This window comes from Rattus rattus, chromosome 5, assembly GCF_011064425.1.
Source record: "Rattus rattus isolate New Zealand chromosome 5, Rrattus_CSIRO_v1, whole genome shotgun sequence".
Lineage (NCBI taxonomy): Eukaryota > Metazoa > Chordata > Mammalia > Rodentia > Muridae > Rattus > Rattus rattus.
Window position 1 is genome coordinate 152061464 of NC_046158.1, and position 125237 is coordinate 152186700.

A 125237-nucleotide genomic window follows, 5' to 3' on the forward strand; every position below is an offset into this window, starting at 1 on the left:
GCCTGGGATACATGAGCTCTTGTCCCACAAAATAAAACAAATAGACAAACCCAAAAGCCCTAGGAAGCTGAAGAGATGGCTCCAGGAAGGGACCTGAGTTCAATTCCCAGCATCCACACAGGTAGCTCACAACTGCTTATAATGCCAGCTCTGGGGAATCTGACGCCCTCTTCTGGCCTCCACAGGCAACTGCACTCACTTTTTTTTTTTTTTTTTTTTAAGATTTATCTATTATATATAAGTACACTGTAGCTGTGTTCAGACACACCAGAAGAGGGCATCAGATCCCATTACAGATGGTCGTGAGCCACCATGTGGTTGCTGGGATTTGAACTCGGGACCTCTGGAAGAGCAGTCAGTGCTCTTAACCGCTGAGCCATCTCTCCAGCCCACACTCACTTCTTTATATAGATACTCATACATAAAATCTGTTAGCTAGAACTGGTGATGCACATCCCTTGATAAGTCTTAAAAGAGAAGACAGACCCCAGTGCTAGGGACGTGGCTCACTTGGTAGAGTCCTTAGCTATCATAGCCTCAGCTCTGATTTTTATGCTAGCATGTTGGGGTAGGGGCAGAAGGATCGGTAACTGCAGGCACTGCTTTCTGGCACCCACCCGGGTGGCAAACACAGACATATAAATAGATCTAAAAAAATTAATTGTTGGGGCCGGGGATTTAGCTCAGTGGTAGAGCGCTTACCTAGGAAGCGCAAGACCCTGGGTTCGGTCCCCAGCTCCGAAAAAAAGAACCAAAAAAAAAAAAAAAATTAATTGTTAAAAAAATTTTTTAAATTAAGTGTAGGCAGGTGCAGGTGAACCTCTGTGAGTTCAAGGCCAGTCTGGTCTCCAGTGTGAGTTCTAGGACAGTAAGGGCTACACACAGAGAAACCCTGTCTCGATAAAACAAACAAACAAACAAAACAACAACAACAAAGAAATCAAGAAAAAAGAAAGAGCGGAGCTCTGACTTACAGCCTAGAAGAGCAGCCTGGTAGACCTACTGTGGGCTGATGAGCCTATAAGGGCAGCCTGGTAGACCTACTGTGGGCTGATGAGCCTATAAGAGCAGCCTGGTAGACCTACTGTGGGCTGATGAGCCTATAAGAGCAGCCTGGTAGATCTACTGTGGGCTGATGAGCCATTAATGATCAAGGTAGAGAGGCAGGATTCTGTCTACAAAGTATCTGCAACTTCCTTTGGAGACTGGGAGGCCCAGGACAGCCAAGAGCTGGGGATGTGGCCCAGTTGGTAGAGTGTTTGTCGAGTGTGGGCAAAGGTCTGGTTTCCAGGTCCAGTTTTGCATGCACTGGGTATGATGGGGAGTCTGCTTCATCCTAGCATTTGGGAGGTGGAAGTGGAAGGCCTGAAGTTCAAAGTCATCCTTGGCAATGGCTACTGTGATGATTTATTTGTATATGCTCAGCACAGGGAGTGGCACTATTAGAAGGTGTGGCCTTGTTGGAGTGGGTGTGGCCTCGTTAGAGTAGGTGTGGCCTCATTGGAGTGGGCATGGCCTCGTTGGAGTAGGTGAGTCACTGTGGGCTTGGGCTTTAAGGCCCTCACCCTAGATGCCTGGAAGCCAGTCTTCTCCTAGCAGCCTTCAGATGAAGATGCAGAACTCTCAGCTCCTCCTGCACTATGCCTGCCTGGATGCTGCCATGCTCCCACCTTGATGATAATGGACTGAACCTCTGAACCTGTAAACCAGCCCCAATTAAATGTTGTCCTTTATGAGACTTGCCTTGGTCATGGTGTCTGTTCACAGCAGTAAAACCTTAACTAAGACAGCTACTGTGAGTGAGTTCCATATGACCCTGAGTTACATAGCAAAACCCTTTAACACTTAAAGCCAGCACTTCACTTAGGAGCAGACGCCAACACGGTGAGTTTGAATTTAGCCTGCTCTATCTCCATGGCAAGTTCCAGGCCAGCTAGGGCTATACAACATCTTACTTTGGGTTCTATTGCTGTGAAGAGATACCATGACAAAGACAACTCTTATAAAGGAAAACATTTCATTGGGACTGGCTTATAGTTCCGGAGATTTAGTCCATCATCATCATGGTGGGAAGCATGGTAGTGTGCAGGCTGACATGGTGCTGCTGAGAGTTCTATGTCCATCCTGATCTGCAGGCAGCAGAAGGGGACGGCGTGCCACACTGGGTGTAGCTTGAGCACAGGACACCTCAAAGCCTGCCCCGACAGTGACACACTTCCTCCAACAAGGCCACACCCACTCCAAGAAGGCCACACCCACTACAACAAGGCCACACCCACTACAACAAGGCCACACCTCCTAACAGTGCCTCTTCCTATGGGCTAAGCACTCAAGCACATTTGTCTGGGGGGAGAGGGGACAAACCTATTCACACCATCACACCCCGTCCCAACCAAACAAAATAAGAACAACAAAGATAAAACCCAAACTCCGCACAGCCGAGGTGACTCTGAAGTAGGCTAGACTGGAGTCTGGCACTGGGTTCCCTTGGGAGAGGTTTAGACCAACTGAGGCAGATGGAAAGGACACCCTCCGACCGGTTGAGCTGGCTGCAGGCTGTGCAGTGCGCCCCAGGTTCTCAGCTTGACCAGCTGTCACCTGTGCTGGGGTGGACACTTGGTGACGTAGACCTGCCTCTGCCTCCTGAGTGAGTGCTGGGATAGAAGGCAAACCATTGCCCTGTCCTGTCCTGAGGCTGCTATTTTGTTTTGTTGTTGTTTTGTGAGTTATTTCTGCACTTGTATGTAACTCTAGTAAAACCCATGGGTTGACCGAGTTGGACTTACATATTTTGGTCTGTCATGGGCTCCCTGTCTGGAGTGAGTAGATGTGTGTGTTGTATCACCCCAGGAAAAGTTTTGTCACACAAGTTTGTAGAGAAATACTTATTCTACAGTTACATCTGGCGTTGACTGAAAGAGTGTCATTAGGAGAGACCCCACTATGCAGATAGTTTATTTCTTGTCTTCCAATGGAATGGCACGTCCTCAGTTTTCCTCTTCTGTAAAATGGGCTCAGCAGGATTTAGGAGAAGACTGTGGTGGTGCTCACCTTTAATCCTAGCACTGTGGAGGCAAAGGCAGATCTCTGAATTTGAGGCCAGCCTGGTCTACAGAGACCTCACAAAGGAAACCCTGTCTTGTGTGTCATCAGAGAAAAAGGAACCTCGGTTGAGGAAATGCCTCCATGAAATCCAGCTGTAGGGTATTTTCTCAATTAGTGATCAATGAGGGAGGTCCCAGCCCATTGTGGGTGGGGCTGGTGGTCCTATGTGAGTGACGTAAGAAAGCAGGTTGAGCAGGCCATGAGCAGGCAAACCAGCGAGCAGCAACCATCCTCCACTCCCCTCTAAACTCTGCCTCCGCTTCTACGGTGCTGGAGTTCCTGCCCTGACTTCCTTTGGTGATGAATAGCAATGTGGAAGTGTAAGCTGAATAAACCCTTTCCTCCCCGACTTACCTTTTGGTCATGCTGTTTGTTGCAGGAATAGAAACCTGAAGTGAGACAGGTATCCAGGGAGTGCAGACAGCAGGACCAGGAGCAAAGCATGGTTTACTGAGCTCCTTCTGGAGTCTGTGTGTAAGAATAGAATTGGGTGGGTCATTTTGTCATTTTCTTGGTTGCCTCATCCTCTCCTAAGCAGAGGGGACAAGAAACTGTGGTAAGCAGAGTGCTTCATTGCAGGGTAGGGTTTGATGGGCCCAGAGGGGTATTGGAGCTGCGTAAATGTGGTGTATACTGTCCCAACTATCCTTTTTATCTGAGATTTCAACTCCCTGGTGTCTGATGTCAGGATGGAGGAGGCCTGAGCTGGGACCAGAGGCTCCTGAGGCTGCTGAGCTATGGGAAGAACCAATGACAGAAAGGCCTAAAGTCTACAGATGGGTCCCTCCATCCCTGAGGGTGCTTCCCCATTCTGACAGCTTCTGTCAGCTCCGTGCACGTTATCCTGGGGTTTCTCTCCTTGGAGCTGCAGTCACTGAAGGGAACAGCCAGATCTCGGGTAGCCCACATCCCAGTGCCTCAGGTCCCAGCTCTCTCCCAGAGCCTTCCGGGTCTTGTTTTGCTTACAGCGAGCAGCAGCTGCCTTTGTAATGCAGGCGCCCCACCCCCACCCTCCTGTTCTCACTTCTCCCTTCCGGCCCACTTCTGCTTCTTTTGAATAGAAAGAAGTCAAGGAATTGGGAATCCTGAAAGTTTGTTCATTCATTGCCATTCACAAGATTTTCTATTTTTTTTGTTTGTTTTGTGTTTTGAGATAGGATCTCACCCTGTAGCCTGGAATTTCCTAGACAGCCCCCGGCTAGCTTCTGCTCTTCCCGGGCTAGAGATGTGTGCCGCCCAATTGGTTTACCAAACTTTTTCCTGCATTTCTTTGCATGTCGGGGAGTGGTGGCCACAGCTTGCTTGGAGAGAGTTTAGAGGTAAACTCCCCCCCCTTCCACCAGGTGGTCCCCAACACCAGGCTTGCAGGGCAAGATTTACCATGCTCTACCGTGTTTTTAAAGAACCTACTATGTGCCAGAGAGATACAAAATTGAGCCAGGCATTAAATGAGAAATCAGCGTTAAGAATTTATAAGTTTTTTTCCCCTTTGTTTTTCTTTAACTTTTTTCTTTTCTTTTTTTTCTGCAGCCCCGGCTGTCCTGGGACTTGCTCTGTAGATCTGGCTGGCCTTGACCTCATAGAGATCCTCCTGCCTCTGCCTCCCGACTTTTGGGATTAAAGGTGTACACCACCATCGCCTGGCTCTTTTTTCTTTCCTTTTATACGTTTTATTTTGTACGAAGGGGTGTTCTGCCTGCACGCACGTCTGTGGACCACTTTGCGTGCCTGGTGCCTGTAGAGACCAGTAGGGGGCGTTGGATCCCCTGGAGCTGGCGTTACAGACAGCTGCGAGCAGTCCTGAGTGCTGGGACTCAAATCCCTTGTGTTGTATTGGGGACACACTGAGCTGTATCCTAGCCCAGAACGTCATCTTAGTTGTTAGGTATCGCTAAGTGTTCGTTTATGTGTATCATTAACGCCAAGCGGACAGTTAGCAGGCCAGATTGACTGAGGGGGACAGCCCTGAAGATAGGAATTTGTGTTGGTAGACAGAAGCTCCTGGGGCTGCGCTACGGAAGCACCTTGCTACGGAGAAACGTAATGCAGTCAGCGGTCTGGAAGGTGGGTGCTCTTGCCCCCTAATTCACAAGGCCAGAGAAGTTAGTTCCAGGAGAGAGCTCTGAATCCAGACAGCCCAGCTCCAGAGCCTTCCAGGTTGCTCTGAGAGCTAGGCGCTTAAGTGGAAGAGGCAATCTTGCAGGCCTCCAAAGGCTGGAAGAAGAATTTGAGACGGTCGCCTGAGAACAAAGGGAGACCTTTTAGGGGTTTTGGAGATAGGGGGTGGGGACGGGGAAGTGACCTGGTCAGAATTGAAATTTCAAAAGCTCCCAGTAGCTGGAGGGTGTGGGGGATGGGAAGAGTCAGGGCCTGGAGGCTGATGGGAGGCTGCTCCCTCCTACCCAGAGAACAGATAGCTAAGGCCTTAGGGCGGGTGTTGCTCTGCCCATGGAGCTACGCAGTCGCAGGAGCCAGGGGTTGAAGATGTCGGGAAGGTACGTGTCACAGGGAGGGCTGGAAACTGGCGGTCTTGGAGCCGAGATCAAGGGTCATGATTGGGGGCTTGCATAACTGGGTGTAGGGGACATGGATGTGCTTGAAAGGGGGAGTTGGGTGGGAACGGCTCTGATTTGTGATCGACTTGCTCGGATTTGTGATCAAGTTGCTCGCCGTGGTCTCCATTTTGTCGTTGGTGTGTGTTTGGTGTTGCTTGGTTCCTGATGGCCTTCTGCACGTGACTTTGGGTCCTCTTCCCATAGGATCTGTTTCTTGGAGTTTTAGAGGTGGAGAGGGCTTTCCTCTGCATTTTTCTTATAAATGTCTTTTTCACACCCTGGTGCTAGTAGTGATTGAATGCAGGGCCTGGAGCATGCTAAGCGAGCGGCTCCGCTATTGGGCGAAGTGCCCTCCTTTTGCCGGTAGATAAAGTCCTTAATCTTGGTCCCTGCTGTCATCCACTTGCGTTCTGAGATAGTAAAACCGGCCTCACAGGTGGGTTAGGATCATTCATATGCAAAATGTGCATGTTAATCCGAGCACTTAGGAGGCTTAAGGTGGCAGATCGGAGGCGGGGAGACAGTGAACCGCCTAGGCTACACTGTTAAAAAAATAAATAAGGGTTGGTGAGATGGCTTAGTGGGTAAAGGTGCTCGCTGCCAAGCCTGATAACCTGAGTTCAATCCCAGGGCACCGGTGGTAGGAGAGCGCACTGACTATGGCAAATTGTCCTTTGGTCTCCACATAAGGGAGAACACACACGCACAGGCACACGTGCACACACACATGCACACATGTGCACACACAGAGAGACACACTCACAAACACAAAACATGTACACAACAAAAAATATAAATAAATAAAGAACCATTTGTGGTGAAATTCCAACCCTTGAGAGGTTGAGGGAGAAAGGTTTGTGGATCTAGACTAGTTTGGAATACATAGTTTAAAAAAAAGAAATACCTCACTACAGGTGTGGTGACGCACACCTTTATTAAGCCCAGCACCCAGGAGGCAGAGGCAGGTGAATCTCTGATTCTAGGCTAGCCTAATCTACAGAGTGAGTTCCAGGACGACTAGGGCTACACAGAGAAACCCAGTCTCAAAACAAAACAAAAAACAACCAAACTAAAAGGACGATTGGTACTTGGTAAGCCTTCAGTAGCGACTTTAAGGGGAAAGAGGATGGTAGTGTTGTTATGACAACACGCTTGGCTTGGGAAGAAGTAAAGCCCAGAGAGTTGCCTCAGTACGGAGCAAACTACAGTAAGTCACCGTACTCACCGACAAGAGAACTCTTAAGAGATTTTTGTGTATTTACTTGGATCAACAGACTTTGAAACTCCTGGTGTGGGGGACACTCCAGGCATATAGTAGTGTTTGTGAAGGACCAAGTTCCTACCCCAGAGAGCAAACCCAGAGGAAAAATTTTAAAGTTGCTAAGCACTGGGAAGAAAATAAAACTGTCTGTGATGTGATCCCAGAGGGCTGCCCGGAGGAGGTGGCCTTTGGCCCTAGAGCTGAAGCAGAAGCTTCAGATGAAAACTTTGGATGGGATGCGAACTAATTGCATTAGACTGTAGGTCCGTGTTGGGGACCTCAAAAAAGCCCGGTGTATAGCTGGAGTGACTGCATTGACAAGCAGGTCAGGGAGAGGTAGTCGATGTATGAGAGAGATTATATGGTTCACAGCCACCTCTGAGCCAGGGAGTACCATGTTTGACCTACTGGACAGACATCGCTCATGGAAACTTTGTTCAAAAGAGTCTGTTTGTTCAGGGACAAGTATTTATTGATTGATTACTATGCCCCAGGCCTGTGCCAGCACTGGGGACAAGGCCAGAGGAGATATGAAGTCCTTGCTTTTGGACAGATTCAAAATAAGTGCGGAGAGAATGCTGGGTTCTAGAAGTAAATGTCTGCAGCTGTCTCGGGAAGCTGGAACCCAAGTCGTGAGAGTGGCCCTGAGAGGGCACAGAGGATACTCAGGCCTAAAGTGGGGTTCCTCCTGGGAGGCCTGAGAGCCTAGTAAGGAGACAGGAAGGTGCAGAAGGTGCTGGCCAGCTGAACGTAGAGCTGGGGGCGGGTTGGCGTAAAATCTCCTAAAACGAGAGCATCACATGGGTGCTGCGAACCTCTGAGGGCAGCAAGTACTTTCAATTGCCGTCCGTCTCTCCTCTCTCTCGGGACTATCTTAGATGCTATGGGGTCATCTGACTCTGTCTCCCACGGACACACAACGACAGCCCAAAATTACTACAAGTGGATTGGGTTTCTCCAGCCCTGAGACCGTCTCACGCAGCCCAGACGGTCCTTGAACTCCTGCAGCCTCGGATCAACTGCTCCTCCTTCCTCTAGTCTGGGAGCGAAGGGATCACAGGTGTGCAAGGGCTGCGCTGCGGCACCTCGCTCTGAGCCCTGGTTGGTTCTGTTTTGAGACAGGATCTTACTCTGAAGGCCAGGCCTTCCAGATGTCATCCTTTTGCTTACACTTCCCAAGGAACGGAACCGGAAGCACCATCTAGCCTGGTTGCCTAGGAGTTTTGAGCAGGCAGGTGACCTGTCACCTTGTGGGTAGGATCCCTGTGGCCGTTTGCCATGCCTCATTCCTGGGATCTGCTGTGGCCCCAGGTGCCTTAGAGGAGATTGAGGGGGTACAGATTAGCTGGTTGAAGGGACAGGTGGCTCTCTGGGGGAGCAGGGCACTGGGACCTACGGAAGCCATGCAGGGGGTAGAACACAGGAGTCCGAGGCTTGCCTTGGAGGCTGAGGGTTAAAGAAGCAGGGTAGAGTTTGGAGCAGTGAGTCCGGGGGATATTGGACCACAGCTCCTGCTTGGCAGGCAGGAGGGAACTGGTGTGATGTGCTCATTCCCAGGCCCCAGTAACCAGGCAATTTGAGAAATGGCACCGGCCAAGGCCATGTGTTTGACACCATAGGTTTCTGGAACCAGGGAGTCCTCCAGGTAGGAAACGGGTAGGAAAGGCTCCCAGGTTTGGAGCTCTGGGTTTTTGTTCACCGGAAGGACCCAGAGAGGACAGGGGAACCCAGCCTGGTGGCATCTCTGGGCATAGAAGGCTCATTTGGCTCCTTGGAAGTTGAGAAGCAGGAAAGAGGGGCTGGCATCAGAGGAAGCAGGGGTGGGGTGGGGGTGGGGCTTACTGAGGGTGTCATCTGTTCATGGGAGCACAGGGAACTAACTGTAGGGGTTCCCCAGAACAGCAAGGGAAGTGACTCTGTTGGATCTTGGATCCCATCTCCATGCTTGGCTTGGAGCAGAGAGATGATTGCTTTCTGGTATCTGTCTCATGGTCCAGACAACTCTATGATACTTGTGCATATGACTCAAGGACTTTATTTGGGATTCTGCAGCTGGGCAGAAAGAACCAGGGCCAGGCCTGTGGAAAAATTTAGTTCCCATGTCACATCATGTTCGGTTCTCTCTCCTCCCCTTTCCTCCCTCCCCCCCTCTCCTTTTCCCTCCCCTCCCTTTCCCCTTCCCCTTTCCCTCCCTCCCCTCCTCTCCTTTCCCCCCCTCCCTCCCTCTCCTTTCCCTCCCCTCCCCCCCTCCCTTCCTTTCCCCATTCCCCTCCCCTCCTCTCCTTTCCCCTCCCCTCCCCTCCTTTCCCTTCCCTCCCCTCCTCTCTCCTCCCCTCCCTTTGTTTTCCCTTACTTGCCTTCCCTTGCCCTCCCCTCTGCTCCCCTTCCTTTTGCTTCCCCTCCCTTCCCTTCACTTCCCCTTCCCTCCCCTCCTCTCCCCTCCCTCCCCCTCCCCTCCCCCCCCTTTTCTTTCCCTCTCCCCCCTTCCCTTCCTTTCCCCTTCCCCTCCCCCCCCCCTCCCTCTCCTTTCCCTTCCCCTTCCCCTCCCTCCCTCTCCTTTCCCCTCCTCCCTCTCCTTTCCCTCCCCTCCCCCCCTTTCCCTTCCCTCCCCCCTTCCTTCCTTTCCCTTCCTCTTCCCCTCCCCCTCCTCCTCCCTCTCCTTTCCCCTTGTCTTTTTCTTCCTTCTTTGGTAGGCTCTTTTGCAGCCCAGGATGGCCTTGAACTCACTGTGTAGGCAGGATGACTTTGAATACCTGATCCCCCCCCCCATCTCCTAACTGCTGGGATTACAAGCCCTTAACACTGCATCTGCTTATGTAGTGCTGTGGGTAGGACCTCTGCAGGAGCTGGGTGAGTGCTCCCATTCTGAGCCCCAGACCCCAGCCTTTTATTTATCCTTCGTGGGATTTTCATTGGCAGTAGAACGGGGGATGACTATAGACTGGATGTGCAGGAGAGTGTGGGAAGGGAAGGAAGGAATGTTCTGGGATACTTTGAGTCATGGATGGATGGATGGATGGATGGCCAACATAGTGATCACGACGCCCTTAGAACCTCGCTCACTGACTGACAGAAGCTGCCAAGCTCAGGGCGGCCTTAGGCTTTTGTATGTGTTTCCATGACTATTTTCAGCTCCTGAGCTTAGAAACAGTCCTAGCTTTCTGAGGCAGACACCCACCCCCACTCCCTTCCCCTGTCTGCGCCGCCGCTCCCCATCCCCCACCCTCACTCGGTCGCCCATGTCCTGTCTCTGCCCCAGTCCCTTACATTGGTCTGCCTCCATTTGATGTTTTAGCTTGTATGTTGATTTCTACTTCCAAGTGAAAGGGACCGAGAGCAGCAGGCCTGGCGCTAAACAGGCTGGGGCTTGCTGTGCCTATCTGAGGCTGTGCATACACTGGAGGGGAGCGGCTAGACGTGGGCAGTTAGAATCTTCTCTGGCTCCCAGTGAAATTGTTACATGAAATGGTTTGCTTGTCTGTTTTTGTTTTGTTTTGTTATTGAGACCGAGTTTCTCTGTGTAGCCCTGGGGCTGTCCTGGAACTCACTCTATAGACCAGGTTGGCCTCAAACTCACCCATCTTCTTCTGCCTCCCAAGTGCTGGGATTAAAGGAATGTACCACCACCTGCCAGGCTACACAGCGAGGTTTTAAGGAGAGAGGAAAACAAGCCTCACATCTGATGAGCACCTACTCACCTGCCAGTAACTGTGGGCAGGGTCTATAATCTCTGCCTCACTGTGGAGCCCAGGCTGGCCTCCCCCCTGGCAGTAAAGAGGGGAACTGGGCCTACTCCTTCCCTAGCAGGCCAACTCCATAGCCTGCTTACATGAGTCCAGAGAGATAGCAGGAACGGGGAGGGACAGCACATGGGTAGAGAGGGGCTGGGGTGGTGAGAACAGTGAGGCTGTAGAGCTTCAGGGCTGCCCTTCTGGCGGGAAAGTCGCCAGTGTCCAATGTCTGAGACCTGCAGAGGGAGGTTGGATCTGGTTAGGTTGATTCCTGGGCTCAGTCATTTGGATGTTGAAGTTGAATGTGAATGAGAGATAGGCATCTCCCTCTTAATCCCAGCACTCAGGAGGCAGAGGCAGGCAGAGATAGAGCTCTGTGAGTTCGAGGCCAGCTTGGTTTGCATAGTAAGTTCCAGGACGACCAGGGCCTTGTAGAGAGACAGGGTCTCAAATCCAAGGATAACAGTGGGGAAATTTGGGAGGTTCTACTTCTGGTCCAAAGCTTGGGACGCTGAAATGGGGTGATAGTAGACGCAGAACTCTCTCATCTTCTCCATCCTGTGGGGCCGAGTTTGTGTTTCCATTATCCTGTTTCCTACAACTTACTCGAAAACAGCTGAGGACCGCTGACGCCCCAGTGGCTGATGCAGCCTGGAATTGTGAGGCGGAAGCAAGAGTGTGGAGGATTCAGAACCATCTTGGGTTACAAAGTAAGCCCCCTCTCAGGAAGCAAAAAACATCAAATAAGTTGGGCATGTAGAGCTACACTGGGCTCTCTAACTCTCTCTCTCTCTCTCTCTCTCTCTCTCTCTCTCTCTCTCACACACACACACACACACACACACACACACACACACACACTGGACTACATCATACATACACTGGGTTATATCTCACACACACTGGGCAGACACAGTCAGAATCTCTCTCTCTCTCTCTCTCTCTCTCTCTCTCTCTCAATGTTAGAGTTCTGGCCCAGCAAGTGCAAGGTTTATCCCTAGCACAAGGGACTGGGAGACTGGACACAAGTAATCTGGTGGGTGTAAACTAGACAGGACACACATCGAACAGTTGTCCACCCTTTTGCCAATGTCATAAACTGCCCCAATGTTGCATACATTAAATCATTTATTCATTAAGTTCTGGCTGGCCTTGAACTTGTGATCCTACTGTCTCAACCTCCAAAACTGGCTATTTCAGTTCTTTCCCTTTCTCTCCTCCCACAGCAGATTTCAAACTGCATGTTTCTTTACATGGTGAGTGTGAGAGCCTTTATGTGTGCATCGTAGAGAACCAGACAGCTTACAGGAGTCCGCTCTTGCTTTCCACCGTGTAGGTCCTGAGGATTGAACTTAGCTCGGCAGGCTTGATGGCAGGTGACCCACTGACCCGCATCTCTGCAGCAAGTGACCGACTGACTCGCATTATCAGCTTCCAGTAAATTAAAACGTTTAAAAAACTATATTTTATTACTTATTTTTGTGTAAATGTGTGTGGGGCCATATATGCCAATGCTTACACCTAGAGGTCAGAGGACGGCCTAAAGGAGCCAGTGTGCTTCTCTCCATACACCACGCGGGTCCTGGGGGTTCACATTCAGGCCACCAGCCTTGGTAGATGAGCATCCTTAGGTGCTAGTGTCTCTTGAGACATTCATATAATAAAAGTGAATTTTTTTGGTATGATTTTATTATTTTAAAAATTTTTATTTTTGTTTTATGTGCATTGGTGTTTTGTCTGAATGTCTTTTCTCATGTGAAGGTGTTGGATACCCTGGTATTGGAGTTACAGAAGGTTTTGAGCTGCCATGTGGGTGCTGGGAATTGAACCTGGGTCCTCTAGAAGAACAACCAGTGCTCTTAACTGCTGAGCCTTCTCTCTAGCCCCGATTTTTATATTTTTTAAGTGTGTGTGTTTATGTTTATGCATGTGCGCACATGTGTGCAGAGGACAGCTTTTTTTTTTTTTTTTTTTTCGGAGGTGGGGGCCGAACCCAGGGCCTTGCTGTTGCTAGGCAAGCCCTCTCCCCCTGAGTTAAATCCCCCCAACCCCGAGGACAGCTTTTTTTTTTAAAGAGAATTATTTATTTTATGTATATGAGTACACTGTTTTCAGACACACCAGGAGAGGGCATCGGGTCCCATCACAGATGACTGTGAGCCACCATGTGGTTTTGGGATTTGAACTCAGGACCTCTGGAAGAGCAGTCAGCGCTCTTAACTGCCGAGCCATCTCTCCAGCTGTAGGCCAGCTTTTATGAATCTGTTTTCTCTTTCCATCATGTGATCCTGGGAACAGAAAGAAGGTTGTCAGGTTTCCTGCAAAGACCTTTACCTGCTGAGCCCCCCTTGCTGGTGGGGATGGAAGCTTTGAGATTGAGTGGGGGCGGGGCACACCTTTCATTTCAGCAAGTAGACCTCTGAGTTCAAGGCCAGCCTGGTCTACAGTGTGAGTTCCAGGATAACTAAGGCTACACAGAGAGAAACCCTATCACAAAAGAAAGACAAGAAAAAAGAGGTTGAGCCAAACAGGCTCGGAAACTGGACGTGGGCTGGCATGGTGTCTACAGTGAGTTTGGGTGAGGGTTATGGCTGTTCCCTTGTGTAGACGAGAAAGTCTAGGCCCGGAGGATTGTGGACCTCCAGCAAGGCCTTGCAGCTGGGGAGTGGAGCGGCCGGGATTCACACTCGTCAGTCAGCCGCACGTTCAACCACTGCGCCGTTCTGCCTCTTGATGTGGGGAAGAAAGGAAAAGATGAACCACGCAGGAGAAATGGGGCCCTGGCTGAGCTGGGGCGGAGAGGCAGACCTTGATCTGTCTGCGGGGAATCCGTCCTTTTTATTTTTGCTGATTGATGGTGGAGCCCGCGGGCTGTACCAACCACTGAGGGCTTGCTATGTAGCCCAGGCTGGCCTTGGATTCAGCCTCCTTGAATGAAGGAATTACAGCCATGCACACCAGGATTTGAGAGGAGTCCTTTCAGAAGCCAGAAGGAGCAGCCAGACATGTTGAGGAGCAGAGGAGGCTTAGCGTTCAAGCGGGTCGGGTCGGGTCGCGGAAGCAGAGAGATGGATTTGGGGGCGGGGTTTACAGAGCAGAGCTGGAGACCAAGTGCAAGGGCCAGAGGAGGGGCCGGATGTGCTAGCAGGTGGACCGGACAGATGGGTGTGCAGAGCCGAGTGAGGCACCCAAGGAGCTGAGGGTGGGCACCGGGGCCGGAACAGAGCTGGTGGAGATGGGCAGTCAGCTCTAAGACTTGAGCTTTTGCTCTTTGGTGGCAATCCTGGTTGAATTTTGAGGAGGGACAGAAGTGGGCAAGGATTGTTGATATTCTGGGTTGAGTGTGGTGTGTTCTTAGCATCTGCAAGGACAGGGACAAAGGTTTTGGTAGGAGATCGTGGCTATCAGTCTGTCTGTCTATCTATCTATCTATCTATCTATCTATCTATCTATCTATCTATCTATCTATCTATCTGTCTATCTAAGGGACAGGGTCTCTCTATGTAGTCCTAGCTGTCCTGGAACTTGCTATATAGACCAGTGTAGCCTAGAACTCACAAAAGTATGCCTCTTCCAAGTTCCAGGGTTAGAGGTATGTGTTTACCATTCCTGGCCCTTGTCTAGTTGTAACCCTGTAGTTAGATGATGGTTTATTGAGCTTTAATAATCCAGGCCCAGCACTGGGTGAAGGACTCCGAGAGAAGCATCTAGATAAGCACTGGACTCCCAGCTTTTGTCCTGCTGACACCGACGCTGGCTGCTGCGCTGTCCTGTGCAGTACAGGCTGTGACACAGTATCTATCCCTAGACTCTTTATTAGATTCCTGGAACATCCAGCTCCTAGCCATGGCAATCCAGAACCTTTTCAGAGATTACCACACGTCCTTTGGGAGGCAAACACTTTCCTCCGTGGTCTAGTGGGAGGGAGAGGCAAACAGTAAAGCAACAGGGACTGCAGAAAAGCAGGTTTGGGTAACACTGAATCGCCTTCCTTCTGACTTTGCTTTGACCCTGTGTCACACACACACACACACACACACACACACACACACACACGCCCTGTGCTGTAGGCCATCTGTCTGATGAGGCACAGGCTGTTCATCTTACCACCTGCCCTTTGCCCCAACCCTTCCTGTTTTCCCTCTTGCCACAGATCTAATTCTGCCAGCCCTTTCTAGAAAGAAGTAAAATCATGCGCTTGCTCTGTCTCTGTCTGTCTGTCTGTCTGTCTGTCTGTCTCTCTCTCGTGTACATACACATGCACACGTACACATTCCTCTCCCAGGGCAGACATCTTGTCCTAAGGAGGCACAAGTTTTGTCTGCCTCTTTGTGGCTGTAACAGGATGCTGTCAGTTCTGTCCTTAAAGGTGGTCCCTGCTGTCACTGTCCCCCAGGTTGGCTCTGGGTCTAATTAGCCAAGTAGAAACGACACAAAACCAAGATATTTAAAACCCCCGTCCCTGCCTCCATCCCCCTCATTTCAAGTCAGACCAGAAGCCTGCTGCCGGCTCACTTGCCCGAGGCAGATAAGTCCAGGGCGCCTGTTTCCCAGTCGCTGCCTAAGCTATCTTGGGATGCAGCTTGCAGAGGCCTCTCCTGCTGCCACCTGGCTGCTGGCCAAAGGCTTTGAGAACCATCTCAGGGAGGCCTGGCTTCTGCTAAGTTGAGGCGCAGCGGGAGGGAAGCTGGACCAGCCCTTCCTCTCCTCCGAGGCTCGGCGTCTTGACCCTGCATGGCTTCCGGGAGAGCCAGATTCTGACCTTGTGAGAGCCACAGAACCGAGCTACATGCATACTAAGCTTCTTATGTTTTATTCTGAGACAAGGTCTCACTAGGTTGTCCAGGCTGGCCTTGATCTCACCCTGCAAGAAGCTCAAGGCTAGCCTTGGACCTTCCCTCCTCCTAACACAACCCCTTACTCCAATGCACAGTGGCAGGGATTACAGGCCTGTACCACCAGGCCTAGCAAAAGAGACATGTTTTAATGTAATTTTATTAGCTCATTACTTATTAATCTCATTGAGGAGCCTACTTGTTTAGGCCTGTGTCTGCTTTTCTGTGCAAAGCATCATGGGTAGGTTTTTTTTTTCCCCCTTCCTTCGATCCAGTTGCCTCGGACTCCCAACCTCAGTACAGTGTTCATTCTGGGTCTCAAAATTCTGGGCAGTGAGGGGGGACGCATCCTGCCGTGTTTTTACTGTATCTTTTGGTTTCTATTCTCTGGATGTCAGCAGCCAGCTCCTCTCTGTTTGTGACAGCCCAGAAGTCTCCATTTGTCATTTCCATTGGGGGGGGGGGCAAAAATTGCATCTGTCGGGGTGCACAGATTTTAAGAATTATAAAAAGCAACGTTTGAGGTGGCAATCTAGCAGGGGGTTTGGACAGGAAAGGGGGCTTCCCTGGCCTCATCTGTAATGGAAGGCTGCATGGGGGCAGGGGGATGCTATGTCTCCCAGCTCTGCCTCACTGCAAAGCCCACCTAAGGGTGGGTTGCTTAGGAGAATGATAAAGGGCTCTACATTGCTGCTGGGAGAAATGGGCCTCAATCTGGCCTCCCCTCGGGTGGCTTTCTCCAGAGGCCAGAGCAATTCAGGGTTACTGCCGGGGGTGGACGTCAGATCTCAAGGCTAGCTGTGTGACCTTGAGCAGTGCCCATCGCTTTTCTGGGCCCAGTTCAAGGTGTAACCAATCCCTGCCCTGACGAACGTAGTCTCTGAGCAGCACAGACGCGGCCCCTGAGCACACACGGTCTTTGAGAGGCAGCCTTGTTTCTCACCAGTCGGCCACATTCCATTAAGCACCAGATCAGCCTTGGTTGGTAGGCGGACCTCCGCCTTCCTTCTCAATCTGCGTTCTTCCCAGAATCCAGCCCTGCAGCCTACCTTTGTCTCTGTCTCCAGCCCAGTTACATTTCCCAGATAACCTCAGACGAGCCCGAGTGACAGCAGCATTCCTCAAACAAAGCTGCCCCAATAGGTCACCAGCACATGCCGGCAGCTTCCTGCTCTTTGCCCTAGAAAACAGTTCAAGTGATCAGAGGAGAGAGAGAGGGAGGGAGGGAGGGAGAAGGGAGGGGGAGCGTGAGCGAGTGTGTGTGTGCTTACACAACAGGCTGTCTTCTGGGAGTATCCATGCACTCCCCTGCTGTGTATGTGTTCTCTCGTCCAGTCGTGAAGTTAGGTGTCCTTGAGACCCACCAGCAACTCCCTGTGTTGTCGCCCTCCCCATCCCCCCACACCGAAAGCGGTATTTCAGATGGCAGAGTCCAAAGCCACATGAATGGGAGGGAGAGGAGAGGGTGCCAGGATCAGGCCTCTGGTTCCCCCATTTAGTCCCAGGAAGGTTTCCCTCCCCAGTAAAAGGTGAAGCCAGGCCTGCTGTCCTGAGTGCCTTTGTCAGGCCTAGTGGCTCTGGAGATGTCTTCGCTGCTTCGCCTCTCTGCTGGTTAAAACAACAAAATCCTTTCCAGAGGCTGGGTTTGCCCTGCAGTAGCGTGTGCTAAGATTCTTGGCGGGCCTAGAGCCTGAGAGCAGGTCTCCCCCAGCCAGGGTGAGAGAGTGCTTGCTGGCCTGCTGGGCATCTGTTGTCCTTGGGGGGCAGGGAGAGCAAGCGATCAGCTCAGCTCAGCTCCTCAATTCCTTTGAGGAAACGCAGGGGGAGGCGGGAATGAGTCTTAATTTCAGTAGCTGAGGGGGACTTTATTGCTTTCGGGTCCACCTCCTGGTGTCTGGCTGCATCAACTCCAGGCCCCTGAAGAAAGGTGTTTATTTAGCGTCTGTTTTTTAAAAAATTCTTGTTCATTAAGGGTGTTGTTTAAAAAAAAAAAAACAACTAAAGAATAGGAGAGAGTCTTGGACAGTCTTTAATTCTTCTCCGTGCCTTTTCTAGAAATGGTAGCTTTTAGGAAAGAAACAAGGCACTGATCTCCCACCCAGCACCACCACCGGGTGGAATTCTAAGCAGGTCTGAGAAACTAGTTAATATTTTACTGGGGAGCAGAGCCAGAGATGGAGGGAGTAAGGGGATTGCCAGTGTGAGGCTGCGTGTGTGAAATCGCCGTTCCATCTGCCCTAGGGGACGCAAAGAAGCCGCTCTCTGTGGAAATAAATTGAAGCAGGAACCCTTACGAAGCCCAGGGGATTTGTCTGCCCACCAAACAGGGCCCAGCTTCCCCCCAGAACACACATACAGGGGCGATTGTGGCAGAAAGGGCCAACCTGTGGGTGTGTAGGCCTGACTATAATGGAGGTTCTTGTTTCCTGGCCCGGTTTGACATCTTTCTCTGTCCCTCTGGATTTAAATGGCTTCACAGACTGAGAGGCACTGCTTGTATGCCCTGGATTCAGAAGGTCCACGCCTCCTCGGGAAGCAGAGGCGAGACAGCAGTTAGCTAGCTCCCTCTCTCTTTCTGCATCTGCCCGGAGAGAGCTGCAGCTGGTATTTTTCCACAGGCCTTTTCTGCAATCTCAGGGCCTAGTTTTTCCCAGCAAGGCCCAGAGTCCGAGAGAGGGTTAACAGGCAGGAAGCTGAAGGCATCACAGACTAATACGGAAGTCAGATTTTTGTTTAACTGACAGGTTTAGCAGGCCTCATCGGTGGGGGAGGGAGCTGGGAAGGGAAGTCTTAGATGGAGGCATGTGGCCTGCTAGCAACGCATTTGGCTTTTCTTAGGGTAAGCCTGGAGAGGGTCCCCCCCCCCCCTTGCCATCTTGTCAGAGAGCTTTTTGGTTTTTCTTTGAGGACTGGCTGAGGGGGGTGGTGTGAGGTTATAGGTCTCCCAGCTTTGCAAATGGCTCTGTGGGCCTGCCCTTTCCAACAGGCACTTTGACCATGACTAGGCAAACTTGACCACTCCTCCCCACAGCAGCGGCGCCTCTCAGCTCTCAGGAACCTGGGCGCCCCTTGATGATTTGTTGGGGGCCTCCCTTGGGCTGCCTGTTCCCCCCCTCACCCCCTCAGAGGCCTGCGTCTGGCCTTGTCCCTATTGCTCCTGTCTCCCTGGGGTTCTCCACCCCTTAGCTCGACTTTCTCCTTTGAGACCCACTCAAGCTGGCTTGTTCTATAAAACGGCCTGCTTGCCTCCTTAGAAAAGGACTTCTGTGTGGGGGCAGGTGTGGATGAGTCGTCCAGCCCACCCCAAAAGGGCTCTTTCCAGTGGCATGCTGGCCTCAGGCTTGGCTGGAGCAGGTCAGGCTGGCTGCACGGGTTTGCCTGGACTGGGGAATCTAGCCAGGGGGTGGGAGAAGTGCTTGTGGAGGCCCCTTTCCCAAGTTTTTCTTCCTGCAAAAGGCCTAGCTTAGCCTGTCTTTTTCTATGCACAGGATGGCTCTTGCTCACCCGAGCCTCACAAAGATAATCGCTCAGGAAGTGTTTCAGCCAATCGGCGGCGGCTTTACACTCCGATTTGCCGGGCCAGCCAATCGGGGATGAGCTTTTATTAGGCGGCCAGATCATCAGCCGAAGTGCCAAACCCTTTTTCTGTGAGAACTAGGAGCCTGTCCTCCATGTTTTATAAGTATTGACATTACACAGTTAACAATGCATCCACAGAGGTAAGCTCGGCTTTTTAACCATCTTTTACCCCTCCCTCTGAGTCATCCGAGTCGTGGAGTAGCAGTGTGATTTCTCTGTAGCCTGGCTCTGCCACACTCACCCCCCCAGAGCACTTAGGTTAACTTGGGACTGTTTAGAGAGATTTTTTTTTTCCTTTTTGGGTCACATGGCTAAGTAGCCATTAGCCATAGCTTGATTTTACAGACTGGTGAGGGCCTGGAACACCTTTATTCTGACCAGGACAAAGAATTTCTGGAATAGTTTGAAGCTAGATCCTGGTATGCCAAAAGAGAAGCTATCATTCCCCCTTCTTTTATTTTATTTTATTTTCCCTTCCTTCCTCTCCCCCTCTCTCCCTCTCTCTCTGAGCAGTCCTCTCCCCTGCACTGTTGTCTGCTGTATGTCACATGCCTGCTGGGGGAAGAAAATGGAAGGTAAGCCAGAAGGTCTTCTCCCCAGCCCAGTTCAGGACTGCCTGTGGCAGATAATCAGGGCAAGCAAGCCTGCATCTCTAGAGAGGTTCTGGGAAAGGCTGGGCTAAGTTCTGACAAGAGAGGATGCGTGTTTGCAACAGAACCCAGGCCTGAGCAAAAACCCAGGGAGCCAAGCTGGCTCCTGGGCCTAGGTGGGTGGTGTTTTGTGGACTGTGTTCTCTTCCTCTCCAGAGCTTCGCACTTGCAACAACATTGTTCAGCCTTTCTCTCTCCCCCCTGACTTAGCTTGGTACAGAGTGTTCTTCAAGTCAGCCTACAGCCAGCAAATGGTTCTGAAAGTGTTTCCTAACCTCTGAGGGAGTTTTTAGAGTAGGCATAGTGCCTGGGGAGGTGGGGTGGGGTGGGAGTGGGGATGGGGGAGAGATTTTGAATAACATCCTGCAAAAGGGGGTGGGGGGGAAGATCTGTGAGGACTCTGACTCCTTTAGTTTTGTACTCTTGCATGATTTTCCATGGGCTAATGTTTCTTTTATCCTTGTCCCCCTGTCCCCCCTCCCTTTTAAAACATTATATCATCTTCTGTCCTCTGATCCAGTACAGAGGACGTGGATCATACCTGAGGCCCATGACAACTTCCCATATCTAGTTGCTGGGTTGTGTTGTTGTGGTGGCGGTGGTGGTGCGTGTTTTTAATAATACCATGTAACTGTTTTACAAAAAAAAAAAAAAAAAAAGAAAAATTTCCTTTTTGATCAAGTCCCAAATCTGCCAGCCTGCCCTCTCCTCCTAACTGGAGAAAAGTGAGACGGTTGCTTGAACGTGTGTTGGGTAAGTAAAGCAGTCCACCTCCTCTGCGAGCGTGTACCAAGAGTTTGGTGAACCTCTGGGGTCTGTGGTAAGGTGGGAGGGGAGTGGTGGTTTCTAGAGAGTGTCCTGAGTTGAGGTGATGGCTTGAATCCACTGTTGTTCCTTCTGATCTGCAGTTAGGATTAAAGACCTCACTTCCTGTTTACCCTCAGCTGGGGGGGGGAGTTACTGGGTTCGTTGTGACTTGCAGCTAGACCTTGAATTGTGTTTGGCTCTCCTGAACTCTTGGGTAGGTGATCTGTTTGTGAACTGTGAGCAAAAGCTGTTTGTTCTTAAGGGTTCCAGAGCCCTACACATGGGGCCTGGGCCTGCGTGTGCGACTTGTGTTTTCATGTGTGTAAGTTTTACGGGTGTTTGCATCTAGTCCAGAGGCCTATTCACTTCCAAACGAGGCTTGGTTTAGGACTCACTGGCTGCCAGATACAGCCTCCCCCCCTCCCAAAGTCTGGTCCACACCTCTCTGTGCATGCTGGCTTTGCGTTAGCTCCACTTTTGAGGCTGTAGCTAGAATTTTAAAACCCTAACCTTCAGGGCCCACCTGGAAGCTCACCACATGTATTTCCTGCTTTGAGACCCAGCCAGGCAGCATTGGAAGTGCTGCCTCTGTGCACAGTGACCATCCTAGGCCAAGCTTCACAGACTCTCACAGACTTTTCTTTTAGTGTTCCAGCTACTGAACCTTTGACACCAGTTGAAAAAGCTTCACTTAGTAAAGAGAGACGGACTAAATTATCAACTGGGCAGTCCGTGAGGCGGGCTGGTGTCTCCCAGTCGGACGCAGATGGGGTATGGTGTTCTTGAAACAGTGCCTCAGCCTCACATAAGTTCTGGTACTCTTTTCTTCTTAACTTATCTCCCGGCTGTAAATGGACGTTACGAACTCAGTTTCTTGAGGCCCTCTGCAGACCCAGTGGCTAATCACCAGCCTCCTGGTTTGCCTCTCTCTGCCTTTGCGTAACTTCTTGGGCTGAAAGGAGACTTGAGGGCAAAGTGTTTGTCCTTTAGAAGCTCGAATTAAAATGGCTCCTACTACAGGTTTGGGAAGGCAGGATCTGTTTGTGAGTGCGAACCCCAGCCAATTTCCCAGCCCTGGCTCAAGCTGACTGCTTTTCCTCGTGGCTACCACCAGGCCTGGGGTTGGTAAAAAGTTAATTGCTTTTGAAGTAGCATACTTTCCCAGTTACTAAAGGGAGAATTTAAAAAAAAAAAAAAAAAAAAAGAAAGAGTCTGCATTGCAGTTGGACCGGGTGGGATCTCAGTGCTGGCCCGCAGACTAGCCCAACGGGGTTCCCTCTTCTTCCTGTACTCTTAAACCAGTAGATTTAGGGGAAAGGTTAAAGATTGGCATTTGCAGTGGCCTGAGTGTAGGACTTCTGGAAATTTCTACCATTTGTTGTTGTTGTTGTTGTTCCTTTTAGGAAAAGCAGGTGGCCAAGCTGAGGAGTCGCCTGCATTCCACCCCTAGGACTCTCCCATCCCCCACCTTGCTTTCCCTCATCAAGGTGGAAGGTTCAACACTTTGTGCAAATTGCAGAGGCGAAAACAAACTGATGGGCTGTTTTCCTTTTTTCCTCCTGCTTCCTTGGTCCCCAAAGAGGATTCACAGCTGCAAAGGAACAGATACAGACACTGGTGCTTTTGATCTCTCTCTCCCCACCTCTCTCTCTCCCTGCTCCTCCTCTCCCTCTCTCTCCCCCCCCTCTCCTTCCTCTTTCTCTCCCTCCTCTTCCCTTCATCCCATTCTCCCTCCCCTTTTCCTCCATCCTTTCTCCCTCCCTCCTCCTCTCTCCTCTCTCTCTCTCTCTCTCTCTCTCTCTCTCTCTCTCTCTTCAGTGACTCCCTCCCTCTCATCTCCCAGCCTTCTCCCCACCCTCTCTCCCGTTTAAGACCTTCCAAGATGGGTACACCATTCTCCTTCGGGAGATGAAGTGGCTTTCATGTGGGGGAGGGGAGCATCTGCTTTTATTAGCTACAGAAAATGGCCAGTGCTCAGTCTTAACTAGGAATTAATTACATATAATCACTCAGTAAACTTTCTTCAGGGTTCTTTTTTTTTTTTTCCTTCTTCTTCTTCTTCTAATTGTAGAGGGAGAACGTTGCAGAAATGTTACAGCCAAGTCTAGTTACTTTTATAATCAACGACGCTCAAAGATTTGAGTCAGAAAGCCCGAGGTCCCTTGGATTATAAGTTAGGGATAAAACAATAGCCTTCCCTCTTTCTTCCAGAGAGGCAGTGCAGGTCTTAAGGAAAAGGTGTGTGTGTGTGTGTGTGTGTGTGTGTGTGTGTGTGTGTGTGTGTGTGTGTGTGTGGTGTGGTGTCATTTCAGAAGGCTGGTAACCCTGGAGGCAGGCTGTGTTTGGGAAGTCCAACCTAGTCAAATGTGTGATCTCTTTTGTTTCTGTTTGCTTTCTTTCCCCTTCTGGCTCCTCTGACCGAGGCACCCGTTTGCCAGCCCGTGGATCTCTTTGCCTCTGGTTGACCCTGAGAAGAAAGACACATTCAAGGGGCCCCTCTCCATGGCTCAGATGTAGAAGGCAGTGGTGGGTTTAGAAGTCTTCAAGGATGTTCTTCAAATGCAAAAACAACTCTGGAGTTACCCTTGGCCTCAGGTTGCTGGGCTCTGGCTGCCCTTCCCCCCCTTGGGTTCTGTTTTCCTTCCAGACAAACAGGGAGGCCCTGCCAGCTCTGCAGCCAGCATGCTGCCAGCCGGGCCCTTCCTACCCGGATCACCTACCTGCAGGCCGGCTCCCAGCCAGCGGCCCAGCCTTGCCCGGCTCAGCCTTGGGCATGGTGCCCTTCTTTCTCCCTAGGAGCTGAAAAGCTGTCACCTTGAAACTCCCTGAGCCCAGTGCTAGAGGAACCTTAGCTCTCAGACCTTAGCAGTCAGTGACGTTGGCCACCATGAGGGTATTATTAATAGTTTGGCCTGTGAAGGGGGCTTTACAAAATGCATTGTCACCTCCCGGGCTCTTTGGGGGGAGGTGGACGGAAACCTCATTTGTGAGAGTCTTCCGTGGACTTGGGTTAGTCCTCTGTAGGCTGAGGATCTGTCCTTGCTATGATTCCCCGGCCTCAGGAGTGGCTGCTGCATGCGGTGGTAGCAGGTTTTTAGGCTCACAGTCTGTCTACGTTTTCACCCTGGCCTCAGACAGAGGTGCAGCCCTGTAGCTTTGCGTCTTAGAGGCCCGCCGTTCTGGGAGATTTCTTTTTTACCTGGAGAAGTGATGTCAAGCAGTGCTGCTCTGGACTCAGAAGGGCACACGAGCTTCCTCCCGCCGCAGCCTGCTCTCTAGGACAGCTCTCTGCGCTGCAGAGACACCTGTCTGTCTTCACATTATGCCAGGGGGCCGCGTAATTCCTAACCTTCCACCCACCTCAGTGCAGGGTAAGGGGCCCAGCACAGTCTCCTAAGGAAGGCTGGACGCCTGAGAGAAATGGCTTTCCTTAGGAACCTGTGACTTCACTAAGTCTCCCTGCCACTGACTGCAGTTTGTGTTTTTTTTTTTTTTTTTTTTTTTTTTTTTTTTTTTTATTCTTCAAACGTTTGGATTGTTGGTGTCCTTTGGTGGAGCGTTTCCTAGTTCTGATGTTTATGAAGGCGGCTTTGGAACTAGCAGGGCTCCTTAAAACATGAGCCTCGGCTATTGAACAAACTGCTACCATTTTAGCTTCAATAGAGGAATGAGGCACGGTTGCCAGCCGCCATTTTAAGAATCCTGCATAAATAGCTTAGCTCCGATGACTGCCCGTTTTAGGTGAGTGATTGCAGAAGGCGCTTTGCTAACCGTCCCCCCCCTCCCCCAATTAAAGGAATTTATTTGCAGATTTAGAGGAGCATGCTTGGTTTGGTTTTGTTTTTGTTCTCTTCCCCCACCCCCACCCCCCCTTTACATCTTGATGCTGACGGTTGTGACTTGGGGGAAAGGATGCTCTCTATGCCTTGGGTATTAAGTATTTCTTACAGCCTGCACCCTTTTGGTCTTTTGAATGAACGTAAAACCTAGGAGACTTGGGACTTGGTGCATGGTTTCCTGAATTTGCTGTGTGATGTTCTTCCGACCAGGGCAGCAAGGTCTTGTGCATGCTGGTTCTGTGTTCTAGCTGGCTTACAGATTATTGTAAAAGTCAAGCAGGAAGGGCACTTGGGAAAAGAAAGATCTGCCTATTGTATATCCATCCACGCTCTCCCCTGACACCCCGTCAAATGCTTAGGCTTTTCTTTTCTCTCTGTCCTTCGGAAGTGTTGAGGGGGTGAGACACGGACCCTCCCTGAGTCCTCAGCTTTGATAGTCAGAAGGGTTGAGGTTTCCTGGAAGGGCAGAAGTGCATATGCAACTTTTAATTGCTTGCTTTTTTCTCTCCCCAGTGCGTGTCGGTTTAGAAGCCCAGATTTTCTTGCTCAGGGAATGAGTTATGTGGGAGTCTTCTTTTTGGGCAAGGGGACGAGATGGACTTGATTGCGTTTGCAGGTGCTGGTTCTTCTTTCTGGTGCCTGAAATGTAGCAGTCTGTGGATCCCCCAGCAAGTGCCTTGGGTAAATATGAGCCTAAGTCCTGATGGTCGTGCGTGTACAATGTATGCAACTAGTTGATATATATATATATATATTTTTTAACTCTTGGCTTATTTCACTCTGTTCTTTATGTGTTCATTCACCCTAGCAGACCTTTACAAAATAGAAATGTCAGCTTGGAAATAGGACTTGTTCCGTTATGGGTGGGAATGATCAGGTTTGTTGGATTCTGGTAGTGAGGGGGGTGCAGAGGGAGGGCTGTGTGGCAAACGGGGGAGGGGGGAGTTTGCATATGCTAAGACTTTTAATGTGTTAATGGCAAAAGTTCAAAGTATTTTCTTTTCCCAGCTGCAGTTTTCTTTCTAAAGATTGTCATTAGGCTGCCTGCCCCCTACTTCCACCCCACAATCTCCAAACAGCTCTTAAACTAAATTGCCCGAGATCTGGGGGAGGGAGCGGGGGGGGGGCGGGGGGGGGGAAGGTATTTAGGAAGATACAACTCTCTCTCATCAGCACCTTTGATAAGATTATTTATAGTTCTTCCTTTCCAGTAGCATACCCTGGCTTTAACCCTGAACAACAACAACAACAACAACAACAAAAACAAAAATAAAAGAAAAGGAAAGCCGAGATGGGTATGTGGGTAAAAAGGAAGTCCCTCAGATGTGGCTATTCGAAATGACTAGTTTTGGATTTTGGTCTTTGCTCTTTGTAAACGAAGTATTTCTCTCTCTTTTTTTTCCCCCCTCTCTCTTAAATTCAGATGCTGCAATCGTCAGTTCAGTCAAATACAGGTTGTGCACTTGTGCATGCGTGCGTGCGTGCCTATGTGTTGTGTGTGTGTGTAATGTGTGTGTGTGTGTGTGCGTGCGCGCGTGTGCATGTACTTGCACAGATGGGGGGTTGCCTTTGAAGGGGTGGCTCGCTGTTGTGAGCAAAAGATGGTTTTCCTCGGTGGTGCTGGAAGATTCTAGGCTCAAAATTGGTGGTGCCGTCGCCAAAGTCAGGTGACTGTGGTTATCACTTGTGGTGCTTGGGAAGATGAAACAGCTCAAACCCCCCCCCACACACACTTCTGTTTCAGAATTGATTATCTTAAACTCAGCAGCCACCCCGAAACTACTTTGCATTTTCCTAGCTACTCAGCTGCATTCCTGCCTGAAGTATTCAGCCCCCCTAGGCTCTTCTGAGCCACGTAATTGTTCTTCTCTTCTGCGCGGTCCTTCTCCTTGATCAATAACACACCTTTGGCTGTTTCCATCACAGCAGAAACCCTTCAAGTGGCTTTTCAGTCGTGTGTGAGTGTGTGTGTGAGTGTGTGTGTGTGTGTGTGTGTGTGAGCTCTGAGAGTCATAATTGTTTCTTTCCCCACTGGTCCTTTTCAGTTGGAGCACAGATTAACGCTTCACCCCATCACTCATTCAAAATATGGGTGGGATACATCTCTCAGGCCTCATGCTAGAGCGGGGAGCAGAATTCCAGTTGCTAGGGCTGTGCTTTTGAAGTTAACCATCTACCCCTTCTCTGGCTACAAGAACCATCCCTGCCCCCCAGCCCCCAGCAGCACTCGGACAGATGACCAGCTCGAGGTTCAGGCAGTATTTGTGTTGGAAGTGCTTTCTCCTGAAGCCGGAGTAGAAGGTGCATCTTCCCTGTCCTCTGGATCGTTCCGTGTCGGTGCCATGTACCTGGCGCTTGGGTCTGGCTTTTGAGAAGGATCACCTGTGACAGGGTGTCAGTATTTCTTTGGTGATTTGTGACATTGCTCCGTCCACAGATGCAGACTAAATGACATTGTTACCTAGGCCCCGCATCAGAATGCTAAGTGTGTTAATATTCAGATTCGAACCCAAACCACCCCCCTCTCTCTTCTCTCCTGGGACTAGTTAAAGTCAGAGGACTCTCTGGCTCCTGTCGTGTGCAATAATAACCTTTTCTCCTTCTGCCTCGTTCCTGGCTTGAATTTTGTCCTCCCCTACCACCTGGAGCTCTCCCCGACAGGACTCCCATCTTCCCCTGAGCCTTCAGGCTGGAGGTTGCCCTTTTCACACAGCACAGTGTTCTCAGCTGTTTGCCTGTCTTGCCTTCCAGCCTTCCCAATGGAAAATTCCAGCCACATCACTTGGTGACACATCCATTTTCTTCTTGCTTCTAGGTGCTGGGATGGTACCTAGAGCGACTGCTTAGCTTCTCAGCAAAGCGGTATCCTGGAACATTCTAGTCCCTGCCTGTAACGGCAGATCTGCGTTTCTTCTGCTTGGCTTGTGAAGTGTTGGGGTGACAGGGCCTCCTCGGTTGAACCTGTGTTCCAGCAGGGAGGCAGAGAAGGTTCTGGATGACAGACCTTCCTTGCTAAGGGGGCCTGCCTTTCTCCTTCCTTCTTAGCCCAGCTTTCTGCTCAGCCCCTGTCCTTTAAATAACCCTTCCTCATTCCAGTGTCTGCACTGGAGTGTAATTAGTCACAGTTCAGAAGGAAGCCATGCCTGGTGGGGTTGAGGCTGCCCAGAGACCCCAGGCTCCTGATTCTTGTGATAAAGGCAGCTAGAATCTGGTCATGTTTTTCTACTTCGTAATCTAACCGCTATGGTTTTTGTCCTGTTCCTGACTCATTGGGGAGCTGTTAGGTTCAGGACGGGGAGGCCCGGGAACTACTGGGTAGAATTCTAGGCACCCCTGTGAAAGGCTTCTCTAATCTACCTTCATGGCACCCTGGTGTTAGCAGTGAGAGACTTGCTAATTTTGAAGGCTGGGTTCTTTAGGATAGAAGCTGGTAGGTTGTACTTAGTTTCTAAGCTAAAAACATATCCCTCACCGTCTCTTAATGAAGTAGGTATGACAACTGAAATGGGGATCGGAGTTTTTGAAAACGTATTTTTAGTACTCTGGTATTTTAAAGAAGTCCTTTGGCGTCTTGACACTTGGTTGAAATCAGGTGTGCCCCCCCCTTCCCATAAGGACGGCCTCGAGAGAAGGCGGGTTCGCTCTCTGGCTCTTCTGCGGCTGCCCCCACAGAGACCATTTGCAGCCTACCTAAACATACATAATGTGTTCTATTTCAGCTTGGCTGAAGAGGAGATAAAAACGGAGCAGGAGGTGGTGGAGGGGATGGACATCTCTACTCGCTCCAAAGGTGAGTAAAAAAAAAAAAATCTCAGAGTATCCACTCCGACCTCCAGGAGAGGGGGATTTCTTTTGTTGTGGGCGAGAGGTGAGACACTCTCTCTGAGCGGCTGGCTGCGACCCTGTAGGGTCTTTTGATGGATGAACCTAATTTCTGGAGACATGGTTCAGCCCTCCTCCTTCCCTGCTGTGCCTGTGTAGGTGTGCCGACTTGCCCGGCATTGCCCTGTGGTAAATTTTGGGTGTGTGTCTGGGGCTGAGGGTGCCTGCCTGCCTGCCTCTCCCCAGAACGATCCTTACAGGAGTCTCAATGTGCTTTCTGCAGAAGCCACTGAGGTCTGCAGCTGTGGCGGGCTTCCTGATTGTAACAGCAGGCCTCTGGGCAATCTGTGGGAGGGGTGGGACCAGCTTCATTGGGAAATGGTGGTCTTGGTTGGCAATTACAAGGGAGTGAGGAGGCCAGTGCCTGCCTTGGGAGCAAACTGTGGTCTCTTCTCTGTTTATTCTGTTTGTGGGGAGCCCGCAGTGGCCTGGGCCTGCCTTCCTGCTCAGTGAGAGTTCGTGGGGCACCCCAAGGGGGGTATTTGCTTGTGCCTTGGGCGCTCTTAACAGCAGCCCTTTGGAGGACTGTCACGTATTTGCCACAATAGACTAACGGCTGTGCTGTGCTGGTCTGTGCTTTTGCTGCAGCTCCGGGCTGTGTCTGGGAGGTGGGAGGGGCTGCAGGAAGGGTTGTTACAGATCCTTCCAGGAGGCTCTCATCTGGCCAGGATGTCATAAAATAGGACTTCCTAGAGGCACCTGAAAGAAAAGAGAGCATCCTGGGGCTTGAAGGAAAAGAAGAAAAGACAGTCTATTATTTGGGTCAAGCTAGGGGTCAGGTGGTCACACAGAGCTGGCTGGGAGTTGGAAGGAGGAAGAGGAAGAGGAAGAGGAGGAGGAAGAGGAAGAGAAGGAAGAAGAGGAGGAGGAGGCAAGGCTCACTGTCCTGCCCCCTGCCTTAGCTGTCCCAGCATGTACAGGTCATGTTAGTATCATTGTTCCAAGAGGCCAGGAACCCGGAGAGCTGGAGCAGGGCGTGGCCTTCCAGAGCCTTGGCTGACAGTTGATCAGGAATGAGGGAGCCCCTTGAAGCGGAAGAGACTTGTCCTGGTGACACCGGCCAGAGTAGAGAGGTTGAGGGAGAGTCTATAAAGAGGGGCTGGGCGGTGTTAGGTCTTCATCTTTGTCTTCTGTCTACTTCCCTTTCCTTTTCCCTTTGGAGACCGGGTCTCACGACACAACTCTGGCTGGCTTAGAACTTACTCTGTAGATAGGTCCTGTTGGTTTTGAACTCGCAGAAATCCACCTGCCTCTGGGTCCGGAGTGCTGGGGTTAAAGGTGTACACCACCACTCTGTGCCTGACTCACTTTATTATTTGTAAACTCGGGTGTGGAATTTCTTGCTATCTCAGGTTCCTCCTCCCACCTAAGGCTGTCTGGGACAGAGATGCTGGTGTGCCTGAAGGCCCGTGGGACAACAGGAGCCTTCTAGTGTTGGGCTAATCCCCGTCTGAAGTGGGAGGTAATCCCACCCTGCAAGCGAAGACACTAAGTCTCCCATAGGTGATGAATGGGGAGAGGAGGCCGCGTCAAGACTGGACTCTCCTCGGCAGGACAGGGTAAAATCTCCCAGAAAGACCACAGTCATGGGCCACCAATTTGAGAAAGTCCCCAGGGACCTGCTTGTCTCACCCACCGTGGAGAGACCTTTTCTGTCATTATATACCAAGAAGTGCCTAGAAGTTCATAAGCCAATGCTGTTTCCCATCTGCTCACCAGCTCTGGGTGACTTTCTCAGGGCACTGAGGACCGTTCTGTAGGGTTGAGGGGATGGCTCCAGGTGGTAAAGGACTTACGTAAAAATCCTGTCATGAGTCCCTGGTCTCAATGTGAGACCTTCTCTGGGAAAATACAGTGGGTGGACGGACAGACAGCACCTGAGGAATAAGGCCTGAGGTTGACATCGCGCCTCCACACGTGTGCGTGCACACGTACATAGGGCACCAGCCTCCACTCACGTTTATCTTCCTAAACTTCTAGTTCCCCCCACCCACCTCCTGACATCTTCTGCTTGTCTGCTGTCCCCTGGGACCTGCTTCTCCATTGCCCTGTGACACTCGTTCACCTGTACCAACTCTTCCCAGCTTCTCCCTGTGTCCTTCTGTTTGTCCTTGGGAGTTTGTGCCTCTGTCTTTCTGGAACACGCTGCCCTGGCTTCTGGCGGCTCTCTCCGGATCACGCAGACTCAACACAGATGTTGCTAGAAAGGCTTTTGGTGGCCGCTGGTTCTGAGGGAGCCGTTCTCCCCTATCGAGTTCTGTTTTCAAAGTAAGCTCATTTTTAAGAGTTTTAGATTTCAAGAATACTTACACAGCCCTGCCTCACCCCACCCCACTCCACCCTTCCCCACCGTTTTCCTGTCAAAGGCCCCCTTTCTCTTCCAGGACGCTGGTGTGACATTGCATGACACTGTCTCCTTAGTTTCTCAGACCTTTTGTTTTTATTGACATTTTTCAAATTGTACTCGAGCGTGTGTGTGTGTGTGTGTGTGTGTGTGTGTGTGTGTGTGTGTGTGTGTGTGTGAACAGAGGCTCATGGTAGCTCATGCTGTCCTCAGACTTGCTGTGTAGTCCAGGGTGATCTGCCTGAGCGCTGGGCTTACAGGCCTGTGCCACCATGCGAGGGTTATGTGATGCTCTGGGTGATACCTGCCACTTGTTAATGCTAGGCAGTGAGTGGTCCCCACAGTACATTCTCCTAAAGGAAGTCACTGAGCCACATGCCAGGAGCAGGGCATCGTGCCCCTCCTCCTCGAGGGTAGAGTGACTGCTTTAAATTCTGTACAGTGGAGATGATGTTGTTCCCCCTATGTCTTTCTGTCCTCTCCTAAAGGTTTATTTATTTATTTCTTTAATTTTCTGGGCATGGTGTTTTGCCTGCATGTGTGCCTGTGTACCTTGTGCATGTCTGGTACCCACAGAGACGAGAAGAGAGTGTTGGGGATACTCTGCAACTGGGGTTACTGGGGTTATGTGTCATGTGAGTGCTGGGAATTGAACCCAGGTCCTCTGGAAGAACCAGTGCTCTTAACTGCTGAGCCGCCTTCTCAGAAGTGTGCTTCACTGTTCCTCTGTAGCATTGTGGACCCAAGGATCATTTCCTGTGCCCTTGGGGTTTATCCCTTGCTACTTATTACCGATTGCTTCTCGGGGCTGCTAGGAGGGCTCTGTTGGCTCTGGGCATCCCTGGGCCAACTTGTCTTCGTGGTCTGTCTGTTTATGACTGTTTATGATCTGGCTTCGTCGTCATCATCGTCGTCCGTGTGTTCAGCTTCAGGCCCTTTTTGGGACAGTGGTATTAGAAACAGAGATGCAGGTTTGCTGGTTATGCGTGTCGATGCTGGGCTGTCTGCTTCTAGGTCTTCGAAGTTATTCACAGAGATGTGTGTACCCACAGTTACTGCTCTTATCTGTGTGGGTTCTTTTCTCTTCTTTTCTTTTTTGTTTGCACATGCCTTTCTGTGTCCGTGGTGGCTAGCCATGAGTTCGTGTGCTTGTCTCCAAAATATATATATTTATTTTGCAATTTTGTGTGCATACGTAGCACACGCACATGCACGGGCATGGCTATGCACAGGTAGAGGTCAGAAAGACAGCTTGCTGGAGTTGGTTCTCTATACCATGAGGTACCCTGGGATCAAACTCAGATCAGTCAGTTTTGGCAGCAAGCCCCTTTACCCACTGAGCCAGTTCGGCAGCCCTTAGCGCCTTCCCATCAGTATGCGGGCCACTTGCCTCCCTCAGCTAGTCCATCCCAGCGCTGGGGAAGCTGGCTCCTCAGGCTTGCCTTTTGTGAACGGCTTTGGAGTAGTTTTAGTCTGATCCACAGTGGACAGTGAAGACTGCTAACTCAAGTGTCCGCTCAGTAGACCACGACCCACTCAAGATAATGGACAGAGTGGAGGGACAGCTCAGTGGTCAGGATATGAGGTTGCTGCTCTTTCAGAGATGCTGAGTTTGGTTCCAGTACCCATGGCTCACAACTGCCTATGACTTCTGGAAATCGAAGCCCTTTCTGGAGGGGCATACACGTGTGTCGTACACATGCTCAGATACATACACACATACGCATAGATTAAAGGGAAAAGATAATTGTCTCCGGCTCGCTAGGGTTCTGTCATTCCAGAGACTGTGTGGAGACAGCATTGCTACCCTGTGCTCTTCCGCTTGGTGCTCTTCAAGGGCACATGGTTTTCTCTGGAAGGACCTTGACCTCCAAGTGTGCCACACCCCCATCTAAGAGCAAGGTAATGTGGCCTTGTGTGTGTGTGTGTGTGCATGTGTGTGTGTGCATGTGTGTTGCGTGTACTCATGCATTTGTGTTTGACTAAGTGTGGCTCGTTGAGGTAACTTTGGAGATCTTTCTCTTGCTCTGCACCTCAGTATTTGAGACATGAGATGACTGAACCTGGAGGTGGCCATTTTGGCTAGACTGTCTGACCATCAAGTCCCTGGTTAGTGTCTGTCTGTCTTCACTGTCCCCCATGATCTGGGGTTATACACCCATCTTCCTGGGTCTGGCTTCTTTATACATGGTGCTTTTTACGGGTTGTCTAGCTTTTGTTGTGAGCACTTTATCCTCTGACCTCTGAACTTTTTTTTTTTTTTGAGTGGGATCCCAGGTTGCCTTCCAACTTGTTACGCAGGTGAAGTTGTGTCCCTGAACCTCTGACCCTGCTGCCTCTACCTCCCAAGTACCTCCCAAGTGTTGGGATCTGGGATCGCAAGGTTCTTGCCCTGGCGCCATGCCTTAGAGATGTGGAGCAAGCCCTCTCCACAGCTGCCAACCGCAGAGAGTTTTTAAACCAGGCCAGAGAGCCAGACTCCTTGGTCCCTGCTTGTCCCTGGCCAGAGCTGAGTTATAGTTTATGGCTTCGTTTTCCCTAAATAGGACGGGAAAGTTCAGGTGAGTTTTGCTCACATAGTAGGGTGCTCGCTCAGAATGGTGTGTGAACATGAGAGCGCCCCCAGATGGCATCCAGGACCAGATAGAGAACAGGGAGTCCTTCCTGGCTGTGTTTGCTGTTTGCTCTTGCCCCAAGAAGAGGTTGTGGGGGTCGCTGTGTACACTGTCCAGCCTGCTTGGTATGCTGTGTAGGGTTGCCCAGGGTTACGTGGGAACCAGGAAATATCTGTCTGTGAGTGCATTCGTCGTCCATACTCGGGAGTGTTCCTCCATTACAGTGGCTCAGCCTGCTGACCCGCTGGCCTCTGCACCGTTCAGAGTGCTTGGAGGTCTCGGCGTTGCTCAGAATCTGAGGGGAGAGGCCCTCTTGTTTCTAAGGGACTTTCTGCCAGTCCTTTGGTGGCCCTCCTTGTGGAGAGGGGTCTGCTCCGGCTGCTGCTTTTTTTTTTAAGAGCCTCTTTCTCTTAAAATATTTATTTATTTTAAATGATATGCCTGCCGGTTATGAGCCAGTGAATGTGGGTGCTGGGGAGGCCAGGCGGGGGTTTCAGATCCCTGGAGTCGGGGGTGGGGCGGTTGTGAATTGTGGGTGTTGCAAATGGAGCTTGGGTTCTCAGCAAGGGCCGTATGTGCTCTTAACTGCTGAGCCATTTCATAATTAATTACTATTGTTATTATTTTGAGGCAGGGTCTCTGGAGAGCAGAACTTGGCCTTGAATTTACCCCCAAGTGCTGGTATTAAAGGCGTGTGCTCCCGTACCAGGCCTCAATTTGCCTTTATGTGACCGTTTCCCATAACTGAAGCTAACCTTGACATTAGTATGTAGTGAAGGGTGGCCTTGAACTCTGGATGTTCCTGCTTTCTGTTCCCAAGGGCTGGGATCCCAATGCCTCTGCCTTGGTATCAGAACACTCCCCTGACTCAGTCACCTGAGTGTCATTCAGGTTTTACACCCTGACCTTTGACCTGGGGCACCGAGGTTCATAGAGTTGAAGTCTGTCTGTGGCCAAGCTGTGACATTTGTGATATGTTGGGGACAAGGCCTATACTTCTTTCAGCCCCATTTACCTCAGAGGTCCCCAGTGTGGTGATCCAGGCTGTGAACACTAATTGTCCCTTTAGGCCACTTTTCTTGTGGTTCTCCATGTTCAATATTGCTGTCCCCAAAAGATAAGTAATTAATTAACTTGAGGAGAGAGGAAGAGAGAGGCACACGTGTGCCACCCCCTGCACCACCACCGCTGAGTGGGCGTCCTGTGTGGGTTCTCTCTTTCTGTTACGAGCAGCAGAAGTCTCTGCCAGGGCTGTTTGAGCAGGAACAGAAGGGGACTGGCCGGGTCTCGGCAGGAAGGCTGTTGGTTGGGTGTGGATAGCTCACCAGCCTTCTCTGAACAATAGGGTGCAGGCCGTGTGTCACGTGGCTGCCCTTTGGCTGCTGTCTAGACACTTGGACCTACCCTGGCCGTCTCCACAAGTAAGGGAAAATTCCCCCGGAGATGAGGTGGGCCATCTGGAAAAACTCAGGACTTTATTCAGGGCTTGGTGCTGCGTGGCGTCCAGCTGGCTCTGGGAACTCAGAGACTCTGATAGGAATCGGTAGGGAGGTGATTGATTTAACCTAGGGTGTCGTGCTTTCTAGGCAAGGGTTTGGCCTCTCAGCCACCTCTCTAGCCCCCAGCTGAAATTCTGTTTTATTGCATTGGTTTTGGTGTATGTGTGTGGATGTCTTTGTGCCCCAGTGTATGTACAGAGAAGCCAGAGGAGACCTTTGTGAGACCTGCTTCTTCAACTACATAGGCCCCAAAGACAGAACTCGGGTCCTCAGGCTCGGCACCAAGCCCCTTTATCTCCTGAGCTATTTCCACAGCCCAAGAACTCAGTGTGTAGCACAGGCTTCCCCCAGACCTGCCTCAGATCCCCAACTGTTAAAGTTTTGTTTTCTTTCTTTGAGCTGAGATGTTTTCATGTTGCCCAGGCTGGTCTTGAACTTACAGCTTAAAGGGAGTAGCTAGGGCAGCGGGCCAGGCATGTGTCAACATACTTAGTTTGCAATGTCATATTTTTGTTCGGAGATAGGCTCCTTCTGTGCAGCCCTTCTGGGTGTGGAGCTCAATATGTAGAGCAGGCTAATCAGTGTTCCTCCTGACTCAGCCTCTGGAGGGGTGGGATTGAAGGCCAACACCACCAACCCTGGTATGTTTATTTGTGTGTGTGTGTGTGTGTGTGTGTGCCTGTGTGTGTGTCTGTGTCTGTGTCAGTGCGTGTGTGTGTGTGTGTGTGTGCCTGTGTGTGTCTGTGTCTGTGTGTGTTTGTGTGTGTCTGTGTGGGCCTGTGTGTGCATATGTATGTGTGTGTCTGTGTGTGTCTGTGTGTCTGTCTCTGTGTGTGGTGTGTATGTGTCTGTATGTGTGTGTCTGTGTCTGTGTGTACCTGTGTGTGTATGTGTCTGTGTGTTTGTGTGTGTGCGTCTGTGTTGTGTGTGCCTGAGTGTGTGTGTGTGTGTTGTGTGTGTGTTGTGTGTGTGTGTGTGTGTAGGTCAGAGGACAGCTTTTGGTAGTTGCTTTTTCACCTTCCACTCTGTGGGTCTCAGTACTCGGGTACTCAGGTTGAGTGGCGGGCGAAGGCTCCCACAGAGCCCTCTTACCAGACCTTGCTCAGAATTCTCAAATCTGATCCCGGCACCTCGTCCGCAGGGTTTTCAGGTTCTCTGAATTTCAATCAGCGGCTCTCTTCCTATGTAATCACTTATTATGAATGGGGTAGTTCCCGAGTCTATTGCCTCTTACCTCCTTTATATCATCCTTGGCATTTTCCAGAGTGCTCACTTCTCAGGAGACAAAGCCTTCAGGCTTTCAAGATGCCAGGGTGACATTTGTTGCCGAGGGTGACAATTTGCTGTAAGCCATTCGGGCGTAAATCACAAGCACCATCTACTAGGAGTGCTGGCACGGGGAACGGCTCCTGAGGTCTCACCAGGTGCCATGCAGTATTTCCTTCTTACCTCAATGATTCTTAGCTCACTGCTATGACACGTGTTTTCCCATTTCACAGTCTAGGAAACTGAGGCTCGTGAAGATGAATGACGGGACCAAGTAGGGCTCAGGGGCCAGGTTTTGTCTTTTGCTTCAAACATTGGAGTCACATCCCTTCAGGGTCAGCAGGGATACCCACAGTGGCTGGCAGCATGGGGAAAATTGGGGGCTTTGATAATTGGGGGGGCGTCTACCTCACTGCTCAGCGCCAGGGATCGGACTCACTGTCTGCTTGCTGGGAAAATCTGCTATTTTCTTGTCACAGTAGCTCATTTAGATGCAGAGAGGTTTCTCAGTGTAGACCAGTTTCCCAAAGACGGTGCACGAACCCAGAAAAGTCACATCAAGGGGACAGAAATGGCCCAGGGCTGTCATTTTGCATTCTCTGTGCAAGACTGGTCACAGCACACTTCCTTGCAGGAGTTTGGCCATAACTGTGTGAGTCAGACAAGGCCCTGTCTCAGAGGCCAGAAACCTGGAGTCTGCAGCAGCCTGGTTCACTCCCTGGCTGGAGGCTCCCCGTTCAGGCTGCTTACACGTTGATCCTGCTGCGTGTACATTTTGTGGGCAGAGTGGTGGGGTGCAGCTGTGTGGAGTCTGCCTTGTGTCACCAGCGCGAGGGAACGGTCCCCTCGGAAACCAGGCGCAGATGTAGCGGAAGCCCAACATATTAAAATCCCAAACACTGTCATTCTTTGTGGGACTCGCCTGCGGATGGCTGTGTTTATAGAGTCAGGATGCTAGAGAATCACAGGTATAGCAATTTTGCTAAGGAGTCCCAGACCTTGATTAACACAGGACCCTTTATCTTTCTCTGTTGTATGTAAATGAAGACTTTCACAGAGAGATCATGTGAGCAGGGCTGGGAGGTAAGAAGAGTCAGTCCTTCTGTCCATTTCAGGGGACCTCTAAGAAAACAACCGCCAGTGCCTTTAAGCCACAGCTGCAGAGATGCCCGCCGTGAAGTTTTATTTCGAGAAATGTTAATAGTTTAAACTGTCCTCGCTCTGACGGCTCAGATCCCAGGAAATGGCAGCCCTGCGGTGTGTAGTGGCAAGACTGTGTGAGAGAGCTCCCCTCCCTAGATCAGGTCTAAATTATCCCAAAATGCTGAAGCCCTCTCTCTCTGATCGTGGCTTTCTGACTAGAAATTGGCTGCCTCCTCTTGGCAAGTGTGGCCCTGCTGTGTCCTTGTCTCAGGAACATAGAGATTACAACCTGCTTTTCACAGGGGCGTTGCTGATCCCAATTCACATCCTCGTCGTTGTTTAGCAAGGCTTTTACTGACTAAAGTCTCCAGGCTCCGTGCAGTTGATCTCTCTGGTTGACTGGGGGGTGGGGGGAACTTTACCTGCCCCATTTTTTAAGCCCCACTCGTAGTAATATAATATGCAGTTTCTTTATTAATTTAGAAGACTGTCGCCCCAATGTGTTTCCACCCTAAAAAGAGCTTTCTGTTTCTTCCTCCAAAGGTCTTTCGAACAAATGTACCAGGTGGAGGGCCCGCCTCAACATCTGGGCCTCTCTTACCGACCAGACATTCAAGTAATACTTATAAACGTTTGAATTTCTCTCATCGCAAAGCTTTGAAACCAGGACTCTTCTGGATTTCAGGTTTTCAATAATTGGGATGTGTGCATAGTGATGGATTGTGGGGATGACCTCAAGTGCCGTGTTCCCATATCCCTTGTGGGACACAAATGTCCTCAGATGGTGTTGTCAGTTCTGAGGCCTTCTGTACAGGCAGCCCCCCTGGGGTGGCACTCCGCCCAGGCCTCCTACTTCTGCTGCCTGGATGCTGCTGGGGTTACAGATGTAAGCCACCATGCCCGGCAGATGGCTCCTGTTTGGATGGCCCACGAGCCAGGACTTGATAACGGGTGTGGAATTTTCCACTTAGGATCAGCACTCAAAGATGTTCAGGTTTCGGATCAGGTGTTTGGATCAGGGTTCCCCGTCTGCCCTCGTTTTGCTGCGGGCGTAGTAGATTTCTTCTCTTTAATTTTTTTCCCCCTTAATTACAGTTTACGTGTTTGTAGCGTTTGGGATTTGGGGGGGTGAGTCTCGCTGTGTGGCTCAGGTTGGACTCTCAAGGTTTGTGGGGTCTGTAGCCTAAACATTAGAGTGCCAGGCAAGCTTTGGACTTGGGATCCTACCGTCTTAGTCTCCCGAGTACCTGTGATTACAGGCTTGTGCTATGAGGCTGGGCAAGAGAGAGCCTGAGGTATTTGGGGGTGGTGGGGTGTGGTACTGAGGCCTTCTGCGTGTTAGGCAAATACTGTCACCGAGCTCATTCCCGGCCCATCGTGGGCTCATCTGATCCTCTTGCCCCAGCCTCCTGAACAGCTGAAACTGTAGGCCAAACCCATTGTACCAGAGCTTCTACTGTCTGTGAATGTCTTACTTAGTTCATCTCTGTTGAAAGGCACAGTCATACCTGCTTATGACGCTTCCTGGAGAGCATTCCTGTGAGGGGGGGGCGGAGGGGAGGAGAGAGACAGACAGACAGACGGAGACAAAGACAGAGACAGACACCAAGAGAGCCAGAGACATACTTAGAGATAGACAGAGAGAGGTGGAGACAAAGACAGACAGATACCAAGAGGGAGACAGAGACAAAGACACACACACACACACACACACACACACACACACACACACACACACACACACACACACACACTGTCCATGTGTGTCTGTTTCTTCTTTCTGGGTGCAGACCTGAGGGTAAAACCGTGGGCTATGGGCTGGGAACTGTCTAACCCGTGGTCTCGTGTGTACTGGCAAACACTCTCCTCCCACTCCCTCCCTGGTTATTATCGATGGGCGCATTTCTGCAACCCTCATCGCTGGCCGCGGCCTGCTGGGCTCAGTGCTTTCTTACTCTCTTCTCTCTCTGCCTCATTCACAACTGACCTTTCAAATTACCACGAGAGCCATTTCTGGCTTGCAGGGCTTTTGCCGTGTATATCAATCACCCTCTCTCGCCTCCACGTTCTGTTTTTTTTTTTAAGAGTTACATTTGTTTGTTTGTTTTGTGTGTGCACACATGGGAAAGTCAGGCAGCTAGGCAGCCGGCCGGCTTGTGGGAGCTGGTAGCTCCTGCCTTCCACCATATGGGCCACGGATTAAACTCGGGTTGATGAGGCTTGGTGACGTGTGCCTTACCTGCTGAGCCGTCCTAGTGCCCCCATCCCCACCGCCCTCTCCCCACCCCTGCTCCCCCCTCCCCTCCAGGTCTAAGGCCTCAGTTGGGACTCAGCCATGCCTTTTGTTGCTCTCTCCTTGCACGGAAGGCAGAATGAGCCAGACTTTGTCTGATGGTCTGAACTTCCGCCCTAGATCTGAGGCAAAGGCCAAGCCGCCCCTTGGCTGGGGGGAAACAGCGTCTTCTCTAGCAAAATCTAGCGCCTGGGAGTAATTACTAGGCTCCCGTAATCTGTCCCTGAAACGGTCGGCCTCTCTGCTCCTCCATAGTTCTGGTGCTCTCTGACACGGCCCCTTTTCCTTCCCAGTGATCACCAATCTCTGTCAAGTAACTCTCTTCCCTTAAGATGGACTCTGGAGCAGGGATTAAAGGCCTTTTCCTGTGTACTAACCCCCCCACCCCCCACCCCCAGTTTAAATCGCAGTGTTCCTCCTCGCTGGCTGACTGCAGGTCCTGTTACCTGCTCCTGTCACCGCCTTTGTGACTCTCCCATGCTGTTCTCTGAGGACCCCTCCTTCCTTCGATTGTATCTCCAGGCATGTCCTGTCTGTCCCTGTGTTGTGTTGTGTGTGTGTGTGTGTTTGTGTGTGTGTGAGTGAGTGTGAGTATGTGTGTGTGTGTTTGTATGTGAGTGTTTGTGTGTGTATATGTGTGAGTGTGAGTGTTTGTGTGTGTGTTTGTGAGTGTGTGTGTGAGTGCGTGTGTGTTTGTGTGTGTGCGTGTGTGTTTGTGTGTGTGTGTTTGTGTTGTGTGTGTGTGTGTGTGTTGTGTGTGTGTGTGTGTGTGTGTGTGTGTGTTTGTGTGTGTGTGTGTGTGTGTGTGTGTGTGTATGTGTTTGTGTGTGTATGTGTTTGTGAGTGTGTGTGAGTGTGTGTGTGTTTGTATGTGAGTGTGTGTGTGTGTATATGTGTGAGTGTGTGTGTGTGTGTGTGTGTGTGTGTGTGTGTTTATGTGTTTGTGTGTGAGTGTTTGTGTGTGTGTGTTTGTGTGTGAGTGTTTGTGTGTGTGTGTGTGTGTGTGTGTGTGTGTGTGTGTTTGTGTGTGTGTCCCACCCATGCTTCTCCAGCCTTTCGTTTACACACCTATATCTGTCTTGTGAGCAGGAGGAGATGTGACTCAGTGGCGGAGTAGATGTTGAACTCTGTGTCCTGGGTTCAATCCCCAGCACGATAGAAACAACGCCAGCTTAAAAACACCCCAGAACATAAACAAATCCAAACGAACGAGCAGACTCCTGCAGGCTCCAAAGTCAACACCGCCCTCTCGAAGGATCCTGAAAGGAATTAGCTTCGATCCGAATTTGTGTGCGTACTACAGAATTGAGAATGGCCAAGCCAGATGAGAGGACTCAAGGCCTCTGCCCTCACTGAGACTTGGATAGTGTCATGGAGTTCCTTAGGCACATGGGATGGGTGGGTACTTTCTCAAGTGTCTGGTCTTCCTGCCAAGTACTAATTATGTGTGACTGTTCAGGGTCACATAAGGAAAGCCACCTTTCTTTTCTCAGTAGCTCAAGTCCCATGTCTAGTGTGTGTGGCTAAATACAGCAGACTTCAGTGATGGCCAGAGAGGTGCAGACCCTGTACAGGACATCCACCATTGCTGTAGAAGGCTGTACTGCTGTGCTGTGCCCTCCAGGGGTTGATTAATAGACCATGCTGGGTATAGGTGGAGACACATGGTCAGCGACTGCAGGGTATAGAGGAAGCTTCTGGTTTCTTGGTCTGCAGGGTATAGAGGAAGCTTCTGGTTTCTTGGTCAGACATCCTTGTGACTCCTGTTATTTGAAAAGTCTGGTGGAGTGTCTTTTCCTCATGTCTTTCCATGTGGGTAGGGCTTGCTGCTTTGCTAAAGATTTAAAAGTAGTATCCAGGTACGGATGAACTGTCTCGGACTCCTTTTCCCAGGCATGATCTGCCCCCCCCCCCCCCCCGGCTCTATAATCTCTCTCAACAGCTCTGGGCTCCATGATTATTCTAGGTGTAATTGACCCACAAGGAGCCCCAAATCCTCTCTGCAGTCTGGGGATAGTCTCTCAAACCAGATTGACACAGGACCCCAGCATTATGAAGGCTGAGGCAGGAGGATCATGAATTTAGAGCAAGCCTGGATTGTATAATTGTGGAAACCCTGCCTTTATTAAAAAAAAAAATTAATTTTCCCCAAAGCCAGGATTTTTATTCTAGCACTTGGGAGGTAGAGAGGCAAGGGCATGTCTATAAGTTTGAGGGTAGCTTGGCATAACAACATATGTTGGTATGGGTAACATAGGATAACATGTAACAAGTTTCAGGCCAGCCAGAACTGCACTGTGAGATCCTGTCTCAGAAAACAACAACGACAACAACAACAACAACAACAACAACAACAACAACAACAAACCCAAAAAGCACTTCTCAAGATTTATTTTTGTTGTTTTAAATTATGTGTGCATGTGTGGGGTGTCTGCATGTGGGTATGTGCACGAGTGGGGGTGCTATAGAGGCCAGAGGAGTCAAATCCCTGGAGCTGGAGTTACAGGTGGTTGGGAGCTGCAGTGTGGGTGCTGGGAACTGAACTTAGGTCCTCTGGGAGAGCAGCCTGGGAGAGCAGCCGGTGCTCTAACCACTGAGCCACCTCCCCAGCCCTGTCTTAGAGTTTCTTTACTCACCCCTCACTTGTCACTGCGCTCAGTCAGTCAGGCATGCACCTTGCAGGCCCCTGCCAGCCAGGCTGTGTACCCATCACTGGGCCACTGTGCATACTGAGTCACTAAGACTGACCTCACGTTCTGGAGGAGACACACTGAGGCTGAGCAAGTGAGCCACAGAGGGTATCTGGTCAGGAATGGGAGTCATGGGGCATAAATGGCTGGGATGTCAGGGAAGGCCTACTGGGAGGTGACATTTGAGCCAAAGGCCGACATTAACTACTGTGGGGGAGACTGGGTACAGAACATTGTAGATAGAGGGAGGGGCCAGCTAAGTGCAAAGGAAGCACCACTGATTAACCAGGAAGAAGGAGGCTTTGCTGTGAGGGGATTGGATGAGCAGTGCGAGCTTACCTCATCGCGGCATGGGGCTGTGAGGGGATTGGATGAGCAGTGCAAGCTTACCTCATCACGCCATGGGGCTGTGAGGGGATTGGATGAGCAGTGCGAGCTTACCTCATCGCGGCATGGGGCTGTGAGGGGATTGGATGAGCAGTGCAAGCTTACCTCATCACGCCATGGAGCTGTGAGGGGATTGGATAGCAAGAGCCAAGGATACGTCATCAAGGGGGCTGTGAGGGGATTGGACGAGCGTACTGAGTTTACCTTGTTGTGTGGGGGCTCTGAGGGGATTGGATAAGCAGCGCACGTGAACTTACCTCATCACATCATGGGGCTGTGAGGGGATTGGACGAGCAGAGCTGAGCATAGCTCATCATGGCATGGGGTAGGGCTGACGACTCTGGCTCTGTAGCCATTAGGTAGCCTAGAAACTTCCTGTAGCCCAGGATGGCCTTGCATTAACAAAGATTTCCCTGCTTCAGCTTCCTGAGTCCTGAAATCACAGGGGTGAGCCACCACTCTGGATTTAGGTTTAGCGTTCTGAGTGAATAATTAGAAGTCTGAAGCTCAGAGAGGAGCTGCCTGAGGTAGGACTTCTCTTTAGCCTGTTTTCTCTTTAGCCTGTTCTCTCTTCAGGAGCTTCCTGTGCCTTGAGAGGAACATGAATTCAGAGGAGCGCTGTCTGAGGAAGAGTGGGAAGGGTGGGACTGGGAAGATGGTACGCAGAAAAGCTTCAGGTCTGTCAGGAAGCAAGTCCTGAGCATGCAGGGGCTTTGGTGAACTCTACCAGCCAGAGAGGTTTTACCAGACAGGTATGCTGTTGCAAGACATGGTCGGGGCACAGCAAGTTTTGGGGAAACTGGTTTGAGGTTTCTGAGTCTTTCTCCTGACTGATTATAAGAAGGGGTCAGGCTCGGGGGTGTGTGACAGCAATGACTCACGGTCCTGTCAGTGTCATGTGTCTCCACACATGTAGAAAGACTGATAGCCGTAGTAGAACGCACTGGGTCAGAGAGACCAAGTAACTTGCCCAGAGGCACCCAGCCCTTGGATTCAGAGCTGAACTGAATATCAATATCCACACACCCTACAGAGCTATGGCAGTGTGTGTATGGCTTTCCTCACGGAGCAGTAACTGGTAGCATGCAAGCCTACACAGTCAGGCTCGGCCTGGGCAGGAAGGGTTTAGAGTGGTATTTGGCAGTGGTGTAGGCTGGGATGAGCTGCGATGACAGAAACTTGTCCTAACCTCATGAGATTCTTGTGTCCCCTCACTTCCTCCCCTGGATGGAACTATGTGAGCCCTGAATTATATCTGCATCCTGGCTCTGGGAGACTCCTGAAAGTAGCCATCAGTAAATAATGCCTTTGACACTGGGAGCAGCAGAGATGGCTCAGTGGATAAAGAAGACTGGCTGCTCTTCTAGAGGTCCTGAGTTCAAATCCCAGCACCCGCATGGTAGTTTACAACTGTCAGTAACCCCAGCCCCAAGGGATCTAATATCCTCTTCAGGCCATAGCGTGAACCATGCGTGCGTGTGGCGTACACCCCACCCCCCAAATAATATAAGCAAATTGTTTTTAAAATGAGCTTACTTTGAGGGAGAAATAGAGAAATTAGTCTTTGGTCTTGCCCTCTCTCTAGCCTATATATATCAACCACCCCTGGTCTTTCTCCTGTCTACTTTAAAAAAAAAAAAATCCTTTGTCTCCGAGGCATCTGCATTTACTAGTCATTTTGTCCTCTAGGCCTCAGTTACCGATCCATAAAATGGGCATGTTCAGAGCCTACTTTCTGGCAGAAGGACCTCCCAGGTTATAAGTGTTCAGTGGTGGTTGCTACCACCCTGTGTCTTTTGGCTACACTCCTGAGAGAATAGGGCCTTCCTTTTCCTGGTTGTCCAAATGCCCAGCAAGCGCCTTACCACCAAATCCACTAGCCCCTGAGGATGTTTCCTTGACTCATGGGTAGATACTGAGGCTTTTCAGTCTTGGCATTAATGGATATTTTGGGTTGAATCCCTCTGCCTTTTTGTTTTTTAAAGATTTATTTATTATATATAAGTACACTGTAGCCGTCTTCAGACACACCAGAAGAGGGCATCGGATCCCATTATAGATGGTTGTGAGCTGCCATGTGGTTGCTGGGATTTGAACTCAGGACCTCTGGAAGAGCAGTCAGTGCTCTTAACCACTGAGCCGTCTCTCCAGCCCCATCCCTCTGTCCTGAAGGATGTTGCATCTCTCACATTCCTGAATGTCCTTGACCCTTTGTGGCAACCCCAAATACCTCTAGACTCTGTCAAGTCTACCCCGGGCACTGCCGTATCCCATCCTGGACACCAGAACTCCTTGAAAATGGAGATTGGGGTGGGCCTTGCCCTTAGAGACTCCTTGTATCCATCTCGTGCTGAGAATACAAATGGAGTGGTGGTTCATGCAGTCACCATAGTCCCTGTAGCTCCTAAAATAATATTTCAAAGGCTGGGAAGGTGGGTAAAGTGTCACGGAAGCGGGAGACCTGAGTTTGGATCCCCTGGTCTCCTGAATGCTGGAGGTGTTTGTGGGAGAGGCAGGTTGTCATCCCCAGTGTTTCTGCTGGGAAAGGGGAGTAGGGGCTGGGAAGAGGAAGAACCCTGAGACTTTGGAGCTGAGGCAGCTTGGCATACACACAATGAAGGAGAGATCCAGACATGCGCGATCTCTCTCTCTCTCTCTCTCTCTCTCTCTCTCTCTCTCTCTCACACACACACACACACACACACACACACACACACACACACAATCAGTTAGCTAAATGTGTGAATGGGATTAGAAAGAGGAATCTGTTTCCTGGGTTAAATGTCCTTTCAGGCCGCAAACTCAGAGGGTTCCTGTGATCCCCTGTTCCACACTCTGCTCAGTTCCTGACCTTTCAGTAGGATTTTCTGCGTGCCCTAACCCACGGGATTCCATTGTCTGACTGCATCTCCCTGCTGCTTCCTGTGTTTGGCTGCTCTAAGCCATGCTGCTGGGCGGCTCTCACACCCGACGAGCTCTAGGGACCTTAAACATCCCCTCTCGCCGGAGTAATCTGGGCGACATTCTGCGCCTAAGATAGCTTGCCCAGAGGAGCTGACAAGCTGCCTGGAGGGCCTGTCCCTTCCCCCTTGTTTTCTGGCCTTTTCCTTGTCCTCATTAGGGTGAGTTTTGCAGCCTGAACCCTCTGGTATTCGTGGGGAGCGTGGCCTGTTTCCCAGCAGCCCCTCTTCCTTCATCTGACCCTTTGAATAGGCCCTCAGTTGCTGCAACCCCTCCCCCCATCGGCAGCCTGCAAGCCACTGGCGGGGGGGAGGGGGGCAGCTCTGGGACGGGATGAATGTGCTTGGTATCAGCCCCAGAACCTGTTTGGAGCCAGCTGTGTTGGGTGGACGCCAAAGGGAGGACCTAGGAGGCACCTATGTTGAAGGCAGCTCCAGGAGGCCTGGGTGGGGCGACTCTGCCTCTCCTGCTGTTGGAAAGAGCCTGACATTCTCCAGCCTGGGAAAGCCCCAGTGGCCCTCCCTGCCGCTGAAGATGAGGAAGGCCCCCGGTTACAGTCACTAGTCTGGTGGTTGAGGGCTAAACACAATTTGTCAGCCTCTTTTCCTGGATGACAGCAATTTCTGTCCCACTTGGTCTTTCTGGTGGTTTGCGTTTTACATATTGATTTGGTGCCCGGAGAGGGTGGCGGGCGGCGGGCACCGTAGGGGACGTTGCCCGAGGGCTTCCTTCGCGGTGGAAAGAGCGTCACAACTAAAGGGAGTTGGAAACACCTACTAAAAATATAGTAAGAACGCGTCCAGAATGCAAATCATCTCCCTTCTCCCACAGACAGCGAGTCCTCAGAACCACAGCGATTGTGTGTATTTATTCGAGTCTACCGTAATAAATGGCTCCCGGGCGCCGTGCGTGGATGACGTCCTGCACAGCCACACTGCAGTCTAGGGTGATGAATTAGAGCCAAGGCCCGTGGACACGAGGCCGGGCTCTTCCTGGCCTATTGCAAAGGTGTCCTTGGTGCTGCTGGGCTATCTAATGAGTCTAAGACCAGAGCTGGCCTGGTAAGTGGTGACTCTCTGCTTGTTCTCTCTGCTTCCTCCTCCCCCTGGGAGAGGCTGCTGAGGAGCCGGAAGCAGGGATGTCTGCCACCGGGAGCTTGCTACTGTCCTCTTTTGGAACAGAGGAGCCAGGCTCTCTCAGCGGCCAAGCTGCCTCTATGGCAGGTAAGTGCCTACCCCCTGTGCCGTCTGGTCCTCACTTGCTGGTGTGGAAGCCTCCAGGGGAAGGGACATTTTTCTCCCAAGCTCAGTGTGACCTCTCTCCTCCTTCCACGCACTTCCTGGTTCTGGGTGAGAAGCTGCTAGGCCTGCTTCCTGCAGAGGCTGACTGCCTCTGGCTCCGAGGCCTAGTCAGGCTGGGCTGGTAGAGCCCTGGTCCTGGGGTCTCTGAGGGGCTAAGCCGTGTTCCTTGTGAGAGCTGGGGTCACTCGGGGAGCTCTTGCAGTGCACTGGGTCCACCTTCCCTCGACAGACTCTGCTAGAGGGACGGTTTTACCCCAGCCCCCCCATCTTTTTGCTTTCTGCTTTTGGCCAGGAGGAAGTTCTGGGCTTTTGTGTCTTTATGATGTAATTACCCAGTGGGGAGTGCCAGAGATTCCTGGGGAGGGAGGCCCTTTTGGGTACCTGCTCTCAGTCTTTGGGAATAGCTTTGGAAATGATTAACCAGGGGGCTCAGAGGCTTTGCCGCTTCTGGGAGAGCTGGCCGCGGGTGGTCCCCTTTTGAAGTAGGCAGCGTTGAGGCTGGTAGTTCCTGGGAGTTCTGCCTGTGCCGGCCCTTGGTGTGCCCCAGCTGCTCCAGGCCCAGAGGCCTCTGCGGTATCCCGGATCCCTCCAGTGTGTGCGGAGTGATTGAAGTCACGTACAGGATCCATTTTGCTTCCCACTCGATTGGAGGCCGACATTTTTTCATTACTTTGAGCCCGTGGGATTGATTTTTGGATGCTCTTTGGGGGAAGGCTAGCTCCTTTTAGACTGGGTAGTGAAGGGAGAGGAGGAGGAAGGAGAGGAGGAGGGCAGGGGAGGCCTTGTTTCTTAAAACAAAAATAAGGACGTGGGGGCTGAAGAGCTGACTCATCGGGTAAGAGTGGGTGCTAGAGATTGAACCTGGGGCCTCTGTGAGAGCAATAGGTGCTTAACCACTGAACCATCCTTCCACTTCCTTTAAAAAAAAAAAACCCGAGCCCTTTTTTCAGAAAGTTGTTCATTGGCATGGGGCCAGGCATGTGTCGTTACCTCTGTCCCACTGGTCTTTGCACCTGGGCACCTGTGGGCTTGCTATCTGCATCACTAAGGAAATTCGACACTCACAAAAACACACAAAGCACCCAGTTTTTAAGCCTTACCCCCTTTCCCCAGGGAAAACCAGCTCCCTGTGAAGCATGTCGCTTCATAGACCCTGGAGGGTTGGGGGTGCTCTGACTCAGGCTCGGGGGTGTGGATGAGCGTGAGTGGGTGGCACCTGGTATAGCGTGGTTTGTTAGGCCTAGGTGGAGATAGGAAGTGTGGTTGTAGGAGTCTCTAGTCTCATAGTCTAAGTTAGGATCTGACAGTCCGGGAAGGTGGGGGGATCACCTTTGAGGGGATAGCATCATTTGCGATGCTCTGTTGGTGCGGTCCCTGCCCCATCCTTCCCCCTGCAGTTGAAAAGCAAAAGCAAATGGGCGAATGCTGGAGACAGGGATGTCAGTCAACAGCTCTCCCTCTGTCTCCAGATGAAGACTTGCACCCCTCTGGTGCAAAGGCTGTTCCCTTTAGGACTTAGGAATATCTGGTTTGGAGCCGCTCTACTTCCTGGGTTCAAATCCTGGCCCCAACACTTGGTTATAGCTGCGCCGTGTTGGGCAATACAGTGGGAAATACACTGGAAGCACTTTGAACAGGCCCTTGCTTGTGGCCTGTTATCTTGAAGTGAGCCGTCCCTTAAGTCAAAGGACACGCAGGAACTGCTGAGCCTGATTATTTCTGGTGGTTCCTAAGACACGGGCTCTGGAAGGATTACACCACATGCTTAGCTCTTAATACCCAGGAGGCCTCTTACTAACTTCAGGGAAATGTCACAAAGAGGGGAAGCTTCTGTTGCCTGCTCCACTCCAGGCCGTGTTCCTGAGTCACTGTACCGTCTCCTCCACAAAGCAGCCCTGCTCCCTCACCCAGGTTAACACACTCAGAGCCAGACTCATTTTGAGGGGGTGGATCGGAGGCAGGAAATTGGTGAAGGAAGGGCCAGCAAGTGGCATCCTGCTAGTCCAGAGAAGGTGGAAGAGGGGGAAAAAGCTTCTTAGAGGCAAGTGAGCCATTTCTCAGTGAGACAGCTGGGGGTGGCTGTTTGTCCTTACTTCAGATTTATACGTGAGGTGTGCTTAGCAGAATACCCTCCTCAGAGTCAGATCATTAGAGAAGTAAAAATCTGACTCAGCTTTCTGGAAGAGGTCCTTCTGGTGACTTCATTACCATGACGACAGCTGGGTTTCTTCCCATCATTGTACAGTCACCAGATGCTGGGTTCCTGATGGAGCAGGGAGGTGTTTAAACCACGGGGTTCCCAGAGGAACAGGGAGGTGTTTAAGCAGTAGGACTGACCTGCCCTTGAGTTTTCTGAGGAATGATAAATCCAGCCGCATCTCCTAAGCTTTCTTGCTAAGAGTCTTTGTGGGAAGCCTTTGGGCGCTACCTAGATGTTTAGCTTAGATGCAGTGGTTAGACTCCGTGAGCTCCAGGGAGAGCCCACGTGTTTGTAACAGCAGGTAGAATTGAGGTGATTTGAGGTAAGTTCTAACTATGTGGCTCTGGTGTCTTGTGCTATGAGGACCAGGCTAGTCTTGAACTTGCAGAGGTCTGCCTGCCTCTGCCTTTTGAGCGCTGGGATCAAAGTTGTGCACCACCTTGCCCAGCTTGAGGCTTTTGTTTTCCTGAGACGAGGTTTGCAATACTCAGACCTGGGTAGCTGTGAGACACTAAATGGGATTCCCTTTTGTTCCTAGTAGGTCAGGACAAAACTCCCTTGTAGATTGCATATGAGTATATTGCTTTCCTTCCCCCTATGAAAATATTTTAAAGTTCAAAGGAAGGTTTTTTACAGTTCTTCTGCCTTGTAGACAGCCCCCTTCTATTTAGTTCCACGTGTGTACCCTTTCGTGACACTGGAACACAGGTTACTCCGAATTCTGTGTTCTGATATGGAAGCAGTTTCGTGGCTTCCTTTTAAAAAAACCAGTTTTACAAAACAGAGAAAGCCGTAAATCAAGACAGTTTAGAGTAGGTTGGTGGGCACATCAAAGAGACGGGTACAGAGAGATGGGGACCCTTTTCTCTAGGTCTCAGATGCTACCGGATGTCGGGCCTTCCTTCGGGGTTGGTGGAAGCTAGTGGCTTGCCATGTTAGTAGATTGCAGAAGGTTTTTACCTGTTAGTCACAGGCTGCTGGTTCTGACCCTGAGGAGGAAATGTCTAGAACTAGCCCACAAGAAGACAGTCTGTGGACCTGCCACACTCTGGATCAGTCACCCTCTGTTGACATGGCTTCTTTACAGGAACTCCTGCTCATGTGTGCTCCCCAGGGAACGGCCCCAAGGGTCGATTGTCTCCTATCTAGAATGGAACCCAGGTTTTCATGCCTGGCAGCAAGTGTCTTTATCTGGCCCCAATACTTTAGGACATCTCCATGAAGGCAGACTTGGCTCTCCTCCCCCCATGCCCCCTCCCCCAATCCAGGAAACTGTCTGTGTACAGAGTGGGTGGCTCTCACTTCCTGGATCCTGGAGGTGTTTATGTGGAACCAGGCAAGGACTCATGGCTCCGTGTCCCTCTTTCTCAAATGGCAGACGAGGTCCTGAGAGGCAAAGAGCTTTGCTCGGGGGCCCTTCCGTTGAATCGTGGAGTTTCATAGCAGCCCAACCTAGGGCCTTCACATGTGCATGGGTCTCACCCCCCACCCCACTCCCCACAAGCATATATGTACCCTGTAGTACCTCTAATCCACAGATACCAGCTAATCTCGAGAGCTGCTGACTCTGGATTCTAGGTCAGGCCCAATCATTTACGTGCGTGCGCGCACCCCTCCCCTCGGACCCCTCCCCCACACGCAGAATTGAAGGTACTGCTGGTTATAAGATCCATAGTCCCCACGGGGAAGGATCCAGATGGCTAAGGTTTGAGGCTTCACTGCTCTGGTCCACAGTGCTCTATCCCCTAACTGATGGGCTGGTTGTTCTTGTCACAGTCCTTAGTGGGCTTAATGGAATTGAGTTTGAGAACTGAGGTATTTCCAAAGCCAGCTAAGAAATCATGAGATACCCTAGAAACTGCTTCTGGCCTTCCATTGGGGGGCGGGGGGGGCGGCTCTTCTCTAAGCCTAACCACTAAGAGGGATTTTATAAGTACAGCAGATATTTTGCCTGGTCCGTTCTGGGTTTGGACTGGCCAAAGTATTGTTTCTTTTGAGACACACTCTTGTGAGCCCCCAATTCACCTGCAGGAAGTACTTGGATTCTGACACTTGAGCAGAGTTAATGGGTGAGCAGAACTAACGGGGTGTATTAGTTGCACATAGAACAAACCCCAAAATCCTTCCCGGGGCCTTGCAGCCCACAGTCCAGCCTCCATTCTGTCTGCCCGTGACATCTATCTGGGGTCCCACCCTCCTTTACTCATTATTGCCTTTTCGCCTGCACCTGCTGCCTTTCGTGTGCGGTTGAGCCTTCTAAATCCCTTTCATTTCCCTTACTTTGATAAAGTCATCCAAGAACACCATGACTGCAGTACACCAGGGTATACGTTGATACCTAATCCCTTCCGCGCCCTCCTCCTGAGACGCCCACCTGCTCCCCCTGGAACCCGGCTGGACTTTGGTGTCCCCCCCCCTGGAGTATTTTAGGTGTTTACACGAGTCCTTTCGGGATGGGGCGTGTTGCCTCCTGGAGGTACGAGATGTGTTGTTTTGTAACTGGACCCCGGCTGGAGAGTGTCATACAGAGTCCACGGGGAGATGCTGTGGCGCTGGGGATGGGACCCAAGCCTTGTGCCTGCCGGGCACGTGCTCTGCCACTGAATGGCACCCTCTGTATTACCTCGTCACTCTTTCAGTCGGGGAGGGCTGGAGAGTGTGGCACTCTGCTACCCCGCCTGACCTGGAACTCACAGCAACCCTTCTGCTTCAGCCCCCGAAGTGCTGGGGTTACAAGTGTCTGTGAATACAGTTGCCTTTCTTTCTCTCTTGTGTGTGTGAGAGAGAGAGAGAGAGAGAGACAGACAGACAGACACACACACACACACACACACACATACACACACACACACATGATGCATGTGTTGAGGTAAGAGGACAGGACAGCCTTGGGTGTCAGGTCTCTCTCCCTTGTTGGCGTGTATATAACAGTCCTCACTGCCCCATAAGCTTGTGGAAATTCTTCTGTCTGCCTCACATCTTGCTGAAGGAGTGCAGGGATTACAGAGTCAGGCAACCGTGGCTAACTTTACACGATGTCTGGACTCGGCTCCCTTCCGCTCGCACGGCAAGCACGTTACAGATTAATCCTCTCACTAACTGCAGTGCTTTTCATTCGAGACAGGGTTTCTGTGGCACCAGAATTCACTGTCAACTAAGCTGTCCTCACAGTCATGGAGATCTGTCTGCCTCTGCCTCCTGGCTGTGTTGAGCTTTCCTCTCGATTTTAAAACGTGTACCAGGGTTTTGGCTGCATGTGTGTAGTTGTACCATTGTGTGCAGTGCCTGCAGAGGACAGAAGAAGGCACGGGATCACCGAACTGGTGTTACAGATGGTTGTAGCCACCATGTGGGTGGCGGGAATTGAACCCAGGTCCCCTGGAAGAGCAGTCAGGGCTCTTTTTTTTTTTTTTTTTTTTTTTTTTTGGTTCTTTTTTTCGAGCTGGGGACCGAACCCAGGGCCTTGCGCTTCCTAGGCAAGCGCTCTACCACTGAGCCAAATCCCCAACCCCGCAGTCAGAGCTCTTAACTCTCTTAACCGCTGAGCCATCCCTGGAGCCTTGCATCCAGCCTTCTTAATGTCACAGACTGTCCTGTTGTATGGCTACCATGCATTGACCATACAGCTGCCATGCAGTGACCACTTTTGGTCACTGAGGTTTGGGTCTCGTCATGTCGGTAAAGGGTACAGTTGAAGCAGAGTATCTGCTGATGCCCTCTAGGCCCTTGGTTCCCTTTCTTCTCCAGCTTCAGTTCCTCAGAGTGTAAGGTGCACCAGGATGTACCCTTGTCCCTAAACTAATCATCGGGCCAGAATGAACTGTGGGTCTTACAGGTGAACAGGTGGATGGCAGTGGGGTGGAGAGTATAAAAAAACCAAGGGCAAATTGACAGGGGTTGGTGCTTTTTAAGGTGGGAGTCAATGCTTGTTCCTTGTCCGATGCACGAGGGTCTCATTCTGGATGTGGGTGGGGCCTGGGAACTTTTCTGTGGGAGGGGCTTGTCAGTGGGAATGAGTGCTGGGGCCTCTGTTTCCTTGACCTCTCAGAGTGTCTTGGTTTTGCTGTTGGGCAGGGTGTGGAGAAGTGTTTCTTGGGTGTCAGAGAGAGCACCGCTGCTTGTGTGACCACTTCTAGTAACTCAATGTGTTATTTTCTTGTTGCTGTGACCAAATCCGTGACAAGACCCTAAGGAAGGTAAGGTTTATTTTGGCTTCCATCTTGAGGGGATGTAGTCGGCCATCTTAGGAGGCCTGGTGGTAGGTGGCACTGTCTGTGGTGGTGGTGGGTGTGTGCAGTTGGGCTCCTCATAGACACAGCTCCCTAACGAAAGGTAGAAACTGGACAGGAAACAGGGCCTGGCTCAAAAAAATGTCAGAGTCCTACCCCCCCAGTGACCCATTTCCTCCACAGAGGTTCCATCTCCTCAAAATACCACAGCTCCCATAAACAGCTTCACTGGCTGGTGGCTGCATATTGAAATATATGAGCCCATGGGGGGATTTCTCACTTTCAAATCCTGGTCATAGCCTCATAGCCTCTGTTGCCAAGGCTGTAGCAAGGGTTGTTTTGTTTTGAAACACAGGTGATAGCTTCCCATGTAGAGAGAGGCGGTTGTCACACAGGTGTGGCAGGTGCCAAGGGGGCCTGTGGGCCTTGGTCTGTTTTGTTGTTGTTGTTTTTACTTTTGTTTTTAAAGAGAAGCCAAACATCTAGGTGGTTTGAGGTTTCTCTTTCTGTGTCCTTGGCACCGAGACAAGAGGCCCCACAGATGTTTTGCAGGCTGAAGAAAAGCTCACTGTCCTGGAGGAGGAGACGGGTAGATTCTAGGAAGGGAAGTACAGACCTCTGTCACTCAGAGTTTGGGAACAGAGCCACAGTGACTTGTGTCACCTGCGAGCCCTCACCAAATGACCCAGGCCTCCTCGAGAGTGTTGCAAACATGGTCCTCTGTGTCTCTTTCAGATCCTGGCTCTACCGAGAGAACGGCCCAGAAACGGAAGGTCCCCAGCCCCCCACATTCCTCCAACGGCCATTCGCCCCAGGACTCATCCACAAGCCCCATTAAAAAGAAAAAGAAACCCGGCTTACTGAACAGTAGCAGTAAGGATCAGGTAAACAAGCCGCGCGGCGAGCGGCCTCTGTACCCGTGGGACGGATGGAGGCCAGGCAGCGGTGGTGTGGCTTGGGTTCTTGGCATTGCCTTAGCAGGCTGCCCGGCACCAGCTGCCGTGTACATAAAGGGCAGAGCAGTGGGGTCTCAGATCTGTTTTGAGGACAGAGGACAGAGCTAGGTGCCAGATACCGGGGTGGGGGGTGGGGGGGGGGAGTGGTCCTTGGGTTAGGTTTTGGTGGTCTCAGGTTTTCCTCTCTCCCTGGGCTAAGACAGCCCAGGGAGGGGGTGCGGGGAGGGATTATGTGGCTGAGACTATTTTCTCATCTGTAAAATGAAGGTGGTGGAGAGAGACGCTGTCCGAGTCCAGCTTTGGTCACGGGCCTCTGTTCCTTCTCTGCGCACAGATCCACCCACCTGGCAGCCGATGCAGTGAGAAATACATGGAGAAGGGCTTTTTTCCTCTAAAGACTATTCTAGCTTTTCCTTCTCTGATGCAGGCTAGGTAGTCCTTGGATGGGAGCTGACTAGAGGCCGGTGAACGGACTGTGTAGGTTGTCCGTGAGTTCTGGCTTTGTCTTGGCGGCGAGGGCTCCTTCATCCGTTCTGTGTTTTATTCAAGTGCCGGAGTGGACTCTAGGGAACGAGGGTTGACTGAAGCAAGGTTGCTGGTTTTTATGGGCAGAGGTCTCGCGATGGTTAAATGCCTAACGCCTCACGTATATGTGTCTGAACACAAATCTGTTTTCACTCTTGAAATTATATAGCGAGTGGCCAGCTCCGTCTTGGCTCTGTGGCTTTGGGTTAACCTCGTGTGTGCCGTTAGCTTTCTCAGTCACAAGGTGAGCATTGTACTGCCCCGGTCCACAGGGCTGTCGTGAGCATTAACTGAGCACCGTTTGTTGACGGATGATGCAAACACTGGTGACAGAGTTTGGAAAGGAAGCCTGGCTGTAGCAATCTTTTCCTTTTGAGTCAGACTCGTGTGTAACCCTGGGTGGCCTTGAACTCTGGCTCTAGCAATCTTAGTCTCTGTATACAATAAAACCCCCCCATTAGAGATTCATTCTGGGGGTTGGGGATTTAGCTCAGTGGTAGAGCACTTGCCTAGCAAGCGCAAGGCCCTGGGTTTGGTTCTCAGCTCCAAAATAAATAAATAAATAAATAAATAAATAAATAAATAGAAAAAAGAAATAATTCATTCTGTCTGGCATGGTAGTCACAGCCAAGTATGACTGTCCTGGATGAGAATGCGTTTTTCATTTCATCTGATTTAAAGTTAACTGGCTGCCCATGGCCGTGTTCCTTTGGGGGAAGGGGCTGTAACTGTCTCTGGTAAAGGGAAGCACAGAGGTGTTCCCTCCTCAGGGTCTCAGGGCAAGTGGGGTTAGCTTTGCTTGTCTTGCTGGTGACATCTGGCCCCTGCCACCTGGGAGCCATCATAGCTCGTAGGAATGAAGACTCAAAAGAAACATGGAGGACTGTGGGTGTGGCTCGGTCTGTAAAGTGCTTGCCTTGCAAGTCTGAGGGCCTGACCGGGGTTTGAGAAACCCTAGTACCTATGTAAAAACACCCAAAGTGTTTACTTGCAATCCCAGCCCCGGGAGGTGGCCACGGGAGGATCCCTGGGGCTCACTGGTCAGCCGGGGTAGCCTAGTGAGTGAGTTCCAGGCCAGTGAGCCACTGTCTCTAAGGAAGCGGAGGGCCCTCCTAAAGGTGACCTGAGATTGTTATTGTCTCTCAGGCCTCCACAGATGTGAGCTCACAAGCGCATGGCCACAAGTGTCTGAGAATTGGCTGTCTTTCTGTTAGTGGATCCGTGTGAACATAATCTTTCTTCCCTTCTGTAACCACATGTTAAGGCAGTTTCTGCACCAAGTTGTGACCCTATACCTGCTATCCTATCCTAGGACGGGAAGCTGAGGCCAAAGTATCAGAGTTCAAGGCTCTATAAATTAGAGGTCAGCCTAGGCTTCACAGTGAGTTAGTGGCTAACCAGGGCTATCTACCTAGCAAGGCCTAGTCTTTTCTTTTCTTTTTTTTTTTTTTTAGATTTATTTATTGTATAGGAGTACAGTGCATCAGACATACCACGAGAAGAGGGCATCAGATTGTGAGCCACCCTGTGGTTGCTGGGATTTGAACTCAGGACCCCTGGAAGAGCAGTCTGTGCTCTTAACCACTGAGCCATCTCTCCAGCCCCACAAGGCCTAGTCTTACACAAACAAAATAGCAAAAGCAATCAGGGATCGTGACTAGTCTCTAACTTACCCATTTCAGTGACACACCAGCCTCCTGCTCATGACAACTGCTTGTAGCCGTCACCCTGTGTCACCTGTGTTACCTCATGTCACCTCGTGTCTGTCACCTGTCTTACCAATGGCCTCAGATAAATGTCAGCGTCCTCCTGAGTTGCTGCTGTTGAGAGTTTGACCGGCTGGAATGCCATGGCTTCAGAAAACATTTAGGGACAGCAGGCTGAGGTGGAAGAGACGCAGGGCCTGAGCCAGCTGCCTCTGGGGAGCTGCTGGGAGCAGCCATGGCAGAAGACCTGGAAGTCGCCCAGCTCTACCAGGTCACATGACTTCACTCCCAGCATCTGGGACACTCACTGTGTGAGCCGGTTGCTGGCTTTCTCTTAGAGCTTCAGTTGGGTCTTCCAGAGGGCTTTGGATAAACACTAAGGTTGATTGACAGTCAGATTAGCCTCACCTGGCAAAGGCGAGAGAGTCTTGCCCCTTGGTTATTTCTAGCATATGACATTTGCAGAAAGGGACAATTTTCATTCACCCCCATCAAGGGGATCACAGATAGTTAATTCCTTTTGAGGTAGACTCTTACCATATAACCCTGGCTGGTCTGGAAGTTATTAATGTAGACCAGGCTGACTTCATGTTCACAGAGATCCTCCAGCCTCTGTCTCAAGTGCCAGGATTAGAGGCGTGTGCCACCATATCAGGATTTTTTAAGAGATTTATTCATTACTCTTAAATTACATTATGGGCGTTTGCTCGCGTGAGTTTACGTACGTCGTGTACATGTAGGAGCCCTGGGAGGCCAGATTTGGTGGAATTGGTGTTACAGAAGGTTGTTAGCAGCTGTGCGGGTGTTGGGAAGCGTCTCGACTGCTTGTTTAACCTTCCTCTCCTTAAAGAATCACTTATTTTCATTTTATTTGTGTGAGTTCTGCCTGCATGTATGTCTATGCCCCATTTATGTGGTAGTGTAGTGCCTGTAGCGGTCAGAAAGTATGGGATCCCCTGGCACCGGAATTAAAATTGTGAGCTGTGGGTACTGGGAACCGAACCTGGGTCCTCAGAAAAAGCGTAGTCGGTGCTCTTAACCACTGAGCCGTCTCTCCAGCCCTTCGTGTATTATCCTTACAGAAATCCGGAATTGCAAACATCTGCAGGCTCCAGTGCAGATGAGAACACCCCTGGAGTGAGTGAATAGGTCTTTTCCATTTTCTTGTTAAGCTGACCTGGGGCAGGAGCCAGGGAATAAAAACATTTACTCTGTAACCTGCAATTATCCCCTTGTCGCTCGGGCTGCAGCCTGTACGCTATGCTGTAGGGCCGCTTACGTACTTCACACACGTGGGAGAGAGAAATCAGAATTCATTTTACCTGAAATTGTTGGCTTTTCCTTTAAAAAACCTCCACGTTTGTTATCAGGTTATTTCTGTGGAGTAGAGAAGAGAAGCGGTAAGGGAGGTATGTGACTGACCGGCTTGCTGTCCTCTGCGGCTACTGGAGTGGGGGGTCCCTGAAGAGAGCAGAGTTACCTGGTTGTCCCTTTGGTCCTGAGGACACCCACTTGGGGTGAGGCAGAGGTGGAGCCTGGGGGGAATTTCTGAGCCATCAAAGAAATAAAAGCCGTATCAGAAAGTCCCAGTCGGGCCAGGCTGGGTTATTTGATCCCTGAGTTTTGTTAGTGACGTGGGTATTGTTAAATTATAAGGCTGCCTTAAACTTGTGCAGCACAGTACATTGAAAAACAAACCATTTAGAGACTATCCCAACAATGATTCCTCCCTGGAAACAGAGCAGGCCACCCAAGCCCCTAACCAGTGGGTGATTCAGGAAGATGGAGCTGTTTACTTAGGGAGATTTAAAAAGACTGATTCCAAAGATGAGCAAAAAGCTCCCAAGACCCCCTGAAGGAGTTTGGGGGAACCAGACACCTGCAGAGCTCTGAGTCCTTGTCCTAAAGTCCAGGGAGGAGCCCTGGCTGCCTGTAGCTCTGAGACATTGATTGCTCTTCCGCGGTTGAGCCATTCTAATACACACTCGGGGCGTGGCTCCCTGGTTAAGCCTTCTCTTAGAGTTTGTGAAGTCCTGGGCTCAATCTCTGGTCCTGAGGGCAGAAAGCAGCAGTGGACACGGACGCAGAAGGCTGGTCCTAATGAGAAGTCAGATTTTTCAGTCCACAAAATGTGACAGCCGCTTTCTTATTAGGTCATTTCTGTAAAATGTTGAAGTATGTCTGTGTAAGCAGAGTGGTGGTCAGTTAGAGAATGTGCTAGGAAACCCCTGTTCATTACACATGCGTGCGCACACTTTTTTAAAATTAGAGACAAAGTATGTAAGAGTTTGTGGTAGCTCGGAGAGAGAGAGAGAGAGAGAGAGAAAGGGGAAGAGTATGAATGTATGTATGCATGTATATATGCATATATATCTGTATGCATCTGTGTATGAATGTATGTGTGAATGTATGCATGCATGTATGTATGAATGAATATATGTATATATGAATGTGCGTATGATGAATATATATGCATATATGTCTATGCATGTGTGTATGTATGAATGTATGCATGTATGAATGAATGAATATATGTATGTATGAATGTGTATATGATGAATGTATGCATGTATGTATGAATGTGTGTATGATTGTATGTATGATGTATGTGTGTATGATATGTATATGAATGATGTATGTATGTATATGCATGCATGCATGCATGACGGACTTCTCTCCTTCCTTTCCATGGGTTCCAGGTATCAAACTGGTTGCTTTGACTGGCCTTTACCTGCTGAGACATCTTGTCATTCTCTTAGGTTGGCCTCTAAACTCACGGTCCCTCTGCCTCAGTTCCCAGGCGCTGGGATTACAAACACAGTCTTCTTTCCCTATCCGTACTATCAGAATTTGTGCTGTATGTAGCCAGGATGAGGTCTTGTTGGAGGAAACAGTATTTTACTGACAGGGAGCTTGTGTTGTGTAAATGTGATATCTATACCACTGTATCCATGGGTTTGGTGGAAGGCATCTTGTTTCCCTGTGGGTTCTGAAGGTCACAGAGCTGTTACCAGACCGTTTGACAGTCACCACTGGACAACTGGATTTTGCAGGCTTTTTTTCTGTGTTTGGCTCTGCTGTTGCTGTCGAATTTCTAGAGACAGGTTTCCTGATGCTGTCCCACAGGAAGATGTCTGGTTCCGATGAATTGGCTGACCCTTTCCTCTCTCTGTCGTTGGTTCTGATGAGGTGGCCAGGCTTCCTGGAGGATGTTGAGCACCCTGCTCAGGGATCAGGGCTCTGGGGAGCCTGTTGGAGATCCTTTTTACCTTGGAGACAGACTTAAATAAATGGAGGATAATTTTGTGCCAGCCAAATCTAATTGTTTCTACTCTCCAAATCCTTACTATTTAAAGCTCTCCAGGGCAGATTGCCAAACCTATATCGGCTTTGTAAATTTGGGCTCACACACATTGGGCCCTTCACAGTTTTTGCAAGTAGCTGCTGTGTTGCCATTTGATACCAGCATGTTGGGACTCTCAGCTCCATTTTACAGATGAGAAAATTGAGGCAGGGAGGTGGAGAGAGACACAGCCCAGGTCACATAGCTGCTTAAGGGGGATAGGGGGAGCGTTAAAGTGTGCACTCTGGCCACCTAGTCATTAACTCTCAGGTGCCAGCTTTTAGTGCCTGCCTGGCCTTTTAATGAAGAGACATGTGGCGTTATGGCTGTAGACCAGCCATTGCTATATTTAGTTGGGAGACAGAGATGGCCTGGTAGCGTAGTGGGGTTGTGAGGTGTGTGATGTTGTTGTTGGTGTTGTTCTTGATGTGCAAATTACTGCTAAGAAACCACCTGTGTTTTGAAACCCCACCTGTCTTTCTTGCCTACATTTCAGTCAGAGCTAAGACATGGTCCGTTTTACTATATGAAGCAGCCACTCACCACAGACCCTGTTGATGTTGTACCGCAGGACGGACGGAATGACTTCTATTGCTGGGTTTGTCACCGGGAAGGACAAGTCCTTTGCTGTGAGCTCTGTCCCCGGGTTTATCACGCTAAGTGTCTGAGACTGACATCGGAACCAGAGGGGGACTGGTTTTGTCCTGAATGTGAGGTTAGTTCCCGATGAATGAATTCATTACCTGCCTCAATTCCTCTCCTTTCTCTTTTCTTCCTTTTTATTTTTTAAAAATTTCAAAAATAATCCAAATAGAGGGAAAGAGAAATGTCTTGCCTCCTGCCTGCTCTACCCTGGCCGCCCCCTCTGGGGACCCGCCCGCCTCCGCGCTGGCTGCCGTGGGGCAGCCGTTGGGAAGACATATCGCCTTGCCTGTCCCCGAGCCTTGGGAGCGCTTTGAGACCCGCTGCTGTGCATCTGCTGCTTCTGCCGTGAGTGCCTTGGAAGGGACCTTGTAGATCTGTAATGGCTGACGCCCTTTGAAGCGATCCGCTGCGCTGTGTTTCCTCCCCTTCTTCGGCCTTCACTTCTCACCAGTAGCCTGCTGGGAAGACCGCTCTGGTGTGCGTGTGTTCCACGTGGTGACCGGCTCCTGTTCTCTCTCACGAGACCTGCATTTCTCCAGTGCCTGTTAGGTGTCAGGGATTCAACGACACGTTCGACAAGAGTTGGATAAAATCCTTTCCTATTATTTATTGTTATTTCGGGCAAAAGCGGACAAAACCTGAAAGTTCCTTATAGCAGAAGGTGGAAGAAAAGTAGAGGAAATGGGACGGAAGACGGGAAGAGGAAGTTGAGGTGCGATGTCTCCCCCACTTTAAGAGTCCAGGCCAGGGAAGGACACGTGAGGTATAAGGAGGATCCGAAGGGGAGGAAGCCGTAGGTTCAGGGCTGTGTGAGCCAGCCTGAAGGCAGCAGCCCGCCCCGGAGTCCCGTCAGCAGCTCCACCGCCATTAAGCCATCTGCTGGAGCTCCGAGTCTGCATGTGATGCTCTCTGCTGAAAACAAGAGTGTCACTCACTCACGTCACGTCACGTAGACCGTCTCTGGGATTCCAGTGGGCACTGGATTAGATCGTGTGGAAGCTTCCGGTGTGAGAGGGAAGCCCCGTCCAGCTGTGTGTGTGCCGGGCGAGCTCAATATGGGAAAAGTGCCCCATGATGCCGCTCTTGGTTGGGGAAAGGAGAAAAAAAGAAGTTCTCCAAAAGGAGTTAGACTTTAAAACAAAAGATGGTGATGATGTGGAAGGGGTCGTCTGCCTCTGTCCTGGCAAGAGCTCCCCTGGGGTTACTCCAGACAGACCTGCACCCTGCGCTGACGGCTCCCTCCCTGCTCTGTGTTCAGAGTTGTGTTTGCTTCCCCAGAGTTTTGTGGGTTCTCAAGCCTTCTCCAGTTTTCTTCCGCCTTCCCTGTCCTCCGAGTCACCAAACAGAGAAAGGTTCGCCTTCTCTGCAAGTGACGGTGGTAGAGGGAGGTGTCTGAGACCCCAGAGTTTATGACCATTCTGTGTGGGAAGCAGCCCGTGGGGTAGGGCCAACCAGTTGGTTTGGAGCCAAGCTTGCTGTCTCACCATTAAAATCATGGCTCCTCGCTGTCCCCACGGCTGCTGCTGGAAGCCTGGGTATCCTGTGTGGATAGACAATGTTTTCCCCAAGAGAATGGTACTTCTCCTACCTTCTCTTGTATCAAGAGAGTTTTTTTCTCCAGTATAAGCTAACTGGCCTTTGGGCTCCTTGGGCATTTTGCTCAACAATTTACTTTTTTTGTTGTTGTTCTGTTAACCCGTCCCGGCCAGAGAGGGAGGAGTAGAGGTAGGAGGGGGAATGACAGGCGGGCAGGTGACTCTGGATCTGTAGCACTCCGATTCCGACAATCAGGTATACTTGCTGTGTGCTCAGATTCGGGGGCCCCTCAGTCCTCCAGCCCACCGGGGTGAATTGTAAAGGCAGGGGAGGAGAGGAAACGGAGTCTGTCAGTGTGCTCTGCACTCCTCAGATTTCGAGTGACTCCGTGTGGCCATTTTTTTTTTTTTTTTTTTTTTTTGGTTTTTTTTTTTCGTGGTTGGGGACCCAACCCAGGGCCTATCGCTTCCTAGGCGAAGTCCCTTACGGCGAGCTAAATCCCCAACCCCGGCCCTTTTTTTTTGAAAACCAACCTTTTCCTTGAGTTTGTTAGAAGGTCCCCAAGATGTGACAGGTGGAAACGGATTCCAAAATAATGGAGAAAATCATCTCTCCCCAACAGCCTGACCAGAGGAGTCCTTAACACCTTAGGATTTTTTTAAAATTTTATTTATTTATTTATTTATTTTTTGTTGCTGTTGTCGTTGCTGCCACATGAACCTCAGAGTCCCCGAGATCTGGTACGAGGCTTCCGCAGCAGGCTGGCTACAGTTGGTTATCTGGGCCTCCCTTTGATAAGGATGCCCCTTATGAAATGACAATTGTGAGCCTGGTGTGGTGGCACGCACTTGTAAACTCACTGCGGGGAAGCTGAGGCAGGGGCATTATGAGTTTGAGGCCAGCCTGGGCTATATAGTGAAGGTCTGTCAAAGAGAAGAGAGGAAGGAAGGGAAAGGTAAAGGGAAAAGGGGAGGGGACAGAACAGGGAAAGCTGGAGGTGGTGGCGACCCTAACACTAGGGAGGCAGAGGTAAGTGGTCATCTGTGAGTTCCAGGCCAGCCTGGTCTACAGAGTGAGATGGTTTTGAAACAAGGAAAGGGGAAAAGGAGAGGCCTCCTCTTGCAGGATGTCCTTGTGCGTGGAACATGGAGGTGTGCTTCTCACTGGCTGATCCCCTCCCTAATTCTTCTCTGAGGAACTCCATCCCTGGGCACCAGTGGCGTTTTTGAGAAAGGCTGTGCGTGTCCTCAGCCATAGCTCAGGGCCCAGGAAGTTATGGATGACGGTCTCTTGGTTGAGCTCACACCTGGGCGGCAGACCCCTCTCCCCCTTTCTTTTTCAAGGTCAATTTTTGTCGTTTGTTTTTTTGAGACAGGGTTTCTCTTTGTGTAGCCCTGGTTGTCCTGCAACTCACCTTGTAGACCAGGCTGGCCTCAAACTCACAGAGATCCTCCTGCCTCTGCCTCCCAAATTAAAGATGTGCAAACCACCACCGCCTGGCTCATATTCAGTTCTTAAGACCCAAAGGTTGCGGTCCGCACCTTCCTGGGTCCCAGCTCAGTTGACGATGTCTTCACCAGCCTGAGTAACTTCCTGACACGGTGTTATATAGATTGACGACTTAAATCTTTGCCCACAGATCCAGTACGTTGGTCTTGTGGTTTGGAGTCCTTTCCAGACCAGTAGCTGTTCCCATGTAGGTGGGAACCGCTCTGACGTGTGAGTGCAGCCGTAGAAGGAGACTAGATGTCAGGAATGTGTTTCTTTTTTTTCCTAATGGACCTGTGTGTGTGTGATTTTTGACTTGTAGAAGATTACAGTAGCAGAATGCATCGAGACGCAGAGCAAAGCCATGACCATGCTGACCATCGAACAGCTGTCCTACCTGCTCAAGTTTGCTATTCAGAAAATGAAGCAGCCTGGGGTAAGCTGCCTGTCCGCTGCTGGGAGCGGAATGACAGTGGTGACTTGTTTCCTTTGATGACCTACAGGTTCTTTCTTGGCACACAAACACACTCTTGGGGACCTTCCCATATGTACGGACATGGGATCCAACAATCTGTCCCGAAAGAGTTTAGCTTTGAGACTGCAGGAGTGAGGTGTGGGTGGGGCATTAAGATTCAGAAGAGGGGGCTGGAGAGATGGCTCAGTGGTTAAGAGCACTGACTGCTCTTCCAAAGGCCCCGAGTTCAAATCCCAGCAACCACATGGTGGCTCACAACCATCTGTAATGGGATCGGATGCCCTCTTCTGGTGTGTCTGAAGACAGCTACGGTGTATTCCTATAGAATAAATAAATAAATCTTTTTTAAGAAAAGATTCAGAAGAGATGTGCGGTCAGACTCACCATGGTTGAAACTGCATTGCTGGAGGGGGCACTTCTCCAGGGCCTTTGTGAAATTCCGTGAGAACAGAGAGGCAGCCCAGTTTAGTGATTCTGGGCCAGTGAGCTCTCTGTGGGTGAGACTGTGGGGTGGGTTTTGAGGTCTTCTGCTGTTTAAACAGTGTCAGAAGGTGGTCTGCCACATTTGACTGTCAAGGTGTGCACCACACAGCAGTGCCCTCCTGAGAGGCTACCCCACACCAGCCCTGCTGTGTTTGACGTGTTTGCTAAGATGGTTTCGGGGAAAGTGTCAGAAAAATAAAATGCCTTTTAAACCTTCTTCTTGTGGTAATGGGTATGGAACCCAGGGCCCTCTGCATGACAGGTTGAGTGCTCTATCCTTGAGCTCCTCCTATCTCCAACCCCAAGATAAATCATGTTTGAAAACGTGATATTTAAACCCAGTCTCGGAGGTACATGCGTATAATCCTGGCACTTGGGAGGCAGAAGTTGAAGGCCACCCCGATCTCCTTGGCCGGTTCAGTTTAGCCGAGGTCACATGGCAACCCACTCCCCATTGGCTAAAGACATTGTAATTCTTCACTTAGTGCCCTTTATGGTCTAAGGAAATTCAAGTTTGTTTCCTAAGTGGAAAGAGTTCCCAGAGGCTCTTAGTGCTGCTGTTGGGGCCCACCCTTTAAACCCATTACAGAAGCACAGAAATATGGCTAACGAGATGTCCCAGGAGGTAAAGATACCTGCTACAAAGCCTGCTGACCAGAGTTCGAGCCTCAGGCTCCCGACTGCTACTCACCCCACCCCCCTACACACACACATACTAAAGAGACAAATGTGGCAGTGCAGAAGCAGGCTTTGGCTTTGAGACGTATCCTGAAATCCTTTGTTATACAGGGGAGGCATGGTGTGTGTGTGTGTCCCGCTCCCTCCACTTGGCCCTTGTTTAAACGGGAAACTATTTTTCTTTTGAATCCCAATCGTTGGGAGTAAAGTCTATTCAGAATGTGGTACAAAGGGGGGAAAACAAACAAACAAACAAAAAAAAAACCAGGTTTCTTTGTGTAGCCCTGGCTGTCCTGGAGCTCACACTATAGACCAGGCTGGCCTCGAACTCCTGGAGATCTGTCTGTCTCTGTCTCCCAAGTTCTGGGATTAAAGGTGTGCTCCACCCCAAAACCATTCATAAACGGATCATCTAGTGCAAGGAACGTGGTACAGGTGTTTCGTTTTCCTGTTTCCAGGGGAGGTGAAAGGTGCTGGGAGTTGAAACCAGAGCCTTAACCACCCATGCTAGACAGATGCTCTACCACAGGGCTACAGACAGTCGGCGCTCCGCAACAAACCCGGCTTTGTTTTGTTGTTGTTTTGTTTCATTGAGTCAGGGTTTCTCTGTGTATCCCTGGCTGTCCTGACTGGAACTTGCTCTGTAGACCAGGCTGTCCTTGAACTCACAGAGAGGCAGCTGCTTCTATCTCCTGAGTGCTGAGACTGAAGGCACGCACTACCATGCCCAGCCTCCCGGTCCAGCTTTGTAGGATTCTAAACCCAAAAGAAAAACTGAAGGCATTAATTTTTTTTAATGCATGATATATTTTAAAGAGCTTTATTTGTTTTATGTGTGTGTGGGTGTTTTGCTTGTATGTGTACCGTGTGCCTGTCTGGTGCTTGAAGAGCTCAGAAGAGAGCATTGAACACGAACACACACACACACACACACACACACACACACACACACACACACACACACACACACACACACGGGTACTGGATCTGGATCTCCTGGAGCTATAAGCACAGGTGGTTGTGAGTACTGGTCAAGGAGCAAGTACTCCTAACCACCAAGCCATCTGTCCAGCATCTCTTCTATTCATCCATCCATCCATCCATCCATCCATCCATCCATCCATCCATCCATCCATCCATCCATCTCAATGCAGGGTTTCTTCATGTAGCCTTGATTGTCCTGGAACTAGCTCTGTGTACCAGGCTGGCCTCAAACTCAGAGTTCTACCTGCCTTTGCCTCCCGAGTGCTGGGATTTAAGACTTGTGCCGCTATGCCAGGCCAGCACCGGGCATTTTTAAATTAAAGAGTAAATACCCACCACCCCCACCAACCAGTCGTTGCCCCTTGATCTGATGCCTTCAGTGGATCAAGATCAAAATTCAATCCGTCTGGCTTCTTTGTTTGTTTTTGTTTTTGTTTTTTTCCGGATCTGAGGACTGAACCCAGGGCCTTGTGCTTGCTAGGCAAGTGCTCTACCACTGAGCTAAATCCCCAACCCCCAGTCTGGCTTCTTGAGAGAGGAACAGAATCTCACTCCGTAGATTCCCCACCAGGTCACACCCAGTGCTCACACTTCCGGGGAACGCTTATCAGCATCATTTCCTCCTCCAGTCAGTTTGTGCTAGGGTGTGGACTACTGTCCTAGCGGTCAGCCCTGTGCTGACTGTCAGTGTTAATGAAAGAAGGCAGAGGATATAATGAAAACAAATAAAACCAGACACGCCCAGGCCTGGGACACTCTGGAAGAGCAGAATTAGAAGGCGTGTGTCACCTTGAGCTTCTCGAGGTTGTCCTGTGAGAGTGTCTGGTTCTCGGCATCCTCTGCTGCCCGTGCCTGGCCTTCCGGGTGGTGATGGCTTTTTGCCTATGCGTGTCTCTCTCTTACAGACGGATGCATTCCAGAAGCCCGTTCCGTTGGAACAGCACCCCGACTATGCAGAGTATATTTTCCATCCCATGGACCTTTGCACGTTGGAAAAGGTTGGCCTCTTCCCCAGAGCCAGGCTGTAGTAGCACAGGCTACTCCTTGCTCATTCCTTTCCCCTGCTCTAGCTCCAGATGGATTATTCTAGACATCATCGGATAGCGCTCTCAGTGTTCCGTGCCCTTCCTCTATGACCTTCTCCGGGTAGGGGTGGGGTCTCAGGATTGTTGAAATCCTGGGCGGTGTTCTTAACGGATATCCTAGCTTCTGATAATTAGTGATTTGATTGATTGGCGTCTCACTTCCTCCTCCTTCTGAGGTGATAATGATGGCTTCAGGGAGGAGGAAGAGACGATGACATGTTTGGAAACCTTGAAGGGGCTTCTTAGACCGGCCCAGCAGGCTGTTGCTTGAATGCCTGAAGGTGGTTTTAAGAGTCTGTGCTAGGGGTTGGGGATTTGGCTCAGTGGTAGAGCGCTTGCCTAGGAAGCGCAAGGTCCTGGGTTCAATCCCCAGCCCCGAAAAAAAAGAAAAAGAAAAAAGAAAAAAAAAAAAAGAGTCTGTGCTAACCTTCTGTGATGAGTGATTGCACTTATAACACTTGGATGGAGCACCTCTTTTTGTGCAGATTTCCCAACGCAGGAGCTGAATATGTATTTGGAATACATCTGTGAAGGGCTGGGGCTGGGGCTGGGGCTGGCCCGGCCTGTCTGTGATTCCTGATTCTGAAAGGAAACAAAAGCCTCCATAAAGAGGAACACGATGTCATAGCGTCTGCATCGCTAATCCCCACCCCAAAAGCAGTAGATCTCATCTGCTTTGGAAAATTGCCCAGACCTTTCGCTATGCAGGGAAGAGAAAGCATTAAATAAACAGCACGGTTGGATCCTAGCTTGAGACTGGGATGAGGTGTCTTCACGGTGTCCTACCTCAGTTTCTCCTTCCGTCAAACCTCATTGGCTTTTGTGCGATGCCTGTGATACCAGAGTGACTTTGTTATTAGCGAGTGATGTTCAGCCATATGAAGTGTGCCCTTCACTGGGTGAGGCTGCTGGATGAATGACAGCGTTTTCAAGCTGAGAATGCTCAGATCCCCGTGATGACTCTGAGTGAGCGTTTTATAGGGCTATAGATCTTGAACCTAATAGCATCCTGGGAAATGAGTCAGAGAGTGCCGATTAATTCGGCAGATGGCTCCCGTGAAAGGTGCCGGGACCCAGGTGTTAGCGCTTCTGCCTATATAGACTTCGATGGTCATAATGTTCTCTGGCTTCTCCTCCCAGAATGCAAAAAAGAAGATGTACGGCTGTACGGAAGCCTTCCTGGCTGATGCCAAGTGGATCCTGCACAACTGCATTATTTATAATGGGGGTGAGTAGCTCTGAGCCCCCCAAGGAAGGTGTGCGTCAAGCATGGCGGTCTCCTGCCCTTCGTTAAACCATAGGTTTGAAGGGCTAGAGAGATGGCTGTGCAGGAGAAGCATGTGCTGCTCTTCCGGACAGCATGGGTTTGGTTCCCAGGACCATGTTGGGTCTTCCAATACTGCCTGTAACTCCCGGATGCCCATAGCCTTCGTCGACTCTTCTGTCCTCTGTAGCTACACTTGGCCCCTCCCCCACATATAATGTAAAAGAGTTTTAATAATAAAATCAGATTTAGGTGACTGGGAAAATCTTGAGTTGCCATTTCCCGAGCCTGGGTAAAGGGCAGGTGTCACAGCACCTGCTGTCACCCCAGCGTTGGGAAGGTAGAGGCAGGGGAGTGTTGTCTGCTGCTCTCCGATGAGTGAGCTGCAGGCTCTGCCTCAAACACACGAAGAGAGCACCGGAGACACGCCTGATAGAGAGCTCTGTTTATTAGAATTTACAAAAGGGAGTGGGCTCAGGTGGAGAACAGTCATTCCAGCCAGGATGGCCGGGGCGTGGGCTGGATGGAGGATGGGAAATGCCCCTAAGTCTGCAGAGGCCACCATTGCAGGTTCCTCCCTGTGCTATTATGTTTAGTTAGTTGCCATAGCTGTGTGTAGGTACGGGTGAGTGCATAGTCTATGAGTGCATATTCCTGTGGGTGCATGCGTGTGGAGGCGTGGGCATGCAGCTGTGCGTGTGTGTGTGTGTGTGTGTGTGTGTGTGTACTCACGTATGCATGCGTGTGTACATGTGTGCACACGTGTGTACATGAGTGTGTGTACATGTTTACAGGTGTGCGTGTGCGCATGTGTACATGTGTGTGTGCACGTGTGTGCATGCGCGTGTGTGCATGTGTGTATACATGTTTATTTACACGTGTGTGTGTGTGCGCACACGCGTATGTGTGAGGCTTGAGGTCAACCTCAGAAACCTTCCACCTTGGTTTCTGGTTGTCTTGTGAGAACGTGTCGATCAGGTTTGGAGCTGGCCCGTTAGGCTAGAATGGCTGGCCATTGAGTCCGTATCACTTTACTGATGGAACTGTCTCCTCAGCCCAGCAAATTTACAGTTTCTGAAAATGGCTATCAGGACCAAAAAGACCGTAGCCCTTTGGCCCTCCTGACCTCAAGGGAGAAAGGCTTGGCATTGGATCTTTGCCAGAGTCCTGGTAGAGGCAGGGACTCCGGATTTTGACTCAGTCACTAAGTCAATGACAACCATCTCAACCCGTTTTCCTCTCCGGTTTCCGGTGGAATCTTAGGGACACAGCAGTCATTCTTCCTGGTGTGGTGCTCTGGAATTACAGGGTTAAGTAAGGCTCCTCTCTGCTAATTATAGCCTTTAGAATGTCAGAGCACTTGGGAAGTAACTTATCTAGGGAATCCCACACCAGCTACTCAGTTGCAAAATGCTGGCAAAGCTTGGTTCTTGATAGACAAGCTTTAACCTTTAAATGCTGAATCGTGGTGGTGGTGGGGGCGAGTTAAAAAATAGCTAATGTGTGTGTAATCCTGAGGCAGGCCGGGCACTGTTTGCCTGTGAAATAATCCCTCTTTCTTATTCCCTTAGGAAACCACAAGTTGACGCAAATAGCAAAGGTCGTCATCAAAATCTGTGAGCACGAGGTAGGCGATTCCGGGCTCTCCTGTGGGTGGCTCCCAGAGGCCGGGCACCCCAGGGGTGGTTGCAGTGACTTTTGTGTGCACTGTGTTCTGTGTGCACAGCATCATGTCTCTAAGCAACATGAAAGCAGGAAAGAGGGGACCTCAATGTTGTAGGAACCCCTCAGTTCCGCAGTGAAGATGGGAGTGATCTTTAGTCTGAAGTCGTGGCCAAGTGCAGGGAATCCTGTCCCTCGTCAGTCCCTCAGCTTTAACCTTGGCCCCCACAGCTGAGACTGAGTCAGACGCTGATGTCGTCATTCCCAAAGGAAGGCTCCATCTCTTCCTCCTTCTTCCTTTGTTTTCTTTCTTTCTTTCTTATTGAAAATAGGGTCTTATTCTATACACCCTTGACTAGCCTTGAACTTGCAGCGTTAAGTTGGGCTGGCCTCTGTTGTAGTGCAGGGAGGAGAGGTGTACATCACTATGCTGCCACTCCCACCACATTGCCTGGCCATGGTGGCTTTTTTTCCCCTCCTCTCTCCCTTCTTGATTGTGTGGTTCTGAGGCATGAAATTCCCCGATAACAACGTGACATGATGTCAAGAGATTGGACGTTTCCACTAGTTGGTGGCAATTTTCTGACTGCTTCCAGGGTAGCCATGGCAGTGTGGACATCAATCTGGGGTGCGACTATACGGCATACTGTGTCCTTCCAGCACAGGAAGTGCCAATCTTTGCAGAAGACTCATTTGTTCGTATGTTCGTTCATTCATTCATCCATCCGTCTGTCCGTCCATCCATGCATATGAGAGTGTACAACTGCCTGAATTCTCCTAGGGCAATTCTCCTAGAACTGGAGTTACATGTGCTTTTTTTTTTTTGGTTCTTTTTTTCGGAGCTGGGGACCGAACCCAGGGCCTTGCGCTTCCTAGGCAAGGGCTCTACCACTGAGCTAAATCCCCAACCCCTGTTACATGTGCTTTTAAGCTTCCTGAGGTGGGTGCTGGGAACTGAACCCAGGTTGCCTGTAGGAGCACAGCCGGTGTGTTTAACCCCTGAGCCACCTCTCCAGCGCGTCTAAATTTAAAAAGTGTGCGTCTGTGTGTTCCCTGCCTGTGATCAGGGGACAGTAACACTTCACTGTTGTTTCTGGCCGTATTGCGTCGGCAGCAAGTCGTGACACACCGGTCACTATTAGCCTTTGGAAGGGTCACACAGTGCTCCCTCCCACTTCACAGTCCCAGTTACGCTGGCTCAGGAGGATGGGTAGGGCACGCGTGTGGGCTACAGGATGAAGATGTAGCAGATCACCTGTTACATTCCCGGGCCCTGCACGGCACCAAGAGGCGGAGAGCAGTGTAAGACCACCAATACCGGGGAAATAATGGCTGTTAGGTGTGTTGAGGAGGCGCACAGGCTTTGGAGATCCACTGCCTGAGTTCAATTTCCTGCATGACCTCTCTGCCGCTGCGGTCTCTTGGTAGGGTATTTGAATTTTTAGGGCTCCATCCCTTTCGGTGGTACTCAAAAATGAGATGACCGTGGTCTGACCTTGCCCCACGTGTGGGGAGTAAATAATTTCTCAGGCACGGAAGGCGTAGGTTTGGTTGTGTTAAGGTCTGACCGCGGGTGCCACAGGACATCTCAGTATGCTAAGGTTATGGAGTCAGCTGCTGTGTGGTTCACCGTCCTCCACTCCCCATGAAGTGGTGCAGATCCAAAGTCATGAGCAGCTTTTTCTGAAGCCTCAGGCTTGTGAGTAGTAAACTCTGACCCGGTGAGGCCATTGGTTGGTTCTGAGCTGTGCTGTCCACCTCTCTGAATATCATCGTTAAAGGGAGCGGGACAGTCTGGTTGTCATTAGTCGCGGGGAACAAAAATACTAGGCATAATGAGTGTGTACAGCTTGTGAACTCGGGTCTCGGCACGTGGGAGGCCAGGGTGCTCTCTGCCTGCCCCATAATACACAAGAAGAACTGGAAGAGGAAAATCTGACTTTGAAATAAAAGTAAAAGCAAAAGTGTCAGGGATTTTAGTAGGGCTGCGGGATGGGGGCCCCCTGCGGCTCCCCACGCTAATGTTTTGATTTATTTTTATTCTTTTTTTTCCTTGCCTTTCAGATGAATGAAATTGAAGTATGCCCAGAATGTTATCTCGCAGCTTGCCAGAAACGAGACAACTGGTTCTGTGAGCCCTGTGTAAGTTGGATCCGGTTCTTTTGTTTCACTTTTGGCAACTCTGGTGCCACTGGTGGCTATACCAAGATGGCCCTCTCTGGGTGATTTACGAGATGAGATTGGGAAGCTTTAATAGAAGTTGTTCCGCAAAAGTCAGGGCGGAGAGGAACTAATTGGGCTTGGTTAAGCCTCTTGGGCCGAACTGTTTGGTTCCAGAGTTAAGTGTCCCGGTAACTGGGGTCGACTCAAAAAGAGGGATTGTGACAAGTGTGGTGCAGATCACAGGATGTGTCAGAACCACGTCTTGCAGTTCGCTGTGTCTTTTTAAAATCTGGTTGGTTCCTGTTTTAAAGACCTTTGGACACACATCCCTGGAGGACTGTCCCTCCAGAGAGGTCATTGGTTTACTGAAGTGCAAAGCCACCCTGGTAAACTCCAGCATTGTTGGCCATAGACCAGATCCAGTCCGTTTTAAGCAGTGGCTCTCGGCCTTCCCAATGCTGTGAGCCTTTAAGGCAGGTCCTCATGCAGCGGTGGGCGACCACCGGCCATAAAAATGTTTTGCTGCTACTTCATAGCTGTAATTTTGCTACTGTTATGAATCGTAATGCAAAGGTCTGTGTTCCCCATTGGTATTACATGGGCGGAGACCCACAGGTTGAGAACCACTATTTTATAGAGTTAAGTGTCGTGGTGTGGAGCGAGGGAGTCTCCGCGTTTTGTACAAACTTAGCATGGAGTGGGGGTTGGCTGTTTCTGTGGCGCCTAAAGACATGAATTTTCCCGGTCACCCAGGCCCCAAGCCTGATTCGCTTTTTCAACTTTAAGCCACACGTCGGCTGTGTCCAGGCTGCACACCTGCCCGGGAACACCTTGCTTGCAGCTGTCTTCTTTCCACGCATGGCTTATGTCCTGTTTTGCCTTCTAATTACTGTGATAAACAGCGAGGCCAGCAGCAGCCTGCGGAGGAAAGGGTTTATTTCACCTTCTAGCTTATATAGTCCCTCATCCAAGGACGTTAAGTCATGACAGGACCAGAAGCTGAGGCCCTGGAGGAGAGCCAGTCGCTCACCTTCTTGCTCCCCAAAGCCTGTGCCACTTGCTTTGTGATACACCCTCGGGACCACACGCCCACCAGTGGCTTAGACCCACCCACAGCAGTTGTCAATCAAGGAAATGCCCCACAGATCTGTCTATAGGCCTGTCTGACAGAGAGGCCTTTTCTTTCTTGAGGTTCCCTCTTCCCCATGAGCCTAGCTTGTGTCAAGTTGACAGAGGCCTAATGAATCAGCACAGGCTGTGTCCTTCCTGCTCCCTGCATTCAGATTACCTTTCAGACTTTAATGTGTGCCTTGCTGCCAAATGTAACGTCCACCCTGCATTTTGTTCTTCTTCTAGAGCAATCCGCACCCTTTGGTCTGGGCAAAACTTAAAGGATTCCCATTCTGGCCAGCGAAAGCTCTGAGGGACAAAGACGGACAGGTTGATGCCCGTTTCTTTGGACAACATGACAGGTGGGAGCTTTGAAACGGGCTGCAAGTGGGACCTTGGGTAATGACATCAAAGGGTAACGGAGGTGGAGGGGACTGTGTTGTTTTTAAAAGTGAATCCTACCTAGTGAGCGTGGCTGTCGTTTTTTTATATGTGTTGCCTTAACAACCTGTGACCTTGCTATTGCACTGCGTTTTCTCGTCCTCTGCCAAGCTGGGTGAGGGGAGGCTCCAACCAGGTGCTTCAGGTATGTTAGGAAGGAAGCTGGCTCTCGCCTCCATGGTTCTGTCGGTGGATCTGGCTTCACGATGCACTGTTTGATGTGTAGTTACTCATTTTGTTTCCCGGAGTAAATTAAACCTCAGGGCACATTGCTTTTAAAAGTAATGCTTTCGGGGACCTGAGTTTCCCAGATTGCCCCTCAACGATGCTCTTGGCATTCAAAGGAGCCCCTCCCCCACCCCCTCTCTGTGTCTCTAAAGTGGGAAATGACAGGGGTGGGGGATGATGTTTTGACAGACGTGAACCCTCCTCCCAGCCTCCCCGTTCCTTCCTGAACAGACCGAATGGAGCTATGGAGTCTTTTCCAGTTAAGAGCAACTCCCTTTGCCTTTGGCGCCCCGTCTGCCTGCGAACAACAGGTCGTCGGAGACGCCGCTTAACATGTTTGCTTCCTGCAAGTTCCCTTATGGCTAAAGGAAGCAAAGATTCCTTGGGCTTGTGTCCCACCCCAGCATCTTGAGAGGATGTGTGAAGGCATAGGAGATTAAGTCGTACCACACAGAAAATAGATTTTTTTTTTTTACTGCTAATCAGCATCCGAATCAGTGTGCTCGGTTACTCGCTGTAAAAGTGTGTGCTTGCCTTATGAATCAAAGCAAAAAAACAAAAACCCAAAACCCCTCAATATTAAAGAGATGGAGTTTCTTATAGAAATCCCAGCAGTTCCCCCGTCAGAACAGGTGGCAGGTCCTTGAGGCAGCATTGGCTTTGGTGGGGCCATCATAGTTTGATTTTTTTTTTCACACACACCCCCTTTTCGGGGGGTGGGATGGGGGTGGGAGGGGCTGGCTCATGTAGCCATAGCCGGTCCCAACTTGTTTTATATTAGAAGGTGACCTTGCACCGGAGTCTCGGACATACACCTGGACACCTGGTAGTCTGTTGTTGGGGATGGAACCCAGGCTTCCTGCATGCTAGGCAAGCCCTCGAGCGTGTGAGCTCTCCTGCGAGCTCTCCCAGCATTCCCCTCTCTGTCCTGGTGGAATTCATCCTGAATTTCAGCATTCCTTCAGTTAAAGGAATGTGCTCCCGCAGGCTTTTTCCCCATGATGCAGTGCGAGAGCAAGCAGGCAGACACTTGTCTGAGTGAGCAAGTTTCCCTGTCTCCCATCTGTAGGAAATGCTTGGTGTGAAGACAGTGGTGGACCTAGCTAGAGGGAGGGGCAGAGGCTCTGGAAAGGCTGTGCTGTAATTAGTGGTTTGAACTGGGTGCTCCAAGGAGAGGCAAGTTAAGAATTTGCTTTCTGCTTTTAGAGCAGGAGGGGCTGTCCGCTGGCTGTGCCTTAGACATATCTCGTCAGAGAGCACTTGAGGTGTCCACCATTTTAACGGGTTAAAATTCTCCTGTGGGGCGGCCCTGTTTGTGCATTTACCTACTGGGGCATACATTAGGGTGTGGCACAATAGATGTCCCTGTTTACCAAATGGACCCTGACCCAGGAGCTCAGAATTCTGCTCCTTCTTCTGTAACCATCCTGCCTACCCCTGAAGGTCGCCTTGGGGACATGCAGGCCCCATAAACATTGCTTTCTCCAAATCCTCAGTGGATTCTTTTTGCACTGAGGTGGGTTTCCTTTGAGCAAGGTGGCCCTATTTACACATTGAGATGTGTAAATAGTCCAAGGTATCATGAGATCAACACTTTGGAGGGCCAAGGTATTCCGATCCCTGGGAAAAGGTGTGCACATTCTCCCCAGGGAAATGCTATGGTTCTGGGTGAGCCCAGCTCTCCCTAGACAGGGTTTTTTGTTGGTGGTGCTTTTGTTTTTGTTTCCTTGTTTTTTGTTTTGTTTTGTTTTGGGTTTTGTTTGTTTGTTTGTTTGTTTTTCTGTATAGCCTTAGCTATGGTGGACTTTTGTTTGAGACAGGGTCTCTCTGTTGTAGCCCTTGCTGTTCTCCCTACATAGACCAGGCTAGCCTCAAACTCTCAGAGATCCACCTGCGGCTGCCCACCCTGGGCCAGGATCAAAGGCGCTACCACACCTGGCCCTAGACAGTCTTAAAGTCCACCCAGGTGGGCTCATCTGCAGCCTGCTTCGCTAAGATGTGGTGAAACTGCTGATGTAGGGGCCCATGAGAGACAGAGAACAGACTCTTCAGTGGGTGGCACCAAAGGGAAAGTGTGGGCATGTGGTAGTGAGCTAGCTCAGGCTAAGAAACATCCCAGAACTGCCAACTTAGATCATCAGGTTGATCAGCCTGAGAATAAATCCATGGAGGCTCTAGCAGAGGTCATGGGAGGCTTGGCAGGCTCCCTCTTTAAGGGATTATTTTCTCGGTTTTAGATATATGTGCCCTTATCTAAAAATATAGGCACTCTTATGCTTAAGGAAAGTACCTGTCAGCCATCTTGTGCCCACTGTGTGAGTGAGCAGGTCTCATGGAGTAGCCAGGCTGCCTAGACTTGAGCTGGTGTCCTTCTGCCTCAGCCTCCTTTACAGACATGCTGTCACCTTCTGAAGGAACTGCCTTCACTTCAGTCTAACTGCTGAGAAAACTGGGCCCCGGAATATAATGCCTTGCCCAGCATCCCTTCGGGGAGAGCCTGGGCACATGGCCGCTGCGGCCCCTCCCTCAGGCTTTCTGTGTCAACAAATATCTCATTCCCTTTTAAGGACACAGTGCTTATTCTTACTGAGGCCCCTTACATGACTTGGGAACCAAGGGGTGGCTGGACAGTTAGGACCTTGAAACTATACCAGCCTAGAGCGGGTCAAGGGCCTTGAGCCTGAGGCCCCTGGCTGAGGGGAGGCTCCTGGTGCTGACGCACAGCTGTGGTCCTTTGCTGGCTGGGGACCCGAGTGACTCTGGCCTCTTCCTTACCTAGCCCAGAGCCCTGTCTCTGGTAGGTGTTTGGTTTCTGCTCAGCTTTGGTGGGGTCCACCTGTCTGGATATAAGGGTCTTCAAGTCCCCGCAGAAGGCTGTCCCTAGCACACACAAGGAGGGGAGCTGCTCACTTATGGCACCCCGAGATCAGCTGTGTGCTTAGGGGTTCTCCTTGCAGCCAGGTTTCATGCTGAACCCGGCCTCTGCACAGACCTCCTTTCCTGTGGGCCATTTCTTCTTCAGATGTAGGAATTCAGTGTGCACTGGTGACGCGGTGCAAAAATGCCGTAGCTGAAACCCACTGTTCGTCTTCAGAGACCAGGAAGACTGGGCAGCGCTGGACCCAGAGCCCTAAGTGGGCACTTTGGACATAGCTGGGCGGATGGTTCTCTTATCGAAGCAAGAATATTCACTCCCCTGCCCCTACCGCATCCATGGACTCATGCCAGGCTTTGGTTTGAGGTCCAGGAACCTTTAAATGTCTCCACAGAAAGGTTAGGAACTAGGTTGAGGCCGTAGAGTCGGGAGTGCACAATGAGCAAGGTGTTCTGGTGTCCCTTCTCCACAGGAGAGTGGTGCTGGGGGTGTTCTCAGACGTTCCCGGGGTCGTGCGGGTCGCCGGTACTGGGAAAGGCACCACTGTTGCTTTTGGTTTCTAGGTCTCTGCAAACCGTCCTGGGGTGTGGGGGTCGATGGAGGAGGACAGGCCTTCCCCGAAGTAGCAAGGTCCGTGGAGAGCGTGCACCCCAAAGCCAAATTCTTAGTATCAAGAGTTTTCCGGGTGGTTACCCTCTCAGATGTTGCCAGGTGTGTCCAGACAGTGAGGAGGCTGACGCAGAAGCACCCTGAGTTGCAGGCCAACCTAGAAACATAGTGAGATTCTGTCTCAAATACGACTGAAGTGTTCGCCTGCATGTGCTGCCCAGCGAGATCCAGGAAACACACCCCTCCTCAGATGTGTGGTGGAGGACTGGGACTGTTTTCCTCACCCTGAAAGAGCAGGGACCCGAAGGAATTACCATTGTATTTACTTCTGCCATTTATATATTCATTTATTCATCTTTGTGTGTGTGTGTGTGTGTGTGTGTGTGTGTGTGTGTGTGTGCGTGTGTGTGTGTGTGTGTGCACACGTGCGCGCTCATGCATGCACACGCATGTGAGTGCCACTGCGCATGTGTGGAGGCCCAGGGACAACCTGAGGGAGGTGGCTCTCTCCACGTCGGCTTTGCCAGCGCAGGTCTCCAGGCTTGGCAGCTGCGGCTTCCCCTGCTGAGCCGTCCGTTTGTTTCTGGGCGATTAAGATGGCTGAGTGTGTGGAACCCGCTCACATCTCTGGCTGAATTTTGTTGTTCGTGTGTGTTCTATCCTGAATACCTCTGTGAAGTGGATCATTCATTAACCATTCAAAACAAGTCAATTATTTTTAAAAAAGGGAGGCCCCATATTTAAGAATCTTGGCAGGCACCCGCCAGGCTAATTTGATTTGCATTAAGAAAATTAAAAAAGGAAAAAAAAGAAAAGTAAACTACCTCGGAAATGACTGACGCTGACTCAGAGTGTCTCTCCTCTCTCTTTCTCTCTCTCTTGCCATCCTAGAGCCTGGGTTCCAGTCAATAATTGCTACCTCATGTCAAAAGAAATCCCCTTTTCTGTGAAAAAGACTAAGAGCATCTTCAACAGCGCCATGCAGGAGATGGAAGTTTACGTGGAGAACATACGGAAGAAGTTCGGGGTTTTTAATTACTCCCCGTTCAGGACGCCCTACACCCCCAATAGCCAGTACCAAATGCTGCTCGATCCCAGCAACCCCAGCGCCGGCACTGCCAAGACAGACAAACAGGAGAAGGTGAAGCTCAATTTTGACATGACGGCGTCCCCCAAGATCATTCTGAGCAAGCCCCTTCTGAGCGGGGGCGCGGGCCGCAGGATCTCCCTGTCCGACATGCCTCGCTCCCCCACCAGCACGAACTCCTCTGTGCACACGGGCTCCGATGTGGAGCAGGACCCCGAGAAGAAGGCCCCATCCAGCCACTTCAGCGCAAGCGAAGAGTCCATGGACTTCCTTGATAAGAGCACAGGTCAGCCCCAGTTGGGAGAGTTGGGTAGGAGGCCGCTTGGTGCATTCTGGCGTCCTTGGATGCCTCAACCGTAGGTGCAAGCAGGCAGGCACTGCCAGACCCCAGAGATGAGGGCTGTATATCCCGAAGGCCAGCGGCGGCCATTCTTAGACGTGGGTGGAAATGGCCACAAACCCTGAGGGGCTTTCGGCCAATGTCAGAGCCTCTTGGCTCCTCAGAACAGTGCCCTGTGACTACGCTGTAGTTGAAAGTTTAGTTTTTGATACCTGTGTTAGGCTTAACTTAGATGTTAAGCAAATCAAGGTCAAAATGGGTCCCCCGCCCAGTTATCAGACCTCCTTCAAGGTCACTGTCTATAATTGTAGGAGTCCCACTCAGCCGATGTGGCTTTGGGGAACATATTTAATGTGTTTATTATGCCTTAGTCTCCTCACCTTTACCATGGCAACCGTTACTGGCTACACATGGAGGCCCTGCTGTGCGTAGGCTCGGTTGGGAACAGAATGAGTCAGGACCCACGGTAGGACAAGAGCAGTGACCAGGGCAGTGTTGACTGGAGTTATGTTTCCTGGTGATCTCTCATGTGCCGTCTCCGAGGATCTGAGAAGAGATGTAATGAAGGGGTGACTTAAGTGATGGCCCAGACTGGTTTGGTCAGGAGGATCCTCCTGCTCCGTCTTCCGTGTGCTGGGATGACAGGTGCACCTCACCGAGCTGCCCCATTAAAACCTGCTTGAAGTGAGCACGTCATAAAATAAAAGTGTGTCCCTGTGCAAGCTCCCCCTCACTCTCTTGTTCCGCACTTCAAAAAAAAAAAAAAAATAGAGTTTTTATAGGAATATGAGAATGGTTGTGCTGTTTTAATTTAGTGTCTGTCTTCCCTTGGGTGGGAACCGTGGCGTCGAGCTTTGCGGCAAAAATTCCTTGTTCACTGGCAATTTTTTTTTTTTTTTAAAGACGAGAACTTAGACTTCAAAGTCCCTATTCTAAAAATACACAACCTACTCCCCCCTCCACCATGCTTGACACTTGCTAATCCCGTAAGGTGGCCATAGAAGGAGCTGCGGTGAGAGCAGGGGCCAGTGTGGTAACCCCAGCATTTGGGAGGTAGGGGCAGGGGGATTAGGAGTCCGAGGGCAGCCTTGACTTCATGAGCTCCTGTCTCAAAACCACTAAAGCAACAACAACAAAAAACCAAACCCCCAACAAAGAGAGAAGGGGGTGACATCAGATTGTCTTACTCTCACAAATTAGTATCCCTTACCGAGTGCCCACAGTAGACACGCAGGGGGCAGTTCTGTATTTTGGTCATGGCTGCAGTTCTGGACATTAATAGCCGAGTTTCAATAAAGCGTAACTGGTGTTGGCTAGTGGGTACTGACGCTTGAATTTCTTCTAAGTGCATGCTCTAAGAACTAGCGTCGGGCTGGAGAGACAGCTCAGTGGTTAGGAGCGCCGGCCGCTCTTGCAGGGAACTTAATTCCCCTCACCCACATGGCTCCTGACCATCTGTAACTCCAGTTCCAGGAGACTGGGATCTGACGCCCTCATCTGACCTTGGGCATGCACGTGGGGCACAGACAGATGCAAGCAAAACACTCTATACAGAAAAGAACCGTTGAAATTTTTTGTGTCCCACCCCTTCTTAAATAGCAGGCCACAGAGGGACATGGAACAGATTGGGCCCAGAGGCTCTGAGGTTCTAGTTTGCCAGCTCTCCCTGTAGACTACAAGGATCAGAAGGGACTCTGTCACGTGGTGGATCCTCACAGCCAGGCCCTGAAGCCTGCCGGCTTCCTCCTCCTGCTCCCTCCCGCCCTCTGCTGTCAGCGTGATGTCAGTGCAGGGAGAGGAGGATGGGTATATTCATTCAGACGCCCACCACCATAGTCAGGGATAGCACAGTCGGGATCAGGCCGGGGTCCCTCCAAAATGTCAGAAACGTTCCCATGCTCTAAAGTAGAAAAAACGTGTAGGCGGCTTTCAGACTTCAGAGTGCCCCTTATGTGTACGTATGAGAATTTAGAGCCTCTTTCTTTCTCTTTTTTGTAACTGGGTGTCACTGTCCTTAAACTCACAGAGATCTGCCTGTCTGTCTCCCTGGTGCTTGGATTAAAACTGTGAAGCCTCTGTGCGTGTGTGTACACACGCGTGCGTGCATGAAGGTCAGAGAACAGCTTGGGGAGGTCAGGACTCTGCCTCTACCCTGTGTTCTAGGGGATCGAACCCAGGCCATCAGGTTCAATGGCTGTGCCATCTCACTGGCCCCAAGACTGTAATTTTCCTTAGAAGACTCATCCTGTGTCCGTTGCCCCCACGAGCAGATTCAGCTTTCAAGCTGTCCTCTGTTCCACAGGGAGCCTGTAGCTGCCACAGCCCTGGATCCCCCTGCCTTTCACAGTGGTTTCGAAACCCCCACCCCACCCCACCCCACCCTGGGCCACTTGGGCAGGCGGGTCTCATCGGCCTTCAGCGTTTGCTAACTGTTTCCTAGAGACCCCGCCGAGAATGCTAAGTGTATTATGGCACCGTCCTGAGCCCACGGACCCCTCTGAGCTAATGGTGCTTCCCACCGTGGGGGTTGCAGTCGGGGAGACAGGAAAAGGCTTTCACAGACTCCGCTTTATTGTGAAATCAATAGCTGTCATAAAATGGCTGTCCATGACAAACACTAAGTCACTAACTAACCCTCCCTCCCATGGCCAGCTCTCCTGAGGAGTTACACGGCATGCCATTAAGTTGAACCTCGGGCACTTACCCAGTCATGAAGGGAACAGACTGATTGACAGGCGATGGGGTCGAGGGACAGCAAAGATCCTACGTCATCTTGACCTGCTCTGAGCGTGTGCTCCGGTGTGCCGGCGTGACACGCCTCCACGGGTGGCAGTTGCACTTGGGGTGTGTGTGCGTGTATGCACACTTCTGCATTAGTGTGGAGGTCAGAGGACATCTTGCTGGAGTCATTTCTCACCAGCATGTATTAAGCTCAAGTCATCAGGCTTGCCGGGAAGTGCCTTTACCCGCTGAGCCATCCTGGTGGTGACCCCAGGTGACCTTTGATTGGAGGCCTGGGCTAGCATGGCTGGCTTGTGTTTTGTTAAAAGTCCCCCCAGAGCCTGAACGGCAGTGACTTGGGACTTCTTGTCAGCTGGCTCTCACACTGTACGGCCCAGTTGCTGCTACAGCAGGAGAAGCTTCACACAAACACTTCGTTGCCAACTGTCCAGCCTTTTTATGTAGTGACCTTTTATTGTGTGCGTCCTGTCTTCTAGCATGCTTCTGTGGTTGTGATAAAATACCGTGACAGAGACACACGTGCACACACCATGACAAATACACACAAAAATTGGCAAGCAATAGCCTCACCCTTTTCTTTTTAATCAGAGGGGGAGTGGAGTCCTGGGTCGTGTGCAGCTGTGGCTCTGTTTGTGGTTTCACTCATTTACTTTTTTTGAGGCAGCAACAGGGAGGCCTCACTCTGGAGCCCTGACTGGCCTGGAACAATAAACCCCAGGCTGGCTTTAAAATAATTCAAGATTTACTTATTTTAATGAGTCTGGGTGTTTTGCGTGCGCCTATGCATGCTTTTTTGCCTGCAGAGGCCAGAGCAAGGCGTCAGGGTCCTCTGGAATTGGAGTTACGGATGGCTGTGAGCTACCATGTGGGTGGTAGGAAGCAGGCCTGGGCCCTCTGTAGCAAGCAGGTGCTGTCAACTGCTGAGTGGCCTCCACAACCCTAGGCTAGATTTGAACTCAGAGTCTGCCATCGGAGTGCCACCACAGCTGACCTGAATTCTTTTCACCATGCTTTGATCCATTGTGTGTGTGTGAATTGTGTGAATTTGTCATTGGTCCATATGACGTGGTCGGAAGACAAACCTATGAGAACCAGTCCTCTCCATCATGTGGCTCCCAGAAGGCACCTCAGCTCCTAACTGGTGGCAAGTGTCTTAACTGAGCCATAGTTAGCCTGCCTTTTTAGTTTTTAAACTTGACCCTAGAGGAACCATGGTGCACTGGGTTGCTCTGTGCACTGTTGAACCTTTGTTTTCTGTGTTTGGGTTCCTGTTGCCCTTCATGCTTGGACCTCCTCATCTCTCTAAAGACCCAAGCAGAGTCCTGCTATTACCTCCTTGTTTATTACTGAGCACACAGCTAGAGAAGCCTTGGTTTCTATCCCCAGGGGCGGTCCTTGCCCTGAATCTTTTTTAAGCTATCACAAACGGCAGTGAATGAATTATTTAAAATGTTCTTGTAGAGGCGATTCTGCTTAAAGATGCCTCATTTGGGGGCTTGATGTCTCAATAAAGGGCTTTTCTTGTGCGCATGGGGACCTGATTCACTGCTTGGAAGCCATGTAAGAATTTGAGGTGTGGTGGTGTGTGTTTGCTTGTAACCCCAGTGGTAGGCAGGAGGCCATCGGGTCCCTCGGGCTCCCCACCCGCCAGCCTTTTCTGCTCTGGGGATGTTCCAGACTGAGGAGAGGCCCTGCCTCAAAACTGAAGCAAACAAACTGTAGCGAGTACATAAAGTCACCACACGTGTGCGTGCAAATGTGCACACGTGCCTTTTCTGCACAAACACAGGTGTACACACGGCTTGCTTATTCTCACTTCTGCACACAGCAAGCACTTTGTCTGGTTTCTGTTTGTTGCCGTCCTGTGGCAGTAACAATGATCATCACCCTGGCAACAGCCCCAGGGGAAGGGAAGACTGCCTACCTGGCTAGTAGGCCAGGCAGACTGCTAGTCACTATGGTAAAATAGATTTAATATTTACCAAACCTCAAATTTGTTGTGCGCTGGCCTAGTGGACATGTGTCTGATTGCTGCCCCAGCTCCATTTCTAGAGGAGGGAAAGGCTTTCCCCGTTTGCTCCATGATTCAGATGCTTCTCAAGTCAGGAGCAACATTTGAGGCCAGACACTAACTCCTTTTTTTTTCCTTTTTTTCGGAGCTGGGAACTGAACCCAGTGCCTTACCATTGAGCTAAATCCCCAACCCCTAACTCCTTCTTTCTAATGTTTAAGGCTTACTTTAAAAGTGCTTATGGGGGTTGGGGATTTAGCTCAGTGGTAGAGCGCTTGCCTAGGAAGCGCAAGGCCCTGTCTGGTCCCCAGTCTCAAGGGGAAAAAAAAAAAAAGTGCTTATGCACACAGACATCTGAGTGCATGTATGTAAGTTGTTACGTACACCACATGCATGCATTGCCCGTGGGAGTCAGAAGAGGATGTCAGAGTCCCCAGAACCAGAGTTAGAGGCAGATGTTTTTAAATTTCGTGTGAACTGGGTTGTGATGGCGCACACCTTTAATCCCAGTACTCAGAAGGCAGAGGCAGGCAGATCTCTGAGTCTGAAGCCAGTTTGGTCTACAGAGTGAGTTCCAGTACAGCCAGGGCCACACAGTGAAACTCTGCTTCAACAAAAAAATCAAAACATTTTTGTGTGTATTAGTGCTTGCTTACATGTGTGTCTGTGCACCGTGTGCAAATAAGGCCTGCAGAGACCAGGAGAGCATTAGTTCCCCTGCAACTAGAATCAGAAATGGTCGTGATCTGCCATGTGGGTGCGGGGCACCCAAATCCCGGTCCTCTTAGGAACAGTAACCATTAGTAGTCACCGAGCCACCTCTGCTGTCCTGTCCCCAGATAATTCCTCATAGTGGGGATTTTCCTGTCCCTTGTGGCTTATTTCATAACATGTGGCTTCTGTGGCATTAGATACCTGCTGCTTTTGCCCATGTCCCTGGTCATGGCTACTTGAATGAATTGCGTGTTAACCAGTATGTACTGGTGAGGGTGGCACAAGGACTGAGGACCACTGGTCTCCATGGAGAGGAATGCCTAGTAACGAAACGGGAAGTCGGCAAAGTCAGAGGCAGCGAGAACACATACTGACTTCCTGGATGCCCAGTGCTGACTGCTCAGTCAGCCTCACTGTAGCCTGATGGGGGTAGAGGCTTTTGTTGGCCTCGTCAGGCTGTGTCCCTCTTCCCAAGGGAGCCACAGACAGAGGCACCTAACTCCCAGATGATCAGTAGGGGCTTGGATTTGAACCAAAAGCGTCCACCTTTGAGTCTAGGTCTCTGTAGTCTTGAGTCTTTTCCTGTAGCTAAAATCCCAGGAATGAAGGGATCGCTCAGGGATGGAGCGTGGATCCGGCTCTTAGGCACTTACTGAGGATGCAGGTTTGCTCCCCAGGCCTCACATCTCTCTGGCTCTGAGGGAGCCAAGCCTTATGGGCTGAGTGGGTGCCTGTGCTCACCACCACCCCACCCCACCCCACCCTACCCCCATAGATAATGCAGAACCAGAGTCATACCTACCCAGCCCACTGTAGCAGCTTTCTTCCTCAGACTGGGTCTGCCAGCAGGGCTGGCCGGCAACCTGCCATGTAGCTGAGGATCGCCTTGAACTGATCTTCCTGGACCAGCTTCTCACTACTGGGATTTCAGAACTGCACCACAGCAAGCCTCCATTTTTAGTCTCTGCTGGTGCCTTGCCTCCTGCCCTCTTGGGCCATTTGTGACTTCCTGTCAGGACCAGATCTCTACAACATCTCACTTCAGGCCAATTGGCCAGGTGCTGTCTTGTCAGGGCTCAGAAGCGATGCTGGGTGGTCCCGAAAAATATGTAACCGTGTGTGAGGGTCAATGTCAAGATCGGCTGGGTCCTTAAGAGGCCCTTGGCCCCTCTAAATGCTTTTGGTCTTTGTTCTCCTTGTTTGGCCAGTTGTTTTAAGTTAGATTTGAACACCTCAGGCGTGGGAACATGGTCTGTCCTTGGAGGAGTCTGACCCTCACTGAGAAAGAAGATAATTTGCCAATACCAATTCTCCCTCCACCTGATGTCCAGTTTGTTTCTCTGTACCCTGGGAAACTTGAGCCAGTGTCTGGACCTCCCCAGGGCTGGTCAGAGGCAGGTGGGGCAGGCTGTGTGAACAGCTCCCTCAGACTCTCACCAATGGCTGCCGCACATGCCAGCCTGCCTCCCACCTGTGCACACAGCATGAGGAGTTTGCTCGTGCGTTAAACCTGTGAATGGGCTAAGGCAATTTCAGTGGCAGCTTAGCCTTTCGACTTAGAGCCGTCTAATAGAGTCCCCAGCCCAGTAGCCCGTGCTAGGTGAAAGCCCTTTGTTGGCAGTTCATGGCCACCCATCTTACCAGTCCTGGGTCCTCTCCAGGATGCAGAACAGTGCTTGTGGAATGAAACACCGTGTCCCTTCTCTCCCGTTCTCAACCCCGAACCTGGTGTGGCTTTATTGGTTTGCTAATGTGTAAAACCAGCTTCTAACCGTGACACACTTTTCCAGCGTCTCCAGCCTCCACCAAGACGGGGCAAGCAGGGAGCTTGTCCGGCAGCCCGAAGCCCTTCTCTCCACAAGCGCCAACGCCCATCATGACGAAACCTGACAAGACCTCCACCGCCACCACCGGGAGCATCCTGAACTTGAACCTGGGTCAGTGGCATTTACAGAAGTGTGTGTTTGGCAGTGGTGCCCACCTCTGCCCTTTGTCCTTTCCTCAGTGGCTCTTAGACACTGAGCTCCTCTATTCTGTCTGCAGAAAATGTAAAAGCTTTAGTGGATAGAGGGGTGAGGGGAGATCAGGAGGAACAGGAGGGGCTTCTTGGGCAGCTGGTTGGCTCACAAAGGTGTTTTACCACAAACCATCCTGGGCCAGTCTTTACAAGTAATTCTCGTAAACCAGTTTTGCCCTGTGTAAATATATGTGACTGAAGCAAGTTTTATGAGTCTTACTGTTTTGGGGTTGGGGTTTTCTGATAGTTTCCATTCTCTTATGAGTATGGGTGTGCTGTCTGCATGAGTATCTGTGTGCCACATGCGTGTCCATTGCCTGTGGCAGCCAGAAGGGATCAAGTCCTTTAGATCTGGAGTTGCAGATGGCTGTGATCCGCCATGGCAGTGCTGGGACCTAGTTCCGGGCCTCTGTAAGTACAGCCAGTGTTCTTAGCCTCTGAGCCAGCTCTGTAGCCGTTCCTCATTTTTTAAAATGTGAAATTTTCATCTGGATTGAGCTTGCCTTGAGGCTCAGGCCGTGGATCTCAGGAACCCTGTCTTTACCTTTCAAGTGTTGTGGTTATTGGCATGTGCCACCAGGCCTGGCTCCACTTGGTGTGGTGTGTCCCTCTGTCTGAGAGAGACAGGGTCTATCCATGGAACGCTTGCAGTTAAATTCCACGCAGCCTAGGGTGGCCTGCATCCCAGGGAGCAAGGGGCAGGTTACAGTTCTGAGTAATTGAATGCTGCCACCTTGTGGTTAAAGCCTGGAGATGCAGCTTATGACCTCATCAGAGACCCACCCAGCCCCAGAGGATCCAGAGGTTGGCAGCTGGGCTTAGAGTGTCCAGAAGGAGCAAGGTCCCTGGGCCACTGGAATAGGCAGAGATCAGTAAAGGGAAGAGCAGGGGTAGGAGGCCAGAGAGAAGCCACGGCCAAAGGAAGCAACTGCAGGGGTTTCCAGATACCGTGGGATAGAACATTCTTGGGGGGCGGGGGGGAGGCGTATGGTGTCCCATGACAATGAATTCACAGCGCCATCCAAGCTGTGTCACTGGTTCCCAGGGTGACAGGACCAATGGCTCCGAGGTGTAGTCCAGTTTACTCCCTTGCCTTTTATCTGCAGCCTGGCTTGAGTTGGACATTCAAGGTCCTTGCTAGGACTCCATCCAGAGGCACCAGCTGGTTCCTCACTTGATTCAGAAGGGGGACCAGCTTGCTACCTCGGGGACATTCGTTATTCTAGAAATGTGGTTTCTTTTCTCGGGGCCTCCTCCCACCTTCACACTCTGAACAGAAGCACTGTGGAACAGAGGCGTTCTCATGGTGACATTTCCTCTCTGCCAATCACCTGGCAAGAATAGCTCCTTCTGAAAACCAGGAGCCCACTAGGCATCCTTGTGATACCCCCGGGTCTTCTAAGCATGGCTTGAGGTGTGGGCACAGCGGTGCTGGCTCTAAGGAATCCATGAATTTTGTCCTGTCTCCCCTCCAATAATTCTAGGGTTCATGTCTCACCTCAGTCAGTGGGGGTGACAACATTGGATACATGGGTGGGTTCCTGGGATGGGATTTTAGTCTCACATTCAGGGGCTCTGCTAGGGACCCTGAAGAATGCTGTATGTGGTGGAAAAGGTTGAAAGGTAGAGGGGAGGGCAGTGACTTTATATCCGCCCATGTGACATGATCCAGAGTGCTGGCCACTGATGGTGAGAATTCACTGTCCAGCTAAACAGGGAACTGTTTAAGACAGCACAGGAAGAAAGCCACATTGGAGACATGTGAGGCAAACCAGGGATTGTCTGGGTTGGAGTAGAGGGTTCAACTATGGATTTGGGGCCACCATGTAGCCTTGAACTCGAGATCTGCTTGCCCCTGTCTCTTGAATGCTGGGATTAAAGCCCCCCCCTCTCTCTTTCTTGCACACACGCACATATGCAAGCAAACATTTTTGCGTGAGTCTGTGGAGGTCAAAGGGCAGCTTGAGGTGTTGTTCTGTCCTTCCAGGGCCCAGGTCCAGACCAGGGTTGGTTGGTTTGGTGGTGAGATGCCTTTCATGGCTGATCCCCCTCGCTGGTCTTGTTTCTCTGAGACAGGTTGTTATTTAGTTCACACTGACCTGGAACTCACCGTATAGTCGTGGCAGGCCTTGAACTTTTGGCCCTCCTGCTTGTCTCTGTGTCTGTGGGACAGGGACAGCCCAGGATGGTGGCACTCTGGACAACGCCATTGTGCCCGTATCCTGTGGCAATGACAATCTTGGGAAGAGCATCACTGAAGGTCTGAGCCCCTGTGCCCATCCCTTTTCCCCAGGGACACTGCCCCATGCCTTCCCTCTGCTCTGTGTCTGTACTTCTGGATCAGAAGTCTGAGTCTCATCCCTGGTGGTATTTGTCCTCGAGGATGTGAGTGCCCCTGGCTGGAAGGAGCGGGCAGCGGGAATTTTCCACCACTGTACCAGCAGGAGAGCACACTCCCCACCACTGTGACTAGGACTACCTCAGGAGAACCTGCACTCACATTCCCATCTCTTTCTCCCCACCCCAAGGCTCCCTACCTCTACCCCTGGTTTCCTTTCCCTAGAATGGGTTGCCTTTTGATGCCAACCTAGGAATCTTCCCCTGCTGTGTTTCCAAGGTCCTGATTATCCCGGTGCCATTTCTGGGCAATCGGAAGCCCTCATCCTTACTTATGGGCACGACGTAGTTGTCCGTTCCAACAGTGTAGGCATTTCTGCCCTCGTGGGCAGGAAATCCGTAGAGGAGAAGGGGCCTCCTGGGCTTCACATTTAGAGATGCTGTCAGGTTGCCCCGTGAAGGCTGTTCAGCTCTGCGTTCCCTCGCAGAAATGGAGGAGTGCACCTCTATCTAGCGTGGCTATTCATTCTACAGGTTTCCACTTACAGCCCGAGCTGAAACATTCAAAACGCTGCTAGCCTGGGGGAGCTGGAACCCATCCGGTAGAGAAGGGCAGGGGAGTCGCCTGCCTGTGGTAGGAAGAGGAGGTGCTGCTGCTGCTGCTGCTGCTTTCTCCCATGGAGGAGAGGAGAGATGCTCCCCAGCCAGCACTCCAGGATGGCTCATTATGTCTGGGTTAAGTCTCCGAAAGCTGCCCTCAGTCTTGATTCCAGCTCCCCTGCATTGAGCGACCTGTTCTTATGAGATAAAATAGCTTATTGGCCAGGGGCGCCTTATTTTGTAAAATGGGTACTTTGGATTATCATATTAAGAGTTTAGCCTTCGAGACTTAGGCACACACCGTAAGCCAAGGCTGCCCCGTTTGTTGTGTAGGCCCAGCTGTCCTTGAACTCTTGGCAATCACCCGCCTCAAAGGTAAAGCTAAGGAAGTGTCTACTCACAGACATACATGTCTGCACTGACATACATGTCCACAGCCACACCGCCAGGCCAGGTCTGGCTCCTTTCCAAGACGTGGGCTCACAGTAGTTAAGGCAAACGGTTTCCTAGTCCCAACTTGAATGGCCCTGGTGCCCAGCCCTCCTAGAACTGCTGAGGTAATTCCTTAGGGTGCTTGGGGACAAAGGTGTTCTCCATCTCTTTCTTTGGAAGACTTAAATAAACATTGTCTCCTCGACTCTGAAAGCCCCCTGAAGCATGGTTGAGTGTGCTCACAGAACACATGGAGAGGCAGCCATGAATATGGGGTTTCGGTCCAGAAGGTACAAGAAGACCTGCTAGTGGGACTTGCTTCCCCTTTGACCACATACAAATGACTTAGCTGATCCCAGGTGCACACAAGAACTTCTGTGTTCACACACAGACTTGTGGGGACACGTCTTGACTTATGAGAGTAGTGTCCCCACCTGCTGTGAACATTTGGTGCATATGTGTGTGTCCGTGGTCTTGTGTGTTGGGGGGGGGTGTTCTCTCCCGGTGGGGGCATCACTGTGGTAATTAATGAGTTACAGCTGTTTGGGGTTTTCTGCCTGTGCACTGTGGGTTTGCAGGGGCTGAGGGAGCTCTATGATGTAGGGAGAATCTTGTGCCACAGGAAGGGGTCTGTCTTAGGTCAAAAACCAAAGAGGGAACAGCTCTTCCTGTCCAGCTCTCCAATGGCTTCTGAGTGACCTCTCTGACAGCGGTGGAGGGAGGCCCTGAGTCTGTAGAGTATCAGGGAGGCAGCTCAGATCCAGAGGGAACGGGCTCGGAAGTGTTTCTGTCACTGATTGAATCTGGGATCATCTGGGGGGATTTGGAAGGGAGACTGGGGAGAACAGGTCAACGGAAGGACCTTTCAAGCCCCTCCGAGAATCTCCGTTCTTTGCCTCCTCACCCCCCTTTCCCTTGGTTTTGGGCACTGAGAAACAATTCTAACAGTGAACTCACTGGTCTTTAGAAATCTGGTCTAGCTGGTCCAACAGCCAGCACTTTGCCAGAGGTAGCCAGGGAACCGGAGACCCGAGAGTCAGGTTGACCTGGCTCACCTGAGAGGACTTTTCAGCCCAGGTCAGTACCACAGGAGAATCGTCCCCTGCCTCTCCCCAGCTGCCCTGGGTGCTTACACCCAAGCTGGAAAGCGCGGGTCTCCGAATTCCTATCTTTTTTTGTTCAATCCTTAGCCAGACTGGGAATGAAAGTTAAATGTCTGGTTTGGAGGCTGCAGGGACATGCTCAGGGTGTCTGTCCTCTCCGTGCTTCTTGCTCGAGGGAAGCTCTCTCTAGATTCTGGCTAGGCAGGTGCTTCCCTTGAATTAATTGTGCTTGGATAGATTATTGGCAGCCTTTTCAGTGCAGCTGAGCTCCCCGAATGTTACTAGCAGTTGGGATAAGCATTTTCTATACTCGGTCCATTGTTTTGTGGGGGAAGTAAGCCTGCCACGTGTTTCTCGTTGCTGTCCACTGCCACCGTGGGCACGCTGTTTTCTCTGGGCAGCTGGGTGCTGTTGTGGTCGAATATGAAAACTTAATTAGCGCCCTGCTCACCTGAGTGGTGGTGGGTGGTGGTGGTTCTCTCGGAGGGTGAGAGCCCGGTCTGACTGAGGATGTGCTGGTGTCTTCCAGATCGAAGCAAAGCCGAGATGGACCTGAAGGAGCTGAGCGAGTCGGTCCAGCAGCAGTCAGCTCCCGTCCCCCTCATCTCTCCCAAGCGGCAAATTCGAAGCCGTTTCCAGCTCAACCTGGACAAGACCATAGAGAGTTGCAAAGCACAGCTAGGTGGGTCCCGGCTGCCCGCCCTGCGGGTACTCGTCTCAGGGATGCGCCGGGATAGAAGGAGGCGTGACTTGCTGTGACCTTACCAGCTGCCTTGACCTCCACCTGTCTGGATATCGAGAATGCACTGCACCCAGAATTACCTCAGATTTGCTATTTCAGGTTTTCCAAAAGGGGCTTTGAATTCAGTGGAGGGTCTTTCCTGGCCTGAGAATGTCAAGTGTGGGTGCGGAAGCACCAGGGTTCCAAGTTTGCCTCTAAACTCAGGATGCTCTAAATTCTGCATTGCTTCTGGATGGGGCTTACAAAAGCCAACCCTACAGGTGTGGCCACCCACGTCACTCCTTCCCCTTCCCGCCTGCACACTTCACCTACGGGAAGTCTTGGTGACCGCTTCTCCGTTGGCTGTCATCCTGTATCCCTTTCTTGCCCCAAAGCACAAGGGGTTCTGTGGTGGGCTTCGAAAACAGGGAGACGATCTTATAGGGATTTGCCTCTCTGTGGAAGCTGGTCTTATGCATATAGCTTATGTTCTGGAATACTCGGTTGGCTAGTAAATTAATCCAGGGGGCCTGAGGAAGAAGTGTTGAGCAGTAAGGAGTCCAGGAGTGAGGGTCATCCCGAGAGAGGGGTCTCTGGTGTCAGCCGGTACCCTGGATCCTTAAGTGAGGAGGGGGTTACAATTAGGGGGTGACCAGCGGGTATCCTTGTTGTCTAAGATTTTTAGGATCAAAGCTCAGGCTCTGACAGCGGTGGCCAGCTGTCTCCCACAGGCCAAATGGGTAGTGGTGAAGCAGAGAAGGAAAATGTATTTAATGTACTTTAAAGAGAGGGCTGGAGGTTCCATAGCCCAGTGATCCTGATCAGGATGTGGCCCTGTCTGTCAGTGACCCACCATTGTTTCAGTTCTCTCGTCTGTCTCTCTGGCATGACATGTTTTCCCCACAGACAAGTTTCCTGGTACCAGGCATCTGCCTCACCTTTGTGAAATGGCTGGGGAATGGGGACCTTTGTTTTAATCCTGAGATAGTACAAGGGTGTCCGGCTAAGGCATATCTTGCTGGCACCACTGTTCTCCTGGTTAGGGTCCCTGTCCTGACAGGATATTGAGAGGCAGGGATTGGAGAGCGATTCTGGGGTCTGTTTCTCTTGCATCCTTCCATAAAGCTCTATTATTTCTTGTAAGAATTTCCTTAGTTTGTTTGTCTCATGGACCCTGCTAAGCCCCGTGTCTGTGTTGTTCTGGGAGCCATAATAGTCCTCAGCTCCATCTTAACTCCGGTGCTTAACGAGTAGGCCTCTTGCTCAAAGTCCTCTAGATAACAGTTCCTCCCTCCGTCCGTCCATCCATCCGTCTGTCCGTCTGTCCCCGATGCTCACCTACCAGTAGTACAAAGCTCTTGACTGTGCCCTCAATAAAGACCTCATGTGTGTTGGGCCCTGGGAGAGGCAGATACAGTTCCAGTGCCTCTGCGGGGGGGAGGGTGGATTATGTGAGCAGGACACCTGCTATCCTGTGCCTGCATTCTTTGATGGACATGTACAGGTGTGATTTCATCATGTCCCCTTTGTGAGAAGGACGGTGCGTTCACGTAAGCACTTGAGCAGCACAGGGAACTTGCTTGGCACCAAACTACCTAGAGAAGATCTGCCCCTACTTAAGGGGCTTGGGTGTTTCTCTTCACCCACCTGTGGCTTGCTACTTAGAGGCCGGCACCCCAATTTGGCTAGCTCCTCTGTTCTGTGAACAGTCACCCCTGCCTTGATCCCTATGTGGAAGTTCTCCATTTCTGAATTCGGTAGAGAAGTCTAATCTTCAAAAGGCAATGCATACTACTGGTAGGCTGCCAGCACTGCCCAGCTAGGAAGTGTGAGGGCAGATGCGCTTAGGGCGAGCAGGTGCCCTCCCCCACTCCCCAAGGCCCTGGCCCTCTGGAGCTGCCTCATTAAGCTTGGGGAAGCCCAGCCATCTTGTTCGGGTCCCAACTGGTTTGTGCCTAGACATTTGGCTTCTCCAGGCCTCCATCTTAATGCCCCCCCTCCCCCCCATCAGTCACCAGCCTCACAGAGTTTCAGCTTTACAAAACCCCCGACAGTCCGTAGCTTCTCTGCCTTGTTCTCACCGAGACGGTGACGTGTTTCCCACCTGTCTTTGCTTGGCGGCTAAGCCGTGCTGGTTTCCTTTTGACCCCAGGCATAAACGAGATCTCGGAGGACGTTTACACGGCCGTGGAGCACAGCGACTCAGAGGATTCGGAAAAGTCAGAGAGCAGCGACAGCGAGTATGTCAGCGACGAGGAACAGAAGCCCAAGAATGAGCCGGAGGACCCCGAGGACAAGGAGGGGAGCCGGGCGGACAAAGAGGCCTCTGCCATCAAAAGGAAGCCCAAGCCCTCGAACCAGGTAGAGGTCAAAGAGGAAGTGAAGAGTAACTCGCCCGTCGGAGAGAAAGTGGACCCCGCACCCGCCAAGGACAAGGCCAGCCCCGAGCCCGAGAAGGACTTTGCGGAGAAAGCAAAGCCATCCCCTCACCCCGCGAAGGACAAATTGAAGGGAAAGGATGAGACAGATTCTCCCACAGTGCACTTGGGCTTGGATTCGGACTCAGAGAGCGAACTTGTCATAGACTTAGGAGAAGATCCTTCTGGGCGGGAGGGTCGGAAAACCAAGAAAGAGCCCAAGGTGCCGTCACCCAAGCAGGATGGTAAGTCACACAGGCTTTGACTGGTGTTTGATGTTGGATTAAGCCCTGGCCCTTGTGTGTGGTGGTTGAGCACCCGACCACCAACCCTACATTGACGGGAGGTGCAAAAGGCCATGCTCTATCTGCATACGGCCCTGCCTGACCCCCAACACTGAGAACCAGAGAAATACCCGTTTCTTGTGAAGTTCGCTTTAGGTCTGCTTGCTTAAGGGTGTCCCATGGTTCAGTGTGGCTTTGAGTTACTTAGCCAAGGACCTCTCCCATGTGATAAGATGATAGGTAGTCACTACTTTACCCAATACTGGTGATTGAACCCAGGGCCTCACAGCGAGGCAGGCACCATCCATGAGGAATTGTGTTACCGTTAAAAAAAAAAGGGGGGTGTGTGTGGGATTTCATTCATCGTCTACTTGATGTGATGGTTTGTTCATGTGCATTGAGATATCCCAGCCCCAGGTGTCTCTGGAATTTCTTGCTCCTTACAATGAAGGGTGGTGTAGGTGCAACTCTGACCTCTAGCCACTAGATGGCAGGAGCATCCGTCCATCAAACGTGCCTTCCCCTAGTGGGCAAAACCTACCAGGCTGAGGACCACAGCCTGAATCTCGTGAGGCTTATGAAGCACGTCAGTGGGTTTGCTGGAAACCTCTCTGAAGGGGCTGGTTGAAGAGCGTCCTTCTCCTAACAGAGTCACAGTGAGATTTTGACTGGGCGGGCGGGTGGGTGCTGGAGGATGTCAGTAACATCCAACACCATTTAAGATCCCGCGTGGTCCATCTTAGGCCGAGGGGTGGCACCCCTGAGGTACAGGGTGTGCTTGTGATGGGCAGCCAGGCTTCGTGTTTTGGTGTCTTGTTTCTGATAGGAGCTGATCGATCTCTCCCTGTAACCTGGGGTAGGACAGGAACCACTGTTCCCCTGCCTTGCTGTATGCCAGGCTTAGAGCAAGTTCTTGATGTGTTTTGAGAACCTGTTCCCCTGTTGCGTGCCTATTTGGGTGGCCTGGAATCTCAGTCCTTAATAAAGACCGATTTCCTTCGAGTGAGGAAAAGGGAACAAGATATCTGTGATGAGGGGCTGGAGAGATGGCTCAGCAGTTAAGAGAACTGACTTTTGTAGTAGAGGACTGGGGTTCAATTCCCGCACTCACAAGTTGGCTCACAACCATTTGTAACTCCAGGTCCAGGGAATCCAGCACCCTCTTCTGGCCTCTGTAGGCACCAGGCGTGCAAGGGACACAGAATAGACATACGTGCAATGAAAACATTCTTACACATACAATAAAATAGCAAAACAAAATAGAAAAGCTAGGATAGATCTTGGTCGCAGGTCAAAAAAAAAAAAAAAATGGGTTGGGGATTTAGCTCAGTGGTAGAGCGCAAGGCCCTGGGTTCGGTCCCCAGCTCTGAAAAAAAGGAAAAAAAAAAACAAAAAACAAAAAACCAAACATATCTTGATGGGGGAGGGGAGGAAGCTTCATGCTGAAGGCCTTAGAGATCTGTCTGGAGTAGAGAGCCTGCTTGTTAGACGTAACCTTTCCTCCTTGTAAGGACTGTGGGACTCTGCTTCTCCTGTGACATTCAGAACCTCCTATTCTTTCTGAAACAGGCTTAAAAGAAAGTGTGTACGTGCGTGTGTGTGTGTGTGTGTGTGTGTGTGTGTGTGAATGAACAACTCAAGAGAATCGGGTCTCTCCACCACGTGCATCCTGGGAATCAAATTCAGTGCAGCATCCTTGGCCAAGTTCCTCTGCCCACTGAAGGACCATAGAATGCATGCTTTGATGGATTTGCCTTCTGCCCTGGCTTAGGGGAAAGGTTTGATAGACAAATAAGAACTAGGGTAGGTGTGGTAACCCAAACTTCAAATCCCAGCTCTTGGAGGTAGAGGGGCGAGAACACGGAAGGAGTTCAAGGCCAGCCTCGACTACTTCAGACCCTGCCTCAAACAAAACCGACCAAACAAAACAAGCCACAAGCCGTGCAGACTCTGGGGGGCGGGAGGGTTGTGAACAAGAGCTTTCACTATGGTTGTGAGCTTCCTTTCCCGTCAGTGAAAGCAGAAAGACCCACGGAAAATGGATCTGACGGTTTTAAGAAACGATTAGCATTCTGGCAGAGCTGTTCCTGGATTTGATGTCTAAAGGAGACAGCCGGGATCCAGCAAACCCTGAGCGATGGTAGATTGAGTTAAAGATGAGTCTAGAACACAACACAATCAGAGCAGTTTTCCAAGGTCCGAGGCGAGAAACTTACCTCAGTAACCCAGAGTTCCCGCGATGCCCCTCGATGGTGGGTGGATGGTCTTTCTCAAGGCGACACTCAGGATCTCTACAGCCGTCTTTCCTTCCCTCAGGCTGGTCCTGAAGTGAAGGTGTTGTGTAGTGTGGACACCCAGCCCAAGTGCGGATATAGACCAAGCCTTTACAGCCAGCGAGCTCCGTGACCACCCACCACTGTGGGCGTTCCCACCCTTGCAGGGCTGAGAGTTAGGCCTTACAAATGCAAAACTCTGACCTCCAGTTTAGTAATTTAATGGGACCGGGAGGTAATCTGCATTTCCTTAGAGTGATCCATGGCATCCTCCTGAGTTCTCTAAGACAATTGAATTTCCTCAAGCTTTCTAATCCCCCCTCCCCAGAATTCTCCCCATTGAAGAAGTCATTGAAGAGATTTCTGGAATGCATCCTACTGAAGAAATTTCCATATTCTTGGGGTCATACCTTGGCCAGGCTGGAACACTTGTTTCTTACTACTGTGGTGTACTGGGAAAAGATCACCAGCAACCAGGCACACCTCACAGAATCACAGAGCTGGTGAAGAGCGGAACTGACCTTTTTGAGGCCCTGAAAGTGACCAGGCTAGTTAGTGAGGATGGGTTCTTGTCACCACGGGCAGCATCACAAGCCATCACAGCTGAACCTTCCAGTTAGAACCCTGCTGGGCGCACCTACCCAGCTCATAGAATGGGCAGGTTCAAAGCTCCTGTACCCAGGGCAGACAGGGTCTGGTGTCCATCGGGCCAGCCAAAAGGACCAGCCAGCCCTGCCTCCCTGCAGCTTTCTCACTAGCTTGACTGAACTCTGGTCCCTAGAGGAGTGGGATGCTCACCAGGCCAGAAACTTTCGCCTCAGAGGAGACGGCAGCTCTACTCTTCCATCCTCCCTTGGCTTCTTGTAACCCAAAGGTTGTTCAAGATCCTATCTAGAACTACCATGTGTTTTTCTGGGTGATCTGAATCTAAAGGGAAGGACAAACATCATCCTCATGTCATGCCAAGGAGTAGTGGTCCAGGATAGCAAAGTCCCCTTGTAACCATGTCTGGCGTGTGTTTTCTGAACACCCTGGGTGGGGTGTAGTGCAGGCTGTCACCATCTCCCCTTCAGAAGCGAGTTGAGTACCCCAGCTTCTCCACTGACTTCCCATCCTGCCCTCAGTCCTGCCATCCCCGAAACTTAAGCCCAGGTAAATGTAGACAGCTAGTGCCCCACCATGAGCTACATTCCCTAGGCCCCAACTTAATGCTTTTAAGAAAACTTAAAAAAAAAAAAAAAGTTAAACCCCTTTAAGACTTAAACTTGCTGGGCATTGGTGGTGCATGCCTTTAGGGAGGTAGAGGCAGGCTGAGTTCAAGGCCAGCCTGGTCTACAGAGCAAGTTCCAGGACAGCCAAGGCTACATAGAGAAACCCTGTCTTGGGGGGGGGGGGCGGCGGGAGGACCTTAACCTGACCGTTACATGATAGGAAATCCAGTATTTTTGCTCTCCATGAAGGGCTGTGGCAGAAACATCTAGAATGCAAGCTAGGCTGGGCAGGAAGTCAGGCTGAATGTGCTGGGGGTTGGGGAAGTTCTCATGCCTGGGGCTGAATTCCTTTGTTAAATGTCCAGCTGCCCCTCCCAGCGGCTCTGTCTAGGGGAAAGTAGATTTGGTGTGCACACCTTGGACTGTGGGGCCAAGTACACCCTGTTGCTTTTCTAGCTCGAGGGCTCCTCTTCAGGAAGGGCTGTTCCTAGTACCGACTGCTTGAGCCACTAGTTAATGGCTGCTCTGAAGGGGTCTTGCTCTCTCTTCTTCCCCCAGAAGGCTTGTAACTTCTTGATCTGGGATGTGAGCTTGCGCTCGGTGAAGCGTAATTCACAGCTGTCGCAGAGGCCATGTTTGTCCTTGGGGCTCCACAGGCCCTCTTGAGTTCCTTCAGCAGTTCACCTCTGCTGGGTTTGACCCAGAACTGCCCTGCAGTGTTTAAAGTCCCTGCTCAGGAATCCAATCCAGTTTCTGCTTGTTTCTACTCTGCCTGGCTGTAGCTATAGGTAAACCGCCACCATCCACTCCGGCCGGCAACCAGTCTCCCCCAGAGACGCCGGTTCTCACCCGCTCAGCCACGCAAGCACCTGCGGCTGGGGTCACCGTGGCCGCCACCACCAGCACGATGTCTACCGTCACGGTCACAGCGCCGGCCACCGCCGCCGTCACCGGAAGCCCAGTGAAGAAGCAGAGGCCGCTCTTACCGAAGGAGACTGTCCCAGCCGTGCAGCGGGTCGTGTGGAACGCATCAAGTAAGTTTCAAACGTCCTCCCAAAAGTGGCACATGCAGAAGATACAGCGCCAGCAGCAGCAGCAGCAGCAACAGCAGCAGCAACAGCAGAGCCAACAGCAGCAGCCTCAGTCTTCCCAGGGGACAAGATATCAGACCAGACAGGCCGTGAAAGGTACCGCGCCCCCTTCTGTTCTCTGTGGCGCCCACCCCCTTTTTGCCACGCCAACAGGAGAAAGGCCATCCCCCTTGTTTAATTTTTCCCCCCCACATTCCTTCGTGTTGTGGTCGACGCCGGCCTTGCCATCCCATTTGGAATTATTTTTAACAACTCTTTGCCTGATTTTTTTTTTTTTTAATATTTTTCCCCCCCGTTTTATAAATGATACGTGTTTCCTCCTTACAGAGGGGACAGAATATGTGTGTAGGATTCCGAATGCTAAATGTGGGCCCATTCGCCATCTATGTCACTGTCCGCCCTCCCGTGACAATCATTAGTTGTCGTGCCGCCTCTCCCAGTGCATGCATATATGTTTGTTTTTATACCATATAGTATTAGGCCATAAAATATTACCTCTTTTTTCTTTCTTTTTTTTTTTTTTTAAAGCAAAAGTGGTACCATTCTTGTTTTTTTTCCCCCCTCCCCACCCATCAGCATGTTTTAGAGGTCTGTCTGTGTCTTATTCTTTTGGACTGCTGTGTAGTATTCCCTAGTTCATTTAAAGTGTTCCCCTGCTAGTGGGCATTGAGGAGACTTCCGGTTTTTTCTCACTATGAGATATGCTGCAACAGATATGCCTTTGCGGAGTGCACCTTGTGAGCAGAATGGAATCTCTAGGCGCTTTGTGGGAAAGTCTTAATTTTAGAGTGCGAGAAATTGGTAGGGGCAAAAACCGGTTTCCTTCCAAACTTGTGCTCCGTCCAGTGCTAAAGATGATTCAGCCTCGAGTGCCGGAGGCCCGTCTCCGACCTGCAGCTGATGGCTCCGCCCAGTTGTCTGAACCCAGTGTACCCAGATCCAGGAGCGCTGGTCTGGGTCTTGTTTCTTGTGGCAAAGGAGCTTCCTCCACATCCACTCTGCTCTCCCATGCTCCCGCCATCCAAGCTCACCCCGGTGAGGTGACAGGCCAGTCCCAGGGACAGGGATTCAAGGCCAGGTGGCTGGAAGGCCTGAAAACCTGGACAGGTTGAGAGTGAGCTCAGTGGATTAGGACAACCCCTCATTGGAGTCTTGTTTCATGCAAGGTTGTCCCAGGCAGATAGGGTAGGTGGCTGCAGTGCCCAGACGTGGCGGCAGTCGAGTCCTAAGCTTCCAGATAGTCCTGTGTCAGGTTGTAAGTCATATTTCCACGGGCAAGGGCCAGTTTTAATCAGTAAAGCCCCTGGGACAGACTTCAAGCTTCATACTCCATCAACATGCCTTCCAGCCAGCCCTTTGGGTCAGACTTTGCTCAGTAGAGGCTTTTGTAACCACCCGCTCGCTGAAATGGCTAAGCATGGGTTATAATCGCTTGTAGCACATCACACTTCCAGCCGCAGTGGCAAAGACTGACTTCCATGAGTGTGGTACCGTTTTCGCCATCCATTAAAATGATAGGCGTTGATTTTAACGAGCACTGCGCTTTCGGACGTTTCAAGTTGTGGGGTCACAGGTGTAGTCCGGTCGTAGAGTGCTTGCTCAGCGTGCACAAAGCCCTGGGTTCAGTCCCCAACACTACAAAAACCAAAAAATGTCAAGGACCGAGACTTTAATGAGTGGTGGACTCTTACTCCCCTAAGGCCAGAAGGGATTTTAATTAGTAGAACACTGGTTCTGCCGAGCCTGGGGAAAGGTGTCCAGTGTGACCGGTGCAGGAGCGGCTGGCATTTTCAAAGGTATAAAAAGGGTAACTCAGACCTTGTAATGAAAGCAGAGGGTCTCTGTGTGTGTGTGTGTGAAGTTCTCTGGGTTTGCCAATGATTGGCCAAGCTCTTAACCTTCTCACAGAGATGGAAAGACTGCATTTGGCTGTAAATTCCTTTTGGTAGCCTGGCGCTTCAAGGCTAGAGTAAGTCACCTACATTGTACAGCCTTGAACTCTTCGAGATGTTTGCCTTTGCTCGGGTCCTTGTAGTGCAAGGTTGGCGCCTAGTTGAAGAGAGAGCTCAGAGGAGCCCGGCTCAAGCTTAGGCGAGGTGAGGCACTCGTAGTTCAAAAGCTAGGAGGGTGAGAAGAGCTCCCGCCCTTACCCGGCTGGCTCTGCTGGGATGCGCTACTCCAAACGGGTGGAGTGACCAAACCCTTTGCTTTCTTAGCTGTCCAGCAGAAGGAGGTCACCCAGAGCCCGTCCACATCCACCATCACGCTGGTGACCAGCACACAGCCGGCAGCCCTGGTCAGCAGCTCGGGCTCTGCCAGTACCTTAGCGTCTGTGATCAACGCTGACCTGCCCATTGCCACCGCCTCAGCCGACGTGGCTGCGGACATTGCCAAGTACACCAGCAAAGTAAGTGGGTGGTGCCGTGGCTGGGGTGGGGTGGCTGGGGCGCTGGCTTGGTAGTTTGTAAAAAAGGCTAAGTTGCTGGCTTTGCAAGGGTCTGCAAGAGCAATTTGCATTTGAGTCTTGAGTTAATAGTTTCATCCATGTCTTGCTTTTTTTCCTGGCTAAACCAGGGTTTGGAATGTGCTACACAAGCTCTTTTAACACTGAGTGTGATTCTGGATTCTGTTTTATTTTGAGGTAGGGTCTTCCAACGTAGTCTAGGCTGGCCTTGAAGAACTCCTAAGCACCTGAGATTATAGGTGTGTGGTGGCCACCACTCTGCCACCTACCTGGCTGTCCTGGAACTCAGCTCTATAGACCAGAGCTGGCTTTGAACTAGCAGAGATCCACCTGCCTCTGCCTCCCTGAGCGCTGGGATTAAAGGTGTGCGCCACTGCCACCCAGCAGGTTAGTTAGGTTAATAGAAAACTGTGGACTGGTGTTGCTTGGTTTTTCTTGGGGAGATGTGAACCCTTGTCTGTTTGGCTTGCCGGGAGAAGGGACGCTGAGCTGGAGTGAGAGAGTTCATTGTGACAGCAGTAATCTAGTGATTACTGAATAGTGATTACTGGATAGCAGTTCAAGATATGAGGGCACAGGTGAGAGGAGTGGAGAAATCTCTCTCTCTCTCTCTGGTTTACTTAACTCTCAAAAACTACTGTATAGCCATGCTGGATGATAGGTGTGAGTCACTCACCCAGCTTGGGATTTTTTTCTCTAATAATTCATTTTTATATGTATGGGTATTTTGCCTGCATTCAGGGTCAGTGTTGACAGCATCTGGGTAGGGTTCAGGTTAGACAGAGTTAGGGTTGGAGTCAGACAGTGTCCTAGTCAGAGTTGGGATTAGACAGATTTGGGATTAGACAATGTTAGGGTCAGGGTTGGGGTCCAACAGAGTTAGGGTCAGGGCTGGGGTCAGGGTTCAGCATATCACACTGTGTGCTTCTTTTCTTCAGAGGCCGGAAGAAGGAGTCAGATCTCTTGTAATTTGAGTTACCAATGGTCGTGAACCACCGTGTTGGTGCACAGGACTGAACCCAGGTCCTCTGAAAGAGCAGCCAATGTCCTTTTTCTTTTTAATTAATTTTTATTTATACGAGTACACTGTTGCTATCTTCAGACACATCAGAAGAGGGCATCAGATCCCATTACAGATGGTTGTGAGCCAACATGTGGTTGCTGGGAATTGAACTCAGGACCTCTGGAAGAGCAGTCAGTGCTCCTAACCACTGAGGCATCTCTCCAGCAGCCCCCCCCACCCCCCCCCCTTTTTTTTTTTTTTTGCAACCAGTGTTCTTTTTTTTTTTTCTTTTTTCTTTTTTTCGGAGCTGGGGACTGAACCCAGGGCCTTGTGCTTGCTAGGCAAGCACTCTACCACTGAACTAAATTCCCAACCCCGCAACCAGTGTTCTTAACCACTGAGCCATTTCTCAGCCCTCCAGATTGGGATTAGATAACTGTTTCTTGCTCATTTTCTTGTAATTCCTTATTTGCACACGTCGCTGCTGTTACCTCGTACTTATCACGGAGCCACGGTGAAACCTAGAGAATCCACACAGTACACACAAAGACACAGCCTGTCCACTCTTTGGTGAAGAGGGGATTGTAGGGCCTGGAAGATGGCTGAGGAGGAAGTACTTGCTCTGCAGGCATCCGGGTCTGGCTTATGCCCTGTCTCATCTGGGGTCCCAGATGAGAGGCGGCATCCCCGGAGCAAGCTGCATGAGTTCGGTTGGGAGACCCTGGCCTCAGCAGGGAAGGTGGACAGGGACTGAGGAAGTCTTGGCATCCACACATGTACACGTAGTCACATGTGTACACAACACATACTCTTGGGGACAGGAGGGCAAGGAGATAACACTGCAGGTAAAGATGAGAGTTGGAAAGGGGAGATTGTGGTGAAGGTGTCAGAGGCCTTAGCTCTGGGTGGACCGAGTTAAGGAGGGGCCTCTCAACTGCCCGCCCACTCCTTCTCCACCCTCCACTCATTGGGCAGAACTGTTTATATTACGGAAGGGGAGGCTGTTTACTCACAAACGTGCAAACTGAGGTCCCCAGAGTGCATCTGTCACAGCTCCTGAGACCTGTTTAAACCCCATCACTCCTCAGTGCCCTTCTAACAGCCAAAATGAAGAATGGCCTCTTGGGGGAGATATTTTCATTGCTGTCGAAAAATTGAACATAGCAACCTTTGAGGGAGCTGATGAACCAGCCTGTCTCTGAGGTGACTTTGGGCGGAGGGACACTCTATAAAAGTTGGGGCCTACATGTGGCCCATACATATACAGCCATCCAATTAGACAAAATGGATGAAGCAAAGAAGTGCAGGCCGACAGGAGCCGGATGTAGATCGCTCCTGAGAGACACAGCCCGAATACAGCAAACACAGAGGCGAATGCCAGCAGCAAACCACTGAACTGAGAATAGAATCCCCATTGAAGGAATCAGAGAAAGAACTGGAAGAGCTTGAAGGGGCTCGAGACCCCATATGTACAACAATGCCAAGCAACCAGAGCTTCCAGGGACTAAGCCACTACCTAAAGACTATACATGGACTGACCCTGGACTCTGACCTCATAGGTAGCAGTGAATATCCTAGTAAGAGCACTAGTGGAAGGGGAAGCCCTGGGTCCTGTAAGGTTGGAACCCCCAGTGAACTAGAGTTATTGTGGGGAGGGCGGCAATGGGGGGAGGATGGGGAGGGGGGAGGAGGATGTTTGCCCGGAAACCGGGAAAGGGAATAACACTCGAAATGTGTATAAGAAATACTCAAGTTAATAAAAAAAAAAAAAAAGTTGGGTTGGGGATTTAGCTCAGCGGTAGAGCGCTTGCCTAGCACGCGCAAGGCCCTGGGTTCGGTCCCCAGCTCCGGAAAAAAAAAGAAAAAAAAAAAAAAAAGTTGGGGCCTTTGCTTGCGTTTGGAAGTGAGAGTCAGTTCACGAGTTCACAAAGTTAAGCTTTGTGTTAGCAATGGACTGGCTTTTTAGTTCTCTCTTAAAGCAGTTTTTTCCATTAATGTGGTAGGTGAGGCAGAGGGAGGAAGCCAGGACGGGGCTGACACAGGTGCCTGCCAAGGTCTGTGGAAGTCTAGGGCATGTGCTGGCAGCATTGGGCCAGCACAGCATTGGGCCTGCAGCAGGTGGGGAGTGTGACTCCCACATAATGTATTCATTTGACACCCACTCTAGGGTAAGCTTGGGGTAATGTTTCATCCGTGGTGGTAGTTAAGTATGACATGTTCTGTAAAACAGAACCTGGATTTCCTTTCTGAAACTTTTTCCCACTCATCGTTTTGTGCTGTGTGTGTATGTGGAAGCAACTTGAGTTGGGGTCTTTCCTTTTACCATGTGGGTTCTGGGGACTGTCCTGCTTGGTGGCAAATGCCCTTACCTGCAGGCCATCTAGCGGGCCCTGTTTTCACTCATTTTTAAAAAGCAGTACACACTGTGTGTGGCACAAGTATTTCTTTATGCATCGTTGCCCTGGGACGGCCCCTGGTTCTCTCCATCCATTGACAGGTGCACCCAGCTCGTGGGTGCTGTTGTCCTGGTTTTTACCTGGGAGAAGGAGCCTCTGAGAGAGATGATGAGAGCTGTTGGTGGGAATAGATCCCCCAGAGCCAGTTGGCTTTGTCCTGCCTTCCCACTGAAAACTCCAGAGAGGGCCAACAGCCAAGGGTTGTCAGTCCCCCTTCCTCTAGTCTTGCCACCATGGCTGGGAAGGGGCCAACCCTCAGGTAGGAGGTGGAGGGGACTTACAGATATATTAATTGGTAACTTTCTGAGTTTGGCTGCTTCATGGAACCTAGAAGGCACATGATGGGCTAGGGAAAGGCAAGGTGCAGTTTGGTACATGATGTAGATTTTAGGAAGCCTTGACCACCGTCCCTAAGGCCCTGGTGTGGAGTTATGGACATTTCAATGCTGGTCCAGAGCATACAAATTCATAGAAACAGGAAGGGCAGGGATAAATGGTTCCCCAGAACTTAGGTGTAGTAGGGGGTAAAGAGGGTGTTGGGGGTGTTGCTGGCTGGTTTTACGTCAACTTGACATAAGCTAGAGTCATGTGAAAGGAAGCAACGAAGATTTGGAAAATGCCTCCATAATTCACATTGGGCTGTAGGCAAGCCTCTAAGGCATTTTAATGTATAATAATCTCTAGGGCATTTTAATCTAAATTAATATGAATCGTCTAGCTTCAAATGAATGAGACTCAAACTATGATTTATTTGTTAGGCTCTGTGCAATTATGGGGGTGGGGAGGGTTATCCCTAATCTAAATATCTAAAGTATTCTGGCTATGTCCTCTGCTGTGCTCCCCAAATACTTGCTGTTTGAGATTTTCTGGGTTCTTCCTGCTCTTAACAGTATGGTGTTCTGGGAGGCATTTCATCCTGTCACGTGTTGCTGGTCCATCATGACTACTGGCGACCTCCTGTTCTCCATGTCCTCTCTTCCTCCACACTCCTTCTTGCTCCCTCTGTACACCCTCCTTTCTCCTCTCCTCCTGGTGCCTACCAGGGACTCCCAGCCCCTTAACTCAAACTCCACCTCCCTCTATTACCCCCCAGGGAATGGCTGTTGCCAGATTTATTTAACCAATAGTTTTAAATTTGGAAGCCAGGTTTACACAGCCTCAGGAATCTATTTAGCATTTGAATGCATAGCAGCACCAGACCAACTCCCAGTAGGTTTTTTTGGGGGGCGGGGAAGAGCCCAGGGCCCGGCCCAGTGTGGGTGGTGCCTTCCCTAGGCTGGCGGTCCTGGGTTCTATAAGAAAGCAGCCAGTAAGTAGGACCTCTCCATGGCCTTTGCATCCTCTCCTTCTTCCAGTCTCCTTCTCTGGTTGAATTCTTGTCTTGACTTCTTCCTTTGATGATGAACTGCTGTGGAAGTGTAAGCCAATTAAAATCTTTCCTTCCCAAGATGCTTTGGTAGCAGTACATTCTGTCAGTGCAGTAGAAATCCTAAGGCAGTAAAGACAGGGGACGTGGGTCCTGGTTTTGGTTGTGTATGTGTGATAAAATGTTCTAGAATTGTTTGTGCTGTTGTTGTCTGGGTAACTCCAGACATGCTAAGAACCGTTGAATGTGTGTGCGTGCCAGTCCGCACACAGCCACTTGAGTGGAAGCCAGCAGAGTGCACCGCGCCTGGTGAAGTGGGTAAGGCATTAATTATTTCTCACTAAAATGCACTTTTGGGTCAGAAAGATGGCTCGGTGGATAAAGGTTGTGCAGATGTGGTGTCTTAGGTTTTTATTGCTGTGCAGAGGCACCTTTGACCAAGGCAACGCTTATAAAGGCAAACATTTAGTTGGGGCTGGCTTATGGTTTCGGAGGCTTAGTCCGTTATTTTGGTAAGCGTGGCAGCGTGCGGGAAGACGTGGTGCTGGAGAAGGAGCTGAGAGCTCTACATCTTGATCGGAAGGCAGCAGGAGACTGTCTTCTTTGCAGCACGGAGGAGGATCTCGAAGCCCACTACAGTGACACAGTTCCTCCAATAAGGCCATCCCTGCTCCAACTAGGCCACTGCCTGGGCAAGCATATTCAAACCGCCAGATCTAGGGACCTGAGTTTGTTCCCTGGAACTCATGTAATGGTGGGAGGAGAGAACTAGTTCCACAGATTTGTCCTCTGACCTCATTTGCATATCTACGGACTTATGCGTCCTAACAGTAAACTCATTTTCTCCTTTTTAGCCAGGCAGTAGTGGTGCACACCTTTAATTCCAGCGCTGGGGAGGCAGAGGCGGGCAGATCTCTGCATTTAAGTCCATCCTGGTCTACAGAGTGAATTCCAGGACAACCAGGGCTACATGGAGGAACCCTGTCTCTAAATGCCCCCCACCCCCCCTATTTATTTTGGTGGGTGTGATGTACCTTAGTTGATAGAGTGCTTGCCTAGCACAATGAAGGTCTGCTCTCCAGCTCTACTGCTGAACTTAAAACCGGATGAGGTCAGGGGTCAGGGGTCAGAAGCTCAGTCACCAGCTACGTGGTGAGGTAGAACCAGGTAGAGACATGAGCCCCGGACTTGGTGAAAAGAAATAAACAAACAAACAAAAGAAACCAACAAACAAGCAAAACTATATATTTTTTATTTGTTTGTTTTGACACAGGGATTCTCTATAGCCCTGGCTGTCCTGGAACTCGATCTGTAGACCTGTCTGGCTTTGAACTCAGAGATCCGCCTGCCTCTGCTTCCCAGAGTTCTGGGATTAAAGGAGTGTGCCACCATCTGGCTTTATATATATAAATAAAAAATAATTAAAAATAAATAAAAACGCCACAAGGACAAAATAACCCCTTCCTTAAACCTGCTGTATTTGCTCAACAAGCCATGTGGGGGTAGAATTCACTCTGGGTTTCTCAGCTTATCGAGGGGCTGGCCTGGACACTGCAGACTCTTTACTGACCTCCCTGGCTTCTACCCTTGGTTACTAGGGAGCTCCTCCCTGCTCTGTCTGTCAGCCGTCGTGACAGCCTGAAGCACCAGGGTCTGGGAGGGACACTGGCTCTTCACTGCGTGTGGGCTACGTGGGTGTCACCTGCTGAAGCGGTTTTTATCTTTCCAGATGATGGACGCCATAAAGGGGACTATGACAGAAATCTACAACGACCTCTCCAAGAACACCACCGGGAGCACAATCGCTGAGGTCAGGCAACTGGGGAATCCCCACCCGTTCAGGGCTTGAGCCAGGGCCTTGGGAAGCTGGAAGCCCCCCGGGGCACCTGGAGGGCTCGGCTCGTGGGTGGACTGTCATCAATAGGTGGTGGGGAGACTGGCCCTGCCTCCTGCCTATATCCTGTCAGATCACAATGAGAACGGGCTGCCTTTGGTTTATGTGCGGTCAGAGCCATGGTCTTCTCCTTTCCCCTGGCCCTTTTTACCCCAGCACTTCTGATGTAAGAATTTGTGTGCCGGAGGGAGGCACCATAGCTTTATGAGTAAAGACAGTGGTTAACATGCTGAACTATTTACTTACGAAGTCACCTCTTGTAAGTAAGCTATGAAGCTAGCTGGCTTGCTTGCTTCCTTTCTTCCTTTCTCTTCTTTTTCTAATTTTTTAAAATTTATTTATTATATATAAGCACACTCTCGCTGTCTTCAGACACACCAGAAGTGGGGCATCAGGTCCCATCACAGATGGTTGTGAGATTTGGTTGCTGGGATTTGAACTCAGGGCCTCTGGAAGAACAGTCAGTTTTTTTTTTTTTTTTAAAGATTTATTTATTATATATAAGTACATTGTTGCTGTCTTCAGACACACCAGAAGAGGGCATCAGATCTCATTACAGATGGCTGTGAGACACCATGTGGCTGCTGGGATTTGAACTCAGGACCTCTGGAAGAGCAGTCAGTGCTCTAAACCGCTGAGCCATCTCTCCAGCCCTAGTCAGTGCTCTAAACCATTGAGCCATCTCTCCAACCCATGAAGCTTTCTTTTATTTAAAGACAGATGGACAGATGGATGGATGGACAGACAGACACACACACACACACACACACACACACACACAACCTCCCCTGTACTCCCCTCTGAGGCCACTCAGAGTGACCACCCAGCTGCTGGTATCTATGTGGATCATTTGGTGCTAGCAGTGGCCGGTAGTTAGTCACCAGGCAACACACAGGGCGCAGGATTTCTCGCAGGCTGGCAGTAAATCCCAAGCGGAAACACTGGTTTTCTTAAGACAACAAGAGAGGACAGCATGAATATAAAGCCCCCTGAGAGGCCCTGGAGAAACCAGTGGAGATTTAAGAACCAAGCACGTGCAAGGGGCTGTGCCCTCGAGCTTTGTAAATATCACCGTCTGTAACTACACTCACAGTGCTCATCAAGAAGGAGAAATCTCTTTATCCCAGGAGAACTTTTTTTTTAAGTGTGGGGCCAGGATCTCCCTGTACATCCTGGGCTGTCCTTGAACTCGTAGAGTTCAAGTGAACTCCCCTCTTTCCTGAGAGCTGGGATAAAAGGTGCACACCACTGTATTCAGCCCTACTGTTGTCCCCTTTAGCGCCTGTGGTGAAGTTCTGGTTTCTGCGTCTCTGCCCCCCACCTTGCCGTAACTCCTCTGTGTTGACATTCGCCTGTTCATTCATTTTCTCACGCTTGTGACACAGGTGACCCTTGGTTCCGGGCATCCTCTGTAGGCTGAGAGTGTAGAGCAGCTCCTGGTTTTCTGTGCCCCTGGAGTCAGGTGCTGTGCAGTTGTGACAACTTGGAAAGACAGCAGTCGTTATCGCTGCTGTGGGTGGGCAGAGTGCCCTGCTGGAAGCCAGCAGGGTTTACTTTCCCTTCCAAATGAGAGGTCCCGCCTTTATCTCTCCCCTGAGATCCCTATGGTCTTCCAAGATCCGAGATTCAGGATTTAGAAGATCAGGAATGACACATTCGGCTCTGGGACTGTGTAGGGGTTTGCTGGGTTGTTAGGAGTGGGTTAGATGAGTCAGTTCTCTCCGGTTAACTTGTCGTTCATACCCTCGAACGCAGACCATCAGGCTTGGTGCCAGGGACCCTCACCAGCAGAGCCAGCTCAGCAGCTCTGGGTTTTTATGTGTTTTTTTTAAAAAAAAAAATCAAAATGCCAGTTCAGTTTTAGATGTATTATTTCTATGAAAATCCTTTCACTCTTTGTGATTTTCCCCCCCCTGCATATTTTTTGGGGGTGGGGGGGTGACTGGCTCATTTGCCTTGGTTTTCAGAAACATGGTCCTCGAAGATTGTGTGTGTGTGTGTGTGTGTGTGTGTGTGTGTGTGTGTGTGTGAGAGAGAGAGAGAGAGAGAGAGAGAGAGAGAATGAAAGAGAGCGTGTGTGAGAAAGAGAGGGTATATATGAAAGAGTAAACGTGTGAAGGAGTGTGTATGTGAGTGTGTGTGTGTGTGTGTGTGTGTGTGTGTGTGTGTGTGTGAGTGAGTGTGTTGACCTCCCTACCCCCAATCCTGAGCTTCGAGGCAGTGGGCTCAGAGCCAGGCTGCCTGGTAGAGCTTGGGGCCTGATGGGGAGCAGAGCCGTGTGGCGGCATCTCAGGCTCCCGTGCTCTCACTGCAGATTCGAAGGCTGAGGATTGAGATTGAGAAGCTGCAGTGGCTGCACCAGCAGGAGCTCGCCGAGATGAAGCACAACCTGGGTAAGGCCCAAGGGGGGTGAGGCTCTGGCTGCTCTGAGGCTGGGCCCTGATGTGAACAGGTCAAAACCTGGCTGTACTCAGAGGCATTTGGATCATAGCCCTCAAGGGTCCAGTCTAGAGAAGCTGAGCTTGGGGTGCAGACCTACTTTTCTCTTAAGATAACTGTTCTCTCTTGCTACCTTTATGTGGGATCTGAGGATTGAACTCAGGATATAAGGCTTAGCCACAAGCCCATTACCAGCTGAACCACAGTGGTGGCCCTTTGCTGGTCTCTTTTAATTCAAGAAGAGTTTATGAGGACCAGAGGAGCCATTCAGTTTCAGTGTAAGGGTCACTTGTAAATGTGTATACTGCCTGGATTTTTTTTAAGGAGTGAGTGGTTTGATAGTTCCCCTGTTCCCATAACAACTGGCCACCTCATCGCCTGATGTTCCTTGGGACCAAGTTTGTGCACAGTAGATGCTGTGTATGTATTTTGGGATCGTTTGAAAGGTGTGTGGAATTCCTACAATTTGGGGTTGCTCAGAATGACGTCACTGGGGTCTCCCGTCACCTTCACACTAGGCACATCACTGACAGCGTGACGGGTTATGAAACTCAAGTGATGAATGTCCCAGCTGGGTTACTGGCCCAGGGCCACTGAGCTAGTAGTGGGGGCCATTTCCTAGTCAAGACTTAGGTCGGGTTCTTTGTGAACCTAGGGATCTGATGCTCAGTATTCTGTGCTGGGCCAGCGGTGCAGCTAGTGTCCTCCTCCTCCTCCTTCAGAGTTGACCATGGCTGAGATGCGGCAGAGCTTGGAACAGGAGCGGGATCGGCTCATCGCCGAGGTGAAGAAGCAGCTGGAGCTGGAGAAGCAGCAGGCAGTGGACGAGACCAAGAAGAAGCAGTGGTGTGCCAACTGCAAGAAGGAGGCCATTTTCTACTGCTGCTGGAACACCAGCTACTGCGACTACCCCTGTCAGCAGGCCCACTGGCCCGAGCACATGAAGTCCTGTACCCAGTCGGGTACGCCTGGGCGCCTGCCGGGGCGGGGGCTTCGTGGTGGGGCCTCCGGGCTGAGGTTCTGAGGGACGCTTGCTTGCCCCAGGCTGTCCCTAAACCTCTGTTGCTCTGACACATAAGAGATGCAGATGTGAAGTTAAATCTCAGAACTCGGCAGTGTTTGCAGCCTTTAACAGTCAGGTTAATGGAGCTTTTGGGAGGTTGATTTAGCACTAAGAGTCGTTCTGTGGTTCTGGTTCTCTCTCTCTCTCTGTCTCTGTCTCTCAAAGATTTATTAAGTATTCCTGAATGCCAGAAGAGGGCATCAGATCTCATTACAGATGGTTGTGAGCCACCATGTGATTGCTGGGATTTGAACTCAGGACCTCTGGAAGAACTGCTGAGCCATCTCTCCAGCCCCTAGAACCTCTGTTCTTTGGGGTGATGATGATCCACTGCCTCAAACAGGATGCTGTCCCAGTTCTTAGGTTTAGGAAGGGCCACCCCTGGATGTCCCTTGCTGTCTGGGGTTGTCTGGGTGGGAAATGGCTCTTTATCGCCAGCGTGCCCATATTCTAGGATGTGGAGAGCCCCCCGGGTGATGTGTGTTTGCTGGGACTAACTGTTTGGTAATTGAGATTGCCTTGACAGCCATCGTCTCCTTTTGGATGCTAGCAGGAAACCCCATGGGTTAGCATATCAGTGGCTTTAAGTTGTGCAGTTAGGGTTTAGTGACTCCCGGGTACTTGCCCCTGTGTTTGGTGGTGTTCATTGAGGGAGGCCTCCGTGTGGGTACTTCCTGCAGTCTAGTTATCTCTGACACCACAAGCTCTACTCTCTTTGTGTCATGGTGATGTCCCTGTCTCTAACTCTTTCCCACTGTTCTGCTCACCTAGAAGCCCTGTGCCCCTCTCGAAGGATGTTTGTCCTCCCTTACTCTGTCTCAGCTGGGCTGAGGTGTTCCTAAGCCTAGTGGTAGGCCACAGGCTTCCTCAGTGGCCACATCCTGGCTCCCCACCGTTTCCCTTTGCTTGGAGAGCATGTTCTCAGGAAGATGATTTAAGGATTGAATTGCTAAATATCGAAAGGTCTATTTTCAAATAAAGCTTGGAGCTCTGGGTTTTGGGGTCAGAGGCCCATGCAAGGTCTCTCTCTAGGTGGGTTTGGGAGGAATGGAGCCTGGGGTAGCACAGTTTTAAAGCTGGGCTCCATGTGGCTTGAAGCATCTCATGACTTCCCCTGCTCTCATTGGTCCCCAGCTACCGCCCCTCAGCAGGAAGCGGATGCTGAGGCAAACCAGGAAACAGGAAATAAGACATCTCAGGGCAGCTCTTCCAATACACAGTCCGCACCTTCAGAACCAGCCAGCACCCCCAAAGAGAAAGAGACGTCATCATCGTCCTCGAACTCCTCCTCAACGGAGAAGAGCAAGGACAGTAACTCGGTAAGGGTCCCCCTTGTGCCAAAGACCCTTTCTGTACTGCCACCATTCGATGTCCCTTGCTGTTTGTGTTTGTCTGGGTGGAGAGTGGTTCCTTATGGCCACTCCCCTCCCCTCCATTTTAGAACATGGAGAGCCAGGGCAGTGTGTATATGGGATGTTTGTTCCTCAAAGTTCAGAAAGGTGTTCCTCCTGCGGAGGTAAAACAACGTCTCTTCTGTCAACCCTGGAAGCCACTGGGCCACGTGTCACTATTGAGGACTAGAAGTGTGGCTGATGTGACCGAGGGCCTGCTTGCTTTAACATTACTTGAGATTTAAGTGGCCACGGGTGCTGTCACACTGGCCCATAGGGCTCACAGCTGCTTGGCTTCCTGTGGGGACTGTGAGAACAGTTGAATACACAGGCCATTTTAAGGGTCATGGTTGATCATTGTTTCAAGAGGCCAAGTCATTAGATGGTCAGTTAGAAACCGTATCGAGTATTGCCTCGTAAGAGACTAACATGAAATAAAAGAAGATTTGTGAACAATTCTGTGCACAGCAAGGCACTGGGTAGGTCTGAGGAGGTAGTGAATGTGGTGGGAGCCGAGACAACAGGGATAAGGGGGGGTTGCTCTAGTGCTTTGTTCTGGCCTTTTGGATCTGACAGGAAGAGCATGAGGTGTGTGGCCATGCTTCTGCCCTGGCTCTTGTCTGATCACCAGGCCTCTAAGGTGCCTTGGGTAGGGGGAGTGGTGAGCCTTCCCATGATTCCCTGGGATTCTATCGTCCAATCTTTTTGTTTTCTATTTCTAGACCCTGGACCTTTCCGGCTCCAGAGAGACGCCCTCTTCCATTCTCTTAGGCTCCAACCAAGGCTCTGGTATGTCGCCCCCTGGTGGGCACAAGGGGTTTTGTATTTCACTTGGTCGCGTTTGGGATTTTTTTGGCGTACCTTTGGAAGGATTTGGAGGTACGGCCAGGCAAGGTGTCATCCGGGTACCTTCTTGTATTGGTCACCCTCGTGCATTGTGTTTACTGAGGGCACCGTTCACTGGGACACAGGGTGATCCCCTCGGGTCACTGAGGTCCTCAGGGCATATTTGATTCATGAAGACCCTCAAAGCCTTTAGCGATGAGTAGTTCTGTGCTGAGCCATCCTCCTCCTTCCCTGGGAGCCTTGGGTGTCGTCTTCTCCTATATTCTTCTGAGCTTACTCCAGAGTTCAGAGCCATGGCTTCCTTGGCCAATTTGAGGCTCTCTCCTGTTGTGGTGGCTCCGGGACCTCTTGTCCCTTGATGTCCTGTGGCTGAAAACAGAAAGTTGAGGCTTTTCTTGTGTACAGTGAGTGTGCGGAGGATTGCCATTTGCCTGAAGGAGTGGCGGGCTGCTGGAGGGAGGAGGTAAGCGTGCAGACTCCGGGGTGTATGGTTGGAGACCTCTGGTGAAGGGATACCGCCTCCCTCCCCACTGTCCTCTACAGTTCTGGCGTGTTGCTGAGCTTGGGGGCCCTGTCGTTCCACAACGCTGTCAGCATCGTGTCTCGTTTCGAACTGTGGTCTTTGATCTCATCATCCTCCTGCCTCAGCCTCCTGAGCACTGGAGTGATGGGCCTGTACTACCGTCCTGGCTTGAATTCTGCTCTTCACAAAGACAGAGTGAACTGGATTCGACCAGTTTCCTACTCTTAGCATGGAACAATCTGTTTTCTTTCTTTTCCTTTTAGATAGATAGATAGATAGATAGATAGATAGATAGATAGATAGATAGATAGATAGATTGATTGATTATATCTAAGTGCACTGTGGCTGTCTTCAGACACATCAGAAGAGGGCATCGGATCCCATTACAGATGATTGTGAGCCACCACGTGGATGCTGGGATTTGAACTCAGGACCTCAGGAAGAGCAGTCAGTGCTCTTAACCACTGAGCCATCTCTCCAGCCCCACCCCCTTTTTTAAAAATTATTTTTGAAGAGATGCCTTAGTGGATTTTCCACTTATCAGTGATGATGTTGAAAACAAGTTTAAAATAAGTTTTATTAAAAACTGGGATTTGTGGCCCAAGCCTTTAATCCCAGCACTCAGGAGCCAGAGGCTAGTGTATCTCTGTGAGTTCTAGGCCAACCTGGTCTACAGAGTGAAACTCGGTTTGAAATATAAACAAGCAGAGAAGCCCACGAACTAAGCGAGGAGAAGAGGACTGTAGGGATGTCTTTATTCCAAGAGTGGGGCTAGCCGTGTCCAAGTTAGGAAATATCATCTGGGACTCTGGGGTGTCGCAGAGACGGTAGAGCTGAGAGTGACCCTGAGGAGTCCTCTAGCAGGTCCATGCTGACCCGATGCCTGTCGCAAGTCACAGAGCAAACAGTCAGATGCATGGCTGGCAGTGTCCCAGCAAACCCTGGTCAGCAGAAGAGATTGTGTGGCTTGGGTCTGTGGGTTCCCTTTGCTGCCCTTTGACCTAGAGAATCTTGGTGCACAGGGAAGACTGGAAGGAGACCTTAGGTCCTGGAGGAAGTGGCTGGGTGTGGGGGAGGGAGTCATGAACTCCAAGGAAGTGCCTTGCAGTTCTAGCCTCTGAGAAAGCTTTCAGAGCTAGGGCTTCTGTGCCGGTGTCCCTTTCTGAGTGTGTGGGGTGCAGTGGGTAGCTCCCACAAAGCTGTTGTTAGTGGAAACCAGAGGTGGTTGTCCAGGCTGTGCTGTGTGGCCTTGGTTTACCCAATCCCAGCATTCCTTCTTTCCCCTCCCTTCAGCTGTGTCTCCCTGTTATTCTTCCCATCAGAAACTCTGATAATGGAACCCAGTCTCCTGGGTTCTTGCTTCCTCAGCATGCACACCTGGCCAAAGCTGCACCTGAGCCCTAGAGTTCAGCGGTAGAGCATCACCGGGGGAACACTCTTCCCATGACGACACACACAAGTCTTGCTCACCTTGGGCACAGTTTCTCACCTGCTTGGTCACCTTACTAAGTCCCTACCATGAGCCCCTGCTTCCTTACTTCATAACAGAAGAATTTGAGTTCTCCATTCCTGTCAGAACAGCTGCCTGGCTCTCCCTGCCTCTACATCCTTGGGAGCATCAGGTGTGGGTGCTGTTCTGAGCGGACTTGACAATGATCTGGCTTGTTCAGTCAGGCCAGCTTCCCACACCTGACCCGCCTCTCTGTTCTGTCCTTGGCTGCTAAGCTGCCCCACTCATATCTTCCTGGGGAGCAGTGATAAATTCACCTGCGTCTCCACGCCATACCTCTCATCACTGACAGACGAGAGTCACGGTCAGGTCTATGTTGTCCATTGCAGAAATGGATGTCAAACCCTTGAGCGCATGCAACTGAGGGATGGGAGTGGACAGTTTCCTTCAGGTCATTTAAATGGTGACTTTGGTTCATGGTTACTGGATTGAGCGGCACAACCTGACACCTGTCCACTCCGCTTCCCCAGCTCAGTTAGAGCCTCCCTGGCATCCCATCCTGCCTCTACCCCCCTCACACTCCCCACCCATCTGGCTTCTGTGTTGGCTTCTCACCATTGTCTTAAGAAATGAAGCCACCGGGGTTGGGGATTTAGCTCAGTAGTAGAGCCCTTGCCGAGGAAGCGCAAGGCCCTGGGTTCGGTCCCCAGCTAAGAAAAAAAGAACCAAAAAAAAAAAAAAAAGAGATGAAGCCACCTTTGATCCCAGTATTCTGGGGGCAAAGACCGGTGGATGTCTGTGAGTCTGAGGTCAGCCTGGTCTTCAGAGTGAGTTCCAGACTATCCAGAGTCTCACAGAGAAGGGAGGAAGGGGGAGGAGAAGGGGGAGGGGAGAGAAAGGAGAGAAAGGGAGGGGGAGGGGGAGGGGAGAGGAAAGGGAGGGGAGGGAGCCGTTGATGCAAGGGCATTTAGAAGTCTAAATGTTGTAGGTTTATTATTGCTGTAGTCTTCTTCTTGGAGTGCTAGACATGGGTATAATGCTTGGGACAGACCTTAAAGCCGTGCCTACGCCAGGCTTCTGAGCGTCACTCTGAGCCCCAGCCCAGCCGACATGTTCTGACATGTTATCTCAGACAGTGCCCAGTCGGAAGGCTATTTCAGATCAAGTCTTGAATCTGGGGTAAAGAATGAGGCCAGGGTGATAGAGAGGTGGCTCAGAGGGTACAAACAGGAAGGCCTAAAATGTACATCCATGTAAAAGGCCTAGTGAGGCAGCACGTGCCTGTGATCCCAGCACTGTGACCCAGAGATCTCCAAGACTCGCTGGCCAGACATGTTTCAATGAGAAACCCAGACTCAAAAAAAAGAAAAAAAGGAGAAATAATTCACCTCCAGACTCTACATGTATACCCCTGCCACACACTTACATGATGCATGTTCACACATACATGTACACCCCCACACGCATGTTACATGTACACATCCTATACACTTACACATGTTACACATATACCCCTGCTGCACACATGTTACATGTACACCCCTATACACGTACATGTTACATGCATACCCCTGACACACTTACACGTTACATTATACACACACACTTCCTCAGGCCTTTTGTGTGATATTGGGGATTGAACTCAGGGCTGCATTCGTGCTGGGCAAGGGCTCACCACAGAGTCATGTCCCCAGCAGCAATTTGTCCTTTAAGGGTTTTGAGCAGAATGTTCTTATACACGCACAGAAGCTAGACTAGATCCAGCAAGGTGTCCTCGCCTGATTCCCCTGCCACGCTGGCCCTCCGGAGACTTCCAAGGGCCTGCTTTCTGACTCGACTTTAGAATGTATCCGTGAACTTCGCCTCCCTGATTTCTGATTACTTTATGTGGTCTGGCCACACTTGGCTGAGTGAGCCTGCCCTCCTCCCAGCCTGTCAGGAGAGTCTTGGCAACTTGCTCTCTCTGTCTCTGCTTGTGGCCTGCTGGCATCAGGACTGAGAACATGCGTGTTCCACTGTCTCTTCTCACCTCCCCCCTCTCTCTCTGAAAAGTCGTAATCCCAAGGTTCATTTGCACTAACTGTAATGCCACTTAGCACCTAGGCAATGGCTACTGTGGTGACACTTCCGTCTCCTTTCCTTCTTCCTCGATTCTGTTCTTTCCCTCTTTGGGATATTCTTTAACGTATACACTCCTTCCACTTCACACTTTTAGGTTTGTAGGCACTTGTGCTCCATAGCCAAGGCTGGCTTCAAACTCCTGAGGGCTGGGGTGACTGGTGGCAGGCGCGCTTGCCTTGTCTAAGGACTTGGGTACAGTTCGTGGATGTCCCTTTATTGGGGCTTAGAGTTTAGTCAGCTGGTCCCTCCCAGTTGCTATCTCTTGCCCTCAGCGTGGCCCCTGGGCTAGCCTTCCTCTTCCTCACAGACTGTCAGTCTGTTCTCTGCTCTGCTCTGCGGTGCTCGACACCCTCGTGCACTTCAACACAGCCTCAGTTTCCCTGCTAGGACCAGACTTTGGCAGAGCTCGTGGTTCAGAACGTTTTGCTTTCAGAATCCTGAGCATTCGTGGCTTGCACAGTACGGGGCCGCTTTTATGTCCCCGTATGTCCTCATGTGTCCGCCTTCCTCCCTGTGATGTGGTGCCCTGTCCAGCGACCCTGTTTGTGGTTTACACGCGTGTTTTTAAAAGCACCCCTGGTCGCCTGTAAGCACATCCAATCGAGTGGCCTCCATGAAGGAACTATTTGCTAGCCCGTCAGTGACCGTGGGTGTCGGCCCCTGGGGTTGTGTGGAATTTCAGCTGTGATGGATTCTAAGGCTACCTGTGCTCTCTTCAGTTAGCAAGAGGTGTGACAAGCAGCCTGCCTATACCCCAACCACTACAGACCACCAGCCGCACCCCAACTACCCAGCCCAGAAGTGTAAGTATGACCCTGTCTCAGGGGAGCCGCTGGGAGTTACTCCTGGTGTGCAGAAGCCCTGTGTGTGTGTGTGTGTGTGTGTGTGTACGTGTGCGTGCGCGCATGTGTGTCTCTGTGTCTGTGGGTGTGTCCTGTGCGTTGAGTGTCGTCTTCCTCTGCTTTGTCAGTCTTCTTGTCTAGTCCTCTTGCTGCCTTTGCAAACTGCTGTAGGTTTGGCCTTTCAGAGCCTTTGTTTTGTCTTAGCTGGACACCACGTCTCCCTGCCATGATCTACTCTGTTATCCAACATCCTGCGCTCAGCCCACCTGAGGCTCAGGCCTACAGACCTTGGGATCTCAAGTTCTGTTTCTTTCATGTCCCCACTGATCTTGGCTCTCCCCACAGCTTGGTGACTTGTGACCGTATCCATGTCACCCCCTCAAAGACCTTTAGAAGAAGATTATAGAGTAACTGCCAGGAACCGGAGGGTGCATAGAATGCTGCCCCCTTCTGGCTGAATGTAAAACCAACCCGAGGGTGGGTTTTTGTTTTGTTTTGTTTTTGTTTTTGGCACATGCTCTGTGGACAGACCATAAGTGAGTGCCTTTCCCCAGGGGCAGCAGTGGTCCCTCCTCACTGACCCTGCTCCATCTGAAGCTTGACCCTCCACAGCTCAGGAGAGCGAGAGAATCTGGGAGCTTACTAAGGGATCTTAATGGCCGGCCGTTAAAGCCATCGTGTGCCCACAGTTTGCTGCTGTTGTCCTCTTCTAGATAGCTTCTGTGGCTCTTCTTTTAGCTTCTTCTTCGCTTCCTCCGCCACTCCCTAACTTGTTGCCTGTTTGTCCTCAAAGCCATCCCAGGCATTGAGGTCTCTTATCTGTCACTGACCCCTAACATGGTCCTTCCTGGGAGTCCATGGAGTCAGTGTCCAGGTTAGCCGTCTCATCTGGGCCTCATTTCCTCTCTTACAATCTCTTCCTGGTTTGGATGTGAGTCTTACAAATTAATTAGGAGTTCTGTTAACACAGGGAGACCGCAAATGCCAGTTTCTGAGGGTCTTTCTCCAAGAACCGAGGTCAGAGGCAGAGAGTCACTTGGCAGGGGTTCCCCATCCACTGGGTACCCTCCCTCGCTAACCTTCACTCTGCAAGTGTGACACATCTCCATCTTCCAATTCACTGTAGTTAAAGCCTGAAAGTCCGCTCCCCTCACTCTGTGCTCTCAGGGAGTCACCCTGTGACCACAGGGGCAGCTGTGGGTGTCATCCGGCTGGAGGGAGGGAAGGTGGCTCCCAGCTGGGAGAGGAGTTTGAGGGGAGACGGGGAGTTGAACTTGCCGCCTTTTTTCCACAGACCATTCCCGGAGCAGCAAGGCGGGTTTGTGGAGCAGCAGCGAGGAAAAGCGAGGGTCATCCCGCTCCGAGCACAGTGCAGGGACCAGCACGAAGAACCTCATGCCCAAAGAGTCCCGGGAGTCTAGGCTAGACACCTTCTGGGACTAGGGGTGCATTGTGAGCCAGAAACCTCCCTGTGTGTGTGGGGGAAACAACCCAAACAACAGGAAGCAACAGAAACTGGAGAACCGCCGCCACCTTTAGAATTCCCAACACTCAGGCTCTGCCCGTGGGCTTGGCTGCAGGACAGCGACTTGACTCCATGACTTGACTCCACCCCAGCTTCCATCTTGGCCGGGACTGCTCTACCCTGTGAGCCAAACACGTTAGGTGTAAGTAGGTACACTTTGTGATGTCACTGACCTAGTGTACCCTTTCTTTTTCATATCTATACTGACCTTAACTTATAAAAAAGAAAAGAAAAACAAGTTATATATATATAAAAAAATCTACAGTTAAAAGAATGTTTTGATAATCCAGGGGCTGGTTAGTTAGCCCACTAGCCTCACTGTGGTGTCAGGGCTGGGCCCAGGGATTGCTATTCTGTCATAGGCCCTTGTCCTTGGATACCCAGGGGAGGGAGCCACTGTCGCCACAGCACACCATGATCGGGGCTCTCAGGCTGTGCTGCCCTGGACCCGCCACACCAAGCCATCGGCCCCTCACAGACCCTACAAGACGATGTTAGGAAACACAAGCTTGCTGGGCTCGAAGGACACAGAGAGAAGTGTGTATGTGTGAGTGCTGTGTTTCCAGCTATGGTTCCCGAAAGGGCAAAGCAGCCTCCTGTTTACAGAAGGTCCACACGAACAATCCCCGTGGCGGGCGAATGTCGAGAACACAGACGGCCTTCGCTCGGGGAGGGAGACACCCCTTCTCTCGGCTGAGTTTTTTTTCCCCATAAGCACTCACACGGATTTCTCGAAGACGTGCTTCTCAGAAGCAAGGACTCAAAAGGCAAGATGCACGACGAGGCCACCGAGCCCGGGGTTGGAGCATGTACGTATTATTTATATGCCGGAGTTCTACGTTTTTAATGTAAGCATGAAACACAGGCAGTGTGAGAGAGAGCCAGGACCCGACATGCTGTCCGTTAAACGCTACGTCTGCTGTAGTTCCATTTTTGTATGTTGTGTAAAACAAAGCATCGATCGAAGCAAAAGGTGATGTGTGTATATCAGAAAAAAATTAACTGTATATCATTCCAGTACATTCCGTTGTACATTTTAGTCTCCGTTTACTTTCTCTTCATTGTTGATAAGAGAACGCAAGCTGCGCCTCGTCCAGCTAGTTAACCCCCACTAGAGAAGAAAGGAAGAAACGCTAGAAGAAAACAGGAGAGAGAGAAAATTTGTGAATTGCGGTCGTCAAAAAAAACAAAACAAAAAAAAAACCAATCTAGCCTAGCTGGCCTTATTTGGGAAGCGTAACTGCTTTTAGCATATGGGAGTATTTTTTCACATTTTCTTTGTATAAAATTTGTATTAAACTTAAATATCTTTTTTGATGATGGTGTTTCTTTGTGACTGAGCGGTGTTCTCTCGAGGTTATTGATCTTTTGGGTCCCCCCCACCCCCTGACATCCCAAGTTTTTTAGATTCTTAACCTTTTTTTAAAGAAATTAAACCATTTGCAAAAGGGTTTGGTCATGCCACTCTCCCATGGGCGGGGAGGTAGCTGTGTCAGGTTTGAATGGCCAAACACAAGGGACAAGGTCCCCCCTGAGGTCCTGGGTACTCTGCAGGGGCGTGGCCTGGGCTGGTACTTTCTTCCAGCCCTTGGTGGCTACAGTCTTCTGAGGCCAAGGCAAAGGGTTGAGCCCAGGCTCTGTGAGTGTTTCACAGTGCTAGGGCCACCAGAAGCAACTGGTACATCATTAGCTCTAGGCCGGAAAGTCCATCTTCCCAGGCTGAAGTTTCCCATGCCCTTCTGGGTAGAGATGCCCATATCTCTGGCCTGGGTCTCGTGCCTGCATATCATATGTGGTACCTGTGTGGCTAAATGCAATTGGGTATGAGTTGTGAGGGACAGGGTTGACCCGTTCCTTCCTGTGTCCCAGACTTAAAAGGATTATTAAGGGCTCACCCTCAGAAAGCCACCTCTAGGCCTTCCTCTCCTGTGTCCCACATCCCCCAAGCTGTCCACGGAGGAAAAGACCTAAAGAACTGACTTGCCTGCTCCTGGGTAGGAAAGTGGTGGGTTTTTTAAAAAAAATATGTGAAGTTTAGCCTGGGAATATGGCTCAGTTTGAAGAGTGCTTGCCAGGCACCCACAAGGCCCTGAGTTTGAGCCTCAGCTTTCATGAAAACAGGCGTGGTCCCACATGTGTAATCTCAGCACTCGGGGGGGGGGGCAGAGGTGGAGAATCACAACTTCAAAGTCACCCTTGGCTGGGTAATGAGTTAGAGACCAGCTTGAGGAGCTCCATGAGACCCTGTGTCAAATGAGTGAACACATAAATTGTGCAGAATTTGATTTAATCTTTTATTCAACTGCCGGGGGCTTGTAAAGGCCCTTCCAGCTACCCTGCTTGACCAGAGTCCTCGAATGTTCCTCTGTGTCCAGCATTTGCACAGGGCAGACTTCTCTCCCTCTGTGTACACAAATGGAACGTTTGACACACGTTCACTTGGTGCTTTGATTACACAGACTGTTGTCATTCCTTAGACTGGGGAAGTGTGTTCTATCGTGCGGACAGTCCTCAGTCTGTCCCCATGCGGCGGACAGATGATCTCCAAGCATTGTGGTACATGCTGTGGTCTCATTGGAGTCATGGTTGCAGCCCAGAGGGTCAGTGTATGACTGGTAGGCGGGGACACCGCAGGTCTTGACACATCCGCAGGCTTCTTGTGACCTTGGTCTGGGCAGAGGGTGTTTGCAGTAACTGTGGACCCAGGACCTCACACTAGCTACCTGTTTTGAAGTTATACTCCCAAGTCCTGAGCTGAGTGTTTTCAGATGGTAGGCTACAAATCTAAAGGCGAGGGATCTGAGGCAGACACTGAGCAGCCAAACGAGTTAATGCAATCCATGGCCCTCGCCACCTGCTGGCCATGTGCGGAACTGCAGCCCATAGGTTTAGGGAGCCCACTGGGTCACGCAGTCATGACTGAAATGTGGCTGGTATCTGTACACATAGAAATAGTATCCTTGTTGGAGACAACTGCATACATCATGTTCTGGATGGCTCCAGTTGTTGGTTAGTAGGGCGTGGCTGGGGACAGTCATTCTGGGGATCCGACATCTGACTCCTGGCTAGGAGGCAAGGAACTAGCCTGGATTATTATTATTATTTTGTTTTTGTTTTTGTTTTGTTTGTTTGTTTGTTTGTTTTTGTTTTTTTCTTTTTTTTTTTCGGAGCTGGGGACCGAACCCAGGGCCTTGCGCTTGCTAGGCAAGTGCTCTACCGCTGAGCTAAATCCCCAACCCCAGGATTATTATTTTTTTAATTAATTAATTTATTATATATAAGTACACTGTACCTTTCTTCAGGCACACCAGAAGAGGGCATCAGATCTCATTACAGATGGTTGTGAGCCGCCATGTGGTTGCTGGGATTTGAACTCAGGACCTCCGGAAGAGCAGTCGGTTCTCTTATCCACTGCACCATCTCTCCAGCCCTGGTTTTTTTTTTTTTTTTTTTTTTTTTTTTTTTTGATTCTTTTTTTCGGAGCTGGGGACCGAACCCGGGGCCTTGCGCTTCCTAGGTAAGCGCTCTACCACTGAGCTAAATCCCCAGCCCCGGTTATTTTTAAAACATCTCTTTTATGAAACTTATTGTATGTGTGTATAGTGTCTGTCTGTCTATGTGCATGTGGAGGTGATAGGACAACATCGTGGGATTGGTTCTCTCCTCTTAACCACACGTATCCCAGGGATTGACCTTAAGTCATCAAGTTTGACAACAAGCACCTTTACCCAGTGAGCCATCTTGCTGGCCCCTCGGGCAACAATTCTTAATGTTGATTGAGTATTAGGGGGCACCTGGAAAGACAATATGCCCGGACACCACACCGTGCCCTTAGGGGTGACATCAGCTCCCTGAGGTGGATTTGGCCAGCAGGATTTTCCAGAGCTGCTCCAGGGGTGACCCTGGCGAGCAGTGAGCCATGATAGTCACGATGGGGATAGGAAGACCCTCCACGTGGAAGAGCGAAACCCCAAGGCAGGGCCAAGCATCTGGGAAGGCAAAAGAAGTGGCTCTTGGGACCAGGTGGCTGCTGAAGTGAGCTGGGCTTGAAGGTGGGCACCAATGTGAACGCTACTCTAGTGGGAGCGCCATGCTGCTGTGGGAGGTTGGCGTTTGGAGATCAGGCTGGTCTCTGCCTCTCAGACATCCGCCTGCCTCTCGCTCCCAAGTGTTGGGGTTCATGCCCAGTTCAAAAGTTTGGATTTTGAATTAAATAGCCCAAGATCTCTCTATATACTTATATAAATATCTATGGAGATATACAGTTGGGGTCCAAATTTGTGGGGAAGATGTAGAATAGTGGAATTTATGCGTTCTGTGAGCCAGTGTCTAAGGCTGTGCAGTAAGTACCCTTGCCTTGGTTAAGTACCCTTGCCTTGGTAGCAGCAGGGGCACCAAAAGCCCCAAACTGCCTCAGCCCTGAGCCTGCTGGTCACCTGACACTGCCAGGGGAGAGCTGCAATCACAAACCCACTGCTAGCATTTAGTAAGCACCTGCTGTATGCTAGACACAGGTTTGCGCTCCTGACCGCTTCCATCCTACCTGAAGAGGAGCAACAGCTTGAGGCTGAGATGGATCTTGGGCAGGGCCGGCTTTGGTTCCAAATGTGTGGGACGTGACGTCTCAAGCCTCACTTCCCTCAGCTCTAAAATGGAGTGATGGGAGAGCCCGTTTCTCTGAGGCAACATACTATTACATGAGCATTAATTTTTTTTTTTTTTTTTGGTTCTTTTTTTTTTTTCAGAGCTGGGGACGGAACCCAGGGCCTTGCGCTTCCTAGGCAAGTGCTCTACCACTGAGCTAAATCCCCAACCCCATGAGCATTAATTTTTAATCTGGTTAGCTGCCCTCCATGATAAAAATACACGCGGCGGCCAGGCGTGGTGCTGCATGCTTACGTGTATGACTACTCAGGCAGGAGGATTGCTTGAGCCCAGGGATTCAAGTGGGCCTAAGCATCACACAGAGGCTGAAGAAAGGATGGGGGGAAGAATGACTCACTCCATTACGGTCCAGGAGAACATGCTCACATGTGTGCCCGTGAA

The 125237-nt window shown here is 50.7% G+C and overlaps 1 protein-coding gene across 18 annotated transcripts; it reads left to right on the plus strand.

Annotated features, from left to right (window-relative positions):
* Window positions 1-18249: 18249 nt before the first annotated feature.
* Window positions 18250-121508, plus strand: Zmynd8 (zinc finger MYND-type containing 8). 18 transcript variants are annotated; one of them, XM_032904799.1, is made up of 25 exons: window positions 18250-18326; window positions 18976-19206; window positions 28082-28152; window positions 53128-53139; window positions 53908-54056; window positions 60199-60417; window positions 63694-63807; window positions 66897-66989; window positions 68217-68304; window positions 69912-69967; window positions 72067-72144; window positions 73522-73637; window positions 78320-78801; window positions 86113-86259; window positions 91341-91493; window positions 93685-94194; window positions 98500-98904; window positions 101025-101215; window positions 107827-107907; window positions 110306-110384; window positions 111153-111392; window positions 112628-112812; window positions 113607-113673; window positions 118544-118627; window positions 119961-121508. In XM_032904799.1, exons 2-25 carry the CDS (start codon window positions 19193-19195, stop codon window positions 120107-120109), a joined length of 3783 nt encoding a protein of 1260 aa, XP_032760690.1. In that variant the 5' UTR covers window positions 18250-18326; window positions 18976-19192; the 3' UTR covers window positions 120110-121508. The 18 variants fall into 18 exon arrangements, with proteins under 18 accessions (XP_032760690.1, XP_032760674.1, XP_032760677.1 ...); XM_032904783.1 differs by lacking the exon at window positions 98500-98904; XM_032904786.1 differs by lacking the exons at window positions 53128-53139; window positions 98500-98904.
* Window positions 121509-125237: the final 3729 nt, after the last annotated feature.

What these genes read in the sequence shown, in the direction of transcription:
- Zmynd8 (XM_032904799.1), top strand. An exon ending in ACTGGTTCTGTGAGCCCTGT is followed by an intron (nt 72,145 to 73,521) that starts GTAAGTTGGATC and finishes TTCTTCTTCTAG; the next exon opens with AGCAATCCGCACCCTTTGGT. An exon ending in GAGTTGCAAAGCACAGCTAG is followed by an intron (nt 91,494 to 93,684) that starts GTGGGTCCCGGC and finishes TTTTGACCCCAG; the next exon opens with GCATAAACGAGATCTCGGAG.